The sequence below is a fragment of the Vipera ursinii genome, assembly GCF_947247035.1.
Source record: "Vipera ursinii genome assembly, chromosome: 3".
Taxonomy (NCBI): domain Eukaryota; kingdom Metazoa; phylum Chordata; class Lepidosauria; order Squamata; family Viperidae; genus Vipera; species Vipera ursinii.
In genome coordinates, this window is record NC_139516.1 from 151,714,280 (window position 1) to 151,858,458 (window position 144,179).

Here is a 144,179-nt window from a genome sequence, read left to right on the forward strand (position 1 = left end):
AAATCCACAGGTTAGGGGGCGCAAATTACTTGCCTTGCCCCGGGTGCTAACAACCCACGCTACGCCACTGAAATAACTAGTAGCATCTCTCAATGTACAGCCCAATCTAAAGTCAATTTGCTTTATAGATTTGTTTGAAGGAGATGCTCTTGAAGAATAAAGTTTATTTCAGTGTGAGCTTGACTACTGGTGACTTGATGGAACTTTGCATGTACTTTTCTTGGCTGGAATATAGACACGGTTTGCTACTGCCTTCTTCCAAGATGTTAAAAAAAACAAACCCGTCTATTTTGCAGAATATTTTGTGGTGATCTCCTCTAGTGCAAGTACTAACTAGCTTAATTTTGCTGATTAATGACCATAATAAAATTATAGTGATGAAATGTTGGAAATGTAAACATAATTCAGGTACATATTATTATATCTGGTGGACATGTGACAAAGTAAAGGCTTATTGGAAAAAAATACATGCTTGGCTAGAAAAAAATATCAGGAGAACATGTAGTATTTAATCCTGAATTTTTTTTATTAGGTATAGTACCAGAAAAGATTAATAAGCAAAATCTATATTTGGCTTTACATATTATAACTGCAGCAAGAATAAGTTATGCGCAATGCTGGAAGAATGAACAAATACCTTCAGAAGAAGAAGTGATTAAAAAAGATACTGGAATGCGCGGAGATGGACAGATTAACTATGAGGCTGAAAGATAAAGAAGAAACAGAATACTACCAAAGCTGGAATTTATTCTACAAATGGCTATAAGAGAGAACCAAAGAGTAGGACTTGATTATGTATTAGTGTTTTATGAACCCAGGTCACACGCTGTTTGAAAAACTAACATATGTATGTAGAGAGAAAAAATAAAATAAATAAATAAAATTATAGTGATGAGGATGATGGTAGTGATAATGAGGATGATGATGATGATGAAGATAACAATGATGAAGATAAATAGGTGTATAGCTATCCAGCACAACAGTGATCATCTTTCTCCCTTCTAGGAGTCTTCCAGGCCTACAAAGATAACCTAGTCCTAGACTAAAGGCCCTATTTGTTCAGTTTTCTAGGACAGAGGGAAATTTGTTACTCTATTTTTCTTTCCCTTTGCTTTCTGTTGCCACTCCTTTCTTCAGCGCATATGTGAAAACAGTCATAAAGGATAGGAGCAAAACAAAGGAAGTCTGGGAATCATTAAGCAACTTTGGCAGTGATCAGGGTTTTGGACTGGATCCATGAGATCATGGAGCTCACAGATTGACTTTGGACGAATCACTACCTCTCGGCCCAACCTATCACCCTGGCTTTTGTCCTCAGGACCAAATGAGGGGAAGCTCCCACGCATATTCAAATTGTAACAATTAAAACAAGGTCACTGTCCAAAGTAAGCTCACTTGAAAATTAACACATCACAATAAGCATAACCGAATTCAAAGGGTAAATGTGCTTAGAATTGAAGCTGTTTTGTTAAATATACTGTGATTTCTCTTTCAGAAATCTAATATGAGAAAATTGGTTTCTCTGTCTGCTTCTTTCTGATGGATCTACTGATCACTACCTCTCGGCCCAACCTATCACCCTGGCTTTTGTCCTCAGGACCAAATGAGGGGAAGCTCCCACACATATTATCTTGAACGCCCAGAAGAAAAGCATGACATAAATATAACAAATTAGGATTTTTCAAATATACTTTCTGTAGCACGCAAGCAGCATGTAGATAAATTAACAGTGCTTGGATCTTTGTAGGATAATTGAAGGCTGAACCTACACTAATAAACAAACCATCAGGATGAGCAGCAGGGGTCTGCTGTGGCTTGGGCTGCGTATCCGCTCTTTTTTCCCCAATGAACAAATATTTGAACGTTATGTATTACTGGCAGAGGCCATGGTACTATCTGGTTGAGTATTGTATCAGGAGAGGGATGAATACGCTGCGTTTCGAACTGTAGAAGTGTATTCTGTACTCTGCCCCTTCTTATTTTCCCTGTAGCTGTTTAAAATTTAAGAAAATCTAATGTAAATTGCTGAGGTTTGGCATTAAAATTTTCATATAAGCAATGTGGGGCAAGCAGTCAGAAGATGGCAGCCATGACTACGCAATCAAAATTTGCAGGCTTTGATCACACAGTTATAGCAGCCATGTTGATATTTTTAAACACACACACACCACAGGTATCACTGCATGCAAGGATTCTTTGAGATATCCGATTAAAAGGCAAATGTTTGAAGTGGGAAGGTAGGCATGATGTCTTCTTTAGATGAACTCAGGAAATTACCTAATCTTTTACAACAAGAAGTTAATTCTTCCACTTTTCTACTCTATAGTTACTTAAGGAAGGACAATTTTCATATTCAAATTGTAACAATTAAAACAAGGTCACTGTTCAAAGTAAGCTCACTTGAAAATTAACACATCACAATAAGCATGACCGAATTCAGAGGGTAAATGTGCTTAGAATTGAAGCTGTTTTGTTAAATATAATATACTGTGATTTCTCTTTCAGAAATCTAATATGACAAAATTGGTTTCTCTATCTGCTTCTTTCTGATGGATCTACTGACCACATGTTTAGATCTCCTTCTCTTCATTCTCCTTCTCCTAAAACAAAAAGAGAATCCAGTCAAAAACAGGAGAAATAAGAGGGGAACTGCTGAGAAAATAAAAGTAGCAGAGTTAAAAATACCATTGCAAAGAAATGAATGATGGAAGCAGAGAACTGGAGATAGTTGTGCAATTGAGGTGTAAGACATGAGGCTACAGTTCAGCTTAAGGGAGTTGAGGAACACTAAATGGTTTTTAGCAACAGGATAACCTTTCCAGAGTTTAGGGGCACAATTTACTCATCTGTTCAGTTGGAGGGCCACTAATCATTAGAAGGTTAGTGACATTACAAAAAGTGGCTGCAGGCTTTCATTTAATTATTTCGCTTATTGTTGAGTGATTTTTTTAGCAAGATAAAGGGTAGGAGTAGGACCAGCATAAGACTAAGTAGTCTCGTTTTCCTTTATAATTCCTCCACATGCATCCCATGGTCCAAGATCACACTATAAAAATTCAATTGCAAAATGGCCTAATTTCAGCAACGTAATTGTGTCTGGGGGAAGGAGAGTGTAGGAAGGTTTTAAAGAGTAGAAATGGAAGTACAGGCAGTCCGGTACTTAGAACCATTTGTTTAGTGACCATTTGAAGATACAACAGCACTGAAAAAAGTGACTTATGACACTTTTATGATTGTTGCAACATCCCCATGTGACCAACGTTCAGACGCTTGGCAAGTGGCTCTTATTTATGATGGTTACAGTGTCCTGGGATCATGTGATCACCCTTTGCGATCTTCTGACAAGCAAAGTCAAAGGGGAAGCCAGATTCAGATTAACAACCATGTTACTTAACAACTGCAGTGATTCACTTAACTGTAGCAAGAAAGGGGCAAAACTCAGTTAAAGTGGTCTCTCTTAGCAACAGAAATTTTGGGCTCAGTTGTAGCTGTAAGACGAGGACTACCTCTAGTTTGTGTTCCAGAGGCTTTCGGCTCTTTGTCTGAAGATAGTTGGGCCTACAGATGGAAAGTTGGAGGTCCCAAACTTCCAATACCAGAGATCGCCTAGTACTGCCTCCTGCTTTGAGGTATCAATTTGTTAGCTCCTATTGCTGCCAACTGTTTTCTATGAAAGTGCCACCGGGTGTCTACTCTCTAATTTTTGTGTATAAGAGTAGTAGGGCTCTCACATCCTGTATTGCCTTTTTGTTATTACAAAGATAAAAATGAAAATGAAAGCAAGAAAGCAAGAAAGCAAGAAAGCAAGAAAGCAAGAAAGCAAGAAAGCAAGAAAGCAAGAAAGCAAGAAAGAAAGAAAGAAAGAAAGAAAGAAAGAAAGAAAGAAAGAAAGAAAGAAAGAAAGAAAGAAAGAAAGAAAGATGTTCAACAATGCCACCTTCTGGCTAGGTAGAAGGCCATGACTAGAAGATTCAGCCCTTTCTTCCTCAATTTGGAAGATAAACCAATCTCACAGGAAATAAACAAAAACAATTTTTTAAAAAGAAAAGGTAAAAATGCAATATATTTTTTTAACTTTAAATATTAAATTACAAGTATTTAGTGGTGAATAAAATACAGAAATACCTGGGATCATGAGTAAGTAACAACAGGGAAATTGCTAAGAAGAAAATAAATCCAAAAGAAATATAATGCCCCAGATAGACTATAAAATGCACAACGTCTCTCTGTCACAGACTCTGGCATATACAGTAAAGCATTAAGATTATTATTACAAATAACGTATATCTTCATTAAATTGCCTGAAATATGGATGCAGCAAATTTAAATTCTTCATTCTGTAACTTGGAGAGAGAGCTGGTGCATAGAGAAAACAGGACTTTTAAAAGATTGAAAGTTCCTGACCAGATGTGTTACCTGTACAAGTTATTTCTATCTAAAATGAAAGGTTTTTGAAAGCAACGGTCTTCTCTTTCCTTTTGTGACCTTCACCAATTCCTTAGAAACTTGAAAGTTAAATCAGAAATGGTGCAGAACAATGGCAGCTGTGTGCTTTTTCCAAGCCTTGCTCCACAGACTGCTCCAGAATTCTCTTCTTCATTTTAAAAAGACCAAACCTTTCTATGTCCAGCAGAAGAAATGGCTACTACAGTCTGTATGTTACCAAAACCCATACAAATACAAGCCCTGGAGATGTGGACTATACTCTGGAAACATTTGAATAGAATTCATTGATTGGGGTAGCCCTAATGTGGCTTCTACTGCAGAGAAATGTAACTCCCTACAGTATAGCCTAATGTCAAACCATATTGTGCACATATCCATATTGTGGATATCACACTAACAATCTTGAAAGCACTATAGCAGGTATGACCAATTTTGCTGTAATTCCTTTTGAGAATGATGATTGAGAAGTCCAACGCATCTGAATTGAAAGTAGAATTAATCTGAAGTATATCTGTGGCTCAGTGGCTCAGTGGGTTAGGACGCTGAGCTTGTTGATCAGAAGATCGGCAGTTTGGTGGGTCGAATCCCGAGTGCCGCGTAACAGAGTGAGCACCTGTTACTCATCCCAGCTTCTGCCAACCTAGCAGTTCGAAAGCACGTAAAAATGCAAGTAGAAAAATAGGGACCACTATGGTGGAAAGGTAACAGCGTTCCGTGCACCTTTGGCGTCTAGTCATGCCGGCCACATGACCATGGAGACGTCCTTGGACAAGCGCTGGCTCTTCGGCTTTGAAACAGAGATGAGCACCGGCCCCTAGAGTTGGAAACGACTAGCACGCATGTGCGGGGGAACCTTTACCTTTATATCTGATTTGGAAAATCTGGATCATACCAGCATGTAACCTATATTCAGCGCACTCAAGGCAATATATGTAGTGCCCCTCCCCCTTCATTGTTACCATCATCATCATCTCATCTTTGTGGCCAAAGGGCAAATCAAGTAAGAATGCAAGGTTCTTAATGTAATAGTAAGAATGCAGTAAGAACCATGGGGTGATCCAGATAGCTAAGATGGCAGATAAAGAGTTGTGATCCAAGCCTGGCCTTTTTGTTTTCAATTTGTTGCATGAATCTACCAAGAGTCAGATTGTCACATTGTGCATTTTTTTCTTCCCATTGAAAATTTGTATCTCAAACTCTTTGTCTATATATCTTTTTTACTATGATCTGTCTAACGCAGGAAAAAAAAATCTCAAGAGGACTGTATGTGAGCTTGCAAGACAACTGAGATATTGGATGATTCAAAATTGGCACCAGTGTCTTCTGTCATAATCCTGGGAACCTGGATGTGGAAGAGGTCACAGCTAGATCAAGAGCAATATTGCACTCAAAGTTACAGTACATGTAGGTGAAAACCAGTGTTGTAACTTTTCATGACGTCTTCTGCAAAAAAAAAAAAAAAACACCACATTGCAAAATCTTACACTACTGTATCAGTTATGCTGAACAAGCAAAAGGTTTTCTCCAAAATGTTTTTTGTGTCTTCTTCTTGCACCAGTGCAGTGTCAGAATAACAGCTGTCTTTCTGAGACAGTTATGTACAGTATCTTCGTTTAAAGATAAATCCCCATCAGCACCAGACTTCCTTTAAAATGTCATGGTAATTCTGGAGGCATATCTGTATGTGTTAAAATAGTGGCAGAAAAAGAAAAATCAAATGCTCCCTTCCCTAGCCTCACACTCTCAGCACTGCTCAGAGTTACTATTTATACAGGTAGTCCTCATTTAGCGACAGTTTGAAGTTACAACAGCACTGGAAAAAGTGACATTTTTCACACTTACGTTAGCAACATCCCCGTGGTCAAGTGATCAAAATTTAGAAGCTTGGCAACTGACTCATTTTTAGGACAGTTGCAGTGTCCTGGAGTCATGTGATCACCTTTTGCAACCTTCTGACAAGCAAGATCAATGGGGAAGCCGGATACCCTTATTAACAACTGTGTTACTAATTTAACAATTGCAGGGATTCACTTAACCATTTCAAGAAAAGTTGTAAAGTGGGGCAAAACTCACTTAACAAGTGTCTCACTTAGCAACAGAAATGTTGGGCTCAATTGTGGTCGTAAGTCAAGGACTATCACGAATGCAATTAATCCATACAAGTCTGCCCGTCTCAGTAATATTAGAATCAAGCTTGCGTTAACTTGAAAATAGGATACTTTGCAATGTGTGACTTACTCCTTTATTTGTATCATCTGGAGCTATTTTCCCTAATGGATGTAAATATGTGCATTGTATTGTAAATTTTGCTTCAGTATTTGATGACTGAATTCACCACCCATACTTTTAAATTAATAATGCTATAAATGTAATGTAATATTATGTAATATTATGCCTCATCTGCATATAGTAATCTCCCCCTCTCACACATTGCAGTTTTGTTTTGTTCCTTTAAGGTTTTTAGCAAAATGGAGAAAATCAGGATTTCCTCAGACAACTAGGAGCTAGAGAATTGGGTTGGCCCAAATGCATCTCTAGAAAATACACACCCGCACTCTAAAGGTTTGAAATAAAAGTTTCAATGTGTGGATACTTTTCACCACCTTAACACAAACAAACCTGTAGCCAGACAACAACAGATCTGTGGGTATGCTTTAAAACAGGAGTCTCCAAATTTGGCAGCTTTAAGACTTGTGGACTTCAACTCCCAGAATTCCCCAGCCAGCATATACCGGGGCTGGGAAATTCTGGGAGTTAAAACTGCACAAGTCTTAAAAGTTGTCAAGTTGCGAGATCCTTGCTTCTTTTTTTTTAAAGTCTCTTCTCAGCAATTAATATACCCAGGCTTTTTAAAGCCCTCTTTATGAATGCTGCTTAGGGGGTGTGTGAAAGCCCTAATAAGCAGGCATATACATAGAATGAAGGCTACTGCTCAGCTTGTAAGCCGCCCTGAGTCTTCGGAGAAGGGCGGGATAGAAATGGAATTAAAATAAATAAATAAATGATACAGCCCCATTATAAGCCACTAAGCGGCCAATTAGGTCGTTAGCAATTATGTCATTAACCGCAAAGCAGGGCAGGCGCCCTCTGGCGGCTGGGAGGGGGACTTGCTCCTGCATTTGAAACGGGCCAAGCTGAAAGGGAGGAGGAGGTTCGTGGGGAGGCGGGGCTCGCTACGTCCTGCGGCCGCCTTCCTATTGAGTCAGAGGCGCGTTGCGAGCTGCCTGAAAGCGATTGTAACAACCAGAAGCCCGGAGAGCCGAGCTAGGCGGGCGTTGAGATTAACGCGCCGGGGGAAAGTATCAAAGAATCTCGGGAGGCTGACCGTTCCAAAGAAGTTACATTCCAGGGTCGAGGCAGCCTTTTTCCAAACGGCTGCCCGAGTGGCAGTTTCTCACGGAGGCGGTGGATCTCGCAGCCCTTCTTGAGGGGGGTGAAGAGGAGGAGGAGAAAGACGGGGTTTTTTTTTTTAGCGGGGGCAAAGAAAATGAATCGGAGTTTTAATAAATCGCAGAGTCTGCGGTATTTCGGTTATAGCGCGGTGGAAGTGAAAAGCAAGGTAAGGACCACCACACACTTGCTTCTCGTCTGAATAAACTCTCCCGTTGCTTCTTCTCTCCGGCACCTTTTCCCCACCTTCCTTCCTCTCCCCCCCCCCCACCCGCTTTTTTTTTTTAATGAATGAAGAGTCTCCTGCTTTCTCTTGTTTTGACTCTCTCCCTCCCCCGGTAACTCTCCGCTTGAAAGAAGAACAACTTATTCGGGCAGCAACTTTTTTTTAAAAAAAAAAAAGTCTCTGCTTTCGATTTAAGAAAGGGATATCAAATTTCGGCCCCCCCCCTATCGCCCCCGCCTACTTAGGATGATATCGATTTCTCCCTTTTAACATCCCTAACGATTTTAAAAAAAAATGCCCCTGGCAACTTCTTCCGTGATCTTCGGGGCCATTTGGGTTTTGAGGTGGTTGGGTTTTATATTTTTTTTCCCCCTTCTGTTTTGAATATTGAGTCTGGATTCTGGAAGGCCGGTGTACCCAAGGCGCTGGCTTTGGGGGGGTTGCCTGTTTGAGCAGAGCGTGGCGATGACCGTGGCACGTTTCTGGCTGGTGGGCTGTTCATAACAAAAGGGAGCGCGCGAGTTGGACTCCGAGAGGAGAAGGCGAGGCGATCGGCCAGGCACGTTAGGCTGGCTGGCTCGCTCGTCTTTGGGATTACTTAACCGAAAAGGGCCATCAGAAGGCCGGACTAGACGGGATGCTGTGCAGATCCCCCCCCTCCCTCCCTCCCTCCCTCCGCGTCGCTACCCCAAATCTCTTCCCCAAATCATCCCTTGCGTAGAAGTGAGCAGAAATGTTCCTCCTCTGCTCACGATCTCTCATTGTTTCTTCCTTAACTTCAAAAAGTGCTTTTTCTTTTCTTTTAAGATAGCGTTTGTTAGACGCAGGGAGGGATGACTGAAAGACGGAAAGGAAAAACTATTTTTTTCTTAAGTTCACACACACACACACACACACACACCCGTCCCGACCGCCCACTTCTCTCCCTTCACCCCTTCGCGTCTTCTTTTCGCCAGTGGCGGCGGTTAAATTCAATTCTTTTTTCCCAACGCCAGTCAGCCTGCAATTAAATCCCATTTTTGGCCCTCCCGATGTTTCAAAAGGAAACCTTCGCCTGGCATTTTTACTGCCGCCTTGCCTGTCTTCAGCGCCGCGGACTCGTTCGCCAATCGTGTTTAAACTTGTTTGGGAAAGTTGCATCCTCGTCTTTGTTGCATCCTTGTCTTTTTCTCTCTCCCACCCCCCCCCGCCCCCCCCCCCCGGAGCTGCCTGATTATCTAGTGAAATTTTCTCCCTTCTCCTTTATTGGAAGGGGGGAGGGGAGAGAGAGAGAAAAGGGAATCGTTTGGTGGTCTGGAAAGATGAGAAGATGCTGGGTTAGACCACATCCAGATTCTTTTTTACAGTTTGTGTGTGTGTGTGTGTGTGTGTGCGCGTGCGCACACACACACACACACACACACGTGTTGTGTCTCTGTGTACTTTGCCCAAACAGCTTTATAATTTGAGCACTTTGGGGAATCCTGAAATGAAGCCGAGCCTGCTTTTGCTGCCTCTTGATCCAGGCCTGCCCAGTGGCAATGGGTGTATAAAGAACCATAAATCGTGTACATCTGAAACATGTGTTTGGTGGAAGGCAGCTCTTCTTTCTTGGAGCTAATGGGTTTTCTCCCAAGAGCGAAAAGGAGGTCTGTAATCTTAACAGCTGTGTTTCAAAGTTTAATTTAGTTTAGTGGGGACCCACCCCCAGACACCCCCATCCCAACATAATCGTGCTTTTGATTCTGTCAGGATTGGAAACTCACCACTCTATAGTGGCCAAAACAGCTCATCCATCCATGTTTGGGAACAACACAATTCTCAATTACTAGGTATCAGGCTACTGTCTCTCTTATAGGTAATTCTCTGTTGTGGTGGTGGTGATCCCCACATCCCGTGTTCCCTATATTGTGTAAAAAGACTGTATCCTGTCGGCTTTGTGGAAGGTATCATGTTTTCAGAAAGAGGGAAAATTGGTCTTGTATCTTTCTCCTTTACGGGAAGTTCTCGACTTACCAGTGCAGTCCAGCCAAAAAGTTCTGTTGCTGTGCAAGACACTTGTTAAGAGAGTTTTGACCCATTTTACAACCTTGCTTACCACTAGTTAAGTGAATCACTACAAGTTGTTAAGTTAATAGTATGTTTTCTAAGTAAACCTGGCTTCCCTCTTGATTTTGCTTGTCAGATGTTGACAAAGGGTGGTGATCCCATGACACTGCAGCCAGTTGCCAGTTTGGATCACGTGATCATGGGGATGGCTGCAAGGGTTGTGAGGGTGAAAAATGGTCATAAGTCACTTTTTTTTCAAAGTTGTAACTTTGAACAGTCACTAAACTAATGGTTTGTAAGTCGAGGACTACCTATATATATTACAAAGGGCTTCTTTTGTCTTCTCTGGCCTCTCCGCCTTTTCTTAGATCCAGGGTAGGCAAGCTTGGCTCTTTTATGACTCGTGGACTTCAACTCCCAGAATTCCTGAGCCAGCCATGCATGCATGGCTGACTCAGGAATTCTGGGAGTTGAAGTCCACGAGTCATAAAAGAGCCAGGCTTGCCTACCCCTATCCCTAGATCAGGCATAGGCAACCTCGGCTCTTTTATGACTCATGGACTTCAACTCCCAGAATTCCTGAGTCAGCTATGGTGGCTCAGGAATTCTGGGAGTTGAAGTCCATGAGTCATAAAAGAGCTGAAGTTGCCTACCCCGGATCTAGATGAAAAACATGCTTAACTTTGCAGCATTTCATTCCCAGGAAGAACTTTAAATCCCTTTGTCATCCTTTCCCAACTTGATGCCTTCTAGATGTAGAAATCTAAGCTCCTCCTATATCCAGGCAAACTGGTTTGAAATTATGGGCGTGGAAGAGGGAGGGAAGGCAGGGCTTGAAATCTAGGCTCTATGGGGATGAAAAAAACCCTTTTCTGTCCACACTCGGCCTACGTGGCAGAGTTTCATTTGACACCCTAGAGAACTTGAAGGACATACTCTTTTCAAGACACAACCAGCTATCGTGGCATGAGGAGACCTGCTTGGCGCCCTGCTGTTGCCAATAGTGAGAACATCTTCCATTGTGTTACTCCAAATAATTTGCCTCCAAAGCCGGTGTGATCTGGCAAGTTTTACTCATAGCATCGTAGACTTGGCAGGAGCTATTTAGGCTAAGGAGGTTAATTGCCTTGTTCCTTGCAGGACTCTGAAATTGCACACAACTAATAAAGGAGATCGTACCGCTTCTCTGGGTGACTGGTTCCACTGCCAGACTTCTCTTAGTACTGGTAGTCCTCGCCTTATGTCGGCAATTGAGCTCAAGGTTTCTGTCGACAAGCGAGAGAGTTGTTAAGTGAATCATTGCAGTTAAATTAATGTGGTTGTTAAGTGGAATCGGTCTTCCCTGTTGACTTTGATTGCCGGAAGGTTGCAAAAGGTGAACACATGACCCTGGGACGCTGCCGCCGTCACAAATACATTCCAGTTGCCGAGCATCCAAATTTTGACCACGTAACCATGCTGCAAGGGTTGTGAGTGTGAAAAACGTCCATTCGTAAGTCATTTTTCCCCAGTGCTTTTGTAACTTCCAACAGCCATTAAAGGAATAGTTGTAAGTCAATGACTATCTATAATAGGAAGTTTCCTTTCCTCCACTGCCCAGATTTGGTCAGACTGAGTCTTCTTGCAACTTAAGCATATTACAGGTAGTCCTCGACTTACAACAGTTCATTTTAGTGACCGTTGAAAGTTACAATGGCACTGAAAAAAGTGACTTATGACCGTTTTTCACATTTACGACCGTTCCAGCATCCCCATGGTCACGTGATCAAAATTCAGGTGCTTGGCAACTGAGTCATGACAATTGCAATCTCCTGGGGGTCATGTGATCCCATTTAGTGACTTTCTGACAAGCAAAGGCAATGGGGAAGGCAGATCCACTTAGCGACCATGTTAGTAACCTAATAGCTGCGGTGATTCACTTAACTGCTGTGGCAAGAAAGGTTGTAAAATGGAGCAGAACTCAGTTACTTTCTTATTTAGCAACATAAATTTTGGGCTCAGTTGTGGTCGTAAGCCGAGTGTATTCTAGATACTGCATTCTGTAAAGAGAGGGAACAGGCCTGACACTCCCTCAGGGAGTTAAAGAGGGACGCGGTGGCTCAGTGGGTTAGGATGCTGAGCTTGTCGATTAGAAGATCGGCAGTTTGGCGGGCTGAATCCCGAGTGCCGCGTAACAGAGTGAGCGCCTGTTACTTGTCCCAGCTTCTGCCCACCTAGCAGTTCGAAAGCACGTAAAAATGCAAGTAGAAAATAGGGACCACTACGGTGGGAAGGTAACAGCGTTCCGTGCGCCTTTGGCGTCTAGTCATGCCGGCCACATGACCACGGAGACGTCATCGGACAAGCGCTGGCTCTTCAGCTTTGAAACAGAGATGAGCACCGGCCCCTAGAGTCGGAAATGACTAGCACGCATGTGCGGGGGAACCTTTACCTTTTTTACAGGGAGTTAAAAGAGTGTTATCATACCTTTTCAAGGCTAAACACAGCTGATTAATTTCTCTTTATTGGACTTATTTTGTAGTCCCCTGGCCCTCTTCCTTGCCCTTCTCTGAATCTGCTCTGGTTTCTCTGAGTCTTTAAGAAGAGGTGCCCAGAATTAGCTACGGTCCTCAGGGCAATCCTCAAGGTGGGATCTGATCAAAGCAGAATAAAGTGGAATAATGTCTTTCTTGAGATTTGCATATTTCAATGAACCATTTATTTAGTGCGCTGATTGGGACGTTCCTTACTCCTGATATCCAAAGTATGCCCTTCCTAGCAATTTAGGTCATTTGTTTTGGTGGAAGTCATTTATGTAAGGATGTCATTGGCATCCATGCACATATTTCACGTAATTGTCATTTGCGTCCAAAGTTGATTGAATTAGGGGAGGGGGTAAATGAAATGTTTCGTTGATTCAGCCTAACATTGCATTTGTCTAACCTAAGGGTGTCCGGCCTTGGCAACTTTAAGACCTGTGGACTTCAACTCCCAGAATTCCTCAGGCAGCCATGCAAACTGATGTGATTGCCACTGATGACCTCTTGCCAGCTTTTCCATTAACTTTCATTGCCAGAAGCAGGCGATGAAGATCATAAATGGCAATCACATGACTGTGGGGTGCTCTGACCGTTATAATTGCAAGCTGATTGCCAAGCGCCCAAACTCCAATTGTGTGCAGGCTGTGATGGCCCCAACTTTGAGATTCCATTGTAAGTGTCCTTGTTCAATGCCATCAGAACTTCAAATGGTTGCTTAATGAATGGTTATCACCAAGGACTACAGGTAGTCCTTGACTTATGACCACAATTGAGCTTAAATTTTCTGTTGCTAAGTGAGACAGTTGTTAAGTGAGTTTTGTCCCGTTTTACGACTTTTCTTGCCACAGTTATGAAGTTGTTAAGTGAGTAACATGGTTGTTAAATGAATCTGGCTTCCCCACTGACTTTGCTTGTCAGAAAGTGGCAAATGATCACATGACCCCAAGACACTGCAACCCTCATAAATATGAATCAGTTGCCAAGCATCTGCATTTTGAACATGTGACCATGGTGGATGCTGCAACATTCGAATGAAAAATGGTCGTAAGGCACAGTGCTGATGTAACTTTGAATGGTCACTAATTGAATGCTTGTTAAGCCGAGGACTACCTGGTCATGGTGAGTACCTACCTACCCAAACTGGCTCGCTACATTTAGTTTTAATGTTTGTAAAATAAGAATTTCTGCCTTACATGGACACTTTTCCCTAATATTACCGATTTTGACAACAGCGTATTTCCTGTCCATCAAGAGCAGGCAAACTTTGGGTGATGCTGTTAATGCCTTTGTCTGCCCTCTGAAGGATATAGTGGTCAACAAGAACATCAACAAAGGTCATTTCAGTTTGTCTTCCAAACTCTGGGAGATGTTATCATCCTCAGGTGTTTTGGTCATTTTTAATTATATTGTCCTTGGCCTGTCTGCATTCCCTTGACTAACTTACCTTCGACTTACTCTCTGCAGCCATCCGATCATCTCTGGTTGCTTTTCAACTTTTTTTTGTCCTTGCAAAGTCCACATCAAGTCCTTGGACTACAACAACTTTGTGTTCCGGACAGCAGAATTTAGTATGTTAGGATTAAAATTCTTCTACGGACGAGATAAATTGAGATGGCAAAGTTCTGAAGTTTAGTATTTGTTTTGCTACTAACAAAGCAAAGTCTTGCCTTCCCCCTTCCAAGTTTGTGGATTAGAATAAATAAATATACATAGTCCATTAACATACTAGCCTGTCATACTCTATCGTGCAACCCCTATTACCCCTGACTGTAGTACTGACCAAGGGCTGAAAGAAGTTATAATGTGAAATATTTTGAAAGAATTTTATTGAGAAGAACTGGGAAAAAAAACAGATCCCTGAATCTATGTCTTATATGCTGTACTAAATCTTTCTTCTCTGGTTAAAAATCCTTTATGTTAAAAAGATGGGACTGCTAGCTGACTCTTCCTTCTCACTGGAAAAAACTTTGACTTCTTACTTCAGTTGGGACCAGAATTTTGGCTGCTAAGTGATGCAGTTGTTTAACAAGTTTTCATGTGACTAGACCCAATTTTAGTCATTTAAGCAAATTACTGCAGTCATTAAGTGAATCACATGGTCATTAAGTGAACTACCTGGTTATTAAGCAAATCTGAGTTGACTTGGCTTGTCAGAAGCTGGCTGGGGAGTTTGCAAATCTCAATCATGTGACTGCAAGATGCTGCAAAAGTCGTAAAAGCGAGCTGGTTGCCACCTGCCCAAACTGCAATTTCTTGACTGCGGGGATGACACTCACAGCTTTGTGGACAGGTCATAAGTCACTTTTTCCAAGGCTGTGTTTTTTGTTTGTTGTTAAACAGCCTTAAGTTAAAAACTATCTGCAGGATCCAATCTGGGTTGGTCACTGGGACCAAAGTTTTCCAAGCTTTTGGACTTGTGCTGGAGCCCATCCCCAGAGTACTTTTCTCTAGCAGTGTATGTGTTTTAGGGCTATTCTGTATGTGGTATTTATACGGTGCTTGTTGTGTGATTGGGCTCTTGATGGCTGGTTGTTGTTTCCTTGTTCTGCCAAGCCCTCACCTCCTAAGTACTTGATAAGCTGGTAGTAAATCAGCACTCCTGTTGACTGACAAGGGGCCTGTCTCCCAGTCTTCAATCACTTCCCTGGCTGTTTTTGTGCCAGCTCGTCCAACAATCTTAATAGCTGCAAAATTAAATGTATGTCCTTGTCCATTACAGTGTGAGGCTACAAATGAGGTCTTCTCATCTGACGGCTCACTTGTGTTCTTGCGGTCTGGTGGTTAGCTTCCTCCCTGTCTGTCCTATGTAGTCATGGGCAATCCGTGCAGGGGATCCAGTAGATTACATTGGAAGTATGTGTCACCTCTAAGCGATCTTTACAATGCATAATTTGTCCCCTCATATGGTAGCCTCTGGGCAGTGTGCGCGATGCCCACTTGCAGATCTCAAAAGCTACCTGTACAATATTTTAATTCCATAATCTTAATACATTTAGAGTGCTGATCAGTGGCTTTTGAAAATGGCCCATGAGCTCAAAAATGTGTGCTTTGCATCATATCATTCAAATAACTGAATTTTTCAGGAAAACACTGGATGTTTATAAATGCTAATGCTGAATGTATCCTTCATACTAGTTGCTTTAATTACAATATTCTTTATTTAAAAAACCCTCTCTTTTTTGCTTGTTGTGGCAACTTTCCTCTGAAGTTCAAGTTAAGTGGTATTAGCCTGGACTTACTTCTTTTACTCTTCCTGATGAATTGACATTAGCTGTTGGTGTGCTTTTAGATAGTTTAGTTACTATGATATGAGAAGTACAGGTAGTCCTCAACTTACAATCATTTGTTTAGTGACCATTTGAAGTTATAGCGACACTGAAAAAAAGTGACTTACGTCTGTTCTTCACATTTACAAATGCTGCATCCCCTGGTCACGTGATCAGAATTTCAACACTTGGCAAATGGCTTGTATTTATGACGGTTGCAGTGTCCCGGGGTCATGTGATCACCTTTTGTGACCTCCTGACAAACAAAGTCAATGGGGAAGCCAGATTCACTTAACAAGTGTGTTTCTAATTTAACAGTTAAGTAAATATTCTCTTAACTGTGACAAGAAAGGTCGCAAAATGGGGCAAAACTCACTTAACAACTGTTTCGCTTAGCAACAGGAATTTTGGGCACCATTGTGGCCATAAGCCAAGGACTACCTGTTTCTAGATTTTACCAGAGCAAGTACTCTTATTTCTGCCAAAATTCTGTCACGCAAAACGACAATGTTTTCTAAGGATTGTCTCTGGCTGTTTCAGTGAACCCAAAGGAGTAAATCAAACGCAACACTTTATTAACTGTGGGTCTTGATGGAATCTTCACTTTCCTATTAAAAATGACTACAAAAATGAATGGGGAAAAAAGTGCTTTAAAAATAAATCAGTGGTGTGAGATTGTGGTACTAGTTTGGTGTGACTTGCCTAGAAGCCAGGACAGAGGTTGCTTTGAAAAAAAAATATTGTTTTGACTAAAAGCTAACATAGTTCTGTCTGATTAAGTTCACTCAACTACATTCCTAGCAAACCAGTTCTGATGATAGAGATTAGTTTTTTGTGGTTTTAGCCTTCTCTCCAGGCAGTGATGGCATTCCTTTTGTTTTGGAAAAAAAAAAGAACATCCAGGGAAAACATGTGTATGAGAATGGATTTTTATCTCTGTTTTAATTGGAAAATCTGTTTCTTAAGCCATTTATTGTCATCCTTCTGGAAAGGCCTCTTCTTTGCTCTTAATGAGCACCCCATCAACTTCTGTTAATAGTTCAAGTATATCATTTGACTTCTCTTGAATTAAATCTCTTCGGTTTAAAAAGAAAAGCAGTTACATTATGTCTCATACAGAGAAAAGGTAGTTTCTTACTTTCATGGTGCTTTAACCTGAGGAAATTTGCTGATGCTCAGTCCTGCAGTGAGAGAGATTCATGAGAAAAATGGACACAAAGCAGGCTTAAGTTTGGAAATCACCTCAGCGATATCATAATTAGTCCAGTTTTAAACGGTGATCAAATACATATGTGGATTTTAAGTCTACCAGTGAATACTGGTCATGACTGCTGTATCGTATCTTCAGGATTAAAATCGGTAAGCTTATTGTTGGGGAAACGTACGTAGGAAGTTGTGATTGGCTTCCTGTGCTGCTTATCAGGCATCAGATTAGCCATTGGTAGAACAATATAGCGTTGGGTCAAGTAGCCTTAGTCTTATCCTAGCAGGCTTTTATTTTTGAAGAGCATCAAGATTGTTTTAATTAGCACAGACTTGTATAAAACAGGATAGTTTGAGGATATCTGAGCTTGCTTACCATAACAGGTAATGATGCTTCCCCTTCATAACTTTCCTCTTGTTCACCAGCCACGTTTGTGTTGACCTACAGCATATTAATCTTTCAGAAAGGTTTGAGTGATCAAATACATATGTGGGTATATGAAGATAATTTTTATTTGTACCTAATGTTCAGCAGTAAATAAACTTTAAAATGGGTCTCCTAAAATGTATAGTAGAACCAGCCAAAACACAGATATAGTAAGTCAGGCAGTAAATGCACCCGATTGATTGAGACCTGTGTCTTCTCTAGTCTATTGGTGATTGGAATGAATGAATAGGCCTTGTCTTGGGAAAATATCCTTATTAAGTTGAACATTATTATAATATACAAAGCTTAAATGTTATGTAAGAAAGTATATCAACGTGAGCCTTCAGCAGTGTTCCATCCTGAGTTTTAAATTGGTAGAACTGGCTATCTAATATGTTGTCTAGACAGTTAATGAAACATATGTATATTGGTAACAATCTGAAACAGCCTTAGCAGGAGTAGTGCAAAGGATATGAAACCATTAAAACCTCAAAATGGTATCACTGGCTAAACTATTCTAGATCAGATATGGGTCAAAATGCCACCTAGCAGGTGATTCTTCTTCCTGGCAGATGTTCATGATGTCATTCTTTAAAAATTAAATGGAGGTTAGATCAACTCTAAACTGTAGCACTAAAGCTTGTTAAAACCTGTCCTGGGAACTAGAAAGTTCAGAATGAGAGCTTACCTTTTCTTCCTTGCCCTCTAATGCTTTAGGTTGTTTTTTTTAAGGTGTGAGTGGGTGCCTTTTACAGTCTTCCTGGCCTTTCAAGTGTAATCAGATTGCGAATCCTTATGTTCCTCTTATGTTTTCAAAATGAAAGAATTATAGAGCTAAGTCAGTTCAATAATATACAAAGTAACTGAATCTGGATCTTTCTGTAAGGAACTGAAAAAATACTCTCAATACTCTTTGTATTCTCAAAATACAAAGTGGCTTTAGTAAAATATCAGGAGAACTAATATCTCACAAGTGCAAGAGCGGTCACAGAAATCTGATCACCAAATTAAGTCATTGAAAGGACTATGTTTTTCTTTTGGATGACACAGAATATCTGCAATTTGTCCTTGTCTGGCTTTGGGACTGAATTCATGTGGAGAACTAAATTTTCTATGCCACCAGATGGCTAGACCTCAAATTAGCAATGCACCTAGATTATTTAATAGAACTCAAGCTTTTCTTCATTTTGTTGAATGGGGGAGGGGGGCAAGGATGGCATGCCGCATTGAAATGACTTTGATCATCCTAAGAGCCATGTCCTAGCAGTTAATCATGGGATAATGTAGTCCTGTTTTCTTATAGCCAGAAATATTAATATGCAGGTGATGGTTGGTAATCTCTCTTAAGCTTGGTTCACATTGCACTAACGTTATAGGTAGTGCTCGACTTAAGAGCACAAATTAAGAGCACAACTGGGACCAAAATTTATGTTGCTAAGTGAGTAATTTGTTAAATGAGTTTTGCCCCATTTTACAACCTTTCTTGCTAGTTGTTAAGTGAATCACTGCAGTTTTTAAATTAGTAACAACTGTTGATATGTCAATCTGGCTTCCCCGTTGATTTGGATTGTCAGAAGTTGGATTATGCATCTAATAAATCAGCCAGTGTTATGTTATTCCACAAATTGTGGAATGTGAAATATGTGTAAACCAATACCTGGTCTTTCTTAAGGAGCTGATCTTTGATGTCTGAGACATCAGAAAAAAAAAAGAAACACAGAAGGGCTACTGGGGGCATCATTTGACTGCCAGGTGAATGCACATCAGTTGCTCAGTAAAAAGATCGGCGTGCAGACAGTCTAAAAACCTGTTTGTTAGTTTTTGATATAAATTGTATAAGAAAGTTCTTCAGGGCTTCCGGTTTGCGCACGCGGTGCTTTCGGACGCGCAAAAAGAGCTCCCTCCCTGCTGTCTGATCTTTCTTCATTGGAGTACCCTGAAAAGAGTCGAAAGTCGCCCTGGAGGGCGACCACCGCAAGGAGGCCCTCCTATGATCATGGAAGGGCAGCAGCCCTCCGCTTGAATCCAGAGCAGCTCCTTTTGGCCCGAAGAAGAAGAGACCGGCATCAACATGGCCGATCATTAAGCCGTTCCCTGCCGAAAGCCAAAAGTACCATCTAGCACAATGAAGCAATCTGGAGGACTTGGGTGAGACTTTTCCTTTCTTATCCCCCTAACTGCCTGCCTGTGGGACTTTTCTGAAAATGTTCTCCCCTCCTTTTTGAAAAAAAACAGCTTTTGTATACTTGGGGGAATAACATTTTAAGCCTTAAAGTGAAGAAAGAAAGAAAAAACACCATCTGATTAAGCAAAGAAACTAAGTAATCTCATTCCTACTTATTAAAAAGCTCATATTTTTGTGGGGATCTACTACCCTATTTTCTGTTTAAGATGTGAACTAAGGAAAAAAGAATGGACTAATTATATAAAAGCTTTATATTAATTTGGAGGAAAAAAGAATTTTACAACTTATTCTATATGCTACTGATGACATCCTGTGGTTAAACTTGGAATTGCAAGTAAACCTTTTGCTTATTCTGACAGCTGACTGAATAACAGAGTTGTCCTTGATATTATCTTCAAAGACTAGTGTGGGAACACCTGGCACTGAAAACAACTTTTAGGAGCATTGGAGGTGGAAAATTACTGACTTCTATTAAAATAGCCTCCATGGAAGACTTAGCTGTAAACACTTAACAAAATGGATGACTATATCCCACCACTTAACTGCAAATTGATATTGGACACAATCTTGGCTATAACTGAACAAATTAAAGCCAAATTGCATGATAAACCTGACAACTCAAAGCCACCAGACCAAACTTTGACCTTAAATGATGAACTGACAACCCAAAAACAAATAGAAGAACTGGAAATTAACATTGAAATAGGAGACTTCAAAGACTTCAACAAACGCAGCCTCCAGAGAACTTTGAAGTCCAAACTCCAACTTTAACTACAAAACTTACAGTTCAAAAAACAACAACACCCAAAGAAAGCAACATTAAGAGGAAGATATCAAAGGCCTTCAAATACAGTATGTTGAGGATTCAGCTAATGAAACAATAACAACATTAGCTACTATGTTCTACCTAACCCAGATGGAAATGGAACAAGAATTACATCAAACATCAAAAAACTGAGCTATTAAAGCAATATTTCAATGATTATAAAGGGGACACCAGCTTGGCAAAACTGTCATTTGGATGGTCTCCGTGGATGCAAATAAGAGGTGGAGGAAGAAAGGGAGACACATTTGAGAATTTAAAGACGCTTAGATGGAAACCTGATTGGCACAAAAGGAAGGCGAGAGTTAGATTTAAAGAGTTAGACTTGTCTTTTTGGGGGGATTTGTAAGGACAGAACTTAAAAAATCTTTTTTGATGGACCAAGGGGAATCTTAAAAAAAACAAAAACTGATTTCATATTTAGGTTTTAGATTTTTAAAGGAAAACAAAATTAAGCTTTTAGAATAAAACTTTGAATTATACTATAGAATTTAGAATCTTATAATATAAGATAGTATTTTAATGTGTTGAATGGTTAAGACAAAAAATCTTTTCTAACAATTGGTGATTTGTTAAGATGAAAACTAGAATTTACTGTCAAATCATAAGAATGATTTGTAATGAACAATGTAAGTTTTGTAGACAAGACAATTATTCTTTTCTGAAATAGGGAATTGTAGGTTACCCAAAAAGTAAGCTTTCTTCTGTATATTATAGGCCACTTTAGAGTATTTTATTGCAGTTAGGTAAAACTTAAAAACAGGATTTTGATATGTATTAGTCTAATTACATTGAAAACTTTCTTAATTGATTAGGTCATATCTAGAAATGTATTAACTTGATCACTTTGACTATGTGAAAACTAAGGGAATCAGGGAATTTTTATTAATGCAACCTGAACTATTTACAAACAACTTGTTATTTGTTACTTTTCACTACCCAACCACCATATTGCTTCACCAATACATGTGTATGTAAATATTGAAAAACCAATAAAACTTGAATAATAAAAAAAGAAACTTCTTCAGCATGAGGAACAATCCTGAGATGGGATTGAAACAATTGCAATTATACTTGGAATCCAGTAGTCCCATTTTTTCTTCCTCCTTCCAATGGTTACATTTTCCACAAAATGTGAATTTGGACCCTAAATTTATTGAGACACTGGCTTTCCTAATAAGAAAACTGAGAAATTTGCAAGATTGAAAAATGTTTGTAGGCTCTAAATTGAGACCTCTCTTCTGTAATACAAAATACAGAATACCAGAATTGGAAGGGACCTGAGAGGTCTTCAACCCTATGCTCAGGCAGAAAGCCCTATATCTATTTGCTTGCTGAATCTTTTTGCTAGCCTCCTTTGGAAAGATCTTAAAAATAGACAAAATCACTGGTTGTTATTTTTTAAAAAAGCCACATGTGACTTCTCCTTTAATTGCAACTTATCTTTCAACTTTTATCATCTTTAGGTGTAGCAGTGTATTGACACATCCGTGCATATTTTGCTATTGTTGTTTGAACAAATATTTGCAACAAAATATTTGAAGCTGATCCTGTCTTTAAGATGCCATATTTTAATTATTGGGGCTTTATCAACTAAAAACTGTCTTGAGTTGGTGTCATTTTTATGGGTCCATTCAAAAGCCCATTTCATCCACTTTATGAATCCCTGTGTTCTTTTAAGAGAAAAAGATTAAGCCGATGAATTTAATTTTAGGAGGGGTTTTGGTTTTTTTGAGGTGAGAGCTGTGCTAGAGCACCAAGGCTTGGATGATATGTCAGTTGTTATCTGCATGCTAATTTGTGAGGGAAAGGTAACTCATACCAGATTTTTTGAAATATCAATTTTTTTCAAGCATCCTTAATTGTTTGTTCCTGGATTATCATTGTTGAATATCCTAAGAGTTGGAATGCCAGAGTTGTAAAGGTGACATGTAATGAATCTCGTCAATGTGATCCAAGGGTGTCCATTTTCATGATGTTTACATTGTTTTGGATTAAGTGAAATGTTGCTGGTTCTCCCTTAGCTTTAGTTTTTGGTGCATTCTGGAGTCAACTAGTTGACTGGCAATCCTGCCCTAATGAGATAGAGCAGCATCAAAGCCATGTCTGGTTTGCCTTGCTTGATAACACTTTATTTTCTAAAGCTACTAATACAGTCTGCTAATTTAAGTCTTAATTCTGCTACACGTAACTGTGTTGCGTCTGTCCTAATTTTTGTAAGTACATGATTTCTTGAACCGTATAAATTGTTAGAAATTTCTTGCTGGTTTTTAAATAAAATAAAGCATATTTTTAACCATTTAACAAGTCTTTGATCTGTGCTCAAAAATCAAGGAGTTAACCATTTTGTTGGACATCCTCTTTATTAAGAATATGCTATGTGAAAAACATTCTATTTAAACATTGAGAGACTTCTCTTGTTCTTTTGAGTACTCTATTATATGATGATGTATGGTGTCTGAAATAGGAAACCTCTGCCTTTTAGTGCAGGTTAAAACAGAACTGTCATACCTGAGAATTCTTCTAGGTTAAGGGTGTCAAACTCGCAATGTCACATGACGTGTCGTGACATTTTTTTCCATTGCCGGCAATGGGGTGGGTGTGGTTTCGGCATGATGCATCCGGCCCATGGGCCAGCAGTTTGACACCCCTGTTCTAGATCATGATAACTATTATTTTAGGGAACTGGTGAAAGTCCTAGAAGACAAAATTGATCACTGAACCTGATGCCCTCTGGAAGCAAGTGGATTTGCTGGAAGGGGTTTGATTGGAAGGCATGAGGTTGCAGGGACAACCTTGTTATTAACAACTGCAGTGATTCACTTAACAATTGCAGCAAGAAAGATCATAAAATGGGGCACTTAACAGCTGTTTTATTTAGCAACATAAATTTGGGGCTCAGTTGTGTTTGTAAGTCTACACCAGGGGTGGGCAACTAGGGCAACTTTACAACTTGTGGAGTTCAATTCCCAGAATTCCTGAACTTTGCCCTAGTTGCCACCCCTGGTCTACACAGTTGTATCAATACTTGGATTTTTATTTATTTATTTTTTGAGCTTTGTTTCTGAATGATCATATTCCTGTTTCTTCCTCTGGGAATTTTGAATTCATTTTACTGTTTAAACCATAGCAAGAAGTTGGAGAAGTCTTAAATTTCACTGAACTTTGGTAGAAGCAAGCATTGCTTGGTAACACCTAGAGGGGCAACTTCCTTTATTGCGGATTTCAGATCTCAGATCTTTTCAGAACTCAGCAGACTGGAGACTGGAGAAGGTCTTTGTTATTTCACCATTTAAAAAATGGCAGAGGAGAGGGATCTATTGTGTCACTGCACAGTAATCCTGCTGAGCACCATCAGTTTATCGATTGGGCATTTCCATGGAAAATTAGTTGAGTGGGGTTGTGCAAAGTATTCTTTTGATGGAGGAGCAACCCAGATTTAGAGAAGGGTGATCCACACTCAATCAATGATTATCCTCTAACATTTATAGAGAAATGCATCTTTTCAGGGTAAAATTTATGTTGCTTTTATTTTTTTATTATAAAATTTATTGATTTCAAAAGATAAGATACAATACCAAATACAAATAAAAAGAAACGAACGAAGAATAACAACTACAAAGAAGTCAAGAAAAAAATTAACAATTTTGGGTAAAAAAAAGAAAATATAGAGAACAGATATACAATTAACACTAAATATAGCTAGTCCTTGACTTACAACAGTTCATTTAGTGACCGTTCAGAGTTACAACAGCACTGGAAAAAGTGATTTATGACCAATGTCTGTGGAGATTCTCAGTCATCCTGGTCACAAGTCATCCCAAAGGTGTTTTTTCAGGAGGCAACTGGGCTTTCTTGTTTTTCTTTGAATGAAAAACAAGAAAGTCCAGTTGCCTCCTGAAAAAGCACCTTTGGTCTGACTTATGACCATTTTTCACACTTGCAACCATTCTGGCATCCCCATAGTCACATGCTCAAAATTCAGATGCTTGGCAGCTGACTCATATTTATGACAGTTGCAGTCTTCCAGGGTGATCACCTTTTGCAACATATTGACAAGGAAAGTCAATGGGGAAGCCAGATTCACTTAACAACTGTGTTACTTACTTAACTGCATTGATAAGCCCTAATAAGCAGGCATATACATAGAATGAAGGCTACTGCTAAGCTTGTAAGCCGCCCTGAGTCTTCGGAGAAGGGCGGGATATAAATGGAATTTAAAAAAATAAAAATTAAAAAATGATTCACCTAACAATTGTGACAAGAAAGGTCGTAAAATGGGGCAAAAGTCACTTAACAAATGTCTCACTTAGCAACAAAGATTGTGGACTCAATTGTGGTCATAGGTTGAGGACTACCTATATATAACACCCACTCTGGCTGAACGTTGATAAATATAATTTCAACAAACCTAATAGATTCCCCCTCTTGCTCAACAGGTCTACAAATAGTAAATTTTCCCATCTCTATTACTAAATTACTGTTTTAAACCACAATCGCTTAACTCTATACCCCAAATAAAATTCTATTGTCTATCAATTAAATCGACCCAATCTCTGTTCAATGCAAAAAAAATTGTTAATTGGTAACCCAAAAAGTTAAACTAATCTTCAAAACCCTCAGTTAACAGTCCATTGATATACGGTATTTTAACATCCATAAATGGCTTCCAATCTCTTACATACTTGTGAAATTTATGTTGCTTCTATTGATAAAAGACGGGTTGTGGCTTGAACCACAGAAACAAGCTCTAGGTGTCAAATTGAGTGCCTCCTCCATTAACCAGTCTCGTCTTCCGATATTCTTTAATCTGTTCTTTTACTACATAAAAACGATTGAGAGTAAATCTGCTGGAACCCATCGGGAGACTTCTGTCTTCTTCACTGCCTCTCCGAAAAATAGAATAAAACCAAGTTGCATGTTGATACTAATAATCCCTTTTTTAGTTCCATATTAATGTCTTGTTGCACACTCTGTCGAAATCTGATTTTCACCCCGTCCCCATGCTGCCCAACAAACCTGTCTCATTCTATTGTATGTGGTTAATTCAGCTATCCTCTCTAAGCCCAAGTGGGCTTTCCTGTAAAGAGTAAAGTCAAGTCATCAATCACAACAGAACAAAAGTAGCTGTATTTTTTTTTTAAAAAGAGACCTGCTGGTTGCATCGTGCTTGGCAAATTCAGCCCCAGGTGTTAAAATATCTGAGTGTCTCTTTTTCAAACCTCAGCTATGTGAAACGAACAATTAAGGGCTGCTTCCATATGGGCCCATTAGTCTCATGAATGCCGTTCTGTGCCAGGCAAACTGTGTAATGCAGTGAGTTAAAGACTTATACAGCCCAGGTAATGAATTCCTTGGCTTATGGTACACAGATCTGTAATTACAACTTGGGACTTTAAAAAGCTGTTTAGTCTAAATGTTTAAGAGTTTTGCTGCAAGTTCCCTGCTGCATTCGCAATTCTTTGTTGAGGCTGGAATCTGACTTAATTTCTTTCTTTTAGAGGCTCACATGTAGCTTTGTTCATTAAGATCTTGTCTTAATCCTCTTTGAAAGTTCCTCTGGCCTCCTTTCCCCCTCACTTTCAAGACAATTTCTTCTGATTATGGATATCAGGGTACATTTGGATCTAGAATTTTGTAGCCTATCTGGCCAATGCTTGGTTTCAGTTGACCTTTTCAAGAACCGTCCTAGAAAAAGACATGAAATAGGAACATTGACAACATTCTGCAGAAAGATGTAAGTTCTGTTTAGGTCAGGCTTGTTTGAAATATCTGTTTCCACATGCAAATTATTTTGCTAATACTTTATGGGCAAAGTCATAGGAGAGCCTTTATTCTTGCAAGTTCTGATGTTGTGCTATTATCACTGCTGGAAAAGAGATTCAACAGCCCACTAGTGCAAGAATACTTTTGCCTCTTGACAATGGGGAAGTTGATCAGTCTCTTGTGTGTTGTTTCACAGTTCTTCCTATGCAATTTGTCAAGAAAGCTTAAGAAGCTAAAGAAGAGAAGCTACTCTTTTTTTCTTAAGGGGTAGGCCATTTCCAGAACAACAGCAAAATCTGGATCAATTTCTATTGCTACAAGTATATTTTATATTGCTTGGTATATATTGTGTGCAGAACCCGTGTTGATGGTCATTATCAGCAAGTAATGATAATAAAATAAATAGTATTTCACCACTGCTTCATCTTATCTTTATGTTGATCATGGAGTCTGGAACAACTGTATAACTGGGTTATGCAGTTTGGGTTAACTTGGTTAAAAATGTCCATTTTCCCCCTCATTTATTAAGTATTGAAATGTGGATGAAACAGGGAAGGTTATTGAGCAGGTGGCTGGGCTGCAGTTGTAAAGAGACAAGCCTTGATTATTCTTGCTGGTGATCTGTGGCCATTGCAAGATGGAGGTGATGCATCCATCCTTGTATTTGTTGATCTCTTAGCAGCTTTGGATACTACTGACTACATCAGGGGTCTTCAAACTTGGTCCTTTTATGACTTCAACTCCCAGAATTCCTCAGCCAGCATGCCTGGCTGAACAATTCTGGGAGTTGAAATCCACAAGTCATAAAAGGACCACGTTTGAAGACCCCTGGACTACACTATCATTTTGGACCAGTGCTAGGGATCATGAATGTGGGGGAGGGCACAATGTTACGGTAGTTATCTTCTTTAAGGCCAGTTCTAGTGGAATTTGGTGAAGGAAAGTGGTCACTCTGTAAGCCTTTCCTTGTGGGATACATCTGGGCTTGATGTTCTTTCCCCTCTTGTTCAACATCTATACAAAAGATATTCAGATCATCTGCCAGTTGGAGAGCTGGTATCATCAGTAGAGGAGGAGATATAAATTGAGGAGGTAGTTTTCAGAAGGAAGAACATGGGGGAAAATTGAAATCTCCCCTTGCCATGCATGCTGGTTGGGACTTCCACATGCTTGCTTGGGAATAAAGTTCTTAGAGCCAGAGTATTCTGTGGAGAGTTTCTCATCCACACTAGGGGAAAGTCTGGAAAAAGATGCCATGTTCCTTCCAAAAATGCCATGTACCACCCTCTCTCATGTTCCTTGAGAGAGGACAGTTTCTTTTCCACCACTGGCTCTGCTTTTTTCTGAATAACACAAGTCCACTGGCTCTGCCAGGTATTCAGGCAACCCAACTTACCTTTTGATGGGAAGGTGTTACAGAAAGAAGTTCCTAGCAAGAAATATGGACCTTCCAAATGTAAGATCCATACGGATACAGCTCTAGTATATCTAACATGCTGTAGGAATTACTGTCCACATTCAACAGGAGAGATATCTCCTTTATGCCTAGTTTTCTCAAATCTTTCTTCATGCCACTATCTTTTTGCTCAGAACTGAAAATCCTGCTTGGCTTTTGCCAGGAAGAATTTTCAGCTCCTGAATGGAGAGGCAGTTCAGTAAGGAATGGAGCATGGGATGCATTTGCGGATTGGGGAAGGCCCTGGGAGGCTGCCAGTGAGTGTCTTTCAGCTCAGGGGCTGAAAGTCCTGCCTGGATTTTGGCAGGGAAGATTTTCAGCTCTGAGTGAATCCTCCCAGTGTCCCCATCCCTCCAAGGCACCCAATGCTCCTTACCTGGGACTCCACCCACCTAATGACCCATGAAATCGCTTAATGACTACAACCGGGAGGGGTTAAAATGTTGTCCTAGCAAACCACGTAGCAATCACGTGGGTGTCTTTGCTCTGGTTCCAGTTGAGTTCAGGACTATCTCTCTTCGATTAAAACCAGTCTTGATTCAGTTAATGTTTGTGTATTGCATTAACTTTTATAGTGAATTTATTTTTGTATAAGCTGCTTGACTCTCTTTATTATTGCTTGCTGATCAAGTAGGGTAGAAATAGACAAGAATTCCTTTTGGGCTAGGATGGGTTGGTGATTTCTTTTGCTTCTAACTGCAAATCAACCAGACGATGACAAACGCTCAGGAGATTCCTATGATGACAGCCCATTGTTTGGGAAGTAAGTACATATGAATCTGCTTTCTTAGTCACCATTTGTAGCACTGTTAACCTAAATTACTTTCATCTTACTTTTGTCTTTCCTCCTCTTTCTCTCTTTAGCGTAGTTGTAGTTGAGTTGTTTGCACTAGGTAAGCAGGTCAAAGTAGATTACTGTACTTCATTGTTTAAAAATTGCCCTAATAAGCAGATTAAGTTCCTGTAATGAAGGATTGTCCTGGCTGGTGTCTTAGTGTTGTCTGTGTGATAGGCAAATATTAGAACCTTCTAAATCTACTTAGCATTTGAGTGATAGGAAAGTTCAAAGCAACAGAGAATATAGTTCAAAAAGTAGAGACAAACACCAGCTATGAGTTATTCTGTTTGGCACTACAATGAGTAGAGATATATCATTGCTGCTCACTAGCCTCTAATTATGGAGAAAAGGATGGAAATAACCTTTTTTTCATAGAATAAACAGTGGGGAACAGTTAAATCAAAAGTATTTGGCCTAAGTCTAAGAATGGTTAACTTATAATTCACAAAGTATTTTGGCATGTAGGGTCTGTGGATATGTTTTAAGTTGAATATATGCTTTCTACAAAGTCTTTTAATTTATAGATGCTTAAGGGTTGTTTTTCTCCCACATATTTGAGACTTTCATTATCTTTTAATTGTTACACTCACTGTTCATTACATGTCTTAGTTTACAAGCTTTGGACTTCACAGAATTTTTTTATTGCTTTCCGGTCTGAGAAATATTCAAAGAAAGCTTGCAAACAATTAAATTTCCATGTTTTGTATGATTGCAGTTTAAAGTATGTAATAAAACTTATATTTACTCTTTGTGATTTTTTTTGAGGGTACCTAGGTATTTAATCTGTGATCTCAAATAGGCCCGCTCTGTTTCTGTTATTTTTACGTTATGTTTTGGTTTTGTTTATGCAGATCATTCATTGATATATAGAATTATGGCTTATATAGTAATATAGTATACCAGTTACTTTTACAATAGTAATTCTGTTTGAATTTTAAGTATTTTCCTTTTTATTTAAGAAATAACTTATTCCCAGTGTGTAAGATTGCAATATGCCCACCACATTCCTGTTTTTGCTATTCTCTCTCTCTCTCTCTCTCTCTCTCTCTCTCTCTCTCTCTCTCTCTCTCTCTCTCTCTCTCTCTCTCTCTGTGTGTGTGTGTGTGTGTGTGAGAGAGAGAGAGAGAGAGAGAGAGAATGTATCTCTGCGGATGGATGATTTTATTGGATAGAACATACTTCTTTAGTACTAAGTGCTTCATTATTTTCTTATCTCTAGGGTTGGTTCATCCTTATCCAATATTCTTCTAGAGCATTCAGTATGTTTAATGCAACCATTCTGTTGTTGTTCAGTCTCCTTAAAGTACCACTTAACAAGTGAAATCACTTATGTACATCTCCAGTTTAGCCTCAAAGCTTGTATAATAACTTGCTTTCTAAAACTTGCTACCTTTTAACATCCCTGAACAAACTCAAGAGTGCTTTAAGTTGAGGATCCTTATTAGCTTCTATTAACCCTTTCAAGTATTGTGATCAAAGCAAAGACTATAATAACTTTCTCATCAACATTCTTCTTGGTGGTCCTTAAGTTACTCTGATCTTTAAAGCTAGAACGAGTTTTTGTTAACCATACAGTCATTCTTTTTCATATTTTTCTTAATTAATTTTCCCTGATATCCTCCATTGAGGAAACCTATATTCAGTGGGAATGTTGTAAATGTTGCCCATGCATTGTAGTAGAAAAGCAGTGCATACTTTGTTATTAGATTGATTTTCTTAACTAAGAAATAAACTCATCTTTGCGCAGAAGCATCTGGGGATAATAAAAGGTGATTAATGATACTGGCATTTATAGCATAGGACTGTGCATGCTTTGAAATGATATGGAACAAAAGCTTTGAATTTGAGTAAACACAGAATTTCTCTGCCTAGTCATGAACGCACTGTCTTCTTTGCAGGTCTGCGTGTGCACATGAAAATAGGATGTGATTGCCTTAGTAAGATGAGTCACTAAAGTTGAGGTTTTTACAATTTGGGGAAAGATGGCAATGAAATGGAATTTATAAAATCAAACCAGGCTGGCATTGCAAGAACAGACTGTTGACATAGGAAGCCCGATTGCTGGCATGGGCAGCCCGGTGCTGGTCCAGGGACCGGGAATTGGGGACCCTTGTTCTAAATTATAGTTCATTGTTGGATCTGTGAGGATTCAATTACAATTGTGCAAAACAGTTTAACACTGAATTAATTTTCACATGTTCTTTTAAAATCATAAATGTTAATATAGGTAGTCCTCAGTTAGCAACCATCTTGTTTAGCAACCATTCAAATTACAATGGTGCTGAAAAAGTAACTTTATGACCACTGCTAAAACTTATGACCATCACATTGCCCCTGCACTGTCATATGTCATATGGTCGCTATTGCAGCTGTCCCACGTTTACAAATGTTACAGCATTCCCGTTGTCATGTAATTGCTATAGGTGAGCTTCACAGCTGACTTCCAGCAATCAAAGTGAATAGAGAAGCTGGCAATAAAGTCAGGTTATGATCGCAAGTCTCACTTAATGACCATGGGCAACTTGCTTAATGACCGCAGCAGGACTCACACTGTAAGTCTGGTATGGTCATGTGATGTTTTACCTAAATGCATCGTTTAACAACTTCATTTGTAGTCATTGCGGACTTCTTCTAATTCAAAAATTTGCAAAATTGTGTACGCTACTTAAAAGATAAAAAGAGTAAACTGAGAGCTAAATTTGTAGTCCTAAAAATCCTGATATATGGCCATTTCTCCTTTTTTTCCCCTTGATCCTAGTTTGGAGCAGAATTTCGAAGATTTTCTCTGGATCGCTACAAGCCAGGAAAATTCGAAGATTTCTACAAACTTCTCCTTCACATCCACCATATTTCCAACATGGCGGTAATGATAGGCTATGCTGACATCCATGGGGATCTTCTTCCCATTAATAATGATGACAATTTCTACAAAGCAGTTTCAAGTGCAAACCCATTGCTTAGGATTTTTATCCAAAAACAAGGTGAGTTAAAATGTTGAAAACTTAAATGACTTGATTTTTTTTCCAGCTGAAAATAGAATCAGAGGCAGCTACTGGGTATGGGGGGGGGCGGAAGAGTAAAATGAGGACCCAGATTGTTGGGGGCAATAAGCTGACTTTGTAATAATGCCGCTTGGGGCCCCCCGAAAGCCCTAATAAGCAGGCATATACATAGAATGAAGGCTACTGCTAAGCACATTGATTTGTGTTTTAGATTGTAAGCCGCCCTAGGTCTTCGGAGAAGGGCGGGATATAAATGGGATTAAAAAAAAAAGATGTCAAGATGGTAGCTGTAACCGTGATCATCATCTATACATTTTCACCCTCTCTGCCACCCCCAGGGTGGTACCCCTGAATAAAGTGCAGTGTTTGATGACTTCTCAGCTAAGAAGCTTTAAATAGGGCAAATAAACTGTAGTTAGGCGAGTGTCAAAAATAAATCCGACAAAAGACAGTAGCACATTAACATTTGTTCATAGCATGCCCTTGGAATAATTAGCATATTTTCCTCATTAATATGGCATGTGCCTCTTGCTGGTAACTGGCAAGAACTGAGTATCCTTCAGAAATTGTTCTTTTGTATATTTAGAAAGGTGCTTAACACTGAAACAGCCGCTAAAGTTTGCAGAATGCTACTTGCATAAATAGGTAACACTGGAAATTACAGAGCTTTGCATCTTATGAAAAACAGGGATAAATTTCCTTACATTGTATAATAATCTGAATTTTTATTAAATGATATACCTCTGTTATATGACAGCAGAAAATTATCTAGAAGGTGTAAAGGTACTTCATGCTGATGTTGGAAATGTGAAGGGTCATTTTATTTTGTTTGGTGGACATGTAAAAAAGCTAAAAATTGTTGGGCTCAAATGTGATCCAGAGGATTTAAAAGATTGGCACTCAGTTGAAATCAGAATCTTTGGTCCTGGGATTGAACCATGAAACACTGTTTCTATGTATAAAAACTGCAGTGAGATTACTGTACGTAGAAAGATAGAAAGATTTGGCAATCCAACAATGGAGGAATGGTTGGTGAAGATGACAAAACTCGCCAAAATTGCTAAAGAGATTTGTTTGATTAGAGAAAAGACAAAATCCACATTTATGGATGGTTGGAAACTCCTTTTTGCATAGAGAAAGAAAAAAAATGAACTTATGATTTATGGTTTTGATTATTAAACAGACTAGATCACGGGTGTCAAACTTGTGACGCCACGTGACGTGTCGCGACGTATCACATCTTTTTCCCCGTTGCCGGCAATGGGGGCTGGGCTGGCAGTTTGACACCCCTGGACTAGATTACAGAAAGGAGAGAAACATTAGGTAATTTTAGAGAGTGGTTAAATTATAATTTTAATTATAACTGCTGTGAACAAAATCAGAAGCAACTTCTTTATACAGGCAGTCCTCGACTTACAACAGTTTGTTTAGTGACCATTCAAAGTTATAACAGCACTTAAAAAAAATGACTTACCACCATTTTTCACACTTACGACTGTTGCAGCATCCCCATGGTCACGTGATTTCAGAGGCTGGCACCTGATTCATATATATGACCGTTGCAGTGTCCCGGGGCCATGGGCTCCCCTATTGCAACCTTCTGACAAGCAAAGTCAGTGGGGAAGCCAGATTCACTTAACAACCGGGTTACTAACTTATCAAACTATGGCAAGAAAGGTTGTAAAATGGGAGAAAACTCACTTAACAAATGTCTCACTTAGCAACAGAAATTTTGGGCTCAATTGTGGTCGTAAGTCGAGGGCTACCTGTATCTTTTTCTTCCTTTTCTTCTATTTTTCTTTTTTTGCGCTTTTAGCTTTTTCTTTTTTCACTCTCTCTTTTTTTAGCTTGTAGTAGTTCTTCTTATTGTTGTTAAAACTTTCAGTAACCATCATACATAAAAAAAAAGAAATAGGGATAGGATTCCGTCTACTGGGATTGCTTTGTCTCTCTATGGTAATGAAATCGAGATTTTATTTGTTTATTTATTTTGTTTTTATAATACATGCTACCATTCTGAGAAATTTTGTTTCACGTATTCTTTACATTAGGGATCCATAGCGTTCCTGATTTGCTTGTCTAATAATAGATTTGTTTTTATATTCCTGGGTTAATGTTAAACATATCAATAACACAAAACCGAATCATGCACCCATTCTCAAGCTGCCATATTCCACAGACATTCGTGGAACACTGTTTTCTTCCCCTTTGTGTCTGTTTGATTCCAGCTTCAAGGTCACAAATTTACCATGACACAAAGCAGATATTAGTGGTGGGAGGGGAAGGCTTTACACACACACACACACACACACACACACACACACACACACACAAAGGGACGCCAAGTATTGTGGTGATGCCACTGGAAAGAGAGAGGCAGAATTTTGAGACATGTTGCATTTGTAGGGAACGAATCGATGGAGACAGGAGGTCTCTAAACCTGGCAACTTTAAGACTTGTGTAATTCCCAGAATTCTCCAGCCAGCCATAGGTGCCTGAGGAATTCTCAGAGTTGAGATCAAGAAGTCTTAAAGTTGCCAAGTTTGAAGACCTTTGGACTGGGAGATCTGGGTTCTAATCCTTCCGTAGAAAAAGAAGCTGTCTGGATGACTCAAGGTTATTTACTCTCGGCTCCAAAAGAGCATCAAACTTTGTAACAAGCCAACGGAAGTGCAAGTCCTCCATGGCATCATGTGCTGATCAGTGGCTTTGCCCTGTGTCCCAAGTGAACATAGTGCAGACAATCGCACTCTGCAACCAAATGGCACAAAACACTACAGTTTTTTTAAAAAATAAATAATCCTACCTTCCCAAATTAATCTAAAAATGTATTCTACTAGAGATCTATTTTAGGGCTCTTTCCCCCCCCCCGAATTAATTTATTTGATTCATAGAGATAAAACCGTCATTTATTTTTATTTTTTTGCTAAACTGCTACATTTGTTTATTTCAGCTTGCCTACGATGCTGGAAACTGTAGGGCCTGATGGTTTCGCATGAAGTTGTTAAAATATGTTTTTATAATGTGGCAAGAATAAGGTGGCTTGGGTAGGTGATAGGTTGACTAGCCAATGTGAACACACTCACCTTTGATTATCATAGTTTGAAGGAAGTAGAATATATACAGGTAGTCCTCAACTTACAGTTCATTTAGTGATCGTTCGAAGTTACAGCACTGAAAAAAGCCATTTACAACCATTTTTCACACTTAATGACCACTGCAGTATCTCCATGGTCATGTGATTTACATTCAGATGCTTGATAAATGTTTCGTATTTATGATGGATGCAGTGTCCCGGGGTCATATGATCATGTTTTGTGACGTTCTGACAAGCAAAGTCAATGGGGAAGCCAGAGTCAATGGACAACCAGGTTACTGATTTAACTGATTAAAGTGATTTTACTGATTCACTTGATAAGCTGCCTGAGAAAGCCAAGGGAAATCATCAAAACAATTTAAAAACGAAAGTTAGAATATTTCGGACATGTGATGCGACACCCAGAAAAACACAGCATTTTCCATTTAATCCTCTAGGGCAGGGGTAAGCAACCTTGGCTCTTTTATGACTCGTGGACTTCAACTCCCAGAATTCCAGAGCCGGCATGGCTCAGCATGGAAACTTCTCCCTTTCTCCTCAGCATGGCTGGCTCTGGAATTCTGGAAGTTGAAGTCCACGAGTCATAAAAGAGCCAAGGTTGCCTACCCCTGGTATAGGGAAAGATTGAGGGCAAACGAGGTCCAGGCAGAAGGAAGAACATCAGAGCTTCAAAATCTAAGGGACTGGTTTGGACAAAACTCAGCAGCACCTTTTCGTGTGGCTGCTGATAAAAACAGGATCGCCAACATGATCGCCAACGTCCGATAACGGATATGGCACAAGAAGAAGAGGAGGAAAATGATTCACTTAACGAATGTGGCAAGAAAAGTTGTAAAATGGGATAAAAAAAACCCACTTAACAAATTTCTCACTTAGCAATGTAAATTCTGGGCGCAGTTGTGCTCTTTAGTCAAGGGCTACCTGTATAAGGCCTGTATAAAATTTGAAGATCTGGAAAATGTCATTATGTTACTCTTTCACATTCTCTTACCAACCATTCTAATAGTACAGCTGTCATCTTCAGCTTACTTACTTCCAGTGTAAAACCGGTGGTGTACGTTAAGAGTAGTAGTTATTTGCAAAGGCTTGCCAAGGCTTAACTTTGGACTAAAATGCGTTCCCAAGAAAATAAAAAGGCTTTGCTTTTCCTCTTGATACCAAATCAAAACATCCCTCTTTCCTCCAAGAATCTGAACATTTATTTTTCTTTTAAGTGATTTGTTGGCTTGATTTTTTTTATTATCTTGGTATTGTCCTGTAAGATAAATAACACAAGAAGCCAATGCCCTATCCTGCGATCTTTGGTGGAGAAATAGTTGTTATTACACTTAAAGCTGGCTGCACTTAAGTGATTAGTTACTTTTTTGTGAATTTTAAGATCAAAGGCTTTAAACTCCAAAGCTCCAAAGCTCTCAATGGGTGTTTCTTTGCCAATACACTTATTCTGTCTGTTGTTGCTTGATACACCAGCAAAGCAGATTGTGGGCGGATTACTATATTGGACCGATATTCTTCTCTTATTTCAGAGTCTAGGGAATACACAGATGTCCTGCTTTAGGGCCTCTCTGTCCTTCCCCCCAGCCCCCACCTGCTGTGCAAGCTGAGGCCACCAATGCTCTTAATTGCAATTGAAATAGATACCGCAGGTGGAGAAGTTGATAGAGGCAACATGCAACATGAGTTTAGATCCTGGCTGAGTTTCACTGGACAACCTTGGGGCCCATTCTTTACATTTAGCCTTTGTCCTCTGTCTGCATAAAAGGGACAATGTCTTGTTTCATTATGATGATAAGGAAGGAAAATACTATCTTGCATGAGCCTTAAAGAGAGGAGGAGGAGGAGGAGGAGGAGGAGGAGGAGGAGGAGGAGGAGGAGGAGATGATGTATCTAAATACAACTTCCTTACCGGTAATAAGTGAAGTAACACTGGCTGGGTCTTTAAAGAAAGGATTCATTGTTTTTCACAGGCCTTTTCCCCCCCAGGAACAATTCAGCAGAATGGGATGCAGAGTCTTCCTCTCTAATTAAATTAGTGGGCAGATTTTTCTTCTTGTTGCCCATAGTGTGAAAGCCTCAGATAGCCTAAATTCTGATCTAGATGTCCATTCAGTTGATTTTTTTTGGAAGTCATGTGTTTTGCAGATGAGGAAATGATCGTACCATAAGAAGCAGTTGCTTAAAACACTCAAAGCAACCCTTCATGTTCAAAATTGTTTGAAGCATTTTGCATATATCTACCGCTTAGGAATACAATGTCATTTAAATGGCAGCTGACACATCACTTGAGGCATTGAGTTTAGAGTCTCTGTTAAATCTTTCAACAGCATCCTTGCTTTACCAATGTTCAATGGAGATCTGTGAAATGAAAGCTATTTGGCAGACTTTTGATAAGCTAGGTGAAATGAGGCAGCAAGATCCTGTTCTTGGATGCATGAGCTGATAGGAAACTAGCACATGGGTGAAATTCTTTGCATTTTTCTTATATGGTATCTTCCATATGGATTGGTTATTAGCTCCCATGAACATAAGTCGATTACAATATTAAGGATATTTTCTTTTGTTTGCTTGCTTGTTTTTGTGAGTATGCTTAGTCCTGCATGACAGGATGCTGTTAGAAGGGTTAGTTTAGAAGAAGGAGCAAGAGTCCTGGCCTTCCAAAAGATAACTACCAGTCTTGGACCTTCTCATCTATTTGAAGCTGACCTAACTTCACTTTGTTCTCAGAAGTGGCAGTCCTGATGGTCAGCAAGATTATTTTGCATCAGAATGAGATTTGCCAGAAGTGATCTGGCAGTTTTAGGACAGTCTTCTGGCTTGTTTTGGGCAACTGACTAAAGATAGATAGTAATTAAGACACTGGAGATAGTTTAATGGACTACCTCTTTGGGACTGGTTGATTTATTGGCTAGAATAAGAATGTTCGCTTCTCTCATCAGCTTAAGGGAGTATATTTCTGATTAAAGAGTGGTTTATCCCATGCCTGTTAAAAAAGACCCACAGTTTACATTTATTTTAATGTGGCTTGCTTCTGTGTGTAAATTAGAAAAAGAATTTACCGGCAGCCAATGATAATGAATTTTAAAGAGGAACGTGTTCATTATTGAACTTTAAATTACATGACTGGCTTTCCAATTAGAGTTGAGGAGTCCTCCTGGTACTGCTCAACTATAACTCCTAGCTTCTCCAGCCAGGATGGCAGTGATAATTCCCGGGATTCTAATTTACTGGTATCTATTGAACCACCATCCATGCTCAGAACTTCTAGACCAGGGATGTCAAACTCACAATGTCACGTGATGTATCGCGATGTATTGTGACTTTTTTCATTGCTGGCAATGGGGTGGGCGCGGTTTCAGCATGACGCATCCGGCCCATGGGCCGGCAGTTTGACACCCCTGTCCTAAACAATTTAGGAATTCACTTAATATTTCAGCAGACAATTTGTTTATTAGATCTAGAAAAGCATGAAGATAGGCATTTGTCATATGGGATACTAGCAAATCTGCCTTGCATAACTGCAGAAGGTAAGACATTAAGCAGAAGACCACAGAAAGGCATGTTGGAGCCTTGATGAAAGGTCATGAAAAAGGTAACAGATGTGCCAAAAATATAGTCAGATTTTTAATTACAGGATGCTTCTGTGATGCTTCATCCAAGGCAAGATCCAAGATGGAAGTGCTTAATGCTCCTTCATGTAGATACCAAATATTTTTGGAGGAAATCTAAAGAAATTATTTTGACCCCTTTGGGGGATGGCTGATGATTGTTAATGTGTGGAGCTGTATTTTGGAAAAATATCTATGGAGATTCTTAATAGACATTAAGAAATTTGGAAATGCTGCTTTAATAAACTGCTGGAAAAGAAGTTGACCATTCAGTTATCCAGACATTTTAGTACCAATAAATGAGAATTTTAGTATTTGATATATTTCAGGTTGCTCTTAATACTGAAGAGCTGGGAAGCAGTTACCGTACATCTATTGCTTGATCAAGTAGGTTTGGACCTGTTAGTTTTATTTTTCTTGGTAGATGTGAATCATCAGGAGCTGAGGTCAACTTGACAACTTTATTTTGCTTGATAAAGGCTGTTCCAAGTATACCAGGCCTGGCTGAATAAAGCTGCTCAAAAGAGGGTGACATTAGTTGATTCATCAGTTATTTCTAGTTAAACTAATGTCCACATTTTAAATAAGAGGAGACATATCCCAACAGGTACAATTCAAGTATTTACTTTAGGCTGGTCATCAAAGTACTGAAGTGAGAGAACCTTTCCTTAACCTGCCTGAGAACTGTGATATAAAGGAGAGTTTTGTCTTAGGAAATTTTAATATAAGACTTTATTTCGATTATTTAAATAACGCTACTCTTCTACATTGTCCTAGCAGTTGGAGCATTTCTGCTTTGGAGTTCATTTAATTGGGTCTCATTCTTTCATAGGAGTCCCTTAATTGTTCTAATAAAGGCATGAATGGGCCTGTTAAAATGTTCCTCTTTCCACAGCCTCTGTCAAAGCTGATTCAAAAGTATAAACAGCGGTGGAATGCAGGAGATCTCTTGAGTTTCAACTGCACAAATTCTACACCATCAATTCTTTTTCTGCCTCTGAATAGCTAAGATGATTATTCAGGAATTCTGTTTTTTTTCCAGGCTTCAGAAACGCAGCCCACTCCTTGACTGAGAATCAAAGAAAAAGTATTTACTTGGGGATTTTCTGGGTGCCTCCATTTTATTTTTGGCTCCCTTTAGAAAGTTAAGTTAGAAAAATGCATTTGCCATTCAATCCGGTAACAGGTTTTTGTTTGGGTGTGTGTGTGTCTCTTTGTGTCAGCCTACAAAGCTGTCTTAGAGAATCAAAACATTTCTATTCAGTAACAAAAATAATGTAGCAACACTAAAGGTATGTGTAGAGAAGGGGGAAGAAGTAATGATTGCAGACATTGGGACATAAAGGTTTGAATTGTCACAGAATTGGTATGCGTTGGGTAAAATAAAGGTTATCTAGATTCTTTCCCAAATTACATTTTCTTCTACCTCCTCCCCCCCCCCCCCGCCAATCCTTCTCCCAATTGGTCTCCAACTTTATCCTAGAGGCAACTTCTGCTGAGAAAAGTAGTTGGAGAGGTGAGCAAAGAGAAAGGGCTCTTGTGTTTGAAATCTACCTTATTAGGACTGTGGCACATTCTGTTTTAATCATTGGCTCTGCCTGAGATTTAATTAGCCTTTAGGGTTGTTTTCCCAACTTGGATAAGGTTGGCAACAGAAGTGACAGTTGATCTGTAGTGTAACTCTAGGCTAGAAAAGTGGGAGGTGATCTGTTTTTCGCAATTGTGCTTGAGCTCAGTGGAATATTAGGAGATTGATCAGAAACATCTTTGTTTACTTACAGATTTATTGATTCAGCCGAGAAGATCTTTTTTTTTAAAAAAAAATTCTGACTGCTAGTTTGTAATTTAGTTCCTAAACCAGTGATGGCAAACCTTTTAGAGACCAAGTGCCCAAACTGCAACCCAAAACCCACTTATGTATCGTCAGGTGCCGGGTGGGCGTGGCCCGTTGGGTGGGCGTGGCTGTGGTGGTAACAGCAGACTGGGTGGGACTAAAAAGTTCAATCAATCAATTACAACTTTGCGAGATCTTTTTTCTTCCGCGAGAAGTTGAAATTGATCAATTGATTGAACCCTTTTTTTTTTTGCACACGGCGGTGGAGGCCTAAAGGAAAAAAGGTTTTATAAAACCCAGCTGAAGGCATAGGACTGGGGCGACGGTGCACATGCCCACAGAGAGGGCCCTGCGTGCCACCTGTGGCATGCGTGCCATAGGTTTGCCACCACGGTCCTAAACAATAAGCATTTTTTGATCAGACATTTAGTCAAGTCTTCAAAAGGGGGTTTTCAGTAGCTGGCTAAATAAAGGATGGTGGATAAAATAGTCCAAACTTTAGAGATGCTTATGACCGCTACTGATTTGTGAAGGTGTTGTAAAGCTCCTCTTGATAGCTTTTAATAAGAGAAGCTTCTTAAAAACAAGGAGGGATACTAAGTGCAACAAATGAACACTGGAAAACCATCATAGCTTATGGGCTGATAACCTTGATCGACAAGTTTGTTTATGCAGCACAGAACACTCACCAGAAGCTTTTATGATGGCAGTAGTTTTTCAACCATTGTCAGGGGGATGTTGTGTAGAGCTCACTCCTTTTTTTTTTTTGACTAACAGCTTCTGTGGGATATCTCTTTCACACGATGAGTCACTGAATAGATAAAATGTGTTATCATTTATTATTTAGAATGGTTGATACAAGTTCAGCTCTACTTAATAGTCAATCTAGGCAGCTAGATTCTTATCTATAGACAGTTGCCAAACACAGCCTGGGTCTGTGGGATGCTGGCATTAAAACAAATGATTTTCCCGATTCTGCTATTTGCCTATCTTAAGATTGCAAGCAGATAAAACTTCATAGCAGTGCCTCCATTCTCCGGCAATAGTCTCTTTGATCCCTCTGCGTGTGTGTCTGTGTGTGCACACAAGCACTATTCATCTTGGCACATTAGGATACACAAAAGTGGCAGACAATTTTCTCCCCAATTTAGTTTATGAAAATGTTTTAGCTGAAGCCTCCTGTGTTCGCAGCCTCCTGTGTCTCCCGAAGAAGAAGAAGAAGAAGAATTACTGTCTGGCTTAAGCCAGCATTTCATAACTGGGCAGGCTGTTTTTCCTGTCAGGCTGCTGAGTCAGGCTCACTGAATTATTTATTTATTTATTTATTTATTTATTTATTTATTTATTTATTTATTTATTTATTTTGGGGTGAGGAGAAGAGGGTGGGGTGTTTGTACAGGGCTTGAGAAATACCTTCTGTTACCCACTGGGTTAGGTTGAATTGGCTATAACCCCCTCACTGCAGATCTTGTAATCTGCTTTTCGGGGTGTCTGACAATGCCTCTTTTGTGATGGGAGGGGGAAGAAAAGCAACCGTTTCTTTTGGTGTGTTGGCAAAAACATCTCTGGAATTATGGCCATGAGAACTGTTGAAAGAAGCCTAAGCTGAATAACTAGTGTCATTTTGCCAATGGGTTATTTTCAGTGGCTTCAATTACATTCTTGCTTCTCCCTCCCCCTCAACCGCATGGGTGCTGTGTAAATGTAGGCTGAGCTGCAGTTGCAAAGCCACTAAATGAATAAACCCTCTTTGGAGTGAAATAACACATTCTCCTCCCCTCCCCTATTTTCTCCCTCCCTCCCGTTCCCCGTCCCCCATCCATTTTCTTTTAAAGATCCTGCTTGCTTTCCTCATAATATAAATATCCTTGGTTTGGGATATTTTGCCTTCAGAGTAGCCACAGGAAGTTTCCTTTGGAAAACGCTGCATTAGGAGTTGGGAGAGAGGTTGGCTTTTTCAGTGTGGCTTCAGAGGAAAATATGAATTTGTTTAATGGTGGATTTGCATTGTACTTTTCACAGACTCAGAGGGATGCTTCTAGCAGCGTCTAACTTTTGCAGCATTTATGTGCACCAGGGAAGTGGGAAGGAAAAAAGATGGTGCATCCTTAAAATAGTTCACAATTCAAAACAAAAACAAACAAACCACCAAACAAACCTAAAGCTCTATTCCCCTCCCCCTCTGACCCAGACATATTTTAAACCGGTCAGACTAAAGGTTTACATATACATTTTTTGTGAATGGCAAAGGTTTTCAGTGTCTGACTTCTGTTTGAGAAGTAGCCAGCAATGACTAACATCCCTTAATCCAATTTATAAAGGATTTCCTCTCTTAAAAAAGCAGCACATTGTTTCTGTGTTCTGTGTTTACCTCTTCTCAGCAAATAGAGAAGGGGAGAGAGCTATAAAAACAAATAATTCCATCCATCCATCCATCCATCCATGTATGTTGTATTGGTACTGGGTTTCTTGTCTGCCGTCATCACTATCTTTTTGTAAATGAGATATAGCCCAAATGGGAAATTTCAGCAAATTCTCTTCTCCTTCCATCTTCTGCTTCTTTCAACTACCGTACTTTCCAAAATGATCTCCGTAGGATTAGGTATAGACACAAAAGCATGCAACTTTTCCTTCCCTTATTACGTTTCTGAAATCCGATTTTTAAAAATAAGATTGCTGTCTATATAAATAAAAGCATCTTTCTGGCAGATGCTCAAAACAAAAGTTCCTCATCTATGATGTCTTCATACTTCTGGACACCCAAAGACCTCCCATATCTATGGAAAGTTGCTCAGCTCCCCAGTAATTGTGGGCTAATTGAATCATTTGTCCATTCATGGCTGGGTACTTATGCAGTTCTCCCCAACCATTTCTGTGCAGTCAGCACAGAACCATGCAGTCTGGTTCCAAACCCTTGATTTCTTTTTAAAGGCAATTCCCACATTATCCCAAGACTTTATCAGAGAAGGAAACAGACAGACAGACAAACAGACAGACAGATAGGTCATGTCAGAAGTTGATCTCTGTTTCTCACAAACATACCCATTGCCTGAGAATCATGGGATTTGCAGTTTGACACACATGGAGGGCACCAGGTTGAAGAAGCTGGAATAAGATATCTGCCTAAACCAGTGTTTCACAACCTTATAAATTTTAGGGTTGTTCATAATTCAATTCTCAGAATTCCCCAATCCACACATCTTAAAGTTCATTAGGTTGAGAAACATGGCCTAGAAAGACAGGTTGAGGTTGGACTTTCACCCAGTGGTTCTGTTTGTACCTCAGTGGATAATTGCAGAAGGTAGCTCTGATAGACAATTGTTTATTGCTTTCACATTTATACAGTGAGTTCTAGTAGGACCCCGATTTTATGCCCCCAACCTCAATAAATATGAACCTGCTTTAGTCACTGAGATATTTAGATGAAGTGTGAAAGTGATCATGCTCAGTCAGGTAATATTTTGGATGAGGGTCAATAAGTGGTCATTTTTGACAGGAAGTCAGTATTGGGGGTATATGATGGTTCTTCTATTATAGATCAGAATATGTTTTCTCCAAAAGAAAAAATATGGAAACATTCCTAGTGGTTCTGGAAGAATAAATGACTTTTGAGGAATAACCTGAGCTACCGCGTTTCCCCCAAAACAAGACCAGGTCTTATACAGTGGTGGGATTCAGCCAGTTCGCATCACTTCGGCAGAACCGATAGCTAATTTTTTGTTGCCCAGGCCCAGAATGGACTGCTGGAAGCAGAATCCACACAGAGAACCAGTTGATCACATATTTGAATCCCACCACTGGTCTTATATATATAAAACAGCTTACAGGGCAAGGAGGAGACCAGCGCAGACAGGCAGGGAAAGCTGAAAGACCGCGTGGCACAAGCCTCCCCTGCCGCCCTCCTCCACCTGCCGCACTTTTTCCTTTTCCAAGCAGACTAAGCTTCCAGTCTCCATCAGTTCTCTATCCGGACAAAAAGTGTTTGGGTGCCTATGGGGTGCATGGAAATTGAGCAAATTGAATCGATGTGCTGTGTGGCTGCCAGCTCGCGGGGACACAGGGGGAGGCATGCGATCCCAATCCACTGCCCACTCCGTCCCACTGTCTCTTGGCTTGCCTGCAGCCATGCTGGGGCAGGCTGCTATGCGGCGCCTTGGAATCGCCTGCCCCATGCCTCTGCCTCCCCCTGCTGCCAGTGCCACCACACAAGCCCCCCCATGAGTCAGGCGGCTACACAGCACATCTGGATTGCCTGCCTCCCCACCTTTGCCTCCACGCTCGGACTTTCCTGTGCTGTGCCAAGGGGCCGGCGGGCTGCTGCTACTGCCGGACACCGTCGGCCCCTGCACTCTTGCCACCCCTTGTGCTGGCCACGCCCACCCCTGGGCTTATTTTTGGAGTAGGGCTTATATTAGTCCCACCCCAAAAAATCAGGCTAGGGTTAGGGTGGGTCTTATTTTCAGGGAAACATGGTCACTAGAGATAACCTGCCTTTTGCTGATCTGTCCATATCGACTAGTGCAAAATGCAAGGCTCCAAACTAGAAAATGTGTTTTTTTCCCCTTTAGGGTTAAAAAAAACCCCTGAAATAATATAGAGGATTCCCTTAATATGAATTATGATAAGGATTAATGAGTCAACAGAAGTATATATTATTCCCCACACCAAAGAGAAGCAGAGATGGTCAATTTGATTCTTTTATCCAAAGAAGAGAGTATTATCTAACCTTGTTTCTATTTTGAAATTGCTTCCGGATTTTGTGCTTGCAATGGAGGGGAAAAAATATGAAATTTTGAGTTTGTTTTTGCTAATTAGATAGGCTTATTGTTATAGAAGTGGCTTGCACATAAAAAGGTAAAGGTTCCCCCGCACATGCATGCTAGTCGTCTCCGACTCTAGGGGCCAGTGCTCATCTCCGTTTCAAAGCCGAAGAGCCAGCGCTTGTCCCAGGACGTCTCCGTGGTCATGTGGCCGGCATGACTAGACGCCAAAGGCGCACGGAACGCTGTTACCTTCCCACCGCAGTGGTCCCTATTTTTCTACTTGCATTTTTACATGCTTTCGAACTGCTAGGTTGGCAGAAGCTGGGACGAAAAGTAAAAAGTTGCAGTTGTAATGTTGCTATCTTCTACTGTGCTAAAAGAGAGTCAGAAGTTGGTGCTTTTTTCTCTCCTTTCCCCTCTTTACACCATTCTTTTTCTCTTCCCTCCCCCTTCTCCTAGTTTTTATTACTTTTTTTGAATTTCTCTTTGCATTTTACATTTTGATAAACCAATAAAACTATTATTTTTTTTTTTTAAAAAAAAAGAAAAATTGGTGTGAAATCAATTTTATTTAAAACAAATTACGCAGGCTGTTTTTGTAATTAAATCTCAGGATGATTCACAATAAACCTAACATAGACAATGAGTAGTAAATAATGACACAAATAAAACCTGTACAATAATTTACTGCACTTTAGCCAATTTGCATAATTATTTTATTATCAGATCTTTGCATATAGATGATGAAGGTAGTTTCACCAAAAGATTTTCTCATTAGCTGTTAAGTTGTCCAAGAAGCTTTGTAGATAGTATACTGTGCTTAATTTTATTTATTTGTCCAAAAGACTTATTTATCCACCCATCTTATGAACCATAATTATGGGCGGCTCTCAAAACAACAATAAACACATATAAACTATAAAAATATAACAAAAACTTGTGTCACTCTGGAGGAAACAGTCACACCCTCCACATCCACATGCAACTGTACTGACCTCTATCCTCGCTCTACCCCAAAGCTTGTGGGAATAATGTACATATTAATATATTATTTGGGCATGCACAAAGGATTTGAGCAAGTCTCTTAGCAAGGGCTCCTTAGTTAAGATAATAAAATCCTTCAGGATTAAAAAATTGGAAGCAGATGGTAGACTAGTTAGACACTTGTCAGTGTAAAGCAGGGGTGTCAAACTTGCCACGTCACATGACGTGTGTCGACATAATCGTGACTTGTTTGTTGTTGCCGGCAATGGGGTGGGTGCGGTTTTGCTATGATGGGCTGGCAGTTTGACACCCCTGAGGTAAAGGAACACAGACATGCTCACATGTGTGAATTTATAAATAGAATATATAGAAACCATGGGTGATCTCAAGTCCAACACTTGAATGATTAGTTTTGCAAATTGGGTAAAGCCACAGCACCAAAAATGAGCTTAAGTAGCTAAAATATTACTTATTTTTAAAGATGATAACCTCCATTTTCATTGATAAAATAATCCCAAGTAGTACATGACAACATCTTCCTATTGAGGACCACACCTTATTAATGATGCTCTGTTTAGAGACAGAAGCTGGCACTGAATGAACAGGAATCAAAACTGGTCAGGGCCACTGATTTTTCATCTCTCTGTCCCCTAAATACACAGAAACTACATTATGTTAGATTGGAGATTATAAATCGCCTGTTCAAGTGCTAAAATGATGCTCAGTGAGATAATAACCTGAAGTAAATGTATTTTGTTGGGAATATGTGTATTTAATTATTCTTTGCCTTCCTCTATATCAAGGGTGTCAAACTCAATTTCATTGAGGGCCGCATCAGCATTGTGGTTGCCCTCAGGGGGCCGGGTGGGCGTGGCCTACTGGGTGGGCGTGGCTAGAGTGCCTACGGCCTAGTGGGTGGGCGTGGCCAGCTCTACATCGTTCGCATCAAGGGTGCCTATGGGGGCCTGGGCAGGAGTGGGACAGATCTGAGGGTTTCTGGCAGAAGGAGGGTCTCTGGGCCAGGGCCAAGGCAGCGGGGGCCATTCCCTCACTGTTTCCAGGATGGCTTCGCGGGCCACATGAAACCACTTCGCGGGCTGGATCCGGCCCCCGCGGGAAAGCTGCCTAGAGTCACTTCATGAATGAGGTGACATTGAAGTTGATAAATAAGTATGCAGACCGTACATATTTTGGTAGGATTTGAACAATGATTATACCAGAAAATATCTAGGAATTGTGACCCCAGTAACTTCTCAGTTTAGGCACTATGCCAAGCATGGATATGTATGGCTTTCAGATGCTTGTGAACGCCATATCTTATTGGACTTAGACCCACTTCACAAGGTGAAAGATGATAGGAATCGCATTTCAAAAATCCCTGAAAAGTTACGTGCATTCTTCTATATTCTGCCAATGAACAATAGATGATTTGGTGTGGTGAAAATGGAATGTATTGGTATTGTGGTCTGCTTGTGTACTTTATGTAAGCATCTGTCCAGTTAGGATTAGAACATAGAATTGTTCAGTCCCATCTGAGGTTATAATGGCTCTGTAATAAGACCTTAAATATTTTTTCCTGGATTGGTCTGCAAGCTTTCCTACCATTTCTTCCATCCTAACTATATGAAATTTCAACATCTTATATCTCAGCCTTTCCCAAACTTAAAGGCTGCTGGGAATTACATGCATTGACTCAACAAATGGAAAGTTCTCACCTTAGGAGCAGTCCTTTAACCACCATTCATAGTTACAGTGGCCTCAGAAAGGATCCTTTACGGCCCATAAAACGTTTCTGGTTGTCAAAAAAATGTTGTACTGCTTCCCCAAGGTCACATGACCACATTTTAGATGCTTGGCGACCTGTTTGCATTTACAGGTTTTCATTATCTAGCAACTATTTGTACTTTCTTTCCTTTCCTTTCCTTTCCTTTCCTTTCCTTTCCTTTCCTTTCCTTTCCTTTCCTTTCCTTTCCTTTCCTTTCCTTTCCTTTCCTTTCCTTTCCTCTACAGTATGTTGTTGTTGTTGTTAGCTGCGAAGTCGTGTCCAACCCATCGCGACCCTATGGACAACGTTCCTCCAGGCCTTCCTGTCCTCTACCATCTTCTGGAGTTCATTTAAGCTCACGCCTACTGCTTCGGTGACTCCATCCAGCCACCTCATTCTCTGTCGTCCTGTTCTTCTCTTGCTCTCAATCTTTCCCAGCATTAGGCTCCAGAGAGTCCTTCCTTCTCATTAGGTGGCAGTATGTACCAGTATGTACCATCTCTTAATTGTGAAATCAATTACTTTCCATGGATTGGAATATACCCATCTCTCTCATAGGTGTATATTAAAAGAATGGTCAATCCAGTTTTACCAGTATGAAGGCATCATGCCACCAGTATGCCTACTTTCCTAGTTATCTTACCCATATAAGAGGAAATCCAGCTGGTTTGGAGAATTCTTGAGAGGCAAAGCTCCATGAAGCTAATTCATTAGTTCGCTATGATGAAACAGCTTCCTATTTAGGCATATTCCTTTTATAAAGACATTGTTGGGCCTAAGGCCATTGCCAATATTCAGAAATAGAATTGTCTTAATAATGTTATATTGGTTTATAAACAGGGTTCATCACATACTTTTTGTGTTTTCTATGAATTGACAATTATAGCCATCAATTAACTATGAATTCACTTATGCTCAGCCTGCAAGTTTAATAATAACTATCCCAAACACTGGCTTATTGTCTTGATGGGATAGACTGTCATGGCTATGAATGACTCCGAAGATCACTAGAGGTAGGTAGCAGTAAATAATCAGAAGGGGCTTGCATTCTCTTGTAGTTTTTGCAAGCAGCAACTGATAATGGATCAGCAACTAAACAGTTCTGACTTTGCTTGCAGTCGAGCTTATACCTGGGTTCTCTGTCAAAATAGTTTCATATCCTTTGTGCTTGTCATTCTGCTTTCTAGCAACTTAATACCTGCATTTTAATATTCTCTGTTAAGAGCATCTGCTCTCCCGATTTGGTATCTATTAAGTGTGCTGCCTTTTCTTTAGACTGGTCGCTTTACACTTTGGTGAATTAAACCAATGCTGTTAAACCCAGTTCTCCTTTAAGGGCTTTTGTAATTGACAGATAGGAAAGTTGAATTTTAGAAATGTGCTGATCACTGTTCTGGGAAGATACACAAAAGTTTGCGTTGCTCCACAGCGAAAAGAGAGTTGCAGTCAGTATATGATCTTGGTGTTGATTTGAATGTGGAAGCAAGGTTCCAATTTTGATCTGGCAAGGCGATCTCAAACATGCCACTACCTTCCCTCTTGGCTGTTTTGTATGTTGCTTATAGAGATAAAGAGAATAAAGCACTCTGCATTCTAACTTGTCTCAGCAAATGGCAGCGCCTGTCTCATCAACACTTACCTGCAAATAAAATATGGCAGTGGAGCCCTTTCTAATCCCACCCCCATCACAAGGGGAGTTAAACAAGACCATATCTTGTATTCTATCCCACTGCTATTTCAATTGCATTGCTCAGACTGTAAAATACTGCAATCCATTTCACACACGTATACACACACACAAAGACACACACCGCCCAGAGCTATACAGTATTACTCTGTGCTGCTGCCTGCTTGCCTGCCTGCCTGTCTCAGATAGGTTTGGAGGAGCCTGCAAACACTGGCTAGTTTTTACCCTGGGTAAAGTATACAGTCACGTAGTTGAAAAGAAAGATGGTTTTGTTCTCTAGAATGCATTCTAGATGCTGACAGAAATTAATTACCCACAAATAAAAACAAAACCAAGTATTATAAGTACTTAAGTATCACCTTTCATTTGTCACATGTAAGCAACAAATTGGTGGATTTTCATCTTCCGCACAGTGGGCCTCAAATGTGATAATTAGAATCTTAGTCATAAATGCAACAAATCTGTCTCTGTGGCAGTGAAGCTAAGATGATCTCACTTTTACCCAGTGATGTACCAATCTGCCCTTTATAAAGATCTAACATCCCCCAAAAGCAGTTTAGTTTACAGATAGTCCTTACTTAGTGACCACTTGTTCAGTGGCCATTTGAAGTTACGATGGCACTGCATGAGGAGAACTAAAAAGTGGTCCTCAAAATTGCAGCCATCACAAGGCATCCCCACAATCATGGGGCTATGATTCAGACCCTTGGAAATCAGATTGCAATTATGATGGTTTTTGCATCACACAGTCATGTGATCACCATTTGCACCTTTTCCTGCTAGCTGTTCACAAGCAGAGTCAAAGAGGAAACAGGCAGGAGATCTCAAGTCACTCCTGGAGGTTGTTCCTGCTCCTGTTGGTTTTCTCCTGAGGAGCCCCCAGATGGTATGGGGATCTTGTACTCTGTAGCATCTGTCCCAGACTTGCCCTTAGTCCATAGGGTGTACCCACAGCACCTCCTCATAACTCTCAGACTGCTTGCCTGGCACATGGTTTCAATGGCATAAGCAAGCTCTTTCGGATTCCTGTCTCATCTCATGTCGCCACTAAGCAAATGTGTCACTTTATGATACATTGCTTATTAATGGAAATTCCACTTCCAGTTGCTGCCATAACTCAAGAACTACCTGCAGTTTAGGATAACAGTTCTTATCTGGCCACCTAAATTATCCCCAGTGGTTTGTTGAGATTTAAGTAAGGATCTCCTTCAGTGTGACTCACATGCAAATCTGCTATCTGAGATATTGGTTGAAATTAAACTTTGGAATTGTTTATTCCAACTTGTCAACAAATCTTAACTCTTCCCATGAGAAAACTGCAACTTAATGATGTTTCTTGTTGTGTCCTCTCAGCTTAAGTATTAATAGCAGTGGATCCGTAGAAAACTATTTTGGAGGTAGGGCAACATGTTTTGAACCTTGATTTACAAATTTCCAGATCCAAAACACCGAATTATATTTAGGGAACTTTTATCTTAACCCTTTTGCTGCTCATAAAGGTGCTTTCCCTCTTTTCCAGAGAAGCAAGGTTTAGTGCTCTGTCATCAAGGCTTCAGCTTGCTATTACCATAGATATTTTCAGAAATAGCCACTGAATCAATTCTAATTAATTTTCTAGCACTTCCCATTTGATCACATTTGTAATCTGCATTGATATACTCTTTTCTTGCTGGGATATGGGCTGGGCTGGGTCCAAAATTATATATTTCTTTGCAGATGTTTCCACTGAAATCTCTAAGGTAGTTGCTAAATTTTGCTGTAGTGCAATTGTCGTCAGAAGCCACTGGCTTGAAGCTTGTTAAGGCTTGAATTGCCTCCTTGTTCTGAGGATTATAAAGGTAACTGTCTAATGCTCTTTGCTGTCTCAAAGCTCTTCTGCTAAGACATAGATCAGTTTCTCCTGTCCTAAATGTTAGTAGTTACAGTATATATCTTATAATAGCCAAGAGGCCCCAGGAATGTATAGCAGATTATCCATTAAATAGCTTAAGCTATAGGTTGTTTAAATAAGTTTAGGAGCAAACTGTTGGATCTCTTGAGTCCTGGGTCCAGTCAGATTTTGTGCTGGAGTTGAATTCTTGCAGATCTGTGCCTCACTCTCCTTTATTTCCTTTTGTCTCTTCTCAAAGAAACCCATCGTAGTTGTAATAAACTGTAGCTTCTTTTCAAGTGAGGATGCTACCCAATTTAATATAAATACTTCAATTGATATGCCACCTTTTAAAGCAGATAAATGTTTTGGCCAGTTATATAAAAGAGTTAGTAAGACTGGCTGTTAGCCACAGGCTCTCCCACTGTTTTAATCATCTTGGGACTATGATATAAAGGGGAGAATGTTTATTGGACAACAGTGCAGTTTTCAACCCTATCACAAGGATATTTACTTAACATTGCACTTTATGTTCAAAAATTATAATGTGTGATAATCCTGATCTTTTTGGTGCTGAGATGAAAAATGGAAATATGTAGAAAATGGATCAGTGCAGCTATTTATTAAAGTTAATCCAATCGTCCCAGCTTCTGCCAACCTAGCAGTTCGAAAGCACGTAAAAATGCAAGTAGAAAAATAGGGTCCACTACGGTGGGAAAGTAACAGGGTTCCGTGCGCCTTTGGCGTCTAGTCTTGCCAGCCACATGACCATGGAGACGTCCTCGGACAAGCGCTGGCTCTTCGGCTTTGAAACGGAGATGAACACTGGCTCCTAGAGTCGGAAACGACTAGCACGCATGTGCGGGGGAACCTTTACCTTTACCTATAAACAGGAAGCAAACCCTACACTCACTGGTACTGATGATGTTTCCTACTTAAGTAATGAAATGTCTGCAAGTAAACAATCAAGCTCGAAGACCACTAAGCGATTTGTTAGATTTACTAGGTATCACCTAGAGCCAGGGGTCCCCAAACTCCAGTCCGTGGACCGGTACCAGGACGTGGCATGCCAGGAACCAGTCCACACAAACAAGCAAAGCTCCATCCATGGGATGCAGGCAGCACACAAAACCACGCACCCTCCAGTTTCTCCACGGAACCAGTCCCTGGTGCCCAAAAGGTTGGGGACCTCTGACCTAGAGGCACGATGTTGAAGGCCATTCTTTATATTAATATTTACAGTGGGTATTTTTTTTCTAAATTATTTTCATTCTTTCAGTGTACCAAAAATGCATAATGGAACCAGGTATCCTTTGGAAAACTTACTTGGTTTTTTACAAGACTTCAATAAAAAATTTGACTAAAATGTAGAATCCTATTAACTTTCAGTTTGGTCAGTTTTGGCTTACTTTTGAATTTGGATGTGTGTTTTTATACAGCATTTTTATAGTTATTATATAGGGCAAAGAAGGACTATATTTAGATTTGGGGAGCAGAAAGAATGTGTGTGGTTATTTCTATACAGGTCTTAAGACGGTACAAATCAAATGAGAGCAGTAGGTGTGGCTTTGCTCTGATTGCCTGTAATTGTGAACATGATCTGAGTAGAGTGCAGACTTCATGAATCTTTAATTGTGATCAAATTTCACCAAATTTGCTTTATTTTCTACCATGGGGCAGAGAGCATTGCTCAAAATTTTGAACTAGAATGGGAGGTATCTATTTCAACTTAATTTGAAGTCATTCATACATATGCTTTAGTAAAATATAAACAGTAAAATCCAGGACTCTTGGCATAAGCCACTAGACTGCTAATTTTGCTCTGATCTCTGTCATTTAGGATAAAGGAGGAAAAAGTATTTTTAAAACTAAATGCTGGCTATTTTTCAGCATATCATTAGCAATGCCCCCCCCCCTTTTTTAGCTCTGTAGAATGTAGAACCATAATCACATTCCATTTCCAGCAATGCAAACTCCTCACCCTAGATTTGAGTGGGGGGAAAAAGTCATTAGCTTTGCAGGAACCAATTGTGAAGCTAATTAGGCACATAAAGGAGCACCATCATTTTGGGACTGTTTTGCTGAATTTAGTCTGAAATGTAGGGCAGTTTTCTGTCAGTAATTGACCCCAAAGCAGACTATGGTTGAAAAGCACCTCAATATTAGAGCACACTTAGCTGAAATCTCTTGGGAGGATGTCCTGATGAAGTTTATAAAAGGTCTCTGTAAATTAATGAAAATGTTTTCTGAAAACCATCCTGTGTAGGGCTGTAATTTAAAAATGGAATATCTAAACTCAAGCAAGCAGGGGAGGAACATGTAGCAAACTTTATTAAACCAAACTAAACTTTGCCTCCTCCGATTCATGGGATTAATTTCCAACCCACAAGGCCAAAGGCTGTTCTAACTTAATGGGAATTAACAGTGAGAGGATCCTACTTTTAATTTGAAAGGATATTTTGGGCTCTAAAAGTATTCTCACTCCCTTGGTTTCTTCCCACATATTTAACAAATACTTATCTGTAGATGGGTTTATTTCTGCTTGATTTACGGTGCCTTTCCGTGACTGGGTCTAGTTGGCCAGAACCATCTATAGCAGGGGTAGGCAACCTTGGCTCTTTTGTGACTCGTGGACTTCAACTCCCAGAATTCATAAGCCAGCCATGCTGGCTCAGGAATTTTGGGAGTTGAAGTCCACGAGTCATAAAAGAGCCAAGGTTGCCTACCCCTGATCTATAGCAAGATATGCTATAATTAAACCCACATCTCCTGGTACAGTTTATCTGGCTGTTACCAGGAGTTGCTGTTTGGGGATGGTGCTGAAATTTCCTTTTAAAGTTTGTCACCAAGCTATGTGGGGGAACAGGTTTGCTGGAGCTGGATGTAACATCAAACAGGCAAAGCAGATGAATGCTCAGAGATATAGGCACAATGGTTTTTCATGGTGTCCCAGATATTACTTTGGTGTGGGTAATTTGTAGAAATAAGCAGTCTGGCAATTTTTAATTTCAGTAGTTGTAATGATCTAGGTAGCCAGGGATTTCCACACATCATCAGATGGAATCTTGGAGAGCTATTCTTCTGACCTTCTAACTTCTGTAGCTCTGTTAGACAAAGGTCCCCATTCTCTGATGACACCCACTTATGATAAACTTTATATGTTTGCCCATTGCCTTTTCTGCACAGTTTTAGGAACGAGGTTAAAAGGGGCATGATTTATTTTGATAAATCTATATCCATGAAGAGATGGCAATCTACATTGGTGGTTTTTTCCTATGATGCTAAATAATGTGTATGTCCCTCAAATTCACATCTGTCTACCATCTTATTGATTTCAAATCGGACTCCACATAGCCCCTTAAGAGAGCTGATTATCCCAGGATTTCATCTACAGCATTTTTCTAACAAAGGCAGGGAATGTTGTCTCAACGTGTTCAGTAAAGATATTACACAGCATATTATTTTGGATGTTGGGTTAGCCAGAATGTATTCACCTATTTAATAGGATCTTTTATTTGTCTACAGTCTTAATGAGCAATCAATCAACCTCATTTTTGTTGCTTTTGTCTCTCTGCTGTGTGTTGTACTAGCAATTTTATTTTGTCTAATAGACATGCACAGTAATCTACAATGGTGAAAAACAAGGTTTGTAAATCCTTTGAAACTATCTGTAGTCCTGCAGTACTGTGACTTATTATGCTCTTTAGCAGGTCACTATGAAATATACATGTGTGATAAAAGAAATGTATATCTGTTGACTTAGAGCAGTGTATGTTTGTAGTATAGAATTTACAATCATGGATGGGAGCAAAATATGTGTGATAGTGAACAGGATGCCTACTCAGTGGTTCAGCATTGAGCAGGGAGGAAGACAGGGATGTATGTGTGTGGTGTCCTTTACTTACACAAACATATATAAAGAATTCTTAAAGTGTTACTAGATGCTTGTTAGTTGAAGATGTAAACTTACATACATACTTATATGCAAAAGGTGTCTTTTTATTAGCTGAGAACTTGAATGCTTTGCAGTTATTGCATGATGTAATAAGCAGCATGGATCTGAAAAGTAATATAATGAAGACAAAGTAGTTGTGTTTGGAAGTGGAAATGGATGATAGAGCAAAACTAGAGCAAGAAGATGAATGTATACAACTTGGAAAATGTTTACAAAAGATGGGAAAAAGAATGGAGGAATTGTAACGTGTGTGAATGGTAGTCACTAGTATGTGGTTGGTTAAGAAGAATGAAGTCTTCTTTTTTGCTTTCTCTTCTACCACTTCGGTGTCGAGGAATGAAGTAAACAAAGCAAAATGGCCCTGAATAAGAATATGCTTCTGGACAATTAGCTATATAAAAGTGAGACTTAGTAGCCAGGAGAAATATAAAGGTAAATTGAATTCACTTGGAGTAAGTGAGATACTTACGAAGTGTATGGTAAACAAGAAGAAACAATCATTAATGAGTGATTGTTGAATGAACATGAATTGAATACATAAATGAGCCACGAGTCCTAAAGAGGTCATGTAGAGACAATGAATGAAGACTGAATCACAAAACAAATATATGGAGGAAGAATGACTGGGCTATGACAAATGAAAAGACTGAGAAAGTCATGGTTAAATGAAGCTGATGAAATCCTCCAGAAGAAAGATGTGAGACATTTAGAGACAAAAGACAATGTATGGATCAATCAATCAATCAATCAGAAATAAGGATAGTTTGTATTTGCAAGAATAGAAATCCATGGGGAGCTAGAGTGAATAGCATTGGTATGAACTAGATTTACCTGTATTTTTTTTCTTATCCTGCTTCTTTAATTGGGGGGGGTGTTGTTTACTATTTCTCAATCTATTTCTGTATGTTGCAAATGTTGCTCACCCTGAAAAAGAATAGTAAATTGGCTATGTATGTCTCTAGCATCCATGGGTTAATGTAGATTATTTGGTACAACTGGGAATAGTTGAGAACTGGGATTGAGGGAGATAATTTTTTTTAAAGAAAAGCTAACTTGGAATCAAAGGGATTATGTAACTACATATCTATAAGATATATAGTTTAATCTATTAACTGTTTGTTGATTTTAGTTGATAACGTTAAATTTTGCAGTTCCCACGATTCAGAGAATTCCAGATGCAGGCTTAATATACTGTATTGTCTTAATATTTGTTTTTAAAAAGGGGTGGGGAGAATTTCAGGTTAGTAGAATACACATTTTCAATACAAACTTAGATATCCCATTCATTAGTGTATATATTCTGGGTATTTGCAATTATAAATATAAATATTCTTTCTATAATCTGCATGTCTTCTGGTGGAAGAGAAGAATCCTAAATAGCTTACTCTAGAACATTCAGAATAGCCTAATGAATACAGCTTTAGCTGGTGGGAGATGAATGTTATCTAATAATAAAGCAGACAAAGGCAACCTTTTATAGCTGGACCTGCCTTTGTTTTGTTTTTTTGTGTTTTTGTGTTTTTAAAAACTATATTCTTGGCATTGGAGTACTGTGGCAGACTTGACAGTGATGTAACAGTGGTACCAGAAAGTTTGAGAAAGAAAAACTCCAATGTTGAATCCTTTTATTTTTGCACTTGAGGTTTGTGGATTTTAAATAATATCAAAGCATGAAACTGATTAAGGGGCTTATTTCACTGTTTGCTTTGATTCTTTTTTATATACCGTAGTAATTTTATTAAAGATTTTAACTACAACTGTAAAACCAATACAAACTGAAAAAATAGAATAAAAAGAGTAAAATGTGCAGACCAAAAGGAAAAAGGGGGAAAGTAGAAATAGAAAAGAATAAAGAATAAAGAAAAAGAAAAGAAATATATAAAGAAATGACTTCTCATCTTCACCACAAGTATAAACAATTTAAGTAACTTATCTCTTTATCTTAAAGTACAACAAATTATCTCTTCTTCTCATATCCCATTTCTGAAGTATAAGCAAATTGTTAAAGCTTGGTCATTTCAGTGGTGATGTCAATATAAATCCATTAAAGGTTACCAGCAGTGCTTTTTTTGAAAAAGAAAAAGGTGCCGGAACTCACACATGTCATACAACCCGCCTTGCCTACCTTACAAGGTTCCATCCAAAAAAGGTGCTGGAACTCCGTTCTGAGCGTTCTATGACAAAAAAAAGCCCTGGTTACCAGAGATAACAACCTGCCTTAATCAGATAAATCAATTCACGTTCTTTCCTTTTGCTTCTAACAAACTAGTTCTTTCCTTGATTCCTTTTCACTTTTTTTGTTATCCTTTTTCACAAAATTCTTCAAAACTGTAACAAACCTGTTTTACATACTGGGGCACAATGGCTCAGCCATTAAAGACTGACAGCCCAGGTTCTAGACCTGGGTGCCATGTGATGGGGTGAGCTCTTGTTACTTGCCTCAGCTCTTGTAAACCTAGTAGTTTGAAAGCATGCAAATGTGAGTAGATAAATTGATACCACTTCAGTGGGAAGGTAACAGCATTCTGTGCCCCTCGACTTGCCTCAGCTCTTGTAAACATAGTGGTTCAAAAGCATGCAAATGCGAGTAGATAAATTGGTACCATTTCAGTGGGAAGGTAACAGCATTCTGTGCCCTTCGGCATTTGGTCATGCTGGCCACATGACCATGAAAATGTCTTTGGACAATGCTGGCTCCCTCAGCCAAAAAAATGGAGATGAGCACTGCCCCCTAGAGTCAAACATGACTGGACAGAGAATACTTTCACCTTTACCTTTACTTTCCTGAAAGTTAGAAAATTAATCAGTAGAACAACCTGCATCCAGAAGTTGTGAATGTGAAGAGACTGGACAACCATTTATCTGAAATAGTATAGGGCAGGGGTAGGCAACCTTGGCTCTTTTATGACTCATGGACTTCAACTCCCAGAATTCCTGCTGGGTATAGGGGTTTCCTGCCTGAGCAGGGAGTTGGATTAGAAGACTCCAAGGTTCCTTCCAACTCTTTTACTGTTGTTGTTGTTGTTGTTATTATTACCTTTCTCACAAAATTCTTCAAAACTTTAACAAACCTCTTTTATAAATCAAATATATCAAAACTATCCAGATCACTGTCTTGATTTTGTTATTTGTATACCCTTTTTAATTACTAAGACATTAAGGATTGACAGAAGCTCATCCTTTGCTGTAAAGCATGTCAATCCAAAGGTTCCTAAGAGCTGAAAATCACTTAACAAGCAATTTCTAAAAGTGATTCAAAAAGGAAGTGTGCAAACTTAAGTGTCTTTTCAAATGTGTCAACATGTTTTGAGAAAGATGGTTATTTCCTCATCTCCCAGAGGTCTAAACACACCAAAGTCTGCTAACTTGTGATCTCCTTGCAAGGAGCAGCTGCCTGGAGCACTTGTGGGTAATCTCAAGTCTTTTCCTTATCCGGAGAGAAATTAACAAATAATTGGTGTACTCATCCGCTCCTCATTCCGCTGTCATCAACCCGGCTTTTCATGAAGCCATCTTCAGTCTGTCATTTGTTCCTTGGAAGTGATTTCTCTGTTTTAAAATGTTGTTTTAAAATGAAAGAATGTGCCTCCTAATTTAACTTTAGGATCTGGCAAGCTGGATGGGTGACCATAGATTGCCCACTATTGCCTCAAAGAACGTATGTATTTCTTTAGATACATCCCCACTCAGCTTACCAAGAGTCATGCCAAAACCAAGCTATTTAGTGGTCCACTCCTTCCCTGACGGGTCTCAGTGAGTTTAGCAAATGGTGGTCACAGACTTCTGAACTGGTATATCTGCCCACTTTTAATCTCACACGATGAACAGGATCCTAGGAAGAAGAAGAAGAAGGCAAATTGATTGATTGGTCTCAACTGCTTAATATCTTGGGCTGGGAAGAGGATGAAAAGTAATGGAGACTGGCCTTCTGGAGTCCCAGAGATGATGATGTGCTGCCTGAATCTGGAAGGAAATGTCTTTTTAATTCCTTATTCTTGTGTCCAAAGCACAACAGTAGCAACAAGTTTGGCATTCTCTGCTCATTATTCTCTTAGATTATATCTACTTTTTGAAAGATGTGGATACAGATCCCACTAGATTTGATGGGCCTTTCACTGCATAATGAGGTGGGTCTGCTAATTTTAAAGGCATTGGAGAAATTTACCTAAAAAGAGAAACTTCGGCTAATTCATCATCCACATATTTTTTGGTGTCTCTGACACCAAGGATGCAATCTGCCATTTCAGGATTGGTCAGTTCACAAATGAAAGACAAGATCAGGCAACAAGAAAAATGGAGAGTTGGCTTTAGGCTACTGTGTGGTACAGGTGGCCCTCACCAACCATCCATTCATTGACTGTTCAGACTTGCAATGGTGCTGAACAAGTATTTATGACTGATCCTCAAAGTTCCAGTCATCCCAGCATCCCTGCAGTTACGTGATCATTTGCTATCTTCTTTGCCAGTTTCTTACATGCAAAGTCAATGGGGAAACCAACAGGAAGTTGCAAATGGCAATCACATGAGGTCCTTGCTAGATGATCTGTGATGATTCACTTAATATTGTCAATCAGAAGTGCTGGAATTTTCCATTGCTAAGTGGTGTGGTCACATGACATCATGTTTTACAATCACAATGAAAAGTCCAATTGTAATTGCTTTCATTTACCAAGTTCAGGGGTAGGCAACCTTCGCTCTTTTATGACTTGTGGACTTCAACTAACTGGCTCAGGAATTCTGGGAGTTGAAGTCCACAAATCATAAAAGAGCCAAGATTGCCTACCCCTGACCAAGTTCTATCTGTAGTGGAGTGCTACTTTCCAACAACTTATTTCAACCTCAGTGGGGGAACAAGGAGGAAATGGATTATTAGTTATGTATAAATCTATTCGTAATGGCTCTTTCAATTCTTAACGCATTGTTTTTTGAGGGGGGATTATTGTGAAGAATAGCTGTGATATTTTGTAGTATGAAATTTTGCAATTTCAATTTCTAGGAAGATCATCTACTCCACAATTTCCACTTAGGTAATCAGAAATTGAATAGTTCGACTTTAATTAACTCTCCTGGTCTTTATCCAAAATTATTTTCCTTCTTCCTAGCCTTTTTCACAGGGAGCTTGCAATTAAAAACTGAAAAAGGAATATTCTTTTTAGCTTCTTTAAAAAACTCAGATGCAAAGGGATTTATTCAGATTTTACTTATCTTGCAGTAGAGGGATATAGTAATTTTTTGGTCAGAAAATTAAACTTTTATCTTGCTTTGAATGTCAAGAATAAATCCACAGGCTATGAAACCAGTTATTGCCTTTTATTTTCCTTAAAAAATGAAAGGCATTGTGTTGCTTCACATGTATCTTGATAAAATTAGCACCTTTGAAGTAGCCTTGATACACTTCTGCAAACACTTGTCAATTATACCGGATAGCCAATAAAGCAAAATTATTAAGGTATTTCGAACTGATCTAAATCAAGCAGATAACTCCCATCCACCCAAGAAAGCCTGGTTAAAGAATAGGAATTATAGAAATTAAATTAGATTTTTATAGAGATTGTAGATATTTATAGAGATTAAATTTTATAAAAAGATAAGTCAATTTATGTTCCTAGATTATAGGTTTAATATATTTTCCCATTTCAAAAGGGTAAGGAATCACGGTGCATGGGATGGGGGGGATACAGTTTTGATTGGAAAAAGATTAAAGACTTGCCAAAAAAAAATCCAGGGGCCTCAGATTGCTCTCCTCTTTACCATAGGATAGCTTGACAGAGGAGTTGGGTTGTGGTTTAGCTGCTATATATAGTCATGCTTACTTTTTCTTGAGTAATCATTAACCTTTTGTAACTAAACATGAAGTCTTTAATCATTTGCAGAATAATGACTCTTCAGCCTCTGGCTACAAGACTGGTGGATTGGGATAAATCAGCCAGCTGGCACCCATCTGTCTATTAATGAAATAAACTCAAGTTTTAAAAAGTAGGCTATGTCTAAGTGTCTTGACTTGAAGAGACATGTTTTTATTGAGGGAGTGTAGATACATTTTTGCTGTTCTAAAGAGTGCCATAAGAGTTCTGTTGCTTTAGCTATCTTTTAAACAGGTTGGAAGATGTTTAAAACTGCAGCCCGGTCTGAAAATGAAAGTGTTACACTGTCAATACCCGGTAAATATGATTTATAGGACAAGGCATTGTTGCAGATTGCAACTCTGGTTGATCTTAATGCACAGAATAAACTTGTCATCTAGCCCTTGGCAGATGTTGCTTGGTATCAGAAAAATTATTTTATTCAGCTCCCTAAAAGCTTATATGGCTTTGGTGGAGAAAGGGCATTGAAGAATTGAAGTGAAAAAGAGGCCAAATTGTTGGAGTCTCTTGGGTGTGGCTTCAAAACATTGTTTTTATTCCTTCAATTCTAGAAATATATCTCAGTAGGTACTTCCATGTGCTTCTACATCCATAGGGAACAGCCAGGATAATAGATCAAAGATAAATATTATGCAATACAGACAATTATGGAAGAATTGAGCATGCTGAGACTGGAAAAATAGGCTTTTAATATTCTAAAATTTAACATCTGGAATAAATGTTGGCTGAAACAGGTGAAATACTAAGGCTATCAATTCTTTCTGATAGCACATACAATAGTATGTTGTGATCACCAAGAACCACATCAGATATTAAAGGTAAAGGTTTCCTCTGCCCAGTTGTGTCCAACTTTAGGGGTGGTGCTTATCTCAGTTTCTTAACTGAGGGAGCCACTATTGTCCAAAGACATTTTCCAAGGTCATGTGGGCAGCATGACTATATGCTGAGGCACACGGAACACTTGTCACCTTCCTACCAAAGTGGAACCTATTTATCTACTTGCATTTGCATGCTTTTGAACAACTAGGTAGAAAGCAGCTGGGGCAAGAAGAGAAGCTTACCCCATTGCATGGTGCTTGAGTCTCAAAACCGAGCTCTCAGCTTTCCATCCATATCACATCACATTAATTAATCAATCACATCAAACATTAGGAAAGTGCATTTCCACGTGTGCCAATAATACTTCCATTTGCGCTTCTGGTTTTGTGCAGTAGCGCAGCAGCCGAGGGATTGCGGGGCTCCGCATCCTGTGGCCAATTTTTTTTCTGTTTGGGGACCCTAAATGGGCCTAAACTTACCTCACAGAGGTGACAAAGAAGGAGAGGTGCCCCGCCGACTGTGGAGAGATAGCAGTCAATCCGGTTGTCTGGGGAAAGCCCTCCAGAAACCAGCAGAAGAAAGCCTAGCTTCACTCCAGAGTCTAGCCCAAGCTACATGCAGCTGAAGCCAAAAAGCACTAATCTAAGCTTCATCGTAAACAACGTGTTTGGAACTGGGTAAGAATACTGATTTTCTCTCTTCTATTTGATAATTGATTTCCTGGAGAAAAAAACCAAGAAGCAAAAATCCTCTGAAAATGAGAAGGAGGGGGACTCGTGGTCTACCCTCCCACAGATGGAAGCGGTGAATTAAACTTTTATGGGGGACAGAAATACATTGAAATGAAATGAATATAAGGCTTAAATCTGGATAAGTTTTAAATTTGTGGAATTAGTTAAGTTATTCTTTTTCAAAAGATTATTGATGAAAACAGAAAGTAATTGCCTGTTTTGAAAACTGAAAAATGAACTGGTGCTGACATCCCATGGTGGATGAAAATATACAATTGTAGTTGGTCTGATACAGGAATTGGCAAAAAGCCCAGAAAAAGATAACCTGTTTTTGTGACCTTCAATGTTTTAACTTATCAGAGAAGAGCTGCAACAAAGAAAAGAAAATATTTTGGGCTATCTACAAAGCGAGAACCATAAACCTTAGGGGGAAAAAATGATCCTCCTGGATTATAAATACTTATTGAACTGTGACTCTAAAGCTGTTTGCAGACAAAGGAAAACTTTGATTTTTGGGAATCATGGAACATCAGAGATATCCAGAAAGAACATATCAAGAAAAAACAAATACTTTCCAGGAGGAAATGTATGCTATGATACAACTAATAAAATTACAATGACTTCAAACCATGACAAAATTAAAAACAATTTTGAAAATATAAATGAACACATCTTCAATTTAACCTCACAACAAAATACTCAGAAAACAAAATAGAGAGTGATCAAATAAAGCAGACAACTGAATATAAACTAGAGGAAAGAAATTGAAAGATGGAACCCAGCAATGGAAGGAATTATGACTTAATCCAGGCAGAGAAAAACTTGAAAGGAATATCAGACATGGAAAAGATAACCTACACTCCAAGATTGCAAAATAAGTCTGAGGACAAGAAAAAAGATTTGTCAAAAAGGATTATAGAGCTGTCAGGAGAACTACGAGAACTTGAAAGACAAAAAAAATGATAAGAGAAATTAAAAGAGAGAAAGAAAAAGATTTTCAATAAATACAAAGGGACAAAACATTCCTATAAAAACATCTTACTTGACTTGTCTCTTGTACCTACAACAACATCTACAAGACTATGGGAAGACCTTCTGGTCCAGCGGAGCATACTGATTAGGAAAGATGTTTAGCAAAAAAAAAAAAGGCTAAAGTTAGAATTAAGAAAGTAGATGATCAGATGGAATATCTAAAGTTTAAACACCTGTTTGAATATGGTTAAAGAAATAGAAAATTCTGGATATAAATGAATTTTAGTTTAAGAAGGATAGGCCCCTCAAGTAACATAGTATTTTTTTATGATATGAGAAATATAAAAATGTTGGAATGGTTTATATGAGGGAAATGTTTTAGATACTTACGTTTAATTTATTTTGAGAAAATTTCAATTGATAAGAATGAGTAGATTTAAAAGATTAGATGATTGGACTTATTAGATGGAATATTTAAAGATTAAACATTTATTTGAACATGGTTAAAAAGAATAGAAAAATTCTGGATATAAATGTATTTTAGCTTAAGAGAGACATGTTTCTTAAGTAGCATACTATTTCCTTCTTTTTTCTCTCTCTTTTGTTTTTGTTTTAAGGTATGAGAAATGTAAAATTGTTGGGATGGTTTGTATGAGGAAAAAGATTTAAATACTTAAGTGTAATTAACTGAAACAAATCTTAACTGGTAAGAATGTTTTGAACATTGTGGGGAAAACAAATAAGAACTTTGAAAACAAGATTTATGACAAGGTAATTAAGATGATTAATTAGAAAAGAAGCTTTATATTGATGTGGTTGTTACTTGTAGAAATACTAGAAAAATGTTTATATTCAATTGTTATCTAAATAGTAAGAAATGTACTAATTCAAGGTTGATAAAAGAGAATATTATTGGAAGAAGAGAAAATCAAGGAAAGCTACTATGTGGATTATAGTATTATAGAAATTGTTATTGTTTTTAAATATAAACCCAGACAACATGCTGTTTACCAAATATTAAGGTGATTATGTTAAAAAATAATAAAATATATTAAAAATACTTCCATTTGCTTTCTCTTGTACCATTCTGTTCTAGAAGAATTCCTAGTCATTTGGTACAGTGTTCAAGAGATCCCATAGGGTTTGTGAAAACACCTTTCTGCCAAAATAGCGATATGATGAGATGTAACCCCAACAGAAAAACAGTGTATTTGTTTCTTACTTGATAGAATTGTCCTAATCTAAAAGAACAATAGAAAAATAAGACCAGTAGTAGCAGAAAATTTTACAATCCTCTGATTCCTGTCACAACTATTTTTAGCATTCCTGCTTGTTAATCTGAATGTGATTGTTTTTTTCTGAACTGAAATCAGTGTAAACACAATCTGTGCTGTTAGCAGCAACATTTAAAAAATAAAATACAGTCTTTGGGGTAATTTTGTAAATTACTGCAGTCAGTGCTTTTTTTGCAAAAGAAAAAGGTGCCGGAACTCACACATGTCATACAACCCACCTTGCCTACCCTACAAGGTTCTATCCAAAAGAGGTGCCGGAACTCCGTTCTGAGCGTTCTATGAGAAAAAAAGCCCTGACTGCAGTCAATTTGGGCATGTCTATGGTTAGCAACAATCGTGTTGTAAACAAACTGGGAATGAATATTTAAACTGAGACAGTTGCCTTTACATTGATGAAAATAAATGATAGAAGCCAAATTGCTCCCCATCTAGGCCTAGGTATGTGGGAGAGATATGAAAAACCAGCCTTTTTTGGGTTGTTCCTGCCACCTGTCTCTAGAAGGGAGTGGAAGGTTAGTGCAGAGGTCCCCAACATTTTGGGCACCAGGGCCTGGTTCTGTGGAGAGAGGTTGTTTTGTGTGCTGCCTGTATCCAACAGATGGGGCTTTGCTTGTTTATGCGGGCCAGTTGCTAGCATGCTGCGACCCGGTATTGGTCCACAGACTGGGGGTTGGGGACCCCCTGGGTTAGTCGACCAGTACAGGTGTCTCCAAACATGGCAACTTGTGGTTGGGCAATTCTGGGAACTGAAGTCCACAAGTCTTAAAGTTACCAAGTTTGGAGACCCCTGGACTAGTGGAAGTGCTGAGTGTCTCAAGTGTTTGGGAACTTCTGCAAGTTGCTAACCCCTGACCTCAGACTTGCCAGAAGCCATCCCAAGAAGGAAGTCTCTCGTACTCTTGTGAGGCCTGGGGAAGGAAAAATTGTTGAGGAACGTCCACTGGCATTTATATGTCTGTTACTGCTTTGCTTATTAACCCAACTTACCTTTTATCCTTGTTCAAGGACTGAACCAATTTTTTTTTATAATAATACATGCCTTTCATATGCTTTTTGAAAGGTCCACTGATTTTTCCATTTTAATTTTTGCCTATCTACGGAAGAGATCTAAATCTGCTTCAACTGTTATGAAGATTAGTAAAGCCAAACATGTGGGCAACAGCGAGCAGCCTACCTACCACCTTACATGTCGATGAAAAGCAGGTTTCCACCTATGCAGCATGGATGTCTGCACTTTGGGAGTTTTTACAGGCACAGTGTTGGCTTTCATGCAATCCCACATTCGGTATTATCAGTGTGCTCATGCTGAAACCAATTTAAATGCAATATGACTGATGGTTTCCATAGTCCAGACATATGTGATCCATATGTGAACCTTGCCCTAAGGTTCATGGCTGGCTGAGGAATTCTGGGAGTTGAAGTCCACGAGTCATAAAAGAGCCAAGGTTGCCTACCCCTGGCCTAAGCTATGTCAGAGGTATGATCTGTAAAAACTGTTTTCACTAATTTTTAATTAACATCTGAATAGGAATCTAGTCTCCTTGATAATTTGGAGAGAAAGGAGGAGTATTTTGAACAGTACTATGGTTTCACTGAACATATAAAAGTTTACATTTTTTCAAAATAACTTATATAAATGTGTCTTGGAAATTTTCTTAGTATCTTAGGGAATCACTCCACATGCATATGCCACAAAGCATGTATATCTAAAGAGATCAGGTTTTGGCAAATTTATAGCATATATTCCAACTTTTTTCTAAAGTCTTATTTTAACTTCTCAAAGATGAATACTGTAGACTTGATTTTCAGAGGAAAATACGGAGCTGAATTCCTTGGCGTTTACTTTCAGGGACTTCACTGAGATTTCAAGGAGAGTTAATGGAAGGGAAGTTCTTACAATTCATTCCTTTATTAGTCATTCTAATTAATGTTTCAGTTCTGTAAGCTAAATTTTTTAAAAATGGACCTATCTTTTAATAGGAAGTTGGAAAACAATCACTTTTTCTTATTTCTACTTAGGGTTGTTTGGGACATTCTCCTAGTATCTATGATGCCTTTAAAAGTGAGAGAAAGCTATAATTTTATAACTAAAATATTACAGCGGGAACGGAATGGCAGTTCAGGGTGATTTTTGGACTGTGAAAGATGAAATTGCTTAAGTTGTCAGTCATCAATTCCTGTATGTTTGGTAAAGATGTGGCATTGAGGATGATCCTCAGCTGGACTCACTGGAACTAGATAATCCCCAGACTTTTGCAACTTGAGTTTCTTACCAAAATACTAAGACTGCCTTTCCACCCCAGCTTTTTGGCACCGAAAAGTTCAATTTCCTTAACTTGAACCTTTCATCTTTCCTAAGCCTGTAACTTTAGCTTGCAAACCACAATGACAGTCTTGCATGCTTTGGTATTCACTTTACATAAGGTTGAGGAGCTGAAAGCTGATCCACGGGAGAGGCGAATGGATTTTAATTGTACTAACATATGTTGCTATTTTTCTCTTATGGTTTATGTGGCCTAGCAGGATGCAGCTTCGTTCAGTGATTCAATCTGTGCCTTGCCTGCAGCTGTTTGGGGGAACTATATAAGCCATTGAATGAGTTTGCTCCAGTGAGATGCCATGGCTACAGTAGTCGTGTTATGCTGAATTCATCTGCAAAGTAGATGAAAATAAGACACCTGCAACTCTTATCCTCATAAAACCTGCCAAGGCATTAAAATTAAATTACAGAGATTTTATTTTATTTAGATACAGGCAGTCCTCACAACCACAATTGGGTCGAAAATTTGTGTTGCTAAGTGAGATAGTTAAGTGGGTTTCGCCCCATTTTACAACCTTTCTTTACCCAGTTGTTAAATGAATCACCGGAGTTGTTAAGTTAGTAACACGGTTGTTAAATGAATCTGGCTTCCCCATTGACTTTGCTTGTCAGAAGGTGACAAATGATCCCAGGACACTGCAACCATCATAAATATGAGGCAGTTGCCAAGTGTCTGAATTTTGATCACATGACCAAGGGGATGCTCCAATGGTCAACAGTGTGAAAAGAGTCCTATAAGTTCTTTTTTTTATGCCATTGTATCTTCAAACAGCCACTAAACAAATGGTTGTAAGACAAGGACTACCTGTAGAGTAAGGCACTCGTGGCCCCATATTTGTGGAACTTTCTTCTTCGGTGTGTTTGGTATCTTTCCTTTTTTGGGGTGGGGTGGGGAGGTAATCAATTAGATAGGTTTTCTGTAAAAAAAAAAACCAAGCTATTTAAACAGAGAAGGTAGATAGGATTTTAAACTTGAATAGTTTTCAAAGCCAGCAGTCTTAACAAATTTTTAAGTATTTTCTATGCTACTCTTTTTTGCAGTCATAATTCTCTATGCTGATGCAGTATGACTGTGTTATTATAGCAACTATACATTGCCTCGGAGAAGCTTTTGTTTTGAAAGGCGGCATTGAATTCTTGAAATTAATTAATAATGATTGGAGAGGGAACAGCCATCCAGTGCAGAATGCAGCTTTTGTACTTGCTCTATTGTTCCGCTTTTTCCCCAGAGAAAGAATGATTGCACTCCAAATTTCTTCTTTTTACCTCTAGTTTTGTGGTGCATTTTCATGCTGTTTTTGCATTCTGGGCAGTGATCTTGTTCCAGAGTAGCAGAGTCTGCTTTGGGGAACCTAGCAGTTGAGCCCAAAATTTCTGTTGCTAAGCAAGGCAGTTGTTAAGTGAATTTTGCCCCATTTAGCATCCTTTCCCCGCCACTTTGTTGTTAATTGAAACAGGCTGTCATTAAGCAAATCTGGCTTCTCCCATTGACTTTGTTTATTGGAAGCCAGCTGGAAAGGTTACAAATGGTGATCACATGATCCCAGGGACAGTGCAACTATCATAAATACATGCCACTTGCCAAATGCCCGAATTTTGACCATTATTATTTAGCTTATGATGAGAACATGATAGAAGAGAAGTAAACATATGCACACAATCTACGTAATTATATACAAAATGTCTATGGCAGTGGCCCCATAACTGTAACCATGGGGATGCTGCAATGGTCGTTAAGTGTGAAAAACAGTTTTAAGTCACTTTTTATAGTGTTGTTGTAACTTAGAACGGTCACTAAACAAGTGGTTGTAAGTCAAGGACTACCTGTAATCAAAGTCTTGATGTTGGAACGATCATTCACAGCAGAACTAGGATTTATTCCTTTGGAGAATGTTAGTTGTTATGTTTCCAATATCTCTGGAAGACACCAGGTAGGAACAGATATTTTGATGTCCCAAGATTATATGTTTATTTTGCTAGTAGGCTTTGCTAAGTTAAATTTTGTTGCATGTTCTCCTAGACCAGGGGTAGGCAGCCTTGGCTCTTTTATGACTCGTGGACTTCAACTCCCAGAATTCCTAGACAACAGAATTCCTGTCCTAGACAACTACTAATCTGATTCTATCTCTCTCTCTCTAATAAAATAGGTCTTGGTAAAACTATTTTATGAAAAGTTACCTTTTGAGCCTCAACAACTCCCCTGAGGTTATGAAACTTCCTACAACTTCTTCCTGTGTATGTACTGTCTATTCTGGGGAGCCCCCCCCAAGACTATGAAATACTCCCCGAGGAACCATTGGCCTTTCATAGCAGCTAGGTGTTGATTCTGAGTGCTTTTCTACCCACCAAAGATAGCGTGTGGGGTTTGCTTCTCCTGAAAATCCACACAGGTTGGCCATTAAATCAAAGGCAGAACATTCATGCATAGAAAATTGGCCCATGGTGCCTCATAGCATAATTATGTACTTGTCTGTAGTATGTTGTGTGCTGCAAGAATTAGCAATATCCGGGTTCAGCCCTAGTTTGATTTATTCAGATTATCCCACTGGAAAAAAATCATTATGGGTGGGTTCATACCTGCTTTCTTTCAGAAAGTTGTAAAAAAGACAACTATTTTGGTGTCTTTACACCTGCTAAATAAATGTCTAATATTTTTTGTGCTCAACTGGAGCTTTTTGCATCCTTGAATGGTTTTGTGGCAACAATGACCTTTTCTTCTTTGCATAGGCCATATTTTGTCTGAGATCCACTGCCATAGGACAGGGTTGTTAGTGGGAAACATGCAAAAAATGTTTTTGGCACAATGTGAAAGTTATAAAAAAAATTAAAACAAAAGACCCATTTGTGAATTTGGAGTTTTTCCTCATAGAAGGAAGCAGAAAATCCCTGCATTAAGCAAATGAAAACAAATCACACTCAAGCAGGATCATTGTTCCCAAAGCTTTTTCTGGAAACTAGAAAAGCATTTCAAAAAAAATTTATGTGAAAAGGACATAAATTATTTAAAAGCTGTTTTTAGGCAAATAGTTTTATTGAATAGTTTACATGTGAGCCATGTTAGGATCCAATATGTCCTTTGAAGCTATTGTGCCAATCTTCCCTGTACCTTTTCAGAACAAAACTTCTTAAAATGTTGCAGCTGCAAAACACTTTATTCTTAAGCTGAAATTTATGTACGTGCAGATACTCTGACCCAATTTTGGTTGAAGATTAATTGTAATGGTATGGGTAACTTTGAAAGTTTTATTTTACTCTAGTTTGAAAAAGAATATGGGGCGTAGATTGGAGAATTTTTTAAATATTGAAGATCTATGCAGCTCTTAATCATCATGCACATTATTTGTATTAAGCCATATTTTTTGTTTGCTGCAAAGTTTTTTTTAAAAAAATGTTTTTAATATAAAGCCAATAAATTATCTCAGTCATTATTATTTGAAGCAATGTTTCTTCAAACATGGCAACTTTACGGTGTGTGGGTTCCCAGAATTCCCCAGTCGGACACTCCTACATTTTAAAGTTGCCAAGTTTGAAAAACTCTGATTTAAAGCAAGGTTATAGGTAGTGTTGACCCCACTCTTCTCAATAGACCTTGCCATTTTTTTTAATCAATTCAGCATGCTTAATATTCTCAGCTCTCACTCAGAGCTTCTTCTTTTTTTGTATTGATATTTCTGCTTGCATTTAGCCTCTCTAACAACTTTATTCAGACAAACCTTTTAGGTATTTTGCTTCCTGAAGCCTGCCCAGGCACTCAGATGGCATCTTTGGCAGAAGAGTCCTGTTCTTGTGCTCACCTGGAGTGGCAGATGCATGGGCATGCTCAATGTTCAGTATTTTGATTGCCAGTGGCTCTTCTTTTCTTGACAGAGAACACACTATACATTTTTTTCTCTCCAGGGGAAAAAAAATTCTTCTATTTTGCTTGGTAAAGAGGAGGAAATAGAGTTGTGTCTGAGAGTGCGTGCGTGCGTGCGTGTGTGTGTGTATCTGTCTGTATCTCTCTGTGCCTGTGTATGTGATTTTCCTCCATTCTTTGAATAGCCAGGGCAGTGTAGTAGATGATTAAATGATTATAAAAGTACATATCATCTAGAAAACTAGAAGCTGGAGTAATTTTTACGTATTATGTTACTTTGCCTACCAGGCTTGGCTAAAAAAAAGGGTGGCTAGGGCATGCCAGGGCATGGCTGATAGTATTGTCTCAGCTTGGAGTGTCTGTTGCTCACACAGAGCTAGATGAAAAATTCAGTGTTAGCAAAATGAGCTATAGATTGGCTTGCATCCTCCATTCCTACCATGGAGCAATAGTGCCTCCCTAAGTATGTAACTAAGATGTTTCATGGGCATTTTCTTTCATCTGTAGACTCTCTCTGAGTGAGGGAGGGAAGGTAGCCCAGGCATCACTGCAGCAATCAAAAAGATGTGAAAATTCATTCCAATTTCTTCATTTTTGAAGAAGAAATAGCTTGATTCTTTTGTTGTTGTTCTTTGATGGTTTGTCTTCATTTTCTGTGTTTCCTACTGCATTTGGTATCCTTTCTCCCTGTTACTTGACCAGTCCAGGACAGCTATTAATTTTTTTGTTTTTCTCCCACCTATTCATCTAGCACATGGGTGCCAAACTCACCGCGTCACGTGACATATTGCAATGTATCACGACTTTTTTCCCCTTGCCGGAGCTGGGATGGACACAGCTTCCACGTGACGCATCCAGCCTGCAGGCTGGCAGTTTGATACCCCTGATCTAGAGAATCAGCCAAACACCCATGTGAAAAGATAGTGGTTCAGATTGCTATTTGGCTATGAAATTCATTTGAATGTCCTGAGCTTGGCCATAATTTTTCTAATGTAATCAACCTCACAGGATTGTTGGGAGAGAGTAATGTCAGAAATATATATGCTTCTGTGAATTATTTCAAAGAAGGATGAGAAATCAATTTTCAGGCTAATATCTTGTTATGCTAAGTGGTTAGGCAAAAGATTTAGGCAAAAGATCATCAGCCTTGTGAAATACAGGTTCAAGGAGACATGTACAAAGTCAACACAACATATATCATTTGTTTAGAAGTTTTGAAAACCATTTACAGATGTTCTTTTTAACAGTTTTGCTTGGGTGGAATCTGATACTTTCTATTCATAGAAAGTGCTTTGATCTAGCAGTTTTTCATGGTTGGAAGGGGGCCCTCCAGCGAATACACTTTCTCCTAAGGCCTAAGCCATCAACTGTTCCACAGCATGTTTTGGAGGCTACTTTAAAAAAAAAACATACAGAGGTTTTCAAATGGAAGGCAACGTTGAAGACTATTGCTTGCTTCCTTAGCCTTTTCATGGTTGGGAAACTTTAAAAATAACCTTCAATGAATTCTGTAGAACAGGGGTGTCAAACTGCCAGCCCATGGGCCGGATGCATCATAGCGAAACCGCGCCTACCCCATTGCTGGCAATGGCAAAAAAAGTCACGATACGGCGCAACATGTCACATGACGTTGTGAGTTTGACACCCCTGCTGTAGAAGGTAATCTCTCCTTTATGATAAGCTCGAGTGCTGGTGTCTTCATGGATAAATCCATATGGTTTTGTTGGCAACAAGAAGGAAATTGCTTCCCACTACCGTCTTTAAGGTCCAATCCTACTTATCTGAATAGAAGGTAGTCTTCGACTTACAATGATTTGTTTAGTGACCATTCAAAGTTAGAATGGCACTGCCAAAAATGGCTTATAACTGTTTTTCACACGCCTGTTGCAGCATCCTCATGCTCACATGATCAAAATTCAGACTCTTGGCAATTGGTTCCTATCTGTGACAGTTGTAGTGTCCCAGTTTCGTGTGATTACCTTTTGCTACCTTCTGACAGGCAAAATCAATGGCCAAGCCAGATTCACTTAACAACCATGTTGCCAACTCCACAACTGTGAGGTTTCATTTAACTAGGGCGAGCATAAAATGGGGCAGAACTCACTTAATAACTGTCTCACTTAGCAACAGAAATTTGGGGCTCAGCTGTGGTGGTACGTCGAGGAGTACCTGAAGTCTGTTCACCCAAATGAATCACAGATATTATATAAGCCGCAGCAGAATCATTTAGGCCTCGCAAAATGAAACAGGCTTGAAAATAGGGTATTTTGGCAGGCGCTGCAGTTACTATAGGAGCCTCAGCAGCAGTTCTGGGCCTGGAACATGATTATGGGCGGTGCTTGTAAATTTGCAGAAAGTTGCCAGGTGATCTCAGAAACGCATTTATGATAAACTGGCAAGCGGGATGCGTTGCAACCAGTTATCCGGGATGAAACTTGAGCTGTGCTGTTCCTCACTGGATTTTTGGCTTTTCCGTGCTCTGGGGGGGCGTGGTTGGCCAAGAGAGTCTTGAGTTGTTTCCATGGTTATTCTCCATTTCTTTTCATTGAAATGACTTGGATAAATATGCTATTGCCCAGGTATCTGATGTAGCCTGAGTTGAGGTCCCTCAGCAATACATTTTTGCCCTCCTTTAACCTGGTTGAGAATCCCTGCCTGGAAAGACTCTGCACTTCAGTTTTAAAAAGCATGTAAAAGCTTTGATTTTCCAGGTATTAGCCACTAGCGATTGGAATGCCATCGTTTGCAAGACCAGAAGGGTAGTTTCCACTGTAAAAATTCCTACTGACAAAATCACATTCCTTTTCTAAAACCAGTTCCAGCTGACTCATATTTCCTCCTATGCTAAACTTCTGTCTACCTTGGGTAATAATCTCTAATAGTTGGCCGTTGCATTTTCATTACTTGTTAGCAGCGTTCCATAATTACACTTAATGTTACGAGACAGAAATCTTCAGTGTTGTTTATCCAGTTATTTAACTCGTTCAATTCTCTGATGACCTGCTATAGTTATATTAGGAAATCTCTAACCAGGTGCATTTTCAACAGTAATAACAAATATAAATGTTTTCTTTGCCTCCATTATCAGCATAACAATTTAATCAGGGAGTTTCTCCAGCCTGGCTATGACTAGACCAGATGTGACTATGTAATAAGACTGCAGCCCTTCAGATTTGATCTTTAAAAGATATTTCAGAGCACCCAGAAGTGTGAAGGTAATCACTTGGCAGTATTGTCAAAGGCCTTTTCCTAGGATCTGAGAAAAAACCCAGCTGCTTTCAAATTGCCAACAGTTGCAAACAGATGCCAGCTCCCTGCTCCAAAGAACCTCTGGGAGATTCAAACTGAAGCTTTGCTCAGCCATGCTATATTCACTTTATCATTTCTAGAGACATTATTATTCAAGGCTTTAATTTCTTCATCTAAGTAGGTGGTAATGTTGGCAGTAATGAAAATCAGTAGGACACCTGGTATATAGGAGGTGTGAAAAAGAGAGTTTGTTTTTACCTGATAAATATCTTGCAGAACCTCCTTTGTACACATTTAATAAAAGTGAGACAGCCAAATCCTATAATCACATGGCTATGTTTATCTTGTCTCATAATTGTCCAATGTTGTTATTAGTAGCAGTGTGTCAATGCAGCTTCCTGTTTAGAAATAGAATGTGCCTCTCTGTTCCATATGTTGAAAAGGAATCTGACTTTCCACAGACTGACCAAGGAAATAGTACTATTGGTTCCTGGATCTCATTCACATTTTAATTACATGGGGGGAAGGCTTGATCTGTACTGCAAGAGACCTCCACAATTGTGAAGCCACCAGTTGATATGGACTTCTGTGCAACTTCTTATAAGTGTCGGATTGGATTGTCTATATTATTAAGCAGCAATAGGAGGAACCTTGTTTTAGTCCTTGGACCTCTGTTATTTTTTTCTTATCTTATTTAGACAATGTACACATGTTGTTAGTGGCGAAGTTGTGTCCGACCCATTGTGACCCCATGGACAACGTTCCTCCAGGCCTTCCTGTCCTCTACCATCTTCTGGAGTCCATTTAAGCTCATGCCTACTGCTCCAGTGACTCCATCCAGCCACCTCATTCTCTGTTGTCCCCTTCTTCTATTGCCCTCAATCTTTCCCAGCATTAGGCTCTTCTCCAGTGAGTCCTTCCTACTCATTAGGTGGCCAAAGTATTTGAGTTTCAACTTTAGGATCTGGCCTTCTAAAGAGCAGTCAGGATTGATAACCTCTTGGACTGACCGGTTTGATCGCCTTGCAGTCCAAGGGACTCACAGGAGTCTACTCCAGCACCATAGTTCAAAGGCCTCAATTCTTTGGCGCTCAGCATACACATACAGGTGGTCCTTGCCTTATGACCACAATTGAGCCCTAATTTTCTGTTGCTAAGTGAGGCATTTGTTAAATGAGCTTTGCCCCATTTTATGACTTTTCTGGCCACAGTTTTTAAGTGAATCCCTGCAATTGTTGAGTTAGTAACACAGTTAGTAACACAGTTACTAACTACGTGAATCTGGCTTCCCCTTTGTCTTTGCTTGTCAGAAGATTGAAAAAGATGATCACATGACCCTGGGACACTGCAAACTTCATCAACATGAGTTTCAGTTGCCAAACATCTGAATTTTGATCTGACTGTGGGATGCTGCAATGGTTGTAAGTTTCCTTAATCAGGAGGTAAGGGAGGAGCCCTTACAGGGGCGGGCCGAGGAGTTCAGCCAACATCTGGTGGACAAAATCGCTCAGATTCGGACTGGTTTGGACTCTGACTGGGCAGAGTCTGATGGGGAGGAATCGAGCGGTCTTGAGAGTAGTATTATCTTGACTGAGTTTGATCCTGTGACTACCAAGGAGGTGGGCAGGATTATGGGGGGGCTGAGCTCTACCACCTGTTTATTGGACCCGTACCCCTCCTGGCTGGTTTATTCAGCTCAGGAGGAGACACAAGGCTGGTTCCAGGCAGTGATATCTGCTTCTTTGAGTGAGGGTGTCTTCCCTGCCGCCTTGAAGGAGGCAGTGGTGAGACCCCTTCTCAAGAAGCCTGCCTAGACCCAGCTATTTTGAATAACTATCATCCGGTCTCCAACCTTTGCTTTTTGGCGAAGGTTTTTGAGAGTGTGGTAGCGCAACAGCTTCCTCTGTTCCTGGAGGAAACTGATTATCTTGACCCGTACCAATTGGGCTTCAGGCCCGGGTACAGCACGGAGACGGCATTGGTCGCGCTGATGAATGATCTCTGGCGGGCTCGGGACAGGGGTTGCTCCTCTGTCCTAGTCCTATTAGATCTCTCAGCGGCTTTTGATACCATCGAGGGCAGAGGTCCGCCCCGAGGCCTCTCGTTTGTGGAGTTCCTCAGGGGTCGGTCCTCTCTCCCCTCCTGTTCAACATCTATATGAAGCCGCTGGGCGAGATCATTCGTGGTTTCCGGGTGGGGTATCATCAATACGCTGATGATACCCAACTTTTTCTTTCCACCCCGAACCAACTCAGTGATGCCCTCGACGTGATGTCCCGTTGCCTGGAGGCGGTTTGGGTTTGGATGGGGAGAAACAGGCTCCGACTCAATCCTGCCAAGACTGAGTGGCTGTGCGTACTGGCATCTCGAGTGAACCATTCTTCTCCATCTTTAACGATGGGGGGTGAGGTGTTAACCCCTGTTGATAAGGCTCGTAACTTGGGCGTCCTCATGGATTCACGGCTCAGTTTGGAAGATCATATAGGAGCCGTGACCAGGGGGGCTTTTCCCCAGGTTCGCCTGGTGCGCCAGTTGCGGCCCTATCTGGACCGGGATGCCCTGCGTACAGTCACTCATGCGCTCGTGACCTCCCGGTCAGACTACTGCAATGCTTTCTACATGGGGCTGCCCTTGAGGACCACTCAGAGGCTTCAGCTGGTGCAGAATGCAGCTGCGCGAGTAGTAATGGGAGTTTCCCGATACTCTCATGTAACACCTCTTCTCCGCGAGCTGCATTGGCTTCCAGTTGCCCTCCGGGTGAGATTCAAGGTGCTGGTGATGACCTATAAAGCCCTAAATGGCATGGGTCCGGATTACCTTAGGGAGCACCTGCTGCCAGCATCAGCTTCCCATCATCCTGTGCGCGCCCATAGGGAGGGCCTCTTTAGGGTTCCGCCGGTTAGAGATTGCCGGCGGGTGATCCCCAGGGGGAGGGCATTCTCTGTGAGTGCGCCTGCCCTTTGGAACGAACTGCCGATGGAGCTTCGGACTGCCCCCGACCTTCGCTCGTTTCGCCGAGATTTAAAAACTTGGTTGTTTGAATTGTCTGGCCTGGACTGAGGGTTTTTAAATTATATTAATTAAATTAAATTAAATTAAATTAAATTAAATTAAATTAAATTAAATTAAATTAAATTAAATTTTTAATTTTTAATTTTTAATGTTATCTTAATTGTGGGCTGTATGAATTTAATTTAATTTTATTCTCTTTTGTATTATTTTTAACTTGCCCTGTGAACTGCCCTGAGTCCTTCGGGAATAGGGCGGTATATAAATTCAACTAATAAATAAATAAATAAAATAAAAAACAGACATGTCACTTTTTTCAGTGCCATTGTAATTTAAGTCATTAAAGGAACTGTCGTAAGTCAAGGACTACCTGTACTGCTGCAACAGGAGTGTGGGATCCTCTGATACCACAAGTAAAGGAAATAGAGTAATCAGTCTGAACTACAACATGGGGCCAGCTGTCTTTATTTAGGTTCCCAAAGGTTTGCCTTCAGCTGATTTACTATGCTCTGCCTTTAAATGAAACTTTCTGAACCTCTCCTTCTCCTCAAAGCCATGGGACCTCTTTGGGAGATAGGCAGTGGTGGGATTCAAATATATGAACAACCGGTTCTGAGGATGCCACTTCGGAAGTCCATTCTGGGCCTGGGCAACAAAAAATTAGCTACTGCTTCTGCCGAACTGGTGCGAACCGGCTGAATCCCACCACTGGATATAGGTGTGTAACCTATGCCCCAGGACTCCATTGGAGCCTGCTAATGTTGAGTGATGTCATGAAACTCATCCAAAGTTGTTACTTCCATATCATTTTATATGTATCAGAAGGGGCAATCATATTAATTACAGATTTGCATTTGATTATTGGAAAACTTAATTGTGATTTAGTTGCTATTAAGCTTATCCACCCACCCAATTTAGGGAGTGCAGTCCCACCCACCTACATAAAAGTTTGATATAACCTTTACCCCATTCCTCCCCAAAACATAGTTGCCCACAGTTTTGTCATGAAAGTGGAGGGCTTTACTTGAGCCAAAGTTGCAGAAAAGACTGCAGGATCTGCTCTGCTTACAGACCATCGCTTCTGGCAAAGTAATGGCTGTCTCTGCACAAATGCAGTGAATCTGCACTCTTTTCCACTTTCTCAGTTTGGAAATATATTTGTTTGTTTGTTTTGTTGTTGTTATTTGGACAGCACTGAATAAAAATGTTAGAACCTACTGATTAAAAGAGTTGTCAAGGAGTCTCCCTACTTCTTCTTAGCATGTTTTTACAGTAATAAGCATAATCAGAGGGAACAATAGTAAAAAATAGTTGAATGCCATCATTTGGGGAATATAGTTAAATAGGAAATCTGGCGTATTTGTACTGTATTGGCCATAGAAGCATAAAAGTAAACATAATTTAAAACTGCATTCCTATACACCAATATTCCTGTGGAAAAATACATTTCGGGACTGGTGCAACCAAAAAAATACTGCAGTGATATGCATCAATTTTCCAGGTTACTGTTTTACAATTATATCAAAGCAATTCCATTACTGTTATGTTTATTTTAAATAACTCTTATATTCACATAGAACTGGGAGAAGTTAACTAAAGAGTTCAAGTTGATGTCACCTAGATCAAGTTTAGGATGTAAAGAAATAGTTACAAGCTTCAAAAACTAAACATTTCGTTACAGTTATATTCCATTTAGGGATAGTCATATAATGTAATGACAGTCTTAATTATTTTCTCTATTAAACTTCAGGATTGGAAAAGTGCAGGGAACAAGATGTACAGTTGTTGTTTTTTTAATTCACTCTTTTGAGACCCCAAAAAGACAATGGCAAAACAGTCCCGATATGTTGTGTGACGTCACGTGATGTTGCGAGTTTGACATGTCTGATCTAGATTTTAAAATACAGTGGTACCTCGGTACTGCACTGCTTTGAAACCCATCAAATTTGCTACTTAATGTAGTTTGACGTGAACATTTTGTCCCAGTAATTATCTTTTGTTTAATATTTGACACACAAGCTAGCACCTGTTAATGTCAGCTGCCTTGTGACTCACTACATTATTCCCTATGTTTTATACCTGAAGATGGAACGGAAATTTTGAGACAAATAAAAAATAATTATTACAAATTGGGAAGTTGGCATCTTATAAAGAAAACTCCAGCACTGCATTTACAATATTTTCAAATATGCCTTAGAGCCCCATGGGATTTCTTAAAAAATGAAAAGGAAGGCTTGCAGCCAATGCTTTACTTGAAAATGTACTTATTGCTTTTCCAAAAAGGCCAAAGGTAAACAACCACTGTAAGAAGGTGGCTTAAAAGGCTAACAGGTAGTATTTTGATACTGTACAACTTGCGATGTCCTGCGTGACAATCATCTATGCATGAAAAAGTCCAAGCAACAGCCAACACATTCTCAAAATTCTCAGTGTACCTCCAGAAACATCTTCCAACTCAACTATTATGGCTTAGTATTATGTAGACCAGAGGTCTCCAACCCCCGGTCTGTGAACCAGTACCAGGCTGCAGCATGCCAGCAACTGGGCTGCACAAACAAACAAAGCCCCATCCACGGGATGCAGGCAGCACACAAAACCATGCCCCCTCCAGTCCGCGGAAAAACTTCTCACCATGTAACCGGTTCCTGATGCTCAAAAGGTTGGGGACCTCTGATGTAGACATCAGGCCAGTGATGCTGGTGCAATCAAGCTGATGCTCAGCTTGCTAAGACTTGCTAAGGGTGTTTCCATTAGATATGAATAAAAGCATATGACTAAAAAAAAATTCCCCAAAAGACTGCTATAAACCTAAGCAATCAAGCTACAGAGGGAGAATTTTTTCTCTAGAGAAGGTACCACGGCAAGCAACGTGTGCCCCAAAAGAATCTAGAATACATTATTTGGAAGGTATGACACTTGATACTTTCTCTTTCTCTTTCTTTCATTCCACTGCCAATATTTACATCCCTCCTTCTCTTTGGATTCTCCAGAGGCTCACCCGGGGCACCCACTGCCCTTCATTTCCTTATTCTTGGTTTCTTGCATTCTCAGGGCTCAACTTGGCCTGTCTGAAAGGTGCTCAAGGGTTACCAGTTTTTATCCTCGCATGGGATGATGAACTGCCTGCCTCCCAAGTGGAGCTCCTTGTTACCGTCCTTGGAGTCTGGCTGCAGGACTGCCCTGGAGTCATGCCCTGGTGTATGCTTTCTCCAAAGCAGCTCTTTTGGGCGGAGCACCTGGGAACTAAGTTGGATGCAGCGGCGATGCTGATGAACTGTGATGCCTGATTCCATCAGGACACAGATGATAAACAAGGGACCCAGCCCACTTGGGGGTGAAATGGCTGTTTTTCCTCCCAACATACAGGTGGATGCGTTGGCTTGCCAGTCTGGAAAAAAAAAGCTTGGCATCCTGGAGACTTGGCAACTGTGTAAAACTGATTAAAACGAAGGCACAGCTGCGTCCTAATGCATTTGATCTCCTGACTTGCTAAGTTTGATACTGAGTATTGCTCAGGCACATCCCTAAGGTCATAAAAACGCTAGATTTTTTTAGGTTGGTTTTTTTTAAAGTACTCTATTCTTTCATTGGATAAAGCGACAGTTTTCCCAGCAAGCCACGAACTTGCTGGCTATGTTCCCAAGAGCCAGGAATGGCTCCTGCATAGCACTCAAAAGCAAACCCATAATTCCATAACAGCTGAGCTCCATGGTATTGCTATATTGTGACACCCTCTCCATGTGTTACTACAATAATCATCTTCCCCAGCCAGCATGTACAGTGACTTCCTGGATGTCTGATATGGAAATGGATCCACACACTTGGAGAGTATTAGCTGGAAGGAGGCTGGCTAGACATAACAACATACTTCTGAAGGATAACACTAAATTATTTTTCACACACACATTTCAATTCAAAGTCAAACTGAGATGTTTGACAAGCCACGTATTGCTTGTGTGAATGACTGGTTACACGCAACCAGTTGTTGGTAACCGCTTGTATCAAGGCAAGAGATATTTGATTATTATTTATTTAGGCTAGGTAAAATGTAACTGTTGCACAATAAAATAAAAAATATTTTGAGGATAAAGTTGTGGTATTTTATATCTTTTTCTCCAGAAGCTAAAATCTGTTTGCATGATGGACTCTTCATTTTATTCCTGCAACTATCCTGTGAGATAGATTGGATTGAAAGTGGTTGGTTCAGAGACCCAGTGAGTTTCAATAGTGAAAGTGAATCTGAACCCAGGGTATTTATTTGATTTTTATTCCACTTTGTTATTTTTTTAAATAACTAAAGTTGGCCAATATACATAATAGTCCTTCCACCTCATGCTTTCCCCCACAAAAATAGTCCTGTGAGGTAGGTTGGGCTCAGAGCAAGTGACTGATCCAAGATCATCCAGCTGGCATCCATTCCAAGGGCAGGACTAGAACTCACAGTCTCTTGATCCAATTTCTTACCTGCTATACCCACAGGATGTGCTCCTTTAATTGCTTTAAGGCAGACATGTCAAACACAAGGCCCGGGGGCCGGATCCGGCCCACAAAGTGGTTTCATGTGGCCCGCGAAGCCATCCTGGAAACAGTGAGGGAACGGCCCCCACTGCCTTGGCCCTGGCCCAGAGACCCTCCTTCTGTCAGAGACCCTCAGATCTGTCCCACTCCTGCCCAGGCCCCCATAGGCACCCTTGATGCGAACGATGTAGAGCTGGCCACGCCCACCCAGTAGGCCATACGCACTCTAGCCACGCCCACCCAGGAGGCCACGCCCACCCTGGCCATAACCACCTGGCCCCCTGAGGGCAACCACAATGCTGATGCGGCCCTCAATGAAATTAAGTTTGACACCCCTGCTTTAAGGGATGATATGGTAGTAGCCCCTTTTTATCACAGTGCAAACTTATATTCAAAAAGCCCCCAATACATGAATTTTTAGCTACATTTAAGAATCTATAGTGGATGTTTGGAAGTTTTCTGATGTCAGTTCAGTTCCATAAACTTTAGTTTGCTTTCCTCACCCTTTGAACAGAGTTGGTGGATTTCCCTTGCTGTATCATGCTTATTTTGGCTGTACTTCCACTATAAAGATAATGAGAAATCTGTCAGAAAAGGAAATATGATGGTTACTTTCAAACTTTGTGTTCATCTGATAGGAAAAGGAAATGTTCATGAATGTAATTTTTCCCTGGGAGACTCACTGGCTTTGCCATTGGCTGACCTGATTAAAAATGACTGTGGCTGTTTTGCAGTGGTCAAGATGATGAAGAGAAAAAGTGATGTTGAACACCTTCTCTTGAACAAAGGAAAGACTACCTACTTTGAATATTACCTTTGTAGCATTTTAGATGATTTTCTTTTGACGGGTTGTGGAGGTAGGAAATATCAAAGCAGAGGCAGAGCTAGGGGGCACACAGTAAAAAATACTCACAGATTGTGCAAGTATAGATAGTCCTCGGCTTACAACAGTAGGTTTAGTGACCATTCAAAATTATAACGGCACTGAAAAAGGTGATTTACCACCATTTTTCACACTTACAATCTTGTTTAGAATGTTCGTACTGATTTGGTAATATAATAATTCTGCATTTGTATGAGTTATAAAAAGCAGATGTTGCCTTAAAAGGTAGACTCACCAGTTAAAACCAGTGCTCCTTGGGACAGAAATTCATATGTAAATCTCTTTGAAAGATGAATCTTTGCCATTTCAGCTGCAAAATGTCCTCTTTGACAAGTTACCTTTAATTCTTTAAAAGGGAGCAAGCAATGAACAAAGGTTAAAGTACAGGAAGTCTTGGAGTCTGTAAGGATAGATTCAAGGGTAGGGATAAAATAAAGCATAGAGAAGGCCAAGGAAGGGCAAATTTGAGTTGGTTCAAGGAGTAACCCCAAAGTCAACATAAAGTCTTAATAATTAGTCCAAGGTGAACGACCTGAGATTATTGAACCATGTTTGCTCCCAAAATCTTAATTGCCGTTTGCAGAGCCCCTTGATAATTAGTTGATAATATAGTAAAATGTTTAATGTAAGAAATGGAGAAAATTAAAGACATGTGGAAGAATCATCTTAACATTTTTAATTTTAGTTTTAATTAAAATAAACTAAAATACAGCTTTTGCCCTGCCTTTGGGGGAAAGCAGTTCATGGCATTGCATTCAAAGGACTAATCTGGCTTTCAGCCCCAAATAATAAGATGTTATTGATTGACATTAGTCTTGTAATAACTAAGTGTGGAATGATAATTGCCAGAAACCCATAGCTAACATGGACAATAAACTTGAGCATAGATGAAATCATTTGAGAGTGACATGCTAGGAAATAGTGAGAGGACGAAGAAACGATAAGAGAAGAGTCTAGAAAGGAGATGGCCAAACAATTTGGATCAGAAGTAAGGTGTGGTTGGCCAACAGGGTGGAGCAGAAGGATTTGATATTTATAATATTGTTATAGAAGAGGTAATAAAACTTGAGAGCAGGTTGGATATTGAAGATTCAGGGTTATATGAGCATGGGAGATCCAGGAAGAGGAGTTGGATGTCATCGTATATACCTCATTTAATACGTGGGAAGGAATAAAGTGCCCACAAACAGATCCCATAGAGACCCCCAAGGACAAGTAGTGAGGAGTAGAGAAAGCTTCCTCTTGTAGAAAGTATCAGAAGTGATTACAGAAATATAGAGGATCAATCTGGCCAGAGATAGAAGGCAGCAGACAGCCAAGGAAATTGGAGTCACAGCTGAAACTTTGGTCTTTAGCAAAGAACGATTTCTGATGAGATTTAAGTGAAGGTGATTTCATTGAGATACTAAAGAGAAGAAAATAATCAAGACTGTAGAAAAAGGGAGGAAGCACACTCCAGGAGCTTGAGGTGGGGGAAGGGGGGGATGGGAATAAATGGGAAACCATAAGCAATGAAGATGTGCCCAGAGAAGAAAATTCTTATGATTAAGTGTAATAGTGAGTGAACCAGCAATTGCAAAGTTGGGTGTGTGCTGCTCATGATTGCCAAATCAGTTTTTTTCCCCCATTTGTTTAGGATTTGTTGATGATTTTGATGGGACCTAGGTGTAAGTTTGAACTCTGAGAGATTTGATCATGTGTTTTCTCCCTTCCCCCCCCCCAACTTTTTTTTGTCAACTTTCCTTTTCTAGGTTAGGATTTCTGAAGAATTCAAAGACTACATTTTTTGTTTGTTTCCAGTGTGGGCCAAGATGGTTCTCTTTTTGCTTTTGGTAAAACTGTTCATTTAGAACTTCTAGGTAAACTTGGTCAGCATAAATAGGCTTGGATGGATGCTACTTTGTGTTCCTTTCTTGCTTACATCTGCTGTCCAAAGGAAGCTGCCTAAAGTCAAAGTTCACTATATATCTGTTTCCTTTAAACATTTCTGTATCTCTGACTTTCCCATCATTTTATGACAAATGATGGAACAGTTCCCCAGCCAAATGTTATCATTGTATAAAAAACATTGTGTTGATCTCTATGGAACCATGAGCCTGATCAAAATGTTATTTATTTTGATCTTTGCATTCAGGAAATGACAATATGGTGTGGAGGGCATCCCATAGTCCTTAAAGACTTGTTTCATTCTTAAAGCTGTACGAAATAAGTTAGTCCCCTTGTGATAGTACTTTTGCTTCTGATATAGTTTCCAGTCTATCAACTGACAATGCAGCATTATCAGAGGAAATAATCTACCAGGAGTGTGCGTGGACTGAAAACACCAGGTCCAAAACAAATTCTTCCTATATGAGCCTAGCAGTCTGATTTCTCTGTGGAATCTTGCTTGTTTACCTATTCTTATCTGGCCAAGCTTTGGTATTTTGTCTGGCAGGCAATTCCTGTGAAAAGCAGCTGTCCAAGCAAGAGAGCAGTGCTTCTGGTATTAAAGATCTGTCTGTTTCTGTGTGGGTGTGCATGTATGTCATGTTTTTTTTTAAGTCAGCTCTTCTGGAAATATTTTCTTTTCTCCTCCCCTTCTCTTTTAAGATCAGGCCGTAAAGGTTTACGTTCATCTCGCAGATTTCAGTGTTTACATGGAAGCCACAGGTAAAATGAAAATGGTACTTAAAGCCACTTTCCTCGCATTGGGTTGGAGACGTGGTATATCAGTAGACCTCAACAGCCTCAGACTAGGAAAAGTGAAACATATGGAACATTCAGGAACCACAACAAACTTTTAAGTTTTTAAAGATATACTTGCCCAACTATTTCCCAGACCTTATTGGAGTAAGAAGAAGAAAATATCTTTGGTGGGATAATCAGAATATAAGATAAAAAATGGGAATCAAAAGAAATCCTAGTGATGAAAATGTTCTGTATTACTTTTACTTATTACTCATAACTTTCTGGAGACATAAATTCAGAAACATACAGTGAATCCCCAGTCTCTGATCAGCGGTAAACCCTTCTGGTCCTCGAATGAGCTTAGAAACCCTGTTCAATGCAAAGAGTTACAGGGAAGTAAAGATCGGATTTATGTTACACCTATCCCTCCACCTTTGAAAAATCTTGGGATGTAAACAGTTCACCTAGTCCATCTCTTTAACTTGTACAAATACTTTAAGATTAGTTTAATTGGAAAGTTTCTTGTCCTCTTCATGTTTAAAAGAATATCTCAGAGATCGGCAAAATCTCATTCAGGATGCTCAGATGATAAAATAAGTAGTATTTCCGTTCCAAAAAAGAAGCATCCTTCACTGGACATTATGAGCAATGCAGGAGGCAAATGGATGCGCCCTAACCTCACAGCTGCCTAACTGGATCTCAGACTCTCAGCAGTTTAGCAAGTAGCAATTCATCAGCCCCACCTTCAGAGCAAGTTGCTTTAACTTGTCCTGGTATTCATCTTGGCTTTGGCCTCAAGGAAGCAAAGGTGCAGCAACAGGAAGCCTCTGCCATACTTGCCAGGCATCTGCATACATTCTGATGTCAGATTCCTGGGAGGCTGGGAGGGGACCCACTTTCTCAGCTTTGTTCTTGTCAGGAGAGAGGGTTGTGTTGGGCTATTTTCTGCATATGTATTTTCAGTGTCTTGCGCCTTACAGTTGAATATGCAGGTTGCTGCCTCATAGTGTAGACCAGAAAACCAGAATGGCTAGCTGAAGAATTCTGGGAGTTGAAGTCCAGAAGTCTTAAAGTTGCCAAGTTTGGAAACCCCTGGCCTAGACCAGTTGGCTAATTTCCTTCATTTTTCCTCTGTGTGTGTGTGTGTGTGTGTGTGTGTGTGTGTTTGAAAGAGACTGTTTATAACTGATGATGAGCACCTCTTTCCCTATTTAATGTGCAAAACTTGAACTTGAGAGCCAAATTTAATCTTTGAGTGAAATATTTAGGGCTGCATTTAAAAAATGGTGAGCACCAACACAAATTTTAATTAAACATTGTTAAATATTAAATACTGTACAGTTGATATAGTTATACATCAGGCATTTAATACATTTTCCCAATCTGACATAGTAAAAATTACAACTATATAGGATTTTTGGCACATGCTTAGGAAAACCACCTCAATAATAGGCTATAAGTTTTGCACCTTTAATTTGGTTAAAGATGGCTTACTTGACATCTTCTCATTTGCACAAATCCTCTCTGTCTCTTGATGGTCTTTTCAAACAATTTATGTAAAGCTGCATTAACTGTAGTTACTGTTTTTGGCCCTGACAGCTTGCTTCTGGCGTGCTAGATCATGAGTTATATATTTGGGTCTCTCAAGTAATCGTGCATATTGATTTTCTGCCTGAGATTAATAAAGTGGCTACAAAAAACCCCACCTGTGTCTCCTGACACTGGTTCTTCATTCCATTGTCTCCCACAATCTTGCTTCTAAACATTTAAATATTTTCTTCCAGGAGGCCAAAATTGCCTCTCGTTAATCTTTGGAGAAAATGTTTGAAAAAGGAAGCCCGCCCCCATTGAGGTTCAGTTTTGTATCATGAAGTTTGCGGGGGGGGGGGGGGATGGAATTAACATTGTTTTGTTGAGATTGTGGTATTAGGGTGAAATGTCAGGCCCAATCATTTCTTTATCCATCTTCAGTTTGAAGTATTGATCTGTTTGAGGCCTTTTTCAAAAGTTCTTGGTGACTTACTCATCTGCTACTGCAGGATGATCTGGTGCGGAAAATAAATGGGATATTTTTGTCTTGAATGAAGGTTTGCTTAAAGACAATAGAATAAGGGATGCTTCCCACATTTGACAGGAGCAGTTACACATCTTTCCCATATTTACAAGCATCAGGTTGCCAGGACTCCTTTAAAATATGCTTTTGTCTGCCTACACATGCATATTTTATATCTTAGACCACAACAGTTTTAACATAGGCCTTTACAAAAATGCTTATATATTTTAAGTTACAGTGTTCATTACAATAATCTATAACTAACAAGGCCGTTAGGAACTACATATGGCTTTGAAATACGGCTTTGTGCTCTTAAGAGATGAACTACTAGTACCTTTTAAAAGCAACAGTGCTCTGGTGCAATTTGCAAATTCATATATTATTGATTAATCAATGATGACTGGCAGCCAATCAGTCTAGTCTGCTAATCGGTTACTTGCCTACAGTCTTTTAAAAGATAATCTTGTTGTCTTAGCCAGTTGCTTCATATATGACTTTGAAGGAGTGGTAAACTGCCAGACATATATGTGTTGCTGTTATTTCTAGCTTTCTCTTCATAGTGGCCACAAATTGCATTTCATTTTGGGAGTTTTCCTCTAGGAAGCAAACATTATGTTTGTCACCAAATAGTTTGGGTCTCTTGCTTCATGTTCATCCTAACAACAGCCTGCCACTTTTTTCTTTGTCCAATCTAGAGTCTAGACATTTCTTCCAATATTTCAAAATACATGTTTATTAGTAACACAGTCTTTAAGTGACAGTCTCCCTCACAGCAATGTTTCAACCATATTTAAATGTTGGCATATTATGAAAGTGAGAGTTAAGGCTCTTTTTGTTGCATAAGATGGTCTACAAAGGATTTAGTCCGAAGTATTAATTTTTCCCCTCTCTCTTTACAGATGAAGCAGATTATGGAAATTTTGGTTCAAACACCTTAACAAGGAAAAAGAAAGCTCTGGTGACTCTCCGGAATGACAACTTTCGCCGGCGTCCCCATGTTAATATCAGCATGCCTCAGGACTTCAGACCCGTGTCTTCCATCATTGATGTGGATATTCTGCCTGAAACTCATAGAAGAGTACGACTGTATCGTCACGGGTGTGAGAAACCACTTGGATTTTACATTCGCGATGGGACCAGTGTAAGAGTGACTCCCCATGGGTTGGAAAAAGTTCCTGGCATTTTCATCTCACGGATGGTTCCTGGGGGGTTAGCCGAGAGTACAGGCTTGCTTGCTGTCAATGATGAAGTCTTGGAAGTAAATGGGATAGAAGTGGCAGGAAAAACCCTTGATCAGGTGACGGACATGATGATTGCCAATAGCCATAATCTTATCATCACAGTCAAGCCAGCAAACCAAAGGAACAATATTATCAGAAGCAGTCGGATGTCTGGGAGCTCTGGCCAGTCTACGGACAGCACTGCCAGCCATCACAGTTTGCCTTCTTCTCACGTCCTGCAGAACTTCCACCCTGACGAAATGGAGAGTGACGAGGATACTGACATCGTAATTGAAGGCTGCCTGGAACCACAGCCCATTCCAAAATCTCACAGTCTTCCTTCTGGTAGCCTTTCCCGAATCAATGGCAACAGTCTTAGCCACAGACTACAGAGAGACCTAGTATTCAACAGCTTTGGACGAGAAAGCAATGGCAATATTCACAAAATCCTTAGTTCCTTAAAAACTGATCCTCGACATAGTTTAGTTATTCCCAAAGGAGGCATTGAAGAGGATGGAACTGTGATAACACTTTAGTGGATGCTTTGAGTTGTATTTCTTTCTGGAAGTGCCTCCTGGAACAATTCGATCTTACATGCAGAAGAGCGAGAACCATCACTCTCATAAATGATCTGACGTGTGAGATATGTTACTTTCCAGGAAGGACAATTTTTGTGATTAGACATAAAAGTATTGTTTGGTATAACTCATGAAAATTGTAAATAAGATTTCTGCTTCATCAATTAATCTCAGAGGATAACAATTTCGTTATCTTCCAAAAACCTATTTTCTGCCACTAGGTAATTGTTTCCTAGCTTTTTTCACACAGAGAATTGACTGTATTGCACCTAAATCTGAAAAGGTGGCCTTTAAAGAATGGCTTTCTATATTGACTATAGTTGAGGACATGCTGTATTTACTCCTTTCCCCTGCCCCTTTTGGAAATGAAATGTTGACCAAATGATTTTGTGTTTGTATATGTCTGTACTGTATGTACAAAATCTTACATGGGTGAGGAATTGCTATTGCTGGAATAATTTCGTTTTAAATCAGCACCCCCTGCTGGTCATTGTTAGATCTGTCTGTGTAAACTTAAGTTTTCTGTTTATTTGAAAAAGTTGCAGCATGAATGCTAGTTTAGTAATGCACCACAATAACATGGGATGTGCGTTATATTTTTATTATTAAAGTATTTATTAGACAAATGCTCCCATTTTTGTGACCATTGATTTCACTTTCTAATTTGCTAACAATATTGAATAACTGGAACTTAGAATCCTGTCTATGTTCTAAGCTAACATAAACAATTACACTTAAGTTTCTCTAATGATTTAGAATTAAAATGAATTCACTGAGTCTTTAATAATTAAAATATTAATTTGGGGGAAGGCAACCTATATTATTTGTTTTCTAAACCTTGTGGAGCTACCTATCCTCAGAAATCTAAAATACCAGCAGCATGGTAAGACACTAACAGACAAGCCTACAAGAGCCCTGCTCTCAGCTCTGCTTATCTATTCTGAAATGCCACAAGTTGTTAAAATGGTTTATAGAGAAAATATGAATATATTCCTGAGATGCCTAGAAAGAAAATAGAATTGTTTTATGGTGTATTTTTCTACTTTTAGCCTTTTTTGTTATTTACTGTATACAATTGTGTATTAAAGTGTTTCCAAAGGAATGAGCTTGCTTTATTTAATTTAGAGTCTAGCTTTTGTTTACTTTTACAGGTAACTTTTAGACCTGGAGTTTTAATAGGAAGTAATTTATTATCAGACTTTGAATAAAATTCACTAGTTCTCATTGCTGAACTGAATACAATTACCATCTGTTGCATTTCAGAAATTCCAGTTTCATAGCTGCAGTTAAGAAATTCCAGAAATGTGGAGCTGAACTTTGAAATTCTTAATGACTCAGCTGAACTGGAGTGGGAGCTTCAGTGATAATAGTTGTAGCAACAATGCCTGACTAGTTGTGCAACTAAGATTACTTACTATAAATTGCTGTGTTTATGTCCATGGAACATTCATGATTATTTGAGATGAAGGCTATATTGTTTTGACACAGTTGTCAGGAATTAAATATAACTTGAGTACTTATTCGTTGTTGGGGGGAATCTTTGCTTTTTAAAATTGTTATTTGGGGGGTTTACAATATAGGCGGGTTTTTTGCAAAAAAGATTTCAATATCTATTAAAAGAAAAATGAAAAAAATTATTTGTTTGTATCCAATAGGCCAGCATGTATCCTTTCTCCTCTTTTTCCTTGATCCTCATGTAAATCTGTTCACAAGTTAGCAACCTGAGAAAAATCAAGGCATTCACAGAGGAACAGGAGAATGAGCAGTGAATTCATCTCCTGTTTCACATACCCTATTGATTCAAACCATATGGGCTGGTCAATAAGAGAGGAATAGAATTGTCAGATTTTGCAAATCCAGTCAGTGAGATGGTTTAAGCCTGATGATGCTCTCCAATTGTGTCCAATTTTCGGCAATACTATGGGCCAGCATTTGCCTTGTTTTTATTCTAATTTATTTTTATTGCTTTTAAAATAATCACAAAAAAGAAAAAGAGGGAAGAAAATGCAAACATTCATACATTATCAAAAAAAATACATAAGTGCTTAAAAATAAGTGAAAAAAATATAACTAAAAAAAATTAAAATATAGAATATAATTTCATTACAACAGTAACTAGCTGTAATTCTCATGTCTCAGAAGCTGAAAATGCTGCTGGTCCAAACAATGTTGTTAACAGATGTTGTAGCTGAAAATATTGTACTGTTGTGTCTCTTTATCGCAGCGTATATTAGAAGTTCATTCTCATCATCTATCAATTGGTCCAAAGTCAATATCCCTGCTTTCATCCAATTTTTCCAAATTACCATCTTTTTCCCAATGTTTAAATATGGGGTTTCTCCATAAAGTCATGGAAAAAAGGATTACATTTTTATTAGATATTCCATTCTGTAGCTTTCTAATGGATTTATTTATTTATTTATTTAGCATATGGCATGTGGACTAGCAATATAAATTAACATTTCAACTAGATTAGTAGAACCCAATAAAATATCATGTTAAAAAGATCTATGTTCAAGTAACAATATCTAGCCCATCTAACCAATGAAGTGCAGCATTGTTTATATTTAAAAAATCAGATACTGAACTGATATGTGCCCTCGGCTTAAAGCTGGTCATGATGTGATCTATAGTTCGACATGGGACCCCGCAGTCACATTGAAAGGAGGATACTGTACCCCCTTTACACACAGAATCCCGACAGATGCCATGTGAGGCATCTGAGATAACTAATTGATATAATTGTTCTATTTAAAAGTTCTATTTAGAGCCTAAAGGTCCTCATCTAACCAAACATGCTATAAATAGGTACAGGTAATCCCCAAGTTACGAGTGTTCACTTAACACTTGTTCAAGGTTACGTGATAAGTGCCCCATAGTGATTTTGGTGCAATTGCATATAAACCTAATGCCCCTGATATGTTCCCTTATCAGGTATCTCATCATACAATTGACAAAAGTTTTGACATCAAAAGATCTATACATGTTTTATGCCAATCAATACAGCCCAATTACTCCTGGTGTTTTACCACCTGCCATTTTTAAAATTCTTTGTTTAATCTCAGATAGTGGGGCAAAGTTGTTTTTGTGTATCATCTAAGTGTGGTAGGTTTATATTATTTAGAAAAGCCCCGATATCGTCAACCAATATATTTTATCTGGTTTGCTATACCGTACACCCTGAATAGAATTTTAAAAATTGACAATGTATATCCTTTGAAGTTTTACATATTTCATCTTTTATCTCTAATAATAGGAATAATTGCCCTATCTTTCGCTTTAAAAGATTAACCAAAATCTTAAGCCTTTCACCATTTTCCCAATATTTCTGCCATAATCTTATTACCATGCCTCTTCTCTGATATTGTAGACTAGTTCCTATTTCTTCTATATTTCTCTGTACAAAGTAGTAAATGTGCATTTAACCATCTGTGCCCATAGATATTTCACCTTTCATTTTCCCTTTTATTTTTAATCTTATTTTTGTATGATGTATAAACAGTCATTTGACCTCAGATGCAAGATTTATATGCTTCCTACCCATTCAAAAACTCGGGTACTTGAAGTTTCTGATTCAAATGAAAGTATTGCGAAGTCTCTATCCATATTTGTTTTTATTCTAATTAAATTGTAAACAGCATGAGTTGTAACAGAGGATCCAAGTATATTTTCACAGCTACAGTTTAGCAATGAGCTATAAAAATCACAGGTATCTACTTTATTACATTTTCACTCAGAGGGATTAAAGAAGCTGCACTTCCTCCAAGCTCACATAGCTGTTCTGGAATTTGCTGCCAATTGTTTTCATATCCATCAATACATACACAGCCATTTCACTAGCAAAAGTAAAGTAGTTGTGCATGCCTGGGAAAAATAGCTGCTTAAATGATTGAAAACAGATGCTTCATAGAATTCTTGTGCATGTCAAAACATCACTTTCAAAGGATTTACAGTCCTATGAGCCATTTATATATGCACATACAAACATTACTTTGAAAGCATTTTTTCAGTCACGTGTCTTCAAAATATAGTTCAGAGAATTCAAAGCAATGAATAAATTCATTAGACAATGAAGTTTAAGTCACATTTAAAAAGTCAGTTAACACAGAACTTTCAACAGCTTTATAATAGATCATTTGTTTATTCTTATTTATGTGCCATCAAGTTTGTGTCAACTCTTAGTAATCATATAGATTTTCTTCATGACAATCTGTCCCCTACCTAGCCTTTCAGGTCTTCCATTGGTACATTCATTGCCACTGTACCTGAATCCATCTCTTCTGTTGTCATTCTTTTCTCTTTTTTCAATCTTTCCCAGCATTAGAGCCTTTGTATGTGTGTGTGTGTGCTTCCACAAGGAGAATGTATTTGTGTTTCTCATGAAATCAATATCTATCTAGAATTGGTTTTTTGGTATATAAATTGACTTCTTCCAATCAGTTGGCCACTATGCTGGCATATCTTACTTACAGTAGAACTTTTACTGATTCTTACTCTGTTGTTTTGTAATATTTCATTGGGTCCTCCATCAGTTCTTTAGCCTTCTGACTTTGTAATGACCGGAGTGTTGATCTAACTCCATATTTTAATACTAGAGATTTTGGTAAGTAGGGAGTTATCTTCTAAAGTATTTTGGATATGGCATCTCTATGATACAGTATTTTGGTATACTATTGATGAAAGAAAAATCTTCATCAGGGTCCAGTCCAAGCTGTGAGTAAACAAAATGGAGACTGCTTTTAGAAAGAAGGTAGTAGTTTATTAAAGAGCAGAGCCAGACAGAAATGAGGCTTTGGGAAAGCTGACCACATGTTGCTGGGAGTGGTGGGTTTTTATACCTTCTTGAGTTTTTGTGCTTGGAGTTGTTCCTGTGGCATGAACTTTGATCTGAGGTTCAGTGTGCCTTTCTGGTATTCTAATGGTGGTGGGTTAATCCTATTATGTCCCAAAGGTCATATCCTGCTTCCCTGGGGCTGTGGCTGATGACTATGTCCTGTGTTGGATTTTTTTTTGTGAGGGGTTGTTGATTCTAGGGAATCTTTGTCTTTCTAATCCCATCAGCTTCAAGCTTCCTGGCTCCAATCTTTCTGACAGGATTATCACATCTGCATTTCTACAGACCTGGTTTCTGCCTGGGGCAGATAGACTTGGGGGGGGAAGGAGGTCCTGCCTAAGATTTTCCATTATTCCTTTGGGGAAATATAATATTCTGCCTTTTTAATTATTTATTATTTTATTTTAATTCCATTTATATCCCGCCCTTCTCCGAAGACTCAGGGCGGCTTACAAGCTTAGCAGTAGCCTTCATTCTATGTATATGCCTGCTTATTAGGGCTTTCACACACACCCCAAGCGGCATTATTCTTCATCAGGGCACATTATTCTTCATCAGGGCACTTGATGGCACATAAATAAGAATAAACAAATGATCTATTATAAAGCTGTTGAAAGTTCTGTGTTAACTGACTTTTTAAATGTGACTTAAACTTCATTGTCTAATAATATCCCCCAAAATATTTCTCTTGGGGGAGGGGATGACTTCCCACACTATATTTGAACAATTCATTTTTAGTGCCTCAAATTCATGTTTGCATAAGTTTTGATTGATTTTATTATACTGTCAAGCTATTTCGGATAATTTCTGATAGTTTTCATTTCGTTGAAAGTGTTAGCTATCTAACCTAGTTTTGTACCTAATAAGCATTCTATCTTCCCAAGTAAGTTATGACAAACGAGAGATTTTAAAAACTGGTAACTGCAATCTACTGACTTCTGAGACTTTTAAAAATTTCCCCATGTAGCCTATATTTTTGTTGTTAGTTGCAAAGTCGTGTCCGACCCATCGTGATCCCATGGATAATGCTCCTCCAAGCAGTGGCGTAGGGTGGGTTGTCAGCACCCGGGGCAAGGCAAGTAATTTGCGCCCCCTAACCGCACGCCTGGCACCCCCCCTCCACAGTGGGCGGCAACCCGGCGGCTCGGATCGGATTCGCACAGCCAGCACTGCAATGAGAGTGAGTGAGCCAGGCAGGGGCAGAGAACTGCGAGTGCGAGCGCCCCCCCAGATGTTGCACCTGGTGCAGCTGGGCCCCCCCTGCATCCCCCACACTACGCCACTGCCTCCAGGCCTTCCTATCTCTTCTGGAGTCCATTTAAGCTCACGCCTACTGCTTCAGTGACTCCATCCAGCCACCTCATTCTCTGTCGTCCCCTTCTTCACTTGCCCTCAATCTAGCCCAGAGGTAGGCAACCTTGGCTCTTTTATGACTCCTGGACTTCAACTCCCAGAATTCCTGAGCCAGCACAGCTGGCTCAGGAATTCTGGGAGTTGAAGTCCAGGAGTCATAAAAGAGCTGAGGTTGCCTACCCCTGATCCAGCCTATAGTTGGGGGGGCGGGGAAGGGCAAATTCTGAGCAAGCCATCTCAACATCAGCCTAGCCCTGCTGCCTTCTGCAGAAACAAAACAACAGGTTATAAAATACAGGGGTGAAGCAAGCTTAAATAGCTGTGGTGTTCCCTCAACAGATTCCTACATGTACAACGCTGGGAAGTCAAGACAGGAAAAAAAGAATGGAAAAACATTCTTTATTTTCCTCTACAACAGTGCTTACTCAGGCAGCAGTCATTGCCCTTTGGAATCCTGGGAGTCGAATTCCACCCATCTTCAAGTCAGCTAAGATTGTAGGACACAACCCTGTAGTTCAGACATGTCAAACACAGGGCCCGGGGGCCGGATCCGGCCCGCGAAGTGGTTTCATGTGGCCCGCGAAGCCATCCTGGAAACAGTGAGGGAACGACCCCCACTGCCTTGGCCCTGGCCCAGAGACCCTCCTCCTGCCAGAGACCCTCAGATCTGTCCCACTCCTGCCCAGGCCCCCATAGGCACCCTTGATGCGAACGATGTAGAGCTGGCCACGCCCACCCAGTAGACCATACGCACTCCAGCCACGCCCATCCTGACCATACCCACCCGGCCCCCTGAGGGCAACTGCAATGCTGATGCGGCCCTCAATGAAATTGAGTTTGACACCCCTGCTGTAGTTTAAAGTGAAGGGGGGGGGGAATTCCGCATTTGGAGTAAAGCAGGCCGGGATATGCCAAAAAAAAAAACCAAAAAAAAAAAAACCCACCACCACTCCCAGGAGCGCCGCCTGAGGCAGGATCTCTCCCACGTGACCTAAGCACGCGCTTCACCTCAAAACACTCGCTTTCGCTCCACCCTCTCAACTCGAACGTGAATAGAAGCGCGAGCGAGTAACCCCAACTGGCTCACATTGTCCTTGCCGAGCTTCCGTAGGGGAGGGGAGGGGAGGGGAGGGGAGGGGGGGGCAACAATGAAGCTGTCATTTCGAGGGCTTCCAATTTAAAAGGCGCCGAGTCAGGTGACAGACGGGCGATTCCGGGCTGGGCGCGGTCCGGAAGACGGGCGGGAGATGGCGCAGGCGGCCGGGGCCCCTTCGGCCAGCGTCCCGGAGGAGCCACCGCCGCCGCCGCCTCCTCTTCATTCCTCCTCCTCGTCTTCCTCGTCCTCGAGCGCCGATAGCGGCCACGTCTCGCAGAGTCACAGCAGCGCCTCCGGCATCGGCGACCAGCACTCGGCGCAAGGCGACGCCTTGGGCGGGGAGTTTCTACTGGCCGCGGCGGCGGCGGCGGCTGACTACGCCTCCTACCTGCTCCCCTCGCCGCTGGAGAACGTCGCCTCAGCCGGGCAGGCGAGTTTGAATGGTCGCCGGGAGGCGCCTTCTTTTGCTGGGCGGGCCGGCTTTGAACGCCAGCCCGCTTCGAAGCCTCGCGCGTCGTCCCGTCCCCTCTTCGTCCTTCTCCTCCCCCCTCCCCCTCCCCGGCAATAGCCTCGTCCTTCAGACGGCGGCCGTGAGTGAACTCCCCGGGTCGTTCTGTGAGGCATTCTAACGTTGCGGTCTGTAGTGGCTGGCCGTAACAGTTTCGCCGGCGGCGGTGTTCGGCTTCGTAGCAAATTGGCTTTAAAATCCCAAGCGAGCCAAGAAGGTAAGGCCGGCGGGAAGTGGCGGCCGACGGCGGAGCGTTACGCAACCGGTGGCCTTCCGAGGCTTGCTACTGCCTGTTTTCCCTCCCACCCGGTTGATTGCACTGAGTTTATCCGGAGGTCTAGACCAGGGGTCTTCAAACTTGGCCCTTTTATGACTTGTGGACTTCAACTCCCAGAATTCCTCAGCCAGCTTTGCTGGCTGAGGAATTCTGGGAGTTGAAGTCCACAAGTCATAAAAGGGCCAAGTTTGAAGACCCCTGGTCTAGACTCTTTCACCACCACTGCCCCTCCCCTCCCCCACCCCCGCCTGCGCTTGCCGTTTTACTTCGTCTTTGAATGCTTTATTTCAGAGGTCTTCAAACTTGGCCCTTTTTATGACTTGTGGACTTCGCAACTCCCAGAATTCCTCAGCCAGGCATGCTGGCTGACCAATTCTGGGAGTTGAAGTCCACAAGTCATAAAAGGGCCAAGTTGGAAGAGCCCTGCTTTATTTTGTCTTGCTTTTTTTTTTTTTTTTTTTTTTGCAGATCGGCACTTTAGACAAGAGTCTGGAAGATTTATTGATCAGGGTAGATGAGTTTGTGGGAATGCTGGACATGGTAGGTAATGCTACTTCAAAACGCCTGAGTTGTGTTGCAAGTCTCTCTTGACGGTTTGTGGGCTGTCACGTGGCTGTTGGGTGTTGAAAGCAACCGATGATTGAAGTTAAAAGGACTGCAGAAATCATACAGATGAAGTTATACAGATAGCTTTAAAATTGTAAGCATTGTTTGACACTTATCTTTGAAGTGTCCTTATAACAATAAAAGATACCGGCGTTCAGTTCTGATTGGTATGCAGTCTTGTAACCTGTTTTCCATAACGGCAGCGTATAATAAACTGTTGAAATCTACATTTAGCAAATCTAGAAGCATTTACAGATCTTTTCTGAATGAAGCCTGGCATTAACGGAGTTAGAAAGGACTTTGGAGGTCTTCTAGTCCAACCTCCTGCTAAAGCAGAAGACCCTGTGCCATTCTGGACAAATGGTTGTCCAATCTTCTTACAAACCTCCAGTGATGGAGCACCAACAACTGTTAAATCAACTTGTATGGGTTGTATACATTCATTTGGAAGATAACTCAAGTTTGTGTACCATTATAAATGCATTGGTTACATTTTATCAAAGGTTAGTCTCCCAGGTTTGTTACAGTAAAATATGTATTTTTTTTCTTAGGTTAGAAATGATTCTTCTCAAGTAATTAATGAAAGTGTGCCACATATTCATGCAAAGGCAATGGAAATGAAGAAGCTCTATAGAAAGATTGACAAACTAGAGGTATTGTGTTTCAAATGTCAATATTTTATTTCTCTTTACAAGGCTAAAAGAAATTACTTTCAATTTTACTTTTATTTTGGAGGTTAGGTCTTATTGTCAGCATAGCAAGAGATAATTCAGTGTATTGATTCTTTGCAGATCCTTAATCATAATCTATATTTGAAAAATATTTCCAGCAAGAAATTGTGAAGGACAAGTATGTTTCTATTCACACTGCTTTCCTAATATGTTTTAATAAACACACATATCTTTGATAATTGTTAAACATAAGGGAGATGCCATTTCACTTACTTATTGAGACTCAGGTCACCTACAAGTCTCAATGAAGGAGAATATTTGTAGCTCAGGATTGAAATGAGGGATCCTTGGTGCTCTCTGAGCTTGCTTGTTTTCTTGCAGATGGTTCATTACCCTTACTGGGTAACATCAGTACTAGTCACTAGCACTGATGATGTTACTTACTTAGACTAATGAGACATCTGCAAGAAAACAAACAAGCTCAGAGAGCACCAAGGACCCTTCACATACAAGTCTAATCATATTACTATTGCCCAGGAAATTCCTGTCATAGAAATGCATTTTTGTATTTCAAATCTAGTTAATCTCTACATGTAGTCCTCGACTTACAACCATAGTTGAGCCCAAAATTTCTGTTGCTAAGCAAGACATTTCTTAAATGAATTTTGTCCCATTTTATGCCCATTTTGTCCCATTTTATGCCACAGTTGTTAAGCAAATCGCTGCAGTTAATTTAATACGGTTAAGTAAATCTGGCTTCCCCGCTGACTTTGCTTGTGAAAAGGTCACGAAAAGGGCTCACATGACCCCAGGACACTGCAACTATCATAAATTAGGAGTCATGCATCTAAATTTTGATCATATGACCATGGAGATGCTGTAACAGTCGTAAGTGTGAAGAACCATAAGTCCCTTTTTTAATGCCATGGTAACTTTGAACAGTCACTAAATGAAGTGTCGTATGTTGAGAACTACCTGTACTTATTCTGAAGTTCTTGTCATGTATGCACATGTCTTCACTCTTTACTGAATCTTCTGATTTTTGATTAGTTCAAAATAAGGTGAATTTTGTGGGTTCTCAGGTTCCCTTTTGTTTTATGTTGCATCATGTTTTCATATTTCTTAACTAAATTGAACTTCCAAAGATCCAGTTCTTGACTAAACCATGTTTGCTGCTGTCTCATCCAGTTACTTACAACCCATTTAATTTTGCAAAGTAAATTGCAGGTCTTGACATTTATTACTCAGCATTATCTGTTTTCCTCTTCCTTTTTTATTATTACAGTTCTGTAAAGTAAAGTAGGATGACCTACTCAATTGATATATTTTTTTGCTGAGTAAGAAAGTTGGATTCTTTCCAGATTTATTCAGTATTCTAATTCAAAACTAGGAAATTGAACCACCCTTTGTTAACATTCTGTTAGAATGGTTGTTGCTATTTTTTTTCTCTTCTTTTAAACCAGGCTTTTGTAAAAATGATTGGTAGTAATGTGGCTGGAATGGAGGAACAGATCATAAAGGCAGAATCTGACCTTGGAAATTTTCCAAATACGTTAAAAAAATTATTGTACACAATCAACGTGCCATCTTTTTTAAATGTAAGTTTTTTTATTAAGGCTGAAAAGATGTGAGATACAAACCGAAATTAGTTTATGGAGTAGATTATAGAAACCTTAAATTTAGACTTCTTGAATATAGCAGGAACAAATTGATGCAAATCTAGATGCATAACTCCCATAAGCTCAAAGTGGATGATCAGTTATTAGGAATTCATAGGTTTATGATACATTTACCCCAAATAATTTCCAAAATAACTGTCGGTGAGATAATTTTAGATTTTCAAAGAATGTGAGAATGGGGGGAACAAATGATTATTGTAATATTTATTTAAAGGATATTTTTTCAGGTCTTCCTTTGATAAATACAAAGGAAGTTACCACTGGGCTTGGGCCTGCTTCCTGCCACATGGGTCCCACATCCTTGATCCTCTTCCCCCCATCACACCTCACTTCACTTTTTCTGATGATTACCTTGTGAAGGAGAAGTGGCCAGTCTACTGCATGGCCTTCCTACAGTTATATAAAGCTGTGTGATACTGGCCTGAATGTAATTGCCATTTGGAAAAGGCCACAATTACAACAGATAGTCCTTGACAGACTGCCTTTGTGTATATAGTCTTTCTAACTTTCCATAAGTTAGACCTCAAACATCAAAAATTATACATCTCAGGTCCTCTATACAGATCTTTGGCTTGAGTCAGTAAGCTCATCATGTAGAAGAGGATGCAGTGGAATGAGCCATCTTGCTCAACTTCTCTGTTTCCTTTCTGTGGCTTACATGTGTTTAGAAAAGCTGCGTAAAGATACTTGCCTGAAATAAATACTTTGAAGGACAAAAATCCATTCACTGATTTGGGAGTTAATCAAATAAAGGGAATAAAGATAGAAAGGTTCCCTATCTTGAAGTACTAGAACCTCTTGCAGATAGTGGCTTCCCTATGGCCTGTTTGTTCAGTATGTTTTTCATTGACCTTAACTTAAAATATTTTATTGGACAACTGCAGCATTGAAATCATCTGTATATATTGAGCGTGTTTGCATGGCAGACTGACACGATTATCAAAAGATTAGAGTAGCTCCAATTAGGAATAGTGAGACTTATAACCAATAATGAAGTGGGAGGGGGGAGGGTAACATTCCCCTACGGCAGGGGTGTCAAACTGCCAGCCCACAGGCCGGTTGCATCATGTGGAGGTCACACCCACCCCAGCTCTGGCAAAGGAAAAAAAGTTGTGACACATCACGTGACGCGGCGAGTTTGACACCCATGCCCTATGGTTTCAAAGCAACTACTACTATCATTTACTATGAAGGCAGCAGCCAACATGGACCTGAGAAGACAAGACTTGGCTTTTGCACCCATTTTGTCCCCATTTGTCATGCATCACCTGGGTCTCTGGGACGAGGGAGTGGGGTAATATGAAAGAAACGGCTGGACTCTTTCAAAGTGAAGTCAGTTAGCATATAAGTGCATGAAAAAAGGTGTAAAATATGTCTGAGGCATCAACGCAAGCCTTTAAAATGGCATAGCTCATTTAGTGATTCAGAGGGGTTTTTCACTTGTGCTCTGTATATTGTAAAACTCCACAATCCTAGCAGACTTTTCATGAAAAATAAATAGCGGATGAATTTCTGACTTCCATTTTAGATCCTATCATTTGTTCCAGAAATCCCTTATGTGCACTGAAATTTAAATGTAGTTTTATCTTTTCAAAATCTGCTTGGTATATTTCATGGAAGACACACAAACTTAAGAGGGACATTTTTTTTCAAAACTATTAAATTTGTGAGTTCTAAAAAAATCAGGTATACAAGTATTCTGATGTGTAGATTTTCATTTCAGAAATCATCATCAAGGCAGGATCAAGCTCTGTATGAGCCTCTTGATCTCTTCAAGACTGAAGACTACTTTCCTTGTCTTGATCAAGGACAATGTATGTGATTTAATTGAAAGCGGAGAATGTCATCAGTAAGATCCATTAGGTTGTTGCTGCACTTTTTTCTAGAAAACTACGGTGCCTTCCTTGTGTCCCAGTTTGTCTTCAAGTGTATTTACTTCAGCTGGATTTTCTGTATAAATAATATACTAGTATCTTAAAGCACAATCTAATATAAGTGGCAGCTAATTTTATCAAGAAAAGATAGTATGTATATTATATAAACTGTAAGCAAGTCTAACACTATCCTCTTAATTGAGATTAGACAGAGGGAATAAATTGGATTGGATACACAGGAAGACCTTCCAGCCATTATTTTCAGCCAGAATAGTTCAGAAAACCAACCTATATAATTCACCTCTGTATTTCCCTCTCTCCTAGGATAAGAAAGATTTTACAGCCATTTATCAAAACTCTGTTCCATGGTTTTCTGGCTAAATTCTTTTGAAGATTAACAAAGACTATATGTAGAGAAATAAGTGGGAAAAACAAAATATGCCGCGTTTCCTGCTGTTAATCTCTGTACCACAGGCATATTTTTTAAATAATAGTACTTAGAAGTGCAATAAGGACCGAAATATACATTGACGCTAGTGATCTGGATTCTGTTCAACACAGCAAGAAGAAATCCACTGGCTGACTAGAGCATAGTAAAAGCAACTTTGTTCTTTGAAATGCTGTATGCATATTAAAGAAAAACAGCAATATGTACAGATTGCTAAACTGCAGAGGCAACTGTTTCATAAAGTTTTTCATGAATATCCTTTTATATAAAATGTGAAATGTTTGATCACCAAAGCACTTATATCTTAACTTGTAACTAAGCATTTAAATTAAATTTTAGATTAAAATGCCATTTTAAAGCATGTTGTTCATATCTTAACTACAAAGCGATCGTTCATATTCTAAATGCATTGGAGAAACTGTAACAAGATGGGTTTTTTTTATAATGTAAGATGGCAGAAAAAGAAAGTATTAATAGCCAAGTCCCACAGTCCCTGCCACAACTATACACTATGAATTTGTGGAACAAAGGGGGGGGCGAGGGAGTCTTTTACTGGCTTTTTTTTGTCGGAAGGCAACAGCGAACAGGGCCTTGATTTCCATATTTTTCTTTTTTACAGAGTATGACTTCTTCCAAGAACTATTCTAATCCTTATTCTGAAGTTTGCTTAACCATGACACACAAAATGTTGATGTAAAAATGAAATGGGGTTTATATACCATCTATGTGAGCCACTAAGATGATTTATGATAGGGACTGCTTTATCACGGGAGCATGTGAAAGTTTTATAGAATCCAATTTGAGGAATCACCTTTCTGTTTGTACCTCCATCATATTATCAGCCAAGTATTTCTAGTCTTCAAACTGTGGGAAACAAAGTTGTATTCTTCAAAACATTTCGGATTTCAGCTCCCATTAATTCTAGGCTGCATACCCCATTGAAAAGTGGAGTTATTGGTGCTCTCTGAGCTTGGTTATTTGCTTGCAGATGTTTTATTACCTATATGTATTTCTGACAAGTGTGAAAATAGTAATTCAACAAAGGGAAATTGGGACTAAATTGATAGGAAGGTGTATATTTTTTCATTTGTCCTTTTCATTACCAAATCAACACAACTGTGAACAACTTAATCAGAATTCTAGTTTTTAGGAATTTACACTTACTAAGGGTAACAATATACCCATTTAAGGCTTTTTAAGTTTTACTTCAAGGGGAATTCATCCATCATGTTTGGTATAAGTTCAAGTTGAAGCATTTCATTTTCAAATCTGACCATATAGCCTTTTACACGGAAGCAACCGTTCATTGCACCTAATATGATATATGGTAAATTAGTAATGTCGGCACATAAATCAGAAACTATTCAATCACTCCTAAATTAATAACTAAATGTAGGGAAGAAAAGTGGGTCATGTGATTTTACTGATGACCATTCAAAAAACTATTATAGATGATTTTTCACCGTGGCCTCTGGATTCCTCTATGTGAATTACTAGCAAGATATATAACGAGGTGGATGCAACCAATAAGATAGAACCAAAGACAGCAGCAGTAATTAGAAAGGTGCTAATATTCCTGACCAAGGTCTGGAGTGTGAATTGAACAAGGATATTGTGTACCTGGTTCATGGATATGATGCCAGATGGAGTGAAAGTATTCATGAATGAAAGGTCAGTCACTTGTCACAAGCAGTACCGTAAATGAAAAAACGCTGCAACCAGGTAAGTTCCCCTACTTTTCTGTTTTGATAATTCATGATTGTACAAAAATGAAGCAGCCAATTGGAGGACCACTCTTGTCACTGAAAATTTGGTCAAGTTAAAAGGAAACATGCAGAGCTCACGTGGAAAGAAATATGTTTTCAAAACTTCCACCAGATATCTTTTTTTAAAAAAAGTAAATGCTATCAAACTGCGGAACACTGAAAGTTTAAAACACAAGATACAGAATAAGAGTGGGAACAAGCCCAATATTTCACCAGAAAACACATAAGCAGTACTATTGGAGAATAATTTCATATTCTAGATGTGCAATGTAAAAGTAGTGTTCGCAGACAAGCATGGAAAATCTTGACAATTGTCTATTCTTTGTACGTGAAGTTGATGAATAAAGTTCCAGAAGAATATCTCATATGGCTGCTCCAAACTGAACTCATGACCTCCCAAAGGCTAATACCCACTAGTGGACCAAAACCACTGACAATTCACTTTGTTGCTCTGGAAAAACTAGCTGCTAGCACGTAGTTTGAACCTGTGATCAGAAAACAGCGGGCAAGTGAGAAGAATTACAATGACCCTGTTTGTGACAGCCTAGCAGTATGAATAGGTTTACACCATGTGCTCCTTGCAATTGCAAAGCATGATTCATGCCTACTCAAGGTTTACTGCCACAAAACACCACGTGTCCCTTGCCGTTGCAAAGCAGGAGACATGCCTACTTGAGGTTTACTGCCACAAACATTTTGGGGGGACAAAATGTTTTTACTTTTAAATGGTATGTCCTAACCATTCCAAAAGTATTCTGACCTTGAAACAGCCATGTTATGAAATAGCTATTCAAACTCAGAAAAGGGCCCTTTTTATACCAATATTCAGCGCTTCCCAAGGCCATCAATGCAGAGGTGTTTCATTAAAACACTGAAAAGGAACAAGATGCCATCACTATAATGATGAGAAACATATATAGTGTGAAACTCCAGTCCATATAACCTGCTGCTGGCTGGGTTGGGCTCCCACCAATTAACTAAGCACTGAAGCAGTATACTAAATTACTACAGTATAGCACAGATGCAAAAGCTGTGTGTGGCTTCACAGATCATTATATTAATTTTGCTCCTCCATACTCTTGAGCCAGTACTTGCAAAGAAATGAACACCAGTTTGGTAGGGATTAAATCAATCGTTCTAGAAAGCAGGAGACCATGAGTTCTAATCCCACCTTTGCCATAAAAGCTAGCTGGTGACCTTGGGCCAGTCACACTTAGCCCAACTCACAGGATTGTTGAGTTGGGGAAAATAGGAGAAAGGAGTGTTAGATATATTTGGCACCTTATTTGTAAAAATAATAAAATGTGTGATAAAAATAATTGAAATGTAGCGGGCTGGTTCCAGAGAGGTTTTTCCACGGTCCATGGTTTTGTGTGCTGCCTGCATCTTGTGGATGGGGCTTTGCTTGTTTGTGCGGCCCGGTTGCTGGCATGCCACAGACTGGTACTGGTCCGCGGACCAGGGGTTGGGGACCCCTGTCTTAAGCAAAAGCACTACTATTGTAACAATTCCATTTCCAATGCTGGTAAGAAATCAAATAATTATACAGCAATATTAAAACAACAATAGCAATGACACCCAATAAGTGTATTTATCCTTTTATAAAAATAAGACTATATACTGTATGAATTTGGACCAAATAGCAGTTCAAACTCCCCTCTGTTTAATCTTGGAATCAACCATCTTCCAGAGAAGGTAACTCTATCTTTGCAGTCCTTTATCTGCAGTCCTTTTATTTTGTGCCTAGTGTATAAGTTTAGACAATGTTATTCTTCAGAATCTAATATTTCTCTCAATAACCCTGAAATATGAAATAAGAGCCAGGAAAGCTATTCTTGCTTTAGGTGGCCAGGTCTTCCAAGTCCTTCATTTCTGCTACCTAATTATCAGTGCTAGCACAGGTGTGACCTTTCAGTTACCTTTCAGTAATAAATTCTATTTAAATATCTCTATCTTGATATAAGGCTTCATGAAAGAACAGAAACCAAACCAGTAAACCCTCTTACAATTCTCTGACATTTATAGAAATCTAATAGCCTGCAATGCAAGTGCTTAAATTGCAATTATTTACATGCAGTTTCATCAAAACAAGTCTTGCCATAAGAAACATTTTTAATAACTAAAATGCACTATAAAGTCTGCACACCAAATGTTTTCTGATAGGGCAGTAATAAGTTATGCTGTTCACGTTAATAGCTAGTTATCATCTAGCAACTAAAGATTAACCTGGATCTGGAAACTGTTCAATCATCCAATGCCCAAACATAATATTTTAAAAGTAGTAATAAAACTGCCACAGGCTTAGTCTTACTATTGTTTAAAAATGTCTACCAGGCTTAATAATTTTAGACAAAATTATTATCTATAGGTAGTATCAAACCATCGGCTACTATGACAGAATAGTTTTCACTCTGCATTTGAAGAAAAATAACCCTAAGCTTATAAATGCAAACATTCTCTCACATACTGCCATTATCATAATCCAAGAGATTGTGTATCAGTCACAGTGCAACATATTCCTACACTAGATTGCTGAATAAGTTGCCATTAGTCCCATATTCCAAGACAATTTTTACAGCAATATAGCAAAGTGTCAAGAAATTATTTCCAATTTTGCTCTTGAATATTTGTCAGCACAAGAATTAACAGACATGAATGTAATACCTGTACCTTTCTGGAATAAAATGCAAACTAGAATGCTGACAGCAAGCTATGGCATTAAGTAAAATTAGCTCTAGACAGCCATTTTAGTCTACATCAATTTTTCCACCTGGACATCTTCCAAATACAGAATTCTTCACAGAATTCTTCACAGAATTCTCTAGCGATAATGGCATAATTAAGAATTATGGTAGCATATCTGGGGGATATATGTTGAAGACAAATACATCTTAACTGAACAGGCAGCTCCTAACTTTATTTAATCCAAGATGCATAATCAGTACTTGGAAATGAAGGCTACAAAAAAACAATGGCATATCTATAAAGATCCAGTATTTCTTACTGAAGTTCAGAAACAGCATTTGAAATTACCTCATGTGTACCATTGTATCTACAGGAGCAAATAAGTTGTTTTAATATTATTATCCGTATTTTTGCATTGTACTGCTATACAGTGTACTGCTGTACACTGACAATTTGAGTATTTTTGAAGGTGACAAGGTCATATTAAAAGCCAAGCATCTTAATTTTGAACGGAGGGATGATTCTTTTACACTGTGATAACCGTCTAACCAATTTTGATATTTTACCAAAACTATACACTTTATTTTTTAGAAACAATTGGTATTTTCTTTTAAGAAAAAAACTAGAAATTTGTTACACAATTGTATAAAATCCCATGGACAAAACTACATCATAAGCAAGGGAACAAAACAGAACAAAAGGAACTAGAACTTCAGGTATTCTGAAATACACCCCCACTGCACTGTTTGTGTTCACACAAAATAGTGAGCTATGATTCTAAAAAATCTAGTTTATCATTCCGGAGCAGCCCATTACTCTGGACTCAGCCTTGGTACCGTCCACCAGTCAGAGAACTACAGTAACCTGTGCTTACCTAAAAGCAAAAACCTTTCAAATTAGGTCAAAACTAAGGTTCATGAATGTTATACATCTAATGAACCAGAATTCAAAATAGGCATCCAAGTCAGCTCATTTGGGAGCCAAAAGCCAGGTCTAAATTTGAATCTAATTTTGACCTTAAGCCTTTTCTTCCTGCTGATTTCTTATTATAGTCTGTGTTAGTGATGGAAAGAACTAAGGGCTGATCAGGCAAAGTACAAACTGCTTGTGAATGATAAATCTTTTTTTTATAATTCTAACTTACTACTGTATGCAAATGTAGCCAAAGAACAGTAATATTACAAAAAAAAAATAAGTAAGTGGAAGTTTCTGATGTAATATGCAATCTTGGTTGCCTGATATCAGAACTATTAATTTTTTTAAAAAAAATTATACATCCTCCAATTCACAATTTAAATTTAAACTGTGTTTTACATTTTTAAGTTCTGACATATTAAAGCCCAAAAGCACAGATGGCTTAAAGTTTTTTATTGCCTTTAGGCAGAAGTATCTCTTTCTCCCAAAAAATGATGCAACATCCACTTTCCATGCACACAGACTAGATGACAGCAATTCTAGTTCTTTTTTAGTGGGATATGGCTTCTTGTGAAAATAATCTGCAAGAAACCTTTTTTGGACTTCATTTGAGCTGTGTTGGAATGGCTTTGGATTTAACACCAACACATGAAGATCTTCAACTGAAGACTCTCCCTTGATTTCAGTTTTAGGATCAGACTTTTGTCGTTTGGAAGGCACACAATTCACCTCATTTGCTGGAATTTGGGCTGAACCATTATTTATAATAAAGAACGGTGGATCCTCATCACTTTGGTCTTCTGAAGCAGCATAAAGATGATCAGACCGTTTCCTCTTGGCTGAAAGAGAAGCATCGTCATGGTTCTCCCCGTTCACAAGTGGTAGATCCTGCTTCTCATCAAGGTCAACCTGCATCTTCATAGCTGCCGTGTTATCTTTAGGAGCACTCTGGCATCGAAGCAAATGCACAGCTATAGCTGTTAGACTCATGTTGCCAGTGTACACCCCACAGCAGTGAATACATTTAAAAGCAGGAGACTTCAAAATGGCATGCACAGTTGGCATGATGTGGTGCCGCTCTTTCAAGTGGATTTCATAAGCATCTGTGCTAGTGAAAATACCATAACAAAAAGGGCAAGTAGAAACTTTCTTGTTTTCTCTGCTCATTTCAGCATCCTCTTGTTGCAGTTTGATATACAAAGGAATAAGTGTCCTTGAATTTACACCAGCAAGTACAGCGAGGTGCACTTCTCTTTCACAAAGTTCTTTCGAAGTTATACTGTAGTCAAAATGAGGGAATACTAGATGATCTTCAGAATCACTCAGAAGCTGAAACCCTTTATCATCATAATCTGAGTGCAGTTTCTTCTTTCCATTATGCACAGTTCGTGTGTGAGCCACAAGGCATTTTAAATCATGGAAAATACTGGTGCAGAAGAGGCAAGTTAACCCATGGATAAAAATATGTTTTACCAGCTCTGCCTGAGTTAGAAAGCATTTACAAGAAAAACATCGCATGGTCTTATCTTTTAACCACCTCAGAAAAGGCGCACAGGCCGCAACTTTGTCTATTTCACGAGTAATCTCCGTCTTCGATGTACTACATTTGTGGGCCACTTGCATGTGGACTTGATAGACATTTGATGGGAAAAGCTCGCTACAAACAGGGCAAGTCTTCCACTGCTTAGCTTGTTTAAGAACTAGATTCATTGCAGAGCTGGTTGGAGAAGTCTTGGTCTGAGGGTTTGTAGAAGAACTTAATGCAACAGAAGAGGGCACAGTAGCAGGACCCTGAGACGGCTGGGCAACTGGGCCAGATGGCATCAACTGAACAGGCACCTGAGGTGGTGGAACAGTTGCCACCCCACCCCCTGGTGTCCCAGGCAAAGTCACAGAAACTGGTGCAAGAGTGTATGTAGGTATTCCATTAACTTGTTTGCCAGTTGGAATTAACTGTCTAAGCATAGGTCCAGTGGTAAGTAAAGTAGCATTCTGAGACATTCCAGGTCTAACAGACTGATTTACTGGAAGAACGTCTGGTGTAACCGGCTGATTAAACTGTACAATCCCAGGTCCAGCAGCAGACTGGTTTACAGGAAGAACCCCTGGTGTGACTGGCTGGTTAAACTGAAGAACTCTCGATGTAATTGTTTGGGGAACTGGAAGAATTCCAGATCCACTCCCCATAGGCCGATTTACAGCAAGGATCTCCGGCGATGAAGGCCTGTTAACTGGAACGGGACCAGGCCCTGGCATAATTGGATTGCTGCTAGTTCTGACTGACTGATTACCTACAGGAAGGAGAGTAGGTCTGATAGGCCGAGTGTAGGAAATGACTCCTGGAGGAGCAGCTCTGCTTGTGTTTCCTGTGGGCTGATTTAGGCAAAAAACTCTGGGTCTTACTGGCTCTTTTACGGGGAAACGAGAAACAAAGACTGGTTGGGAAACTGCAGGCTGAAGACCAACACTATTCTGATTTTCTGGGCGAGGACCAGAAAGAAAGGCAATATGTAACCGGTTGGCAGAAGTCGAAGCTGTCATACTATTAGCGCTGCTCAAAGGTGCAACCACGTTATGAACTGCTTTCGTTGACACTGTATTTTGATTCTGATTAACTGATGGAAGTGAAAGTTGAAAATGTGATGTAGAATTTGATCCTACCGAGGTAGGAATCAGTTGTGAAACTGTACCAATTGCTGATGGCTTGGGAGCAATATTGACAATCTGCAGTGACTTGGTTGGTCCTGTTTTTATAGGCTGAACTGAAATTACACGCCCCAATATGTTCTCTAGATCTTTATGTACTTCAGATGTTAAGACATGATATATTAAAGAATCCCGGCTATTTGCAAAAGCATTACACTTTTTACAGTAGTGATCAGTAAAGTTCTCTTCAGTCTCATCAGGCCTCTCCTCAAAATATGTGCTTATTAGATTTTGAAAATGGCTTACCAACACATGTTTCTTTGTATTGTAGTACAACATATCGCTAAATTGACATTTCTGGCATACAAAGTTTACTGCATCATTCCGGAATTGTCTCATACCACCGCTCACATTATAGTTTTGTATTTTCTTCTTGGAGTGAAACATTCGGAGATGTTTTCCTACTGTCTTAGAATGTGAAGCAAATGAACATTCTGGACAAGGAACAACTAACTCTTGATCCATTTCATCTTCATGGTAGCGGGTCAGGTGGTTTTTGAAAGAATTAAGAAATTTTGAGGAAAATTTGCATAAGCTGCAGCAATATGGATTTGTTCTATATCTCTGAAAAACAAGAAAAAAGAGCATCATTTGTAGAATTCCCAAATAATATATGTATCAACTGGTTAATGCAGCAGTACCAAAAAAAAACCACATCACAGTCTTGTTAACTGGATATGAACTCTTCTTCAGGAGATTATAATTATCTAGTTTTCTTCTCTGTTTTAAACAATATTAATATAATACAAATAGTATGAGGACCAAGGCAGATGAAATCTAAACTTTTTGCTGCTGTTGTTAAGAATCAGTAAAATTACTATAATACCAGCAGAGTGGACTCCAGCGTAATCCAAGAGAAATAAATGAGCGAAAAAAGGGAAGAAACAATGCTCTTCTATGTCATACAGGTTACACAAGTATTACCAAAACAAATGTCAAATTTCTATTACCATCTATGGTTAAAAGAAAATTAAAGGAATATATCAATGGAAATCTTTGGTCCATCAAATTAAGACAAAAATTTAAAGCAGAATAACAGCTGTAATAACTTGATTTCAAAATGCTGAAAAAGCAACCAATTATTCTGTATGCAATTCTGACAATTTAAGAAAAGTATAAAAAAAAGAAATAAGGCAACTGAAAAACTGCAGAACAATCAACATTTTTATTCCATTTTCAGAACATCTTCCCGTTATCAAACATCTGAATCCATTTAAATCTGAAAATGATGATAACTATATTACATACCTTTCTTTTAGTAACACTATCCCAATGAGACACATCATTCCATGAAGTACTAGAGAAATATTTTTCTCCTGGATCAAAACTTTTCAGAGTCTAAGAAAAAAGCAAGGTGGTAAGAAAATAGCCCATAACTAAAGTAAAATGTTACTTAATACCGTTAATTTAAAATTAGACTGGGATTCCAAAGCTAGGTGTAATACCCCAAATATTTTTTTCAAATCCTCTAGCCCAAGCAAACCAGTTACCAAAAAGCATAACGTATGACCGTTATTTTAATTTTTTTTTTTAAAAAAGACAATTCCACTTAATTGGCATTACCACCCCAACCATAACTGCTTTCATCTTTCTAAATGATTTTCAGAATGACTTTTGGCCAAAGTAGGCCCACTCATTTGAAATCAGGAATTTTATCTGGTTTGTGCCAATCTAAGCTCAGCACTTCACATTCTCACAATGCTGAAGGTCTTCAGTAGCAAAATTTCTGGCTCAGCGATGGAGCAGGAAGAAAGTCTGGAAGTCACTGGGTGAATTTTCCCTATTGAGGAAAATTCTCACCTTGCCCTGTTTTTCTTTCTCCTTTTGAAATCAAGATGGCAGGGCACTCCATGATGCAACAGCAAAATTTTCTCCCATCCACTGCTTAATTCAATCAAATTTCTTGGGTTTTGAGGCCACCTAACTTCAAAAGGATTCAGAGCAGCTTACAATATTTAAAATTTAAGGGAGATGGGCTGATTAGAAACACAAAATATAAATAAATAAAAATAAACAAAATATATGACTTATAAAATATGAATGTCCAGACAAAAACCACATCAACAACATTCACAAGAGATTTGACAAGTGCTCCAAAATACCCTACCCCCCAATACTGGGAACAAAACTTGGTCTGTAGGGAATTCAAAAACAGTTGAAGAGAGGGAATCATACTATACTGTATATCTCTGGGGGAATGTTGCTCCAAGAGGCACATGCTTCCATGAATTCAATGTACTTTTTCCTGTTATCAATTCTACGTGTACAGTAAAACTAAACTTAATAAAGTATTAATTGAACCATGCATTCAAGTTTTAAGATTTCTCATCCATATTAGAAATATATAATGATATTAAGCATGGAATATATTTTCTTCAGCTAAAATGCATGACATCTAGCTATTTCAAATACTATCCCACAGGGTTGTTGTAAGAATCATATTAGCAAAGGAGGAATCACATATAATACTGTGAGCTTGTACAGCAAAATCAGGACATAAATGCAATATAAAAATAACAAAAACAGATCTCTTCAGAGTTTTAAATATCTATACTTATGTATACAACTGATTTGGTGTTTTAGTTATCTCGAAAAGATTTCTTTATGAAACTGAGGTACCTTATAAAATTTATGTGATTTGCCTTGATTTAAAGATAAAAACCACTATACTTTAAGACATTTACATAGGTGCGTTTGCCTAATCTGTATTCATACACACATTATAACTGCAATATTAAAATATGTTTAAGCCACATAAAACTATTGAAATCCAAAATAATATTTATTCAGTTGTCTAGGTAGAAGTCTAAATTAAATTAAATCAAGAAAACTAGACAAAATAGATAAATTTAGGTTAAAAAGGTGGTTTTTTAAAAAAAAAGTATGTATTTTTTCCTTAAAAGACCCAAACAAGTACTCCTCATTTAACAACCACTCACTCAATAACTGTTCAAACATGTGAAAACACTGAATGAATAGTCAGAATTCCAGCCATCACACAGTTCCCCTGATTGTAATTTTCAAAGTTCCCTACTGGCTTCCCATGAACAAAAGTCAAACAGGCAGAGTGACAGTATACAGCCTTGCCGGACTCCTTTCAAAATTTTGAACCAATCAGTGGTTCCTTGTCCACTTCTCACTGTTGCTTCTTGACTTGCATATAGGTTTCTCAAGAGACAAATGGTCTGGTACTCCCATCTCTTTAAGAACTTGCCACAATTTGTTGTGATCCACAAGATCAAATGCTTTAGCATAGTCAATGAAGCAGAAGTAGATGTTATGGGAAACATAGCCACTCAAAAATAGCATCTGCTCAAGCCCAAAAATCCAGTGTACAAAAATCAAGGGATTAGTTAAATATTTTGGATGCAGAGTCTATTGAGAAAGACAGAGACAGCAAAACCTAGAGAACAGATTGGCTTCCCGTGGAGCCACATGAGAAACTGGGACTATTGCCTCCACTGTCACACACACACACACACACACACACACACACACACACAGAGAGAGAGAGAGAGAGAGAGAGAGGGGGGGGGGGGGCTACCAGGCACAGTCAAAAAGTTTAATGTGGCCTGTGGGCTGTAAAATGCCCAGGTCTGACCTAGCGCCTACCCAAAAAGGCCCCATGTAATAATATAGCAATCCAAAGCTGAGACAAAGCTGGTTGAACTATTCAACTATCTTTGTTAAGAAATGGAGCTAAGCAGCCTAAATAAAAGAAACTGCTTTATAAACATAAAGCAAACAAAATAAGCTTTATTGATCCTGATGAATCGAAAAGTAAGACAAAGTCGATGCTCTGGTTGAAGTGAACTATAAAAGCCTTCTTCAATAAGATGTCTGATTGAAGAATGACTTGTCCCACATTGTCGGATAAAAATGTTAAGTCTGAGATCACTTGATCTAATGATCATGAATGAAAAACACTACCTTAAGGAAGCAAGCAAATACAGGAGACAATGCTAACAGAAATTCACCAACTTCTCAAAGTCAAGAAACAATAAGAAAAAAACCATACATACCCCAGAACAAGACTACAGTTAAAAAAAACCTGTAAACTTGATTTATTCTATTAACTAGCTGTGTTCTTCATCAAAGTCCCAAGCCTACAGTAGTAGAACAAGCCCAGCAAGTTTTCAAAATCAACACACTTCATACTCATGCTCAACCATGTTCCCAACCTGCCTCCTGCTCCGTTCAGTACTAAATTTCCAATTAGAAGCTATGTGGGAGATAGAGTTATTTTGTCATGTGATCCTCTAAAAGAAGAAGTTCCTCATGCTTTAAATCCATGGCGTTCCCCACTCCTATCTTCCTTTTTACCATCCCTGTTCTACCTCAATTAGGGACTGGCAGATCCCCTCCCTGTTTCCATCTTGGAAAGTGAGGAATATGTTCTCCTGCACCTCCAAAGAGAAAACATCTCCTAAGAAAGAAAAGTCCTGCCATGCAAATAGAGGTTAACCGCAGACCATTTTAAAAAATTTCTGCCCAAGACTACAACTTTTTAAAAGAATACAATAAGACAAAGTGAGTATCCAGAACTTCTCCAGAAGCAGTGTTTGAAAAATGAATTCTCCACTACACACCTCAAGATTCCCTTCCAATTCCTAGATTGTCCACAAAAAAGTTCTGATGCCAGCATAAAAGTAAAAAACTCCTCTCATGCCAGACTACCTATATCCAGCCTTAGTAGGGTATCTTCATACCAACTTGAAGGTATGTCAGGACCCACCTCAATCCACATCTTAGGAAATAAGAACTCTTGGATGCAAGTTTAGTCCAAAAGGAAAATGTTTACTAGGATGGAATCGATTGTGGCAATACAAGACGGAATCTAACAAAGTTACATTTCAATCCTATATAAAGCATTCCCATTTCAGCCCCTCCCCTCGTCCATTTGGTCAGATGTCAGGCCCTTCCATGGGAAAGGGAACTCTCCTTGGTTTTATGGTTATTGCTTCCTTTTGTAGTAAATGAAGATGCAATCCAGATCTGTCTCTCCCCCTCCCTCCCCTAGTTCAAATGTTCCCTGTTGTTTGAAAATGCCTAAAGTCTATCCTCTCCCCCCCCCCTTTGGAGAGATGGCAGAATCCCCAGAATAAGCACATTGTTCTACCTATACATTTATGAAATGTGATATAAATGGATTCTGACAGTATGGATGAAAACTCAAAATTAAGGAAGGTGTCTTTAACCACAAATTTTGTAGCTTTTCTTTATTATGAATTCTACTGGTAGGATGTCATCATCAGGATCAGAATTTTTACTCTTTCTCTATTTTTTTGGTTTTAGTGGTTTCTTGTAGAATTTCTATCTCATTCACTAATTTTTCCACTGAAATTAAATTATGCAGTCAATGCTTCCTTATAATGATACAGTACTGATTTTGTGGCATATATCCATGTTAGTCCTCTCCCTCTCTCATTTTCCTCTTAACAATTCACTACAAATCACTGCCATTAATATCTGCCAGTACTGTCTTTATCATTATTTCATAGAAAGTAATTTCTTCCTCCAATGTAATAAAAATATGGAATGAAAGACAACTTAGTAGCATAGCTTCTCCTCATGCTTAGACAAGAGATTGACAACATTTCAAGCCTCCACCAAATAAATGAACCAGTAAAGAAAGGAAAACATGAAATATGATGTTTAACATCTGAAGCTTTGGAATGGGCAGGCATATATAAAAATATATATTATCAAAATACTGCTGCTAAAATGTAGCAAGAGTAAGACTGATGAGTGAAACAGTACAGAGACTGAACCAAGAAAATGGTTGTGACTACTGCAACCCATAAAGCAAGCAGATCCTAAATATCAGATACATAAATATTCACTGTTGCCTACTGAATAAAATTTACCAGACTAAACCAGATTTGTAGATCACCAGACTGAGCCCAGAGAAGGAGTCAAACGAGTCATCAGTCTCAAGTCCCTTCGTCCAGCCCATCTTGAATTCCATTGACTCTTAACAACCACCAATTGGCTTTGACTGTTGGTAGTTGATATTTTTGTGGAGAGCATAAACGAGCAATAAATTTTTATGTTCGTTTGAATTGCCTGGACTGCTGATTTTCCCGCATTTGACAGACTTGTCTAAAGGATGATATGACTCTAGACAAAGCTTTAATTAGAGTCCAGCGCATCTCATGATATACCTATTGCTTCACAACTCGAAACGGTAACATAGACAAATCTTTGCCATGCAACAGAATGGCAATTTTCTTCCAGGGATAGAAACAATACCATACAAACCCAGTTTGTAAGAGAGGATTAAGAGAGGTCTTGTAAGAGAGGTCTTGAAATAATTTACTAGGACTTCACTACTGAATTATAAGTTGGGGGGGGGGAAACTTATGCAAAGCTAACAGTTCCAGAGCTCTATATAAAATCTAAGCATTCTTTGTGTTTCAAAAGGAAGCGTAGTCATGACCAGAGGGAACAATACTTCCATGACAAACTCTGACCACCTGACCAGGAAGAATAACAGGGGAAGGGAAAGAGCCTGTCCCAATGTGGATTAATTCATTCATTAGAAAGACACCAAAAACAATTTAAAGCATCCCAGTGCAAACTGTAGCATTTAAAGAACAGTTTAAGAACCTATTACAGCCAAGGAAACACCCTTTCTCCCCGATTTTGGTGAATAAAAGTGCCTGTCCATATTTCCGGAACTATATAAAAGTAACCCTCTTATATAAAAGTAACCCTTTATATAAAAGCAAAAGGAACTGTATAAATGTTACTTTTCCCATGAAAGCATGGCTTTAACTTTTGATTAAAAGTTTTGATATATAGATTAAAATTTAATCATTAAAAAAGTTAATAATATATTTTTGACCTATCCTAATTTCAATGAAATTACTAATTTTATTCATGGGCAGCTTGTACAACTCATTTATTATTTTACAGTGTCACAGTATTACAAAATTTGACAATGCTATCTTTTGAAGTATAGGACCCTACTTTTAGTTTTTCCAGGACAAAAACTTACTTTAAAACATTTTCCACGTTTTGGGTCTCATGAAATCATTTCAGAAATGCTATGTATGCAATCACAAAAGGCCTTCCATTTTTCAAAAGTTTTCTTCTTTACCTGAAGTAACTCTTGACAGCTGTCAAGTCCAATATCCACAAGAATACCCTTCACTTTCTTCCGAGATCTTCTTATATTATCAAGATTTTGCACAGGAATTTGAAACATGTCAAACTGCCTGAAAGACAAAGACACAAAACAGAGATACATTTCTCAATATAATTTCACATATAACTGGAACGATAAACTTTGGTATGAAGCTGTATAACTTCCATAACAATTTAAGATTTGAGAAATGAAGAATACACAATTTTGTTTGAAATGACTGAAATTAGAAAAGACTAATTTCTTTCTTGGAAAGAAGGTACTGCTGTAATTTAAACATCAACAAGGGGATTTAAAAATAAACACTGTTTAGAAATGGAGCCTATCATGAAAACCAATCTGGAAAATCAGTGAGTTGGCATACCTGAGGATTTAATATGGACTCAGTCATATCCAAGATAGTTCTGTATATCGTAGGTATAATATACCTATGGACATGACTGTCCACTGCTGAGAATATCAGACAATATTTCACCCGATATCTAACTCAGATATAGTGGTAAGTCTATCTAATTCAATGGTATGAAAATCACCAAAAATTGCTAGTAACTATGGTTGGTAAAAATTGAGTCTATCCATGATTTTAATTACTCGGGATGCTTATAGGTATTAAGAACTTAAACATATACGGAACAACAGTGAACGTTATAAATTTGCAGTGAACCATCTGTTTGCCTAGAGGCACGTAGCAAAAATAAGCAGGAAGAATTGAGGAACAGCTTGCAGACAGTATCTAGAATCGGTATCTCCTTCGTTCCATTCTCTTATATGCATTATGATGAAAACATGCTTTATGAATCTATGTTGAAGTTTTCTGTTGCTCCAGGCAAAGACATATTTATTGTACCTGATCAACTTGAGGATACTTGTGATATTTTGTCATCTTTGCAGTACAGGTAGTCCTCGACTTATAACAGGTCATTTAGTGACAGTTCAAAGTTACAACAGCACTGAAAAAAGTGACTTATGACTGTTTCTCAGTCACAAATCTTCGAAGCATCCCCATGATTATATGATCAAAATTCAGATGCTTGGCAGCTGGTTCATACCTATGACCGTTGCAACGTCCCGGAGTCATGTGATCATCTTTTGCAACTTCTGACAAGCAAAGTCAATGTGGAAACCAGATTCACTTAACAACCAGGTTATTAATTTATCAATGCTAGTGAGTCATTTAAGAACTGTGAAAAGAAATGTTGTAAAATGGATCAAAGTTCACTTAACAAATATCTCACTTAAAAACAGAAACTTTGGGCTCAATTGTGGTCGTACCTTGAGGGCTACCTGTATACTTTAATCATCTCAGTAATTTAAAAATTACAGACATGTGGAAAAAGGAGGTATAACCATATTGAAATTTTTGACTTTGTTAACAGATTTGATCTTCATTTCAACAATGAAGATAAAAGGGATACAATGTATTGTAGATTGTACTAGAAGATGCTTGATGATAATGAGAAACCATCTGTCAGAAGACTAAAGCTCAACCAAAACTGGACCTTGCAACATAGCAATGACTCTAAATATTCCAATAAATCCACAAAGTAATGACCAAATTAAAGCCCTGATCTATAAATCCTATTGAAATGCTGTTGGATGAGTTGAAATGGGCTAGGCATGCAAGAAACTCCTCAAACATTACATAGCTGAAAAACTGCATAAACAAATGGTAAAAAAAATAATCTTCCCATTTGATGTAAGAGACTAGTAAACAGTAATAAGAATGCCTTACTGGGATAAAGAGTGGTGGTGTATTTGTCAAAATTCAATTCTGCCATTTATCATTAAAATGTTGTGGAAGGCCTAAAATGCATGTTTAAGAAAAGGGCAGGCAGGGCCCATCCCTAGACAATCCTTTAGGCATGAATTGACTCCATGTTTCTATGTCATTCTTAACCTGCCAAGACTTCCTCCACTAGGGCTACAGGCTGCCTCTAGCCACAGTGCCTAATTTATGGCATTGGTAAAGGTCTAAGTGAAATATTAAAAGAATAAATAATTTCAATTATAACTACACAAGGGAAAGCAGATTCAGAGAGAACCTATCTTGTTTTAGCTAGTTCCAAAAACCGAGGATATAAGCCATTTTGAGTTGCTTAGTCCTTCAGCAGAAAGAGCTAAAGAGGTCAATTTCAAACCCCTCTTACAATACCATCCTGCACAATTCTTTTCCTCAAAATTGAAGATCATCAATTAAAAGAACAACTCTGGACAGAAACAGAAACAGAAACACATCTATAACTCTGTAAACTGTAAACCAAAGATTTACAGCATAGGATAGCTCGTAAATCTGTCACATATCCTAAGTCATTATCTTTGGTTCACCATTCTAACCATTCGCTGAGTGGTTAGAATGCAGTACTGCGGGCTACTTCTGCTGCCAGCTTCAGCAGTTCAGTTCTCAACCGCTCAAGGTTGACTCAGCCTTCCATCCTTCTAAGGTCAGTAAAATGAGGACCCAGACTGTTGGGGACAATATGCTGACTCTGTAAACTGCTCCGAGAGGGCCATAAAGCACTGTGAAGCAATATATAATAAGTGCTATTGCCATTCTATAAGAGGTTCTTAAGCTTCTTCAACTCCTATGGCCTTCCTCCCCATTGTCATATATCCCTGCTCAAAATTTCCTCATTTTGAAACTACTAAGATAGGAATAAGGATCCAAATTTCCCATTTCTGAACTTAAGATCTTATGGTGTTTGAATTAAATCCAAGCGAGCTAAAACCCTAATTTTATATATAAGGACATTACAATGTTTTTAACAGTCACTTACCCCTACATCAGGGGTAGGCAACCTCGGCTCTTTTATGACTCATGGACTTCAACTCCCAGAATTCCTGAGTCAGCATGGCTCAGCTTGGAAACTTCTCTTTTCCCTCAGCATGGCTGGCTCAGGAATTCTGGAAGTTGAAGTCCACAGAGTCATAAAAGAGCCAAGGTTGCCTACCCCTGCCCTAGATTAAGCCTTTCTTGCAGAACCACCTTTCATACATGGTAACCTGGGAACAGCTCCCATCTAACTTTTTTCTTCCTTTGCCCTTCTATTTGTCTGGCTTTTCTTGAACATCTTGAAATCTTTATGATCTACTCTGACATCACAGTTTATTAATCTGATGTGTTGAAATTGTCCGAATGGCTTAAATGTCACTTAGATTTTTCCCCAGTAAGCTGCCCTCCGAGTAGGTGAGACTACAACACTTATCTCCCCAGTCATCACAATCACGTTGTTGTTTTTTCTCCCATACCGGAGGCCATGCAGCTTGGGAGACTTTATTTGTTTGGGAAGTTAGCTAGATTTTGCAAGTTTACAAAATAGAAGAATGCATTATGTTTTGACTGCCGCAAATTCAGTTGGGAAGAATGTCGGTTCTGAACCCCAAAACTTGGATAATTTTGCATAAACGTAACCTGAAATGGAGCTATGTGATTGTCTATTCATGCATGGAAATGTAAAGAAGACAGCTATCGTATGCAAGGCGGATCCCCGTTCATCACGTTTACATAGTGTGAGTGTGTGTGTGTGTGTGTGTAAAACTAACATAAACTAATCCTGGTAGACAATAAAATATTACAAAGAAGTAACCAGCACTTGAACAGCGTAGGCAGGTTATTTTATTCTATCCCTAGAACCGAAAACACTGAAGCTGCTTCCTAGTTTCCTCTTGCAGGTAGGTAGAAATATTAAGAGTGAGAAGTTTTCTTTTCCCAAACTGGGAGCTCCATTTCAAATGTCGGGAGAGTTGGGCGTCCCGACATCCCTTTAAGTTACGCAGAAACGATACTGGCAGCGGGCTTCCCACGCCTGAGGGGAAAAAAAGGAAAAGGGAAAAAAAAAGCAAGCAATCCAAAAGCTTTAGGCCGATTCTGGCGCCCCGTGAGCGAAAGGAGTTCGGGTCGAACTCCCGACTCGCAACCGAGGCTGGAGCAGCACCGGAGCGCAGATCCCTTGCGAAGCGGGGCCTCCTTTCCCTCCATCACCGCCTTTCCGTGCACCCGGGAAGACAGCAAGCAAGCAAGCAAGCAAGCAAGCCTGGGCACGGCCTCTGGCTGCCGGCCGAGCCTCGAGAAGGTGCGCGAAGAGAGACCCGCGAGGAGGTTCTTCCTTGGCGCCAAGCGTGACAAGGCTTCGCGCCTCGGATGGAGAGAGAGAGAGAGAGAGAGAGAGAGAGGACGCGGAGTCAAGCTTCTGCCTACATCTGCACAGGTTGCACTTACCTGTCCCGGCTGCAGGGGGCGCCTGCTGCCTGTCCGTTCCTTCCTCGATGGTGACTCCCTGAGGCGGGCGGACGCGATGCAACCTTGCTCGGTGCCGCCGCCGCCGCTCCTCTTCTTCTTCTTCCTCCTCCTCCTCCTCCTCTTCCTCCTCCTCCTGCCTAGCTGCTATTGCCTGGGCGGACCGGTGACTCGGACCCTCAGTCAGCAGCCGCCCCGCCTGTCTCCGCCTCCTCGTCTCGACCTGCAACGCGCGCTCAGCACCTCAACAATACGGGCACCGGCGGCGGAGCAGCATCATTGCGTTGGCAGCGCCCAGCCGGCCGTGCAATATCGGACTCGGCTTCCCGCACCACCACTGAGCCCCCCGCTCCCATCCACCCACCTCCGGCTGCTCCTCCCTCCTTCCAGAGCCAGAAAGGGAAAATGGCGCTCGATTTGTCCCAGGAAGTGACGTTTCTCTCATTTGCATATCGGTCAGTGGACCAATAAGGAGACGCTTGTTCCACACCTCCCATTGGTTAATTCCATCAGCATCAACCCTGGAGGAAAGATAAGTGTTAAAAGGGTGTCCTTGGGGGATCGTGGTGAAGTCCTGCAGAGTGTCTCCCACTTTGCCTACCTGTAACCTCAACTTTCCCTCTCTTACTTTGGCACTTTTTCAACCAAAAAAAGTGAAAAGGAGCAACGTGATTTTGTGTTGTGACGTCATCACTGAGGGTGTGACGCGTGACGTCATCCCATGTGGTCCTGTCACGTGGTCATGCAGCAGTGCTCTTGTTCATGTTAATAGAATGTTGTGGAAGGTTTATTTGCATCAGTGTATTTTTGAAAGCCCCCTTCATATCCAACAACCAATGAAATCCATCCTTGTCAAGATGCTGTGTTTTCCTTATGACAAAAAAAAAACCCACTGGACCCTTCTTCCCAATTCAGAGTATGCAATCCTTTGAGTTTCCCTCAAAGAGCAAGGCTAAAACCATTGTAATGCCATTTACTTAAAAGATTATTTCGAATCATGTTGAAAAACTGATGACAACTTTTACTTTCTGCCATATGACGGATGATGAAAGCAGAGAATACCATCACAAATAACTTTCATGGAGAATCTCAGTTGTAAATAAATCACCTGCTCAATAAATTGCAATTGTATGATTTTGCTCTTGGACTTTTAAGGTTTATCCAAAGAACAATCAATAATTAATTAAAATAAATCCAAATTGCATAATATGAAAAAATTCCATTTTCCATCTAAACTCAAACCGTTGTTTCTACTTGTCGAATGTAATATAAAACAAATTTACAAAAACGGTCATGATTATAATTAATTTTATTTAGACCAGGGGTGTCAAACTGCCGACCCGTGGGCCAGTTGCATCATGACAAAACCACACCCACCCCAGCTCCAGCAATGGGGAAAGTCGCAATATGTCACGACACGTCACGTGACATGGTGAGTTTGACACGCCTGATTTAGACTTATAGCTGCCCACTGTAAAAGAGCCATTCTCAAAGTATTCTTTTTTTAGATAGAGCATTGAATACTGTATATCCAGGTGCAGTATTAAATGGAATATTATTATTTTCCATCCTACATTTAATCAAAACAGTATTTTCACTGGTGCGGAATTAGTCCATTTAGGTGCAGTTCCATACTTTAAAGAAAATATTTCAAACATATTGTAGTTTGGATTCTGAGATGGAATTTCGAATAAAATGTAGACATCTGAAGATGATTCAAAAATGAAAAACAATTTTGAAGGAGCTTAGGATCAAGCTACATAATCACCGCTAGTATAGACTTTGTTACCTTATTTTATTTCACTTTTTAGACTTCTTGGCTATCTTCATTATCATTGTCCAAGATGTTAAAAGAAAAGATGGGTCAAGAACAAGCGTACAACTTTTCAGTTTTTCTTATCTTGATAGGAGATTTGTTAAATTCATATTGAGGAGATAATCTTTCTGAAATAATCCTTCAAAGACTCTTCATACTTATCTATTCTGCAGTTTTGTTTTTGCCACCTACATAAAATACTGGATTATCATCAGAATACTGATGGAATTACCACATGTAAGGATGGTTTTCTTGTCTGGACTGCTATTCCCCTAAAAGAAGGTATTAACAGTTTGAAAGTACTCCTAGATCCAGTGCTTTTTTTGTAAAAGAAAAAGGTGCCGGAACTCACACATGTCACACAACCTGCCTTGCCTACCCTACAAGGTTCCATCCAAAAAAGGTGCCGGAACTCCGTTCTGAGCGTTTTATGACAAAAAAAGCCCTGCCTAGATCTATTTGTGTCTTTAGAAGCTTAATTGTTCTCTGTGGTATGAACCACTTGGATGAGCTTAGGGCAGTGGTAGGCAATATTCTCAGAGTTGAAGTCCACGAGTCATAAAAGAGCCAAGGTTGCCTACCCCTGGCTTAGGCCATAGAGCCAACTACAGCTTTAATTGGATAGCCTTCCCTCAAGAACCCATGCATGGGAAATTTCTTACTTAAAGCAATAACTTATATATGCCATCTTTGAAAGTAATCCAGAAACTTCAGTTACTTTTTAATATTTCAGCAACAGTACCTAGGGTGTTATCATATTATTTCAATATTACACTACCTTCTCTAACTTCTACTTTGTTTCCAATCTTAATTTAAGATGCTACTTTTAGTTATAAAACTCTTCATAGTTTGGCACCAATAGCTTAAGGAGCACCTCTTTCCATATAACCCAACCCATACTTCATCTTTACTGGTCTTGCTCCAGGTGCCTTCCCATATAAGATTTAAAAAAGGTGCTTGCCCAAAACAGGCCTTCTTAGCGATCTCCATCAGCTCAGAATGCCTAATAGAATATATCTGATCTACATGCCAAATATACTATTCTTCTGGCATGAAAGACATTTTTATTTTCTTTGATTGCTTCTCATATGTCAATGGGGCATTTGAGTTAATACTTTTTGCTGCTGTTTTACTATGAATGACCAGTTTAGCTGTGTTTTTAATGAAAAAAAATGTGGTTTTAATATTTTGGGAACCTTCCTGGAAAAGATAGATTGTAAATTTTATTATAAATAAAAATATAAAAATGATTCTCAAAAAACTCAAATTCTTTATACAATTGCACATTCCCCTTCTTTTTCTCCCCTATCCCAATCCCCAAATATAGAGAGTTCCCAATTCTCCAGAGCAGATTTGGGAAGACAGCAGAGGGGAGGAAGAATTTATTAATTCTACACATATCATTGTTAAACATAAATTATTGGCCAGAATCTCATTGTACTGGGATGCTTACATTACAATTCTCACCTTATTTACCGGTAATTCTGTGCATAAAACTGAATTGTCCTGAGATCTGTATTACTAATATTTTGATTGATTTGATTTGATAATGTCTCATCAGGTCAGTGTCAACTCTTAATTACTGCAGACATAGTCCTTAGCCAGGGCGATGTCTCCCCAACTTAGCCCTAAAGTTACTTACTTTTTATTTCCTTCAGTGTTGTTGTAGGTCCTTTACAGAGGGTTCTCAATATACAGTAAATAAGCAAAGTAATGGGGAAAAGAACATGCTAAGAACTGACAAAGGATTTCAATAGCAAAGAATATTTGTAACTCTTAGGGTATGTGGGAATGATCTGGGAGATAGAAGGAAGAACTACAGACTAGGCAACAGTCAAATAAGTGGCATCTTAGCCTGCAGAAGCAATGGAGAACTGGCAAATGTCTCAGAAAGGACCCATTCTGATTTTATGGACTGTAAAGGTGAGAGGAAAGAAATCTTTTAAGTCTGAAAGTGCTTCTTGTCTGGGCTCTTAAAAAAAATTAAATTAACCAAACTGAGGAAAACATATTGTTGTGCAAACCATTTTTTTAACAAAAGCACTTACTGTTTCTTGTGTTTTGTGACAGATACTTGCTTTCCCAAAGCTAGACAATTTCATAAATTCATTGTTGATGTTAAGATACTGGATATATCTTCCTTTAATGTCTAAACTTGGTAGAAGAAACTTATTTTCTATGAAGTCTTACTCAGCAAGGAATATCTTAAATATTCTATAAAGTTAATGTTGATTGCCTTTTCTTTTCCATGAATACCTCAGTAAAGAGATATTTTATCCACGGGAAGAAATCTACAATCCAAGATTATTGTTTACAACGGTACTTATATCTATTTTGTAATTTTGTATTCCAGAGTACATGAATGGCATGTAATGTATAGATGTGTTGATTTCCTTCCAAAAGAGCTTTTTCAAAAGGTAATTGGATTTTCTAAAGAAAGTCTTTTGAAAAACCACCTTTGGGACAATCACTTGGATGACTGAGAATCTCCATAGACACTTAATTTTCTTCAGTGCCTTAAATAAGACTCACAAGTATAGCTTTCCATGTTTACCCCATAAGCAATTTTTTCAGCCTGTTGCATTTTATTTTGTTTTTAAGAATACATCCTTCAACAGGGTAAAATAGAGAAAATGGGAAAATCTTCATGAATCATAAAAGAAGTTGCCATAATCAGAACCAGGATGACTTTTTTCATATAAGAACAGAACAGAATAACAATTGGAAGGAACCTTGAGGTCTTCAAGTCCAACCCCCTGCTCAGGCAGGAAACCCTATACCATTTCAGACAAATGGCTATCCAATCTCTTCTTTAAAACTTTCAGTATTGGAGCATTCACAACTTCTGGAGGCAAGTTGTTCCACTTATTAATTGTTCTGTCAGGGAATTTCTCCTTAGTTCTAGGTTGCTTCTCTCCTTGATTTGTTTCCATCCATTGCTTCTTGTCCTCCCCTCAGGTGCTTTGGAGAATAACTTGACTCCCCCATCTTTGTGATAAACCCATAGGTATTGGAGCACTGCTATTATGTCCTTTTATTCATTAAACTAGACATACCCAATTCCAGCAACTGTTCTTTATATGTTTTACCATGTTTTCCCGAAAATAAGCCCTATCCTGAAAATAAGCCCTAGTTTGATTTTTATGTGTTCGCCTAATGAAACCCCTACTCCAAAATACGCTCTAGTTAAGAACCTGCCTACTGTCCCACCATCTAGTTGCACAAGGTGGGGTGAGGTGCACACGTAAAAATCTGAAAGGGGAGGAGGAGCCTTTCTCCTACTACAGAAAAATGACATTTGCTGCAAACCAGCAAACAGGCTCATTCTGAAAGGTGGACCAAGAGACTGTCTCCTGCTACAGAAAGTTTGCATTTGTTGGCTCTCTAGATAAAAAAGCTGGAGATTGCAGTGTTTTTAAGGGCTAAAAAGATTAGTGCTCAGGAGACAGGGGAACAGTATACTGGGCAGGTGAAAGGAAGCGTGGATCCTTCAGGATCCAAGCTTTGTTTCTCAGGCCTAATGCAGGAATCCCCTTCTGTGCACAGAAACAGCCTGCCTTTTTTCAGCAGGCAGTTCTTTCCCTATGTCCATTTAACAACCCGCATGGTCACTTAGCAACCACACCTGAGAGAGGGAGGATAATGGTCATTAGGTGAGGCAATCACATGGATGCCTTGCTTAACAACCATCATGACTTGTGACTGTAACGGGCAGGCCAGATTACAGTTGTAAATCGAGGCCTACCTGTACCACACTCATCTCTACATCCACCTGGTGAATTTACCACCCACTCTAACGATTTTAAGAGTAAGGATCATTTGAGATCTGAAGCACTGTGGATCAAACTTCAATCTCTTTGCAGCAGGAGTGTCAAACTCGCAACATCACGTGACGTGTTGCGACGTATCGCAACTTTTTTCCCATTGTTGGCAATGGGGTGGGTGCGGTTTCGGCATGACGCATCCGGCCTGTGGGTTGGCAGTTTGACACCCTTGCTTTACAGCCTAGACTCATCCAAAAGTCCAGTAAGCAGGCACTCAAGGGGTAAGAAGTCCCCGTCGTTGAGAGACAACAATCAGATGAATCCTTGGGTAGCCTTTGGCTAGCAAGAACATTTGGCTGGCTTGCAATATTGTTGGCCAGCCCTGTGCAAGGGGTACAAGATTTCATTTATGATCAGTTATAAATCGTAATAGTTAAAAACCTTGAGCTTGTCAGCTGGAAAGACAACAGTCCAGGTTCCAGCCCCATGTGACAGAGGGAGCTCCCAATGCTTGCCCAAGCTCCTGCCAACATAGCACTTTGAAAAAAATTCAAATGTGAGTAGATAAATAGTGGGAAGGTGACAGCATTCCACGTACCTCAATGTATAGTCATGGTGACCATGTGACTATGGAAGTGTCTTTGGACAACACTGGCTCCCTTGGCTAAGAAACAGATAAGCACTGCTACCTAGAAGCAGACACAACTAAACAGGGGAAACCTTTACCTTTTAAAAAATAAACAACTATTTTACATATGCCTACTTCTAAAATGGTCAAGATTAACTTTCCCAACACAGTAAGCTATAGCCCAATTCCTCACTTTCCTATTTAAGCATAATGGTTTCTTCTCATTTTTTGTCTACCTGACCTTTTTGCTCCTTTATAATGGGGGAAATACTAACTCCCTTCTAAAATGACATTAGTTCAGCTTTCTAATAATTACTTTCCAACATAGGCACAATCTTTTTCCATAAATGTTATCTGACTGTAGAGGACAGCATTAGGGGAAAGTTCAAAGAAGAGAGTCAAAACACATAATTAGTATCTCCTTTAGTTTACAGTTAAGTAGATGACAGAAATAGGAAGAGTTGACTGATGTGATGGATTAAGCTACAGTGGTTCAAATAGTTTGGATTTTGAAAAATGCTTGACAAGTTTCAATCCAAAGTATATAGGTTTTTTGGAGTAAGTTCTTATGCCTTTTTAAATTGCAGTTCTTTTGGTCAGCTAATCCCTAGCAAGATTTTTCACTATTAAACCAAAACATTCATTATTTTTTCTTTGCGGACATCTCTATACTGAAATCACACTAATCAGGGATGATGTGCTGATTTCATTCAAAGGAGAACAACCTATAGCTCATGGGTGTCAAACTGTCGGCCTGCGGGCTGGATGCATCATAGCGAAACCGCACCCACCCATTGCCAGCAATGGCAAAAAAGCCACAATATATCGTGACACATCATGTGACATTGAGAGTTTGACACCCCTGCTATAGCTTCAGTTTACCTTGTTTTTGAGATATGTAAGCATCTGATATTCCTATATGGAGAATCAATAAATAGCACAGGTGAGAAAATTCTCTTGGGAGAACGGTCCATTGGAAAATCAAATATTCAAGTTGTAATCTTCTAACTGCTAGAATCTAACACAATACATCATTCACAATTGGGGAGAGGGCACTCACCCTTTCTTCCAAGCCATGAATTTTGCCAGTCTAAAACTGGCTCTAAATTTTGAGCAATATCGCAAGATGGAAGATATGGGGCAAGCAGCATACCACTTGCATATACTTTTTCTATAGCAGATATATAAATACATTGATGCTGCCACTTCATAGCTAGCTAAATGTGGGGCTGACTAGCATATACTGTATCTAAGGGGCAAGAGACACATCTCCTGAAATTAACATTGCTCTATCCTCAACCCATGAAGAATTTTATGTATGCCCCTATACTTATTAGATGTACATTTCCCTCAAGTATTGCATTTATTCTTCCATCCAATACTATCAAAGGCTCTCAAGTTTTCATCTTGCAGAATAATTTTGGAATTGCCCTACCTCATTGCCTGATTATATAACAGAAATCAAGGAAAATTACATATCTTTTTCTTCGAAGGTGTATTTTTCCTTGAAATCATGTGTTAGCAAGAAATAAGTGGCCTAACATCAGGACTCACATCATTTACGGGGAAAAACATTTCATGGTAAATGAAGAAAAAAAATATTTATTTTGATGCCTTCAAGTCAACAGTCTTGATAAATAATATTTAAAAACCCACCTTCCCCTTTTCCAAACAAAGGGTAAATAATGCAATGTCTGAGTTATAGATTGCAATGAAGCAGAAGGCTATGTTTTAACCTCTGAAAGCATTTTGGGATGCTAAGTGGTTCCTTTTAAATCAAATTTCAGAGACATGGATTGGAGCTCAGTTGCAACATTTAGGTGGTAAACACTGCACCTCTTTTAATAAATCTAAATAGTACAAAATTCCAGTTCCTCTTCAGCAATCTCCCTTCAAAGGAAATTAAATCTGAGTAAGAAACTACTCACTGGTAAGAAAACAAGGTACATTATGCAACAGAATCACTACATATTGAAAACTGCATGTTTATATTTTTATGATCTATTTTATTTCGTAAAAGAAGGCATCTTACTCTAGAAACTGCATTCAACTTTTTTTTAATAAGGTGAAAACAGAATGGTATAAATTTATGGAGGTTTTGTTTGCTACATGTTAAATATTGAAGGGATTTTTGTTCAAACACAAGGTATTACAAAGATACAGGTTGAAAGAGGATGGGAGTAGCAGAAATTACATCACTTCTTTGCTACCATTTTGAAAAACTAACTACATGACCCCATCTTGTTTAAACTAGATTAATATTGTGGATGGGAAATTTTCATGTTGCCACTTGAGTTAAATCTTGTAATATAGAAGGCAGACCCATTGATCATATTTCTTTTTCATATGGTGATTTATAACATCAGTTTAATCAGCTTCAGTTTTCAGTGGTTTGCCCTGTTGCATCATTGACACCCTTACATGAATTAACATGAAGTGTATGCCTCCCAGCATACACAAAGGACAGCACAGCAGGAGGCTGATGGTGCAGATCAGCAGAGGGGTTGGACAGCTCCAGGCGATAACTGCTCACTCAGGATAAGCCTAATGAGTTAAGCTGTTGACAGCCCCAGGCATGGTCAGCCTGGTGGGAAGCCAGGATCTACACCCATTGTCACCTGCACTGGCAGGAAGCCCAGGTTTGAACTGATTGGATGCCATCCACCTGGGCAGGTACAAATAGACGCCAGGCTTCCCTGTTTCCCCAGTTCGTTCTGTTCAGAATAAACTCATCTTTACCCCAGCTCTGTGTCCGTCTCTATGTGAAGCACGCGACTTTACATAACATATGTATGTACATGGCTACAGAACATTTGCAACAAATGATGATTATTTTTCTGAATAAACATCACATTAAGAAGTAATATGAAAATTTTATTAAATTTGAATCATGGGAAAAAAAGGTATACAGACATAGCAATTCGTTTTGGTTCACTAAAACCACACACAGATTATTTTATTGCCAAACTGTTGCTTGTATGAGAAATATACACTGCGTATCTTCACAAGCCTCATATAGTTAAAACTGTTTTCTTATAAAGTATTAAATGTTTTACATTAAAGGATGTCTAATACTGCAACTATTTTAAATTATTTCAATTAACAGGAGATAAATGCTTTTCAGTTTGCAGTTACAGAAAGAAAATAACTCAAACACATTTAAAACCAATGTTTATACGATATTTGTAAGTGTAAACCAAGAGCAGAAATTTCAGGCAAAATTATAAAGAGCCAACCTAAATATGTCATTACAACAAACCCATTTGTCATTCATGTTTTTGAGAACAAACATCTGATGGAATCCCATTACTGGATCATTGTCCACCTACCATGAGAGAATACAAGCTTAATAAGTTCATAAATAAGATATAAATTCCACAATAATTTAAATATTATAGAAAAAAGCAAGCAAATGCATGCATTTCTGAGGCTCACTGGTTTCAGCAGAAATGCATCAAAAGGATTTAATGCTTTTGATAAGATTGTTCCGGATCTGATGCCATATTTTGATAGAGCTATTTTATGCATTATATTGCAACTAACATACTTCGAGAAAAATTCTGTAAAACAATTTAACACTCTGGATGCCTTAATATTCCGGCTTTAATGTTAAGTCTTAGAAGCTTTGAATAGATTTTAACCGCAGATATAACAAATCTCACCTTCAATTGACCAACAACCATACTAAGGATACAATTATCAGGAGCTGGCTGATGATCCTGGGATGTTATATTATGTTGAATTTTTTGGAAAGGAAGCGTCTGTTATAAAAAAAAACCCATTAAGTCCTCAGAAGATACCACATATCCATAGAAATCCACTGAGGGAGTCCATGAAAACTCTTATCTGGCCTTCCCATTAAGAAGCGTTTTCCAAGTAATTATTTAAAGTCACTGCATGAAATGTTCAGATAACATTAATCAATTATGTATTATAGCCTGATAAATAACATACCAGCAGTTTTTCCATAATTGAAGCTTTTCCTTGGAACTGCTGACCTTCCCAAGACAAACAGGAAGCATCTGTCTGTGAAACAGGGACATGTTTCAGTAATATGCATAATGAAATTATCAAAGAAAAGAAAATATACAAATAAATAATCAGAGATCTAGCCTCAGGCAAGAAATCCTCAATGAACTATCCACCCACCCTCCCAAGACTTTTGCAATAGTTTCTATCTATTGGACCTCGGAATGATAGACAGAAATTATTCTTATAAAAACCTGTCAGAGAAGGAAAGAAAAAAAGGAGCTGGAGAGAGGAAGAAGCTACCAAAATATGTACCAATATCCATTTTTTTGCCACTGGCATCTTCAACTCCTCCATTCATCACTTGACAGGAATTTCTTAAAAGTTTAGCTATATGTCGCTCTCCAGAAAATAAAAAGATTGTCCATTTTGGTTTCTAGCTTAATCTCCATCTGTGCACACTCACGGTGTCAATGGGAGCAAAGATAATGTAACAGCAAAAGGGATGCTAAATTATAATAGACATAGATCAAAAGCCATAAAAGGGATATGGATAAAAAGGAGTTGGATTTCAATCCAAACTAGCCCAATCTCCCAGAACACCTAATAAGAGCTCACCAGCCATGCCAACCCCAAACCGTGACTTATAAATACAAAGGCCAAACTGCCTATTGAGAACAAGCTGCCAAACTTCTATTCTGGCCAGCATGAAGCAAAACAGCTACAGACAGTCCTCAATTCATGACCATAATAGAGTCTGCCCATTATGGTCATAACTCTTGATGATCATAAAGCAAGATATTCATGTGATCAACCAATTATACCTTTTTTGCAGTTAATTATTAAGCAATCATTGTTCTCTATAGGGCATTTTTGACAGAAACGGAGGAAGTAAACACTTGTTTTGGGCAAAACCATTGTAAATTGTGGCCACCTGACTACATGATGTTGCAAATGGCTATAAGTCTGGGCACCTTGCCAAATGCCCAAAACATTGTCATGTGACTTCATGGGAGGGACAGAGGCTGGGCTAATACCTTTGGAGGAGGTTATGTATTGTAATTTCAAACACTTGCTGAGAATCAGTTATAAGTCAAGGACCACTTGTAGTTGTTTTCCACCAGCCTTGCTTGAAATTGCTCAATTAATGCCTTTGAACTACAACTTTTGCTGTTTAGTAGAAACAACAGAGCTTTCAAGCCAATAATCCATTCACTGCATCAACTGGATAATCACTGTTTGAGCAAAGACATGTTGATACATACATAAAAGGCACCTAATTGTTCCCTACTGGTATCAAACTGTTGATAATACAGCTGTACAAAACTTGTTCCAATTTGCTCCCACATTGGCCTTTCTGCCATTTTGCAGACCTGCAAAAGAGAAAAAAAGGGCAGTCTTTATTACCAAAATGGAAATACCAGTTGAAAACCAAGCAAGGTAATCGCAACCTCACCTTATGTACAACCAAGTCTGAAATTAAATGAAAGAATGGATAGAAGTCTACAAAATTTGAATCACTTCATGTCACGTAGGTTTTAAATTTAGACCTGTAATATACACCAAGTCTTCTAACTCACCCATTCACTCTTTCTTGTTGATTTTATATTATATTTCTATAATTATTTAGTTGAAAGTATATTCCAATAACATGCAAGCATGTTTAATATTACAGCACTGGCAGAATTCCTACGTACAAGTAAATCCCATTTACCACAGTAGGGTTTAATACTAAAACATGCATCGAACTATGAAGCTGTAGATCCATTTAGGAGTTTCACTGACTGGATTCACAGGTCATACAAGAAGGCTGTTTGGTTTTGTCTTAGTATGTTGAATGAACAGAAAGAATGGGTTTGTTTAACAAACTTGCCTTAGATGCAAATTATTCCCAGTGAACACAATAGGTCAGATCTGAGTAAATAATGGGGGAGGGGAACAAACCGCATAATCCACACATTTATTTGCCACACGCTTCCTCCAAGAACAGGCACTTTTCCGTTAATCTTGAAAATATACACTATTCCTGAACTTGCGTGTTAGCGACTGTATTTCCTAGAACCGCTGTCTCCATTCTCTGAATGCTGGGGGACCAGGCCTCTTCTGGACGCAATGTACTGAACTCCGATCGCCCACCCGTTCGTTCTTCGGTGGGGTCGTTTCCCCGGAGCAGGCGGAAGCTCCCTGGGGAGGATAATTTGGAATTGCTGGAGGCAACCAAACTCGTTGGCGTCTAGAAAAATATTGCGTAGATCCGATCTGGGGGACGTTAAAAGCAGCGTCTCAAAGGTGCTTTTTCAAAAAAAAAAACAACTACAGTAGACATCTCTCTTCCCCCCTCCCCCCACACACAGACTTTGAATCTTCTTGGATGAGAATTAGAATGTTTTCAAAGGAAAAGAAAACCAAGAAAGTCCAGTTACCTTTTGGAAAAAACACTTTCAGGATAACCAGTATCTGGATGGTTAAGAATTTCCATAGACAGTTGGAAGAGCGTTTCTCAAACTTGGCCACTTTTAACATACGTGAATACTGGAAGTTGAAGTCTACCCATTTTAAGTGGCCAAGTTGTTGTTTTTTTTAAACTGTTTTAAAGCTTCCAATGTCACGGCAAGCAACTGTCCTTTTTTTGATTGCTCTTTTATGTAAAGCCACACGCACTCTAACAAGCTATGCGGACCTCCCCCTAATCCTGCATGCCGCCGTTTGCACGTTATATCACTCCAGACATCGCCAAACTCGCTCCGACGCTGACACCCGATGCCGACCCGCGCCTAAAGCTTCCGGAGCTGCGATCTGCTTTTATCCTCGCCTATCGCCAGCACCAGGTGTAGAAGGGGACCGGGGCACTTCTCCTGAATCTGGAGGAAGGATTCAGCCCACGAGTGCACCGGGTCCGGTGGAAGCGCCAGGGGAATCTTGCAGAAATTCGAGCAAGCAGCAGGGCATGAAAAGCACATGAGATCGGAAGGGGGCCGCCGCCGCCCCCATCCCCGCTATTTGTGGCTGGGATGAATAAGATACGGAACCTCGCGAAGTCACAGTAGGAGATGCAACTCACAGGGAAAGGTCAGTCTGAAAATCGAGCGCCGCAAAATCGCGCAGAAAACTGTCTTCCAGGCTCCCGCAGTTTTTCAGTCCATCTGCCCATTGAAAGTCTCGGTCAGCAGCGTTAACGCTCGATCACCAGCAGGTGGCGTCCCGGGCGAGCGGCAGAAATCGGATACGTCACGCCTGCCTCGTCCAATGGTGGCTTGACCGCCAGCTCTTAAAAAGTACTTCGGAGGCGGGATGTTTCCGTTTAATTTCTGTGCTGATTTCGGTTTGAGCCGGAATGGTTTGCTGTAGTAGCAAATTAAGTTTGCAGTATAAATACAGTTTTATACTGTAATCTCTAAGATCCTCTGAATTCAGTCGAGCATGTGAAATAGAATCTCTTGGTATGCAGATAACAAATGTTACGTTAGGAATTAGAGCCATTTTTGGCGTAAATTGGAGTAGAAGGTATTTTGGGATATACGGTAGTTTATGAGCATGTGCAGCTATACTAAATGTTAACACATCAGAAAACCGAGATCTAGAATAATAACGCTGATGCTTGTCATTGCTTCTGATATAATTCCTGCAAGTTGCAGAAATACTACCTAGTAAGTATCTTTATTAGAATTATATGTTGCACCTTGTTTTCTCTAGGTAATAAATAACGAGTACTGTACAGATAATCCTTGATTTACAACCATTCGTTTAGTGACCTTTTGAAGTTACAACAGCACTGCAGAAAGTGACTTACGACCATTGTTCACATTTCGGACCCTTGCAGCATCCCTGGGGTCATGTGGTCAAAATTCAGATGCTTGGCAACTGGTTCATATTTATGATGGTTGCAGTGTCCTGGGGTCATGTGATCACATTTTGTGATCTTCTGACAAGCTGTCAATGGGGAAGCCAGCTTCTCTTACCAACAGTGTTACTAATTTAATTGCAGTTATTCACTTAACAGCTATGGCAAGAAAGGTTGTAATATGGAGCAAAACTGACTTAACTGTCTCACTTAGCAACAGAAATCGAGTTCAACTGTGGTCCTAAGTTAAGAACTACCTGTACTGACTTTTCTTATCATGGTAAATAAGGGCCAGTAGATAACGGGCACTTTCCACATTATTATTTTTTCCTTTCAATTATTTAGTGACAACACTTTTTCCAGAATGCACCTTCTGTAGAGGACTGCTTTTTTCTCCAATATCAGATTACACATTTAAGGATGGAGTACATTTTTCCTGGGCAAATATTGCACGATTTCCACTTTTCTTTATTGTTGAAGTTATCACTTGCTTTTCCCTTTTAGATAATCTAAAATAGCATGTCTACTTTTAAAAATGCAAAAAACAAACAAACAAGATATTGGTTAGATTTCTGTAAAGTACTGGGCAGGCTACACTAAATAATTCTCAAGACCCCATTTAATCCTTGCATTGTATGATTTCCAGGAACTTTGTTCTCCCATAACATCTCTACAGACAAAATCTCTTTTATGCACCTGGCAGTTTGCTGAAGATCAGTGACATAAACAGGCCATAACTAGGAATATGCCTGACTATCCTTATAATCAGGAAATAGGCAATAGACAGTTATCTTTATTTCCTGCCACTGGGCAGTTCTATTGTTATTGCATAAAAGCTGGTTTGTTGGCTGAAGACTAGATTCTCTTTGCAAAAGGAGATCAGATTTACTTGGAACTCTGCACCTCCACAAGCTCATTTGACCGCCTCTGGTGTAATGTCTCAAGCTCATTTGACCGCCTCTGGTGTAATGTCAGTGTATGGGAGCGGAACAGCACTTGTGTGACTTTGCACTTAGAACTATATCTAACGTGGTTGCTTTTGGTCCATTAGAAAACCACTAAACATGTATTGGTAAAAAGCTAAATATATCTTCAAGTTCGAACTCAACTCCTAGAGTCTGTATGAATGAAGTCTTACAGCAGGGGTCTTCAAAGTTGGCCCTTTTATAACTTGTGGAATTCAACTCCCAGCATGCCTGAGGAATTCTGGGAGTTGAAGTCCAGAAGTCATAAAAAGGCCAAGTTTGAAGATCCTTGCCCTACAGCATTCTGGACATTATGATGGAGGTTGTTTGCCCTTGTCGTTTTTAAAAAAATGTTGTTTGTGGGTATTTTCAAATCAATCTGGATTCTTGATAGCAATAGCACTTAAACTTATATACCGCTTCATGGTGCTTTACAGCCCTCTTAAGTGGTTTTACAGAGTCAGCATATTGCCCCCAATAATCTGGGTCCTGGCTCCTCATTTTACAGAGCTGGTAAGGATCGAACTCCTGGCAGTGAGCTGAATTAGTCTGCAGTACTGTATTCTAACCACTACACACACACACACACACAGCCCACACAAGCTCTGCCAGGTGCTACCACCAAAATGTTCATTTGATGCTTAAATAATATCCAACATTATTGCATATACTGGTAGATGGGGAAACCTGAGCATTTCCTGATTTTGTGGAATATTTAGTCAGAAGATGCTAGGCAAGAACCTAATCATTAGTTCTTGAGCACAAGGCTAATTCTAATATATAAAAACTCGTAAGAAAATAAGGCCTTCAGGAGGCGGTAACATTGACAATGAAATTACAAGTTATGATCTGCCTTGTCTACCTGATCTTTACAACTACCAGTAGTAAGTCAGATCACACATTAAAACAAGATGACTTATTGATTTACAGGTAGTTCTCAACTTACAACCATTCGTTTAGTGAGCGTTCAAAATTACAGCTGCACCAAAAAAGTGATTTATGACCGGTTTTCACACAACTGTTATAGCAGGGGTCCCCAACCCCCGGTCCATGGACCAGTACTGGGCCACACAACTGGTCCGCACAAACAAAAGCCCCATCCGCGGGATGCAGGCAGCACAAAACCATGCACCCTCTGGTTTGCGGAAAAACCTCTCTCCACAGAACTGGTCCCTGGTGCCCAAAACGTTGGGAACCTCTGTATTATAGCATCACCATGGTCACATGATCAAAATCTGGATGCTTGGTAACTGGCATATATTTATGATAGCTGTGGTCTCCTGGAGTCATGTGACCACCATTTGTAACCTTCCCAGTTGGCTTCCAATAAAGTTAATGGAGAGAGCAGATTCATTTATCAACTACGGTACATGATTCGCTTAACAACTGCAAAAAAAGTCATAAAATGGGGGTACAACTCACTTAAGTGTCTTGCTTGGCAATGGAAGTCAAGGACTATCTGTACTTTTTTATAGCTCATCTAACTCAAAAGATTCCACAAGGGTTATAGCAGGTTTAACAAGTCAATTTTAATAAAACTAATCATAGGCTGCCAGGATGAGATATAACCGCAAACTATGGTTATATAAATAAGGAAAAGGGGAAATGAATCATAAAGGAGAACTTCAGCTGCAATATATTCTCCATTCAACAAGACAATTATTGAATGTTTTGTAATGGGAGTAGTTCAAACTGATCCACAGTTTCATAAATTCATTTAAAGTTGAGAGTGCTACTTTTCTTTTTCTAATTCATTGCCATCTTCCTTTGGCTTGTACTCCAGTTCCTCATTCTCTAAAGGTGAAACTTCACTGTCCCAATCATCTTTACTGTATCTCTCCAACAAATATTCCTCAGGATTAAGGTCGTCGTCGTAAGATTTCCTAGCTTTCTTCCATCTCCTTTTCTTTTGGTGTTGCCGTATCTCAGCCAACTGTGTCTCTAGTATTGAAGTCCCTTCCAATACCTCCTTCTTTTTCATTTTTTTGTATTCCATTATTCGCTTATTTAATGCTTCATGATCAATTCCAAACAGATTTGTGTGGGTGGAGGGGTCCACATGGGTATCAGCCACAACGGATCTTTCCTCACTGCAAGAAATGGAGTAAACAATGAAACAAAAAGGCCTAAGATATCTGATACTTGCTTATACTCCTGATTTTTGCTGATTCCTTGCAATCTGTACCACTTAGGGAAGTGTCTCTTACCCTCCCAGAGTTTTAAGTCATCCCTGTAGTTAAAAGAGGGGATAAAGATAGAAAAACCATGTAACATAATCAGTCTTTCAACTGCTCAACTGGAAATTTCTATAGTCTTTTTCTAGTAAAAGGCATTCAATAGATACAGGCACAAGGGACGTGGTGGCTCAGTGGGTTAGGAGGCTGAGCTTGTCGATCACAAGGTCAGCAGTTTGGTGGGTCGAATCCCAAGTGTCGCATAACAGAGTGAGCGCCTGTTACTCGTCCCAGCTTCTGCCAACCTAGCCGTTCGAAAGCATGTAAAAATGCAAGTAGAAAAATAGGGACCACTACAGTGGGAAGGTAACAGCGTTCCGTGCGCCTTTGGCGTCTAGTCATGTCGGTCACATGACCACGGAGACGTCCTCGGACAAGCGCTGACTCTTCGGCTTTGAAACAGAGATGAGCGCTGGCCCTTAGAGTCGGAAACGACTAGCACACATGTGCGGGGGAACCTTTACCTTTACCTAGATACAGGCAGTCCTCCACAGTTCAATTACTTCAAATTACCATTTGAAGTCAACAGCATTGAAAAGTGACGACTATTTTTCACACGTATGACCATTGCAACACCTGAATGGGTCACGTGGTTTACACTCGGGTGCTTGTTAACTGACTCATATTTATGACGTCTGCAGTGTCTTGGGATCATGTGATCACCTTTTGCAACCTTCTGACAAGCAAAGTCAATGGGGAAGCCAGATTCACTTAACAACCGTGTTAACTAATTTAACAACTGCAGTGATTCACTTAACAAATGTGGCAAGGAAAGTCGTAAAATGGGATAAAACTCACTTAACAAATTTCTCACTTAGCAACATAATTTTTTGCTCAATTGAGGTTGTAAGTTGAGGACTACCTGAGGATATTTTTCACTAGCTCAGGATTGCAGTTGCTTTACTAATTTACCTGAAATCATTCTGAGATAATTCATTTTCTTCTTCAGGCCCCATATCAGCAATTGCCAATAATTTCTCAACCTGTATCAATGTAAAAGGAATGAAAACATTGAAATTGTCCAGAAATAAAGACTGTTCTATTCACAATCCTAATATAAATAAATTCCAAATCCCATACATTTTGTGTGTTGGCTTCAAGCATAACCCAATGTTAAAAAGACTTCCACTTATCTTGAAAATTATTTGTGGTCAATAGGACTTTTTTCAAGGCTCTCACAAAGAGATGAAATCTGTATCATTTTATGAAAATAATTAAAAAATATTAGGAGTCTTTGGGAAAATTGTGGGACCTCCAGAGGAAGAAATGGTGGACTAAAGATGACTGAGGCAGAATGAAGAGATGGTGAATAGAATGGCTCTTCAATTATTCTTGTCCAGACAAGGCGAAGACTTGAGATCACCTACAAATGCTCCAGACAGCTGCTCTTCTCAAGGAGAACACAAAATAGCAGTCTTCAGCAGGTTTAGAGCTCTAGGAAATTGGGGAATAGGTCAACTGCAGTTGGTACCCTTAAAGATGCTATATTTGCATACTTTTTTTGTAGTCATTTTGTAGGAGATGACTAGGCAGGGGCCAAGAGAAGGGTTAAGTGCATCATCAATCAGGTTCCTTAACACAGGTCAGCAAGCCTCAATGGGTGACTGTGAAGCAATGTATGGCTTTCATGCAGCAGCTGTCTTGCTACAACTGTTTGTAACAGGCACCAGGTAGTAGTCATAATGAGCCATGTGGTTTTTTCACAATCTTTTTTTCCCTCCTAATTATGTTACTCTACCTTTACAAAAAAAAAGGGACGCGGTGGCTCAGTGGGTTAGGACGCTGAGCTTGTCGATCAGAAGGTCGGCAGTTTGGCAGGTCGAATCCCGAGTGCCGCGTAGCAGAGTGAGCGCCTGTTACTCGTCCCAGCTTCTGCCAACCTAGCAGTTCGAAAGCACGTCAAAATGCAAGTAGAAAAATAGGGACCACTACGGTGGGAAGGTAACAGCGTTCCGTGCGCCTTTGGCGTCTAGTCATGCTGGCCACATGACCACAGAGACGTCCTCGGACAAGCGCTGGCTCTTCGGCTTTGAAACGGAGATGAGCACCGGCCCCTAGAGACGGAAACGACTAGCACGCATGTGCGGGGGAACCTTTACCTTTACAAAACATAAGATAGCTATGTAGTTTACATACATATTATACACATGCTGTAAACATATAATACGTATGTAAACTATATACATGTAAACAGAAGATTTAGCTATCTTAAGGTTGTATAAAGACAAACCTATTATAAGAAACTAGCCTGTTATATAGCAAACTACAATTTTAAAGAAAAGAACTTCAATTAAATTATCCTAAAAATACAGACATATAGGAAATGTCTTTCTTACCTCTCTTATAGCCTCCTCTTCTCTGTCCCTAACAAATATTACTGAAGGAACATTTACCCGGATACGATACGATATCAGAAGATGTCTAGAAAGAAAAAAATATTCTAACGTCTATATGAAGACAACGTAAAAGCATTATCTGCAAGCTTCTTTCTGAAAGATGGACTAGGTTTAAGTTATACACGTAGGCCTCAAATTATGCCCATAGTTGAGCCTAACGTTTCTGTCACTAAGCTAGGCAGTTATTAAGTGAGTTTTCCCTTTTTATTACTTTTTTTTGCCAGAGTTAAGTAAATCACCTTAGTTGTTAAGTGAATCATGCAGTCATTAAATGAATCTGTCTTTCCCCACTGGCTTTGCTTATCAGAAGCCAGCTGGGAAGGTTACAGATGGTGATCACATAACCACCACCCCAGGACAGTGCAACTGTCATAAGTACATGTCAGTTGCCAAGCACCCAAATTTTGATCACCTGATCATGGGGATGCTGAAATGGATATAAGTGTGAAAAACAATCACGTCACTTTTTAGTGCCATTGTAACTTCAAACAGTCACTAAATGAATAGTTGTAAAGTGAGAACTACCTGTGGGCAATTGTTCTGTTACTTCCAGGTGTCAAACTGTGAAGGAGTCCCATTGTATTTTTTTTATAAGCATCCCCATTCTACAGGCCAACACCAGCCAATTCTTAAGGGATGTTTGCTTGACCATACATACACCATACTGGTACCTAATATATGATGCTTTTCTCTGTAGAATTTGCTGAATACATTCATCCTTTTCTGCACTGCCAGAACTCTTCCAATATATGCGACATGCTGAAAAATCCGACGTGAGGGAAGCCTAAGAAATTTAAAATACTAAATTTAAATGCAATTTCACATTGGAAAGGAGCGCTACAAACAATTCTATTACAAACCTACATAAGTGATGGAGATTGCTGTCAAAACAAGTGCTATTAGATCAATGATTGGTGGTGGAACGAAGATATATTTCTACTTCACAAACATTCAAGAGGGAATTATTACCCAAGAAAGAAAAAAGAACATAAATTGAAGGATAATTGTTCTACAAGAAAATGGAAGAAGCTATCAGTTATATATAAATACAGTTTTCCCAAGAAGTACAAGTTCCATTTTAAAGTAGGGAGGTTCCAATATTGCAGATACAATTGAGCGTAATCTTAATTCTGCTGGAAACCAATGGAAATTACACTATTATTTAGGTGTTGGAAGAAATTTAGATGTCAGTACATTTCTACATATTTCATGGGATATTCGGAAATGAAATAGCTACACTTATAAACTTCTGAACATACCCCAACTCTCCAATGACAAAAGCAAGTTATCCATACGCTTGGATTTTAAATCAGAGAAAGTCAACTGAATATAACACAGTAGCAGGAAAGCAAAATGTCCCATTACTGGGAAGCACCAAACATCAAATATTAAAAACTAACAAAAACAACGAAGATAGCAGTGATGCTGGGAACTCTCTATAAAAGAGCAAAGAGTCTTTCCTCTTCCCTACTGGAAAAGGATGGTTGGGGTCTTCCAAAGAAACAAAATCCTGAAGAGTTTAGGGTTAAACACCAATGTAAAGAGAAGTACAGGTAGTCCTCAACGTATGACCACAATTGAGCCCAAAATTTCTTTTTTTTAATAGTAAGCTTTTTATTGTTTTTTTCTCTCTACGTACATATGTTAATTTTTCAATCAGTGTGTGATCTGGGTTCATAAAACGCTAATACATAATCAAGTCCTACTCTTTGGTTCTCTCCTCTAGCCATTTGTAGAATAAATTCCAGCTTTGGTAATATTCTGTTTCTTTGTCTTTCAGCCTCATAGTTAGTCTGTCCATCTCAGCGCATTCCAGTATTTTTTTAATTACTTCTTCCTCTGATGATATTCATTCATTCTTCCAACATTGCGCATAGCTTATTCTTGCTGCCATTGTAATATGTAGAACCAAATATAAATTTTGCTTATTAATCTTTTCTGGTATTATACCTAATAAAAAAAATTCAGGATTAAATACTACATGTTCTCCTAATATTTTTTTCTAACCAAGCATGTATTTTTTTCCAGTAGGCCTTTACTTTGTCACATGTCCACCAGATATGATAATACGTACCTGAATTATGTTTACATTTCCAACATTTACCTGACACATTTTAAAACATTTTTGCTTAATCTTGCTGGTGGCAAATGTGTTGGAGGGAGAGAGCATGGAGGGGGAGGCTCAGCTAATCTCAATGTACACATGTTGTACTTTGACAATAAAGGTTTATTTATTTATTTATAAAACATTTTATAGAAATTTTCTTTATACACAGTTGACATCGTCAATTTATAATTTCTCTCCCATAATTTTTCTAATTCTATATTATAACCAAAGCTTTTCGCCCACCTTGTCATTGTCTCTTTAGTTTGTTCATTTTCCATCTCTAAAATTAACAAAAAACTATACATTTTCTTAATTAATTTCTAATTAGAAGTTAACAATATCTTATCAAATACAGTTTGTTCTTTATAAAATTCGTACAGTTTCACATCTTTTCCATATCTATTCTGTATTTGTAACAATGCCCACCATGACATGTTGATGCCCTGATTTTCCAGCTCATTTCAATTTTAATGTCCCATCAGTTTTCAAAA

The 144,179-nt window shown here is 39.2% G+C and overlaps 5 protein-coding genes across 14 annotated transcripts in view; 2 read left to right on the forward strand and 3 right to left on the reverse strand.

The window, feature by feature from the left end:
* The first annotated feature begins 7,682 nt into the window (after window positions 1-7,682).
* Window positions 7,683-90,469, forward strand: PARD6G (par-6 family cell polarity regulator gamma). The gene is made up of 3 exons (XM_083357712.1): window positions 7,683-8,005; window positions 31,332-31,554; window positions 88,271-90,469. The coding sequence occupies exons 1-3, from the start codon at window positions 7,934-7,936 to the stop codon at window positions 89,125-89,127; spliced, it is 1,152 nt and encodes a 383-aa protein (XP_083213838.1). The 5' UTR covers window positions 7,683-7,933; the 3' UTR covers window positions 89,128-90,469.
* Window positions 90,470-96,325: 5,856 nt separating this feature from the next.
* LOC310638253 (biogenesis of lysosome-related organelles complex 1 subunit 4-like) lies at window positions 96,326-103,238 on the forward strand (the record flags this gene model as incomplete). 3 transcript variants are annotated; one of them, XM_083359150.1, is made up of 6 exons in its annotated part: window positions 96,327-96,882; window positions 97,706-97,777; window positions 98,395-98,496; window positions 99,978-100,112; window positions 101,917-102,007; window positions 103,135-103,238. In XM_083359150.1, coding segments are annotated over exons 1-6 (681 nt in total). In that variant the 5' UTR covers window positions 96,327-96,603. The 3 variants fall into 3 exon arrangements, with proteins under 3 accessions (XP_083215274.1, XP_083215276.1, XP_083215275.1); XM_083359149.1 differs by lacking the exon at window positions 103,135-103,238 and adding an exon at window positions 102,392-102,893 and having other exon boundaries at window positions 96,343-96,882; XM_083359148.1 differs by lacking the exon at window positions 103,135-103,238 and having other exon boundaries at window positions 96,326-96,882; window positions 101,917-102,015.
* Window positions 103,239-107,524: 4,286 nt separating this feature from the next.
* ADNP2 (ADNP homeobox 2) lies at window positions 107,525-122,384 on the reverse strand. 6 transcript variants are annotated; one of them, XM_083359145.1, is made up of 5 exons: window positions 121,951-122,384; window positions 117,690-117,807; window positions 112,388-112,507; window positions 111,836-111,925; window positions 107,525-111,151 (listed from the first exon to the last, which is right to left on the reverse strand). In XM_083359145.1, exon 5 carries the CDS (start codon window positions 111,050-111,052, stop codon window positions 108,236-108,238), a length of 2,817 nt encoding a protein of 938 aa, XP_083215271.1. In that variant the 5' UTR covers window positions 111,053-111,151; window positions 111,836-111,925; window positions 112,388-112,507; window positions 117,690-117,807; window positions 121,951-122,384; the 3' UTR covers window positions 107,525-108,235. The 6 variants fall into 6 exon arrangements, 5 of the variants coding, with proteins under 5 accessions (XP_083215271.1, XP_083215270.1, XP_083215268.1 ...); XM_083359144.1 differs by having other exon boundaries at window positions 112,388-112,511; XM_083359142.1 differs by lacking the exon at window positions 112,388-112,507.
* Window positions 122,385-131,047: 8,663 nt separating this feature from the next.
* On the reverse strand, window positions 131,048-133,512 carry LOC310637379 (nuclear transport factor 2-like). 2 transcript variants are annotated; one of them, XM_083357751.1, is made up of 4 exons: window positions 133,411-133,512; window positions 132,131-132,202; window positions 131,839-131,937; window positions 131,048-131,501 (listed from the first exon to the last, which is right to left on the reverse strand). In XM_083357751.1, the coding sequence occupies exons 1-4, from the start codon at window positions 133,507-133,509 to the stop codon at window positions 131,388-131,390; spliced, it is 384 nt and encodes a 127-aa protein (XP_083213877.1). In that variant the 5' UTR covers window positions 133,510-133,512; the 3' UTR covers window positions 131,048-131,387. The 2 variants fall into 2 exon arrangements, with proteins under 2 accessions (XP_083213877.1, XP_083213876.1); XM_083357750.1 differs by lacking the exon at window positions 133,411-133,512 and adding an exon at window positions 132,461-132,592.
* Window positions 133,513-138,461: 4,949 nt separating this feature from the next.
* The window catches only part of RBFA (ribosome binding factor A), a 14,245-nt gene continuing 8,527 nt past the window's right edge, over window positions 138,462-144,179 (reverse strand). Inside the window, exons 4-7 of one of the 2 annotated variants that reach the window (XM_083359670.1) lie at window positions 142,253-142,365; window positions 141,522-141,606; window positions 140,098-140,168; window positions 138,462-139,041 (exon numbers count right to left, since the gene is read on the reverse strand). In XM_083359670.1, coding sequence (XP_083215796.1) covers window positions 138,684-139,041; window positions 140,098-140,168; window positions 141,522-141,606; window positions 142,253-142,365 — 627 coding nt within the window. In that variant the 3' untranslated portion in view covers window positions 138,462-138,683. The remainder of the gene's footprint in view (window positions 139,042-140,097; window positions 140,169-141,521; window positions 141,607-142,252; window positions 142,366-144,179) is intronic. The other variant, XM_083359671.1, reaches the window with a different exon arrangement.

Bases quoted from the DNA above. Each gene is read 5' to 3' on its own strand.
- LOC310637379 (XM_083357751.1), bottom strand. From the start codon at position 133,509: ATGGCAGAAAGGCCAATGTGGGAGCAAATTGGAACAAGTTTTGTACAG. The intron at 132,203-133,410 runs GTATGTATCAAC...CCTGTTTCACAG, and splicing joins AACAATTAGGTGCCTTTTAT to ACAGATGCTTCCTGTTTGTC. The intron at 131,938-132,130 runs GTATGTTATTTA...TTTTTATAACAG, and splicing joins CAATTATGGAAAAACTGCTG to ACGCTTCCTTTCCAAAAAAT.
- ADNP2 (XM_083359142.1), bottom strand. From the start codon at position 117,797: ATGTTTCAAATTCCTGTGCAAAATCTTGATAATATAAGAAGATCTCGG. The intron at 111,926-117,689 runs GTAAAGAAGAAA...CTTTTTTCTTAG, and splicing joins GCTGTCAAGAGTTACTTCAG to ACTCTGAAAAGTTTTGATCC. The intron at 111,152-111,835 runs GTATGTAATATA...CTTGTTTTTCAG, and splicing joins ATAGTGTTACTAAAAGAAAG to AGATATAGAACAAATCCATA.
- PARD6G (XM_083357712.1), top strand. From the start codon at position 7,934: ATGAATCGGAGTTTTAATAAATCGCAGAGTCTGCGGTATTTCGGTTAT. The intron at 8,006-31,331 runs GTAAGGACCACC...CCTTGATCCTAG, and splicing joins CGGTGGAAGTGAAAAGCAAG to TTTGGAGCAGAATTTCGAAG. The intron at 31,555-88,270 runs GTGAGTTAAAAT...CTCTCTTTACAG, and splicing joins GATTTTTATCCAAAAACAAG to ATGAAGCAGATTATGGAAAT.